Source organism: Stegostoma tigrinum, chromosome 11, assembly GCF_030684315.1.
Source record: "Stegostoma tigrinum isolate sSteTig4 chromosome 11, sSteTig4.hap1, whole genome shotgun sequence".
In the NCBI taxonomy this organism is placed as follows: domain Eukaryota; kingdom Metazoa; phylum Chordata; class Chondrichthyes; order Orectolobiformes; family Stegostomatidae; genus Stegostoma; species Stegostoma tigrinum.
In genome coordinates this window covers 42332843-42454738 of record NC_081364.1, presented here as the reverse complement: position 1 = coordinate 42454738, position 121896 = coordinate 42332843, and the positions used below count along the sequence as shown (strand labels likewise).

General features: G+C 39.9%; 1 protein-coding gene across 2 annotated transcripts; it reads right to left on the bottom strand.

Moving 5' to 3' along the window:
• Nucleotides 1-24115: 24115 nt before the first annotated feature.
• LOC125460369 (myoD family inhibitor domain-containing protein-like) lies at nucleotides 24116-97002 on the bottom strand. Of its 2 annotated transcripts, none has more exons than XM_048547790.2 (4): nucleotides 96615-97002; nucleotides 95927-96014; nucleotides 30999-31139; nucleotides 24116-24858 (listed from the first exon to the last, which is right to left on the bottom strand). In XM_048547790.2, the coding sequence occupies exons 2-4, from the start codon at nucleotides 95997-95999 to the stop codon at nucleotides 24620-24622; spliced, it is 453 nt and encodes a 150-aa protein (XP_048403747.1). In that variant the 5' UTR covers nucleotides 96000-96014; nucleotides 96615-97002; the 3' UTR covers nucleotides 24116-24619. The 2 variants fall into 2 exon arrangements, with proteins under 2 accessions (XP_048403747.1, XP_048403746.1); XM_048547789.2 differs by having other exon boundaries at nucleotides 96672-97002.
• Between the last annotated feature and the right edge of the window lie 24894 nt (nucleotides 97003-121896).

Sequence of the window (121896 nt, the reverse complement as noted above, 5' to 3'; positions counted from 1 at the left end):
CTGTGCATTTATCTGTACCATGTGGACTGCAGTGGTTCAAAATGGCCACATTTTCAAGGGCAATTAAAGATGATTATCAAATGCTGGCCTTGCCAGCAATGCTCATATCCCACAAACAAATAATTAAACAATAATTCAAGCAGGGTCTTCAGCTTTCTAACTGAAAAGCCCTGCATAGGTGCAGCAGGCTATTCCCTGGGAAACTCTATTTTGAGACCGTTACCAAAATTGGCACAGCAAAATCAGTCACAATGTCTTTAAAATAATTTAACAGAACTTCTCATTTGCTACAAAATCATGAGTATCTAACTGTCTCGGGCTCACAACTCAGTTGACGAGTAACACTGTCATAAATCATTGGACAGAAGATAGAACAGTACGGCACAGGAACATACCCCTCAGCCAACCACGTCTGAGCCAAACATAATGCCATTCTAAACTAATCCTATCTGCCTGCATATGGCCTGCATCCCTCTTTTCCTGGCTTGTTTATGTGCCTGCCTAAATGCCTCTTAAACATTGCTATCATATCTGCTTCTGCCGCCTCCCATGGCAGTATTTTCCAGGCATCTACCACCCTCCTTGTAAAAAAAAGTGTATCACACATCTCCTTCAAACTTTCTCCCGTTCACATGAAAAGTATGCTCCCAAGTACTTGACATTTCCAAACTGGTAAAAAGACTCCAACTATCTGCACCATCTATTCCTTTAATGATTTTACATACTTTTATCAAATCGCCTCTTGGCCTTTGATGTTCTAGTGGAAATAATTCAAGTTTGCCCCACATCTTCTTATAGTTAATCGACTCCAATCCAGGTAACACCTTGGTAAACTTCTTTTCACCACTCTAAAGCCTCCACATCCTTCCTATCATGTGGTGATCAGAAATGCACACAATGTTCCAAATGTCACCTAAATAAAGTTTTATACAACTGCCACATGGCTTCCCATCTTTTATACTCAATGCCTCAACTGATGAAAGCAAATATACTATATGCCTCTGTACCACTTATTCAAATTGTGTTGCCACTTTCAGAGAGCAATGCACCCCAAGATCTTGTTATGTATTAACGCTTCTAAGGGTCCTGCCATTTAGAGTATACTTTCTCTTGGCCTCCCAAAATGCATCACCTCACATTTGTCCGGATTAAACTCCATCGACCATTCTCTACTCAACTTTCCAACACATCTATATCCTGCAGTATCCTTTGACAACATTCCTCGCTGCCTACAACCTCACCAGTTTTTTGTGTTGTCTGCAAACGTACTAATTGGACCACCAATATTTTCATCCAAATCATTTATATATGTTACAAGTAACAGTGGCCCCAGCACTGATTCCAGTGGAACACAAAATGTCACAGATATCTAGTTAAAAAATAACCCTCCACAACTGCCCTCTGTTTTCTATGACCAAGGCAATGTCGTATCCAACTTACTAACTCACTGTGGATCCCAAGTGACTTGATCTTGGGACCACTTACCTTGAGGGGCATTGTCAAATGCTTTAGTAAAGTGTATGTAGACAACATTCACTTTCCTACCCTCATCAATCATCTTTGTCATTTCTTCAAAATCTCAACCAAATTAGTGAGACAAAAAAACCTCTCCACACAATGTTATGCTGTCTATCCCTAACAAGTCTTTTTCAAATGCGACTAAATTCTGTTCATCAGAATTTTCCTCAATAATTTCCTTACCACTGAAATAAGGCTCACTGGCCTTTAATTTCCTGGATAATCCCTACTTCCCTTCTTGAACAAAGGAACAACATTAGCCAAATGTGAGATCCTGGACGACTAAAAAAAATAGCTTAAAAGGATATAAAGATCTCTCTCAAGGCCCCAGCAACCTCCTCCCTTGCGTCCCTCAGTATCCTGGGATAAATGCCATCAGGCCCTAGTGACTTATTTACCTTAACGTTTTTCAAGATACCCAACAATCCTCCTTCTCAATATTAACAGCCCCGAAAGTATCAACATTCGCCTCCATGATCTTGTCATCGTCCATATCCTTCTCCTTGGTGAATAATGATATGAACTATTCATATGGACCTTTCCCACTTCCCCTGGGTCCATGGATAAATTCCCACCTTTGCCCTTCAGTGAATCTACCCTTTCACTGGCTACCCTCCTGCTCTTTATATATTATGAAACACCTTGGTATTTTCCTCAATCCTGTTCGTGAAATACATTTCATGGCCCCTTTTAGCCCTCTTCGCTCCTTGTTTAAATTCTTTCCTGCTTTCTTTATCTTCCTCAAGGATTTTGTCTGATTTCAGTTTCTTTAACCTCAACCTTTTCAGTTTCTTTTTGACATTACTTTCAATATCTCTTGTTATCCAGGATGCACCTTCTAAGATGTCGACTCTTAGTCCAGCTGTGACATTCTCCTTAATCAGTATTACATCACTCTCCCACCCCTTATATATCACTCTCAGTCACACCCAAAACATCTAAATGCCAGTATGTTGAGTTGTCAGTCCTGTCCTTTTCTTAACTCAGTTTCTGTAATAGTTGAACATCATAGTTCATATACTAGTCCATACTCTAAGTTCATCCACCTTACCTGTTTTATTCCTTGCATTAACATTAACTTCAGACTGCCAGTTCTGCTGTATTCATTAACCTGGCTCTGCTTGTTCTTCCTGTTAGGCTTCATTGACAACTTGTTTCTTCTCCTCAGTCACTCTGTAGGCTGACCTATTGCACTGGCTCCCATGCCCTGCCACACTAGTTTATACCCTAGTGAGTGGCACCAACAAACCTCCCAGCAAGGGTATTGGTGTCCCTCCAGTTTAGATGCAACCTGTCCTTCTTGTAGAGGTCCGTCCTGACCCAGAAGCGAGTCCAATGATCCAGATATCTGAAGCCCTTTCTCCTCCACCAGCTTTTTAGCTATGTTTTCAACTGCATTATCTTCCTATTTCTGGCCTCACTAGCACATGGTGCAAGTGGTAATCTTGAGATTACAACCCTAGAGGTCCTGCTTTTCAAAATTCACTCTGTGTCCAAAAACCTTATCTCTCTTTCTGCCTATGTCATTAGTACCAATATGGACCATGACCTCTGGCTGCTCACCTTCCCCTTTCAGAAAGTCCTGTGCCTGCTTAAAGACATCTTCGGCCCTGGCACCAAGGAGGTAACACACCATCCTGAAGGCTCGCTTGCAGCCGCAGTAATATTCAATATGCTCCTGACGATGAGAGTCCCCTATCACTACTATTCGCTTATTCTTTGATGCTCCCTTCTGTACAGCACAGCAAATCACATTGTCCCTGTTCGGGCTGCTGCTGCTACTTTCCTCTGAGAGGCCATCCCTCCAACAATGTGCAAAAGGGTATACTTGTTCGAGAGGGGAATAGTCATAGGGGCACTCCTGCCATGCCTGCCTGCCCTCCCCTCCTTACCATCACCCATCTATCTGACTGAATCTTAGAAGTTCCCCAGATTAAAATAGGAGCCTGTTCTCAATTGCTTTCTGTGGAAACTTCAAGTATAAGCGGTGTTGAAATGAGGACAATATGATCTTTCCTGTGAAGCCTTCCTTTATGGAAGAAGCTTGCACTCAAATTTGACACATGTGAGATGCAGTAAGCAATGGGGCAGCACAGTGACACAGTGGTTAGCCCCTGCTGCCTTACAACACCAGGGACCCGGGTTCAGTTCCACCCTTGGGCGACTGCCTGTTTGGAGTTTGCACGTTCTCCCCATGTTCCTCTGGGTGCTCTGGTTTCTTCCCACAGTCCAAAGATGTGCAAGGCAGGTGGATTGGCCAAGCTAAATTGCCCGTAGTGTCCAGAGATGTGTAGGTTAGGAGCATTAGTGATGGGAAATGCAGGGGTACAGGGTTAGGGAAGGGGGATGAGTCTGAGTGGGATTCTGTTCTGAGGGGTGGTGTGGACTTGTTGGGCTGGATGGCCTGTTTCCACACTGTAGGGATTCTATTCTATGATTCTATGAAATCCAATAGGCAAATATAAATGAAGAACAGCAGGATTGGGGTTATGTGAGGTTACGGTAAAAGGAATATCCAGATTCCTTTTTAATTTCCTAACATCACGTCACTGAACTTTCATCAATTGATGAGTTAAAAATGCTTTGACTTGACAAAGGCAATTTCTACTAATGTCACAAACCAGTTAGGAAACTTTACAGACAACGAGGCATTTTTCAGAAATCTAATTTAGCAAGTAATCCTAAAGATAAGCCTGTATTCCAAAATGCTGATGACTTTTTTTAAACACATTATCACATCTACTTGCAAATTTCAAAGCCATTCAATAGCTGAATGTATAGGTCTAGTAAATTATAATATAATGCATCAATTCAATAGGCTTTTGTTTGATTATGAAAAATAATCTTGCGTTCCTCTCCCACCATTCTTGTGACCTTGGTATTGCTAACCTCCATTCACTGACTTATTAGCAGTACTACTGCATTTGCAGAATGCAATGTTTTTTTTAAGTTTTACCATTTTTAACAAAAAAGTACTTTGTGTTTTAGGCAACGTGATAATTAGTAAATAAACATCTTCACTGAACTAATCTTTTTTATTTCCTCGGGATAACACAAAGTGACTCAGCCAATTGATTCATTTTGAAGTATAGTCACTTTCACAACATAGCTAAATGTCACTGCCAATTTGTGCACAGCAAGCTCCCAAAAGCCATTTATTTGTTTTTGTGGTGCTGATTGAGTGACAAATACTACATGGCAATCGAATAGAACTCCCCTGATTTTCATCGGTTAGTGCAAGGGGGGTCTTCTCTGGTCTGTTGAGAAGGCAAACAGGACGTTGATTACACTTCACCTGAAGGAAAGCACCTCCAACAGTATAGCATTGCCTCAGCAGAGGACTGCTGCTCTAACCTAAATTCAAATCACAGAGTTGGCCTTGGGCTATAATTTTCTGGGAGAAGCTGTGATAATATAACTTCTTCCCTTTGTCAAATTGTATCTCACACCACTCATTGCAAAGTTCAGATCCTATTTGTGGTAAAGAAGAGTGGCTATTAATCTGAACAATTCATTTGTGATTCCCTTTGCTTTCAACTCAAATATTATTGGAGTAGTTATCAAACCTTTTCTGTGGAACATGCAACAGTGATTTGTACCAGAATATTAGTACATTTGAAATTTTACTGATTTATTTTAGAGGACGTAGATTGGAAGGATGTGAGCAAGTCCTGTGAATTTTAACAAACAGTCTCATAAAAAGCTTGTGTTTGCACGCCATGGCTTACCATATTCCACTAGATGGCATTATATATGCACAGTTATTTGTAAAGTCATACGTTATACATAACTACCAATGACTTGTTTTTAAATTAATACTGTGTCACCACCAGCAGGAATAAGTGGATGGGCCTGCTGGATTCTTCTAAATTCTAAAAATATTGTCGCAAGGAAGGCAAATTACTTCATGTTCCATAGGAATGCTTAAAATTCTAACCTTTGCAGGGAAGTGGTAAATCTTTTTGCAATGCAACATGTCTTATTTGATCTAAATTGTGTGTAAGGCAGCCGAGCTGTGGTGTTTGAGCCTTATAAAATGAACCCAGAAAAGCTGAGGCTTATGAGCTGAATCTCATTGTTTAATTTACTGCAGTGTTTGCCTAAGGATTCACATCGCATCTTTCCAAACTTTCCTCTTAAATGTCTATCTCGCCAGTATGGCACCTTGGAAACACTCACCGCTCACTGATATCTGCAGTGAGACTGGCATTCCCTGGCCATGTATGAAAGGCCACTGTGCACCCAGACCCACATTATATTCCAAGGCTGAGCTGCTTGTCAAAGGACAGTAATTCCAAAAACGTTTGAGAAAGGAAAAATATGGCTGTGGCTTTCCAACATGGTCATGGTGGTCTTGGGGACAAGATAGTGCAAAGAAGAGGTCCTGTCTTTCTAGAGGATCAACAGATGAGATCATGCCACCAGAAGTAGCAAAATTGGTCCAATGTTGGCATCCAGGTCAGTGCTGTAACTTCTGTTAGGATGAATGATTAACAGAGCTGCAAGAATTTTAGTGTTCTTCTCTGATGTGCCAGTGTAAGTGAACACACTTATCTCTCCACTACCACACTCTAACCATGCTACTGCACCCATCTCTTACCACAGGAAGCACCCCATCAAAGCAGGAACCACATACAGGCCACTCAGAACACTCGAGAGTTGCTGGGCTGTCCACCACTGTCCTGGGTATTTGCCTCTGAACGTTACAACTTCCCGTCCAAAATGGCAGCAGAGTGGGGCTCCTGTGTTGGAGCTCATCCACTTCAGCTGCCTTTCTTTTTCTTTTTCTTTTTCTTTCTTTTCTCTCTCTCTCTTTTCTTTCCTTTTTTTTCACTTCCTTACCTTCTCCTGACCTTGGATAGCATCAGTAGATGTGTGAGTCAAGCGCTTGGACCTCGAGCGGTCTCAAGCCAGGCCCAGGCTGCAGACGTCCAGCAGGCCTAATGTGGACCATTAGTGGGCCCAGGGCATGGACCTTGAGTGGGCCCGCTGTGAACATTGAGCGGACCCAGTACGTGAGCCTCGAGCAGGCTGAGCGTGGCGGAAGGTGAAACCCTGCTTACTTTTCTGGAGCAGACACAGGACCTGAAATCAGCATTTGCTGTGTGTCAAGGTAGCAAAAGATGGTGCCCAAGGATCGACAACTTCATTATTGATTGGGTAAGAGCTGGTGGCAGAAAAGAATCATGACAACATCAATGAGGTGGGCCCTGTGGCAAGAGACATGACTCTGAAGTTGGTTGGTCCTGTGGCAAGGTGGTGGCGGAGGAGTATCTGCCCAGTGGCAAAGGTGGTGCCTGAGGATCAGTGACTTTGACATTCATTAGATCTGGTGTAGAGAGCAGCAATATGGTGTTGGAGGGATGGTGATGCAGGTGTCATTGATGGTGAACAGCTGGCTCAGGCCTGAAGGCCTCTCTTCAAGCTCTAGCTTTCCTCTTTCCTCCCATTCTTAAATTATTCAAAATGGTGCTGTTTTGTGGCAATGAGGAAAGCTTTTCACAGTATTTTACTGCATTCTAACGGCAAAATGCACATGACAACCAAATCAAAATCAAGCTGAGAAGAGTCCACTCGACTCTGTCAAGGACACTCTCAGGAGATCAGGGCTGCCATGACACAAAAACCCCTGAAGTTGCCTGATCAAACCTCCAATGCTAAAGGACATCATTGCTGAGTATTCTCCATTCACCCCAGCTGTGGAACCTAGGACTACACTGAGCTGTAATGGGATGAAAAGAAAATAAAAATCCTTTTGAAGGCACTTTGGTGATGCTGGTGACATTGTAAGTTATATAAGGTCTCACATTTTTACCAATGTTTATTCTTTTGGATTATATCTGTTTGAGTCTCTGCCTGGCCCCAGATGTGGCTGTGTAACCACAATGTGTAACATTTTCCTTCAGAGTCTGAAATTGTGTTAAAAAAAATGCAATGAGTTGCTCTTGACTTCACGATAGGTATTGCTGGATGTCTCACAAAATCTTGTCACATTTCTCACCACAGCACATGTTGTTCAGGCTCCTATAAGAGCCCTCCCATACTCTTTTGCCATGTACAACAGCTAGCATGTACATAATCTTCACCTGGAAATCTTAATTTCTCCATAATATTGGATGTGTGTTGACCAGGTCATTTCGCAATTAAGCAGCATCAATATATTCAAATAAAGTTGGAAAATGCTTCATTATTGAAACAAATGAAGCCCTAATTTCTGACTGTCATCCCTAGGAGCTTTCGTACCTAGGCCTTTCCTTGCTGGAGTTTCCAGAGGTAGTGAGGGGAGTATTTACTTCAGGTACAACCAGTGACTAGGACAGCCTAGGGAACATACTGACTGGGTTCTGCTGTGTACTCAGCTAGTAAACTCAGTTTTCTAGACAACTTCATATCAAGTAAGCAATTCTAAAATATATCATACTGTCCATGGTTCATTGTTCACTATACTTTCTGTCAGTTGAGGCGTAATGTCTATTAACACATTGAAATACAGACATTGACAGATTCAGTAACGATTTGTCCATGTTGCTTTAAGTCACTAACTCTAAACTTAACTTGGCAAATTATTCAAATGTTGGCATCAAGTTCTTGTTCCGAAAAGCACATGATTTTCCTTATGGTAAACCATTTATTGTTCAGTTATTTATTTCACATCAAAGCATCTTCTGAATGTTCTGCCAAACCTATGGATAGAAGATAAGAGATTCCTCCTGTTGGTGTTGTTTCCTCAATCTTATTCTCTCGACTCTATCAACATAAATCCTGAGGCATTTGCTAAAACTTACACAGTACCGACTTGCTCATGCAGTTTTCTACTCTTCATCCGAGAGGTGCTTAACCATTTCTAATTTATCGAAGAGTGAGCTGAAAGTGTATAATTATTCAAACATCTGTTGTATAAGTATGGAATTATAAATTGAACATGAATTTCAGTGAAAATGTGAGAAGTGTTAGTTCTGTAGGTTTCTTTTTGAACATTGTATGATTCAAGAAAGCTCAGTAAAATTATGGTCCATTTACAAAAACAGTGAAGGTAGCTTTTGAATGGTGTACAAGCCCAGAATTCACTAATCAATCATAAGCGATCTCCTGTGAAAAAACAACCAAAGTAACAAGGAGACTTCTTTCACTATCTAGGCAAAAGGTTAATTAAGTTGGAGAATTCAACAGCTCCCGTGGAGCCTGCTTGTTATTACAGTTTGGTTTAGTTCAATGGAAATAGGTCTTATGAATTGCTTCTGTTGAGAGGTACAGCTAGTTTTGCATTCTGGCCTAGGGACCAGAGAACAGAAGTTTTGGAAACATTGCTTGTTCTTGTTCCTGTGATAAAGAAATACTTTGTAAAACATCTACAAGTTTAATTTTCAAGGGTAAAGAAGGCTAGAAGGATTTATTTCTCCTTTGAACATCAGTTTGGAGGGCAGGCATCATTCTAGATTAATTAAATTGATGAGAGATGCATTGCTGGTGAAAGACAGCATGCAGCAGTGTAATAGACCAGACATGACCCCCTCAAAATATACGAAAAAGATAGTCCAGACTCTAACTTTTTCTTATTTTGAAGGCAAGTGTAATGTGCTGCATTCTAGATGCAATTCGATTGGTCAAACAAATTTGAAACAAATCACACTTTATTCATTCACTGTAGTTAAAATGCAACCAAAGAAAGAACAAAAAAAAGAATTGGCTTAGCTATAACTCTATTGGAAAACTTAACACAATACTGATGAAGGGTCTAGGCCCGAAACGTCAGCTTTTGTGCTCCTGAGATGCTGCTGGGCCTGCTGTGTTCATCCAGCCTCACATTTTATTATCTTGGAATCTCCAGCATCTGCAGTTCCCATTATCACAATACTCAATTAGTTAGCTACTAAACAGTAACTGTTCCAATGTAGTAACATCCCATAATCACACCCTTGGCAAAAGGTAAGTTCAGAAAACAGATTGCCTGACATGCAACTCTAGCAGTTCAGAAGTGAAAACATCAAAAGAACTCTGAGAAAGTGTTGCAAGGAGAGATGTACTACGACAACAGACCCAGCAACAACGGCTACTGAAAAAAAAACCCAGAAACACAAAATCCTAATTCTGCGAGAGCTTGACCACGTCCATTCAAGCTGGTTCTGTTGTTCCAACTTTAAAAATAAATTCCAAGGCCTCACAAGCTGTTTACCAGTCTTCAAGAGACATCTTTTCTCCACTGTCTCAAAACATCATTTTTTTAAAAAATGAATAAAATTGTCTTCTTAAAGCCATAGTATCTTCAAAGCAATGTAGAATGAAGCAGGTGGCTTTGTTTGCCTATTGAAAACATCTTGAAACAAAACATTATCCGATTATCTTGCCAATCTTCTCCCTCCCCTTCTCCTCAAACTCCTGAGCTAAAATTGTTGTAACATATATCCTTTGGTAACTTGTTCAAGAGATCACTATTTATAATGAATATGTATTACTAGTATGCCTGAAGCCTAGAAGAAGCACCAGAATACATCTACGTAGGTACAATAAGGACACAGAGTTACTGTTTTGGTGTAATGCCCAGGAAAGCTGAGTGGAGGCTTACACTCAGATCACTGTGCTTAATGTACCATACATAAACATTTTCCCTGCATGCTAGAAGGAAGATCTATTATTTCTGATTTAGTTAAAGACAAATTCATGACCAGCGTTCCTCCAGTTTTGCTATTTAGAGGGCGGGTACACTATTCATAATGGACAATAGGTAAGGCAATATTGAGCACCATATTCCATTTTTTTCCCAAAGAGTGGATGTTGGTGATGAACATGGGGTAGCATGGTGGCTCAGTGGTTAGCATGGGGACCCGGGTTCAATTCCAGCATCTGTGTGGAGTTTGCACATTCTCCCTGTGTCTGTGGGGGTTTCCTCCTAGCACTCCAGTTTCCTCTCTCAGTCCAAAGATATGAGGTTAGGTGGCTTGGCCATGCTAAATTGCCCATAGTGTCCAAGGGATGTGCAGGCCAGGTGGGTTAGCCACGGGAAAAGCAGTGTTATGGAGACAGAGTAGAGGGGATGGGTCTGGGTGAGATGCTCTTCAGGGGATCAGTGTGGCTCAATGGGATGAATGGCCTGCATTAACACTGTAGGAATTCTATGATTCTATAAAACGCCACCTTACTGGTCAGATAATGCAATGATTGCCTGTCAATCAGCTCAGTAAGAGGCCAATCAGAGGCCAGCAGCTCTGAATCCTAAAATCCATTGAAGGCGGCAATGGCCTCTATTGAGTAGCTGGCAGAACAAGCATTCGAGAGGGTGGGAGGGGGAGAGAGAGAGAGAGAGAGAGAGGGACAGTTTCATATTCCTCACCAGTCCTGCAGTAATGGCATTTGCAGATTGCCTCGACTCTTTCAGCAGAACTGTGGTTGTTTTCTCGAGAAGGCTTTCTCTTGAGCTGAAAGCTCCCTACTCCGACGATACGGACTCTTAGAGATCATTCAGTTAAGATCATTCTGTTCAGTCAGGAAGGATCAAACATGTAATCCAATTTCAGAGAAATGTAAGAATAATAAGGCAGCAATACTAATGGAACATAATTACCCAAATATTAACTTGGATAGTTTTAGTGTGCACGGTAGGGAGCGAACAATGTTTTTAAATTGCATCCAGGAAAGCTTTTTAAGCCAATACATAGAAAGCCCAGAATCCCAACAAAGGGAGAGGGCACTTCTGGGCCTAAAATTTACAAGTGAGTCTGGGCAGGCTGAAGGGATAATATGTTTTCCTCCAGGCCAGCACCACTCTGCCTTGGAAATAAATCGTCATTCCTTCAATGTCGCTGAGTCAAATTTCTGGAATTTGCGCTCTAACGCCGCTGTAATTTAGAACCTACACCTGGTGAATTGCAGAAATAGCTTTTCATGAAAGTAGCTTGCCACCATCTGCTCAAGTCCAACAGGGTTATTTGAAAACACAAGCTTTCAAAGCCTTACTCCTCCTTCAGGTGTTAGGGAGAGAAGTGGTATCATACAGAATTTATAAGTAAAAGATCAAAGGGCCACACCACTGATGAGGATGTACTAAACAAACCTAAGATCCTATCAAATCTCTAATCAGTTGGAAGGTTTTAATTGACCGACATGTAAATGTAAATCCTCGAATTCCTTTGAAGTCACTCTCCTGAGAGAACTAAAAGTTTTATCTGCAGAAAGAAGAGGTGACATTTTAGGTCAGACAATGCATATTAGGTGTGACGCCTGGTTTAGATTCTGTTTGTGTTTTGATTTGGAGTCAGACTGGTTCTACTTCTAAAGTAAGAATTTATAAAAAGCCACAGGCAAATGGAAAAAATGCAAAAATGTACCTATAAAGACAAAAGGTGGTGCCATGACCAGAGAACCCTGGATGTCAAGGAACATAAAGGTTATGATTAAGAAAAACAGAGAAGCTTATGGCAAAACTCTGTGAGCCAAATATAACAGAGTTCCTAGAACAGAGTTCCTGGGAGAAACTTAAAAGGAAATTAGGAAAGAAAGGAGAGTGCATAAGAAAGCATTAGTGAATAGAATGAATGAAGATTCAAAGAGTTTTATAAGTTTGTAAAAAGCTAGAGTATAACTGGAGAAAGATAACGGATCTGTATGGACTCCAGCAAGGCTTTTTGATTAAGACCCTCATGGCAGATTTATCAAGAAAATAAGAGCACATGGGATCCAAGGCAAAGAGGCATAAAGTTGACTGACGCAGGAAGCAGAGGGAGATGGTAAAGGGATGTTTCTGTGACTGGAAATCTCTTTTTAATGGTGTTTTACAGGGCTCAGTGTTGGGGCCATTGCTATTTGTGGTACATCTTAGTGCTTTGGGCTTTAATGAGGCGGGTATGATCGAAACATTCATAGATGACACGAGAATTGTTAAACTGGGAAATAGTAAACTGCACAATGTCACTAGACTGGTCAGCTGTGTAAAGTAGTACCAATGGAATTCAAATTGTAAAAGTGTGAGGTCATACATTTGGGGAGGGCAACCAGACCAAGGGATTACACTCTGAACAACAATCCCTAAAAGTACTGAAGATCAGCGGGACCTTGAGGTACATGTTTACTGATCTCTGAAGATAGTAAGCAGGCAGATAATGTGGCTAGGAAGGCACATGGGATACTTTCTTGTATTAGCTGAGGCATAGAATACAAGAGCTGGAAGGTTACACTGAAGTGTATAAAATGTTGATTAGGCTGTGGCTGGAGTACTATGTGCAGTTGTGGTAACCACATTAATGGAAAGGATATAATTACAATAAAGATTGAACAATAAAAATTTACCAGGATGCTGTTGAGATGGAAGGTCTGAGATATGAGGAAAGATTAAATAGACTGTTATTGTTTTTCTTGGAGCAGGAAAGTTGATAGGTGGCCTGATAGTGTGCATATGATTATGAGCCAAAGATAGAAAGGATAGAATGAGGTTTTTCCCATTTATAGAAAGGTCAATAAGCCAGGGGTCATAGATTTAAGTTCTGAGGAGAATTGAGGCCAATCTTTTTCCTCCAGGACTGGTACGAGTTTGGAACACATTGCATGAAGGTCAGAAGACCTCAACTTGTAAGCAGTATTTGAATTTTCGCTTGTGTTGTCAATGCCTCCAGAGTTATGGTCAAAAGCTGGAAAATGTAATTAGAGTAGTTGGATTTTTTTTGACTGGCATGGTCACAATGGATTGAATGGCCTCCTTGTGTGCTGTAAATGTTTATGAGTTTATGAATCACCCCTCCAGACTTTTTACATTATCGAATATTATTTAAATGATGAAAACACTGCAGACTTTTATTTTTCCCGTATAATGTGCTGCAGACAATAATGTATCGTTGGCCTAATCCTGGTGACTAACATGAGTAAACCACAGTGAAAACTGCAGGGTGTTAAGAGACACAAGGCTAATACATGTAAGAATCTGAGTACTAATCTGCAGAGTTCAAAGAATAAATTTGATGTTGAATGGCTTTCCTGTTCGTGCTAGATTGCACAACACTACTTGATGTAAAAATTGCTTTTCAGCAGCATCAAAATCAATATCATTCTGTTTACGAAAGATTTGATGAGCTGGATAGCAGTTTGTTTGTGAATGTTTAAGAAGAGGCGTCAAATGTGATGTGAATTTTCTATTCCAAATTTAACAGACAGTTGGTTAACTTGTCACGGTTCACTGAAATCCAAAATGGTTACAAGCTAAAAGATGGATTTCCTTTTGTAAATATTCATTTAATTTGATGCAAGCATTCAATTGTAAAGAATTCAAGAAACGTTCTTATTCATTAGTAAACAATTATCACAAAAAAATTAAATGGTTGGGTTTTAAAAGCAGAATTGAACTGTTTTCTAAGTTGTACTCACTCCATGCAAATGAAGTATCTTCCCTGATATAATATGATACAGCATATACAAGGGCATACCCCGCTTTCCAGCTAAACTACTCAAATTTGTGATTTCTAAAAGCGTAGGGAATACATTTTTGACACAGTGTACCCTGTACATGTCCATAATCTCAATGAGGCAACAGTGAGTTAAAATCCCCTGTTGCAGGGAACACTTCACCATTGCGAGTGCAGAAGTTGAGCTATATTAACACTGGAAATAAGTTAGCTTTCAAAACAAATTAGAAAAATAATGCTGTCCAACAATGCTTTGTGACAGGGATCAAATCATCGTCTAGTTCCCAGGAAGTTCCAATTTCAGAAGATTTTCTAGAAGTAATGCAGCACACTTTGTTTCATCTGGCACGTTATGAACCAGCACTCTTGCTAGGCCAGCAAAAAATTATATACCTCAAATACTGCAAGTTTATTGTATTATCGTGATCTCAACAAGAGTTGAGGGTGTGAGCGAGAAGGCTCTCACTGACAAGTTTTATCTAAGGCAAAGTTGTATTATCATTACAGTGCCTTATGCTGGAAATGACGTGTATACTCTGTTCATTATGGGCCAGTAGGGGTCATTTAATAAATAGCAAACTTTTTACTAAAACACAAATGCTTAATGCATAAAACACAATAATGCTTAAGTATACAACTTGTAGGAACCCAGCAGTGAGTAACTCATGTCCTGACTCCCAAAAGCCTGTCCATCCTCTACAAGGTTCAAGTCAGAATTATGAAGGATTAGTGTCCACTTGCCTGGACGAGGCAGCTCCAGCAACACTCAAGAAGCCTGTCACCACCCAGGAGAAAGCAGCCCGCTTGATTGGAATATTCACAAGCATCATATTCACAAACATCCACTCCCTCCACCACCAATGCTCAGTAGCTGCAGTGCATAATTTCAGCAAGACTCACTACAGAAATTCTAACTTGGAAATAAATCACCGTCTCTTCAGTGTCATTGGGTCCAAATCCTAGAATTCCTAGCCTAATGATATTCTGGTCTACCTCAGTACATGGATTGCAGCAGTTCAAGAAGGCAGCCCAATACCATCTTGAATGAATGATTTGTTTATTATCACTTGCTTTTCACAGTGAATAACGTGTAAAATATAGTGAAAAGCTTCAATAGTTGCCATAATCTGGCACAGTTTTGATTAGTTTTAGAATAAAAAGGATAAAAGAGATTACTGGAAGAGTTCTGAGCCCTGTGCTGGCTCACCAATGACACCTCTGTCACCACACCTCCTCCATCACTTCTCCTGCCCCCTGTATGGGTCCCACCAATGTAGGAGTCACCACTCTTTAGGTGCCATCACATAGCCGCTAAGCATACCCTGCCAATGCTACCGCCGATGCCGATGCCTGGTCCTGCGTGGAATCCACACCTGCTCCCATAACCAAATGTCTCCGGCACCACTGCCAGCGTGATGATGCCAGGACTGCCAGCTGCAGCTGTTGCCTCACCAATGCTAGGAGTCCCTACTCTGGGCCTACTGCAACCAGGAGTCCCTCGGTCCATTGTCAAACCAGGCTGTCCCTGCCATCTTGTGAATAGTCCCGCACCGGCATTTTGCTTTACTGGCGCCGCCATCTTGAAAAGTCTGCTGCTGCTGCCACCTCTGATCGCTGGAAGAGCTTTTCTCCTGGTGGCGCCACCATCCCCAAATGCCAGGTGGACGTCCCTGCTACGCCCAACAACCGCAGCCGCTGTGAGCAGCTATACCCGCCACTGCCTCTGACTGCTGAGACGAACCACTATTATGCCTGTTCTAGCTGCCACGCCAATTTAGCCAACTAACCCACTGCAAAACACTCCAAAGAGAAGAAAAAGGAAAAAAATGAAAGAAAAATAACAGAAATTAAAAGGGAAAAAGTAAAAAAAGGACAGTATGCAGGAGCGGACGAGCACTGTGCAAGAGCCTACATGCAGCCCTGCTACTCTACCGCAATCTTGAACCGTCTCAAGGGCAACTAGGGATGGACAATTAACTGGTGGCCCAGCAAGAAGCATCCATTTCCTATAATTGAAACCAAAGAAACCAGAATGGATTGTATATGTTACCACAGTCTGAGCAAGTTTTAGCTAGTAACTTTACCCAAATTGGTAAAGTTAGAGTTATATTCTTACATTGTGGATGCATTGTAGTTTTGTGCCTGTGATTCTAGTAAAATGTACGAGACTTATCCCAAGGTTGTTTTGTAAAACCGACAGTGTTTCATCTGGTTGGGATTGTGTCAAATTAATGCACCTCGATTTCTGCAAGCAGGTTATTCTTCAAAGATGTAACTTTCCATGATTTGACCAGGTGTGCAGGAGCAATAGGTTCCTTTCTTTTTAAACCCTTCTTGTAACAGTTGCAATTTGTTTCTTCCTAACACACAGTTTTCACACTTTTAATTAAAACTTCATTAACTCGAACACAATGAAGGAAACAAATTACAAGATTTTCTTGAGTGAAAGAACAAGGAACTTTATCACTTACTAGGAAAATTATAAAGCAGCACAATCCAAAACACACAGCGAAAATACATTTAAAAAGATGAGGTTATGGAGTCTAGCAACAAAGGAAGGGTGTAGGCAATTACAGCTTAAAGTTCCTTGAGCCTTTGAATTGTGAGCATGAAACCTGAGATCATTGTTGCTTATCTGTTGGCTTGTTTTCTCAGCAGTGGCAAATTTATATTCTTGTGTTTTAGGTGAATGATTGTTATCATGTCTTGCTTTTTCACTGAGTACAAGTTCCTGAGGTTGGAGAGATGGGGAGAGTGAGTGGCTTGCAATGCGCTGTCTCGTTTCAATGCAATTTTCTTTCCGTCTTTGCTTTGCTGCTTGAAGCAGCTGTCAACGTAGCTCTATTTGTAAATTCCTCAGTCTGTTCCATTGTCCTTTCAAACTGAAGGTGCTGTTTGAATTTATCTTGTAAGTGGAAATTAAACAAAAGATGCTAATTTCTTGTTGTTGACTCAGTTGGCTGCTTTCAGTCTTTTGATAATATTCTAATCTAATGCAACCAGTTTCAATTATTTCATACAGATTCTGATTTGCCTTTATATGTTGTCAGGTGATGACAGCAGCCATTTTAGGTCAGTGTTTGATCATTTTAAAACCATTTTAGCCCATGAAAGCTCACAAATATGACAATAAGAGGATGAAAATTGAACTTTGATAGCCTATTTCTACTGTGAATGTCACACCTGGCAAAGTGGGGAAGAGGAAAGTCAACTGCTACTAACAACCATGAAATCTGCAAAGAGATTAATGACAACCACTTTGGTCATTCTTGTTCCCATACAAAAACAGACACTAAAGCCATCCCCACTCCATGTCAGAACCTGCTGTCACAGTAATGTGTAAAACTTTGTGTCATAAGATCCTGGAATATTTTTCCATTGTCTCTCATTTGGGAAATAATAATTGCTATCTGCAAAGCAGAGGGCAAATCGGTCTCAATGATTTACCCACAGTGTATTTTCCTCTTTCTGTTACATAAGTGAAAAGTTTTACGTTGAGTTTGCTCAAAGAACTAATTTAGCCTGGCAGGTTACATATGCTATTGTGCCACTGTAGCGACTGCCTAAGATGGACTGGCTAGCTTTATGCGTTAGCATTATTTAATTAGCAAAGTCAATTCCTACGAAGAGTGGGTGATCCATTTTTTAAAGAATTGCAATAAATTCAAACATTGATTCAAGTCTGATACCTAATTCAAAGTGATTTGTTCTTGAAAACGCAGACATCCAGATTAATTTTAACCCAGGGTGACAGATTCAGGAAATGTAACAAAATGTGAAAATGAGTTGTAAAATGAAGCAAGGATGAGTCTGAGTCCACAAAGTCCAATACTTTATTGTCAGGTCTAGGAAAAATGACCTTATCACTTTAGTTTTGTAGAAATTTTTTTTTCAAAAATGCCAGTGGGAGAGATCTTTGTTGGTGTTGTGCCACTAATGCAAATTTATGCCATTTCTGAAAAGGCAGGCAGCAATATGAATCATTACCGTCATTTCCAAGGTGGTACCCTTCACTGATAATAAAAATATCTGATAGCAAATCAGTCTGAAAAAAAAAGCCCTATTTAAAGACATTTGTTTATACCACTTAAACTCAGAAACAACTAGGCTGAGTGCATCTGGTTGAAGCCGTGCCAATTCTTCTGATCAGTTTTGATTAAAGTCTTACACTTGGTCATTTTTGCAGAGATATGGTGCCTAAAGTGAATTTTCTGCAAGCATAGATGTTGCTAATTTCCAGTTTGGAGATTTCTCATGCAAATTGAATGTGCAAGATCATGGCTTAAAATTAAACTCAATAACATTTATATTAAGCCTACTAAATATATAAAGCAATGTTCAATCTCTGTCCCTACATTTATTAATTCACTCAGATAAGGCAAAAACCATTTAATGGTTTACTCTTGCTTCTAAGTCCTATGTTTGATTTATATGCCATTTCAACAGCAGATCCATATTTGGACAGATGTCTTCACTTTATCTATTCAAGGGATGTTGCTGGTTGGTGCAGCATTTATTGCTCCTTCCTATTTACCTTTGAGAAGAGCTGGTGAGCTGCTTTCTTGAACTGTTATTGTCTTTGATGTGTAGGTACACTTAGAATGCTGTTAGTGGTGAGCACAAGATAGCACAAGAACAGTCTTGTGGCTTGTGCTTCATAGGCAATGAAGTGGACAGTGTAAGCACTTATTTTGTTCTGGATGGTGTCAAACCTCTTGCGAGTTGTTGAAACTGCACTCATCCAAGAAAAGGGATAATATTCCATCCAATGTCTTGTAGATGGAGGACAAGCTTTGGCGTGACAGGAAGTGAGTTAGTTTGTTCAGAGCTCCTAGTGTCTGACTTGCTGTTGTAACAATAGAGTTTACATGGCTAGTCCAGCTCAGTTTCTGATCAAAGACAGTCACTAGGATGCTAATAATGGGGATTCAGTGATGATAATGGCATTGAATATCAAAGAACAAAGAACAAAAAAAAATTACAGTACAGCAACAGGCACTTCGGCCCTCCAAGCCAGCACCGACATGCTGCCCGTCACAACTAAAACCCCCTACCTTTCCGGCGAACATATCCCTCTATTCCCATCCTGGTCATATATTTATCAAGGCATCCTTTAAAAGTCACAGTAGTATCTGCTTCCACTACCTCCCCTGGAAGCGAGTTCCAGGCACACACCTATCTCTGTGTAAAAAAACTTGCCTCGTATGTCACCTTTAAACCTTGCCCCTCACACCTTAAACCCGTGGCCCCTGGTAACTGACTCTCCCACGCTGGGAAAAAGCTTAACTTCCCATATATTGACTGGGACTCACTTAGTGCTTGTGGCTCGGATGGGGCAGAGTTTGTAAGGAGCGCCCATGAGGGCCTGTCACAGGATATTAGTTGGATTATCTCATGTTTGACTTGGCTGTTAACTGGCACTAGCATCTGTGCAAATTACTTTCTCTATATTAGCCCAAGCTTGGATGTTGTCCAGGTTTTGACGTACATGGATATGGACCGCTTCAGTCACTGAGAAGACAAATCGTGCTAAATACTGTGCAACATCAATGAACATCCCCACTTCCAGCTGTATGATTGAGTTAAGGTAATTGATGAAGAAGTCTTTACACTTTTGATCCACAATGACAAGTATCTTCTAGCCTTGCTGTTGTGAGTATTACATGAAAGCAATGCTGGAGAGTTATCAGACGAACGGTTGGATATAGAGCAGTTTTTCCGCCGTCTTCGCCTCCACGCCTACTTCTTCAACCGGGAACCCAACCCTCCTTCCACTGACCCCTTCACCCGCTTCCAACACAAGTCCTCCTCCTGGACACCACCCCCAGGCCTCCTACCCTCCCTCGACCTCTTCATCTCCAACTGCCGTCGAGACATTAACCGCCTCAACCTCTCCACCCCTCTCACCCACTCCAACCTCTCCCCCGCAGAACGGGCAGCCCTCCGCTCCGTCCGCTCCAACCCCAACCTCACCATCAAACCCGCAGACAAGGGTGGCGCAGTGGTAGTATGGCGCACTGACCTCTACATCGCAGAGGCCAGACGCCAACTCTCCGACACCACCTCCTACCGCCTCCTCGATCATGACCCCACACCCGAGCACCAAACCATCATCTCCAACACCATTCACGACCTCATCACCACAGGGGACCTCCCACCCACAGCCTCCAAACTCATTGTTCTCCAACCCCGCACGGCCCGTTTCTATCTCCTTCCCAAAATCCACAAACCTGCCTGCCCTGGTCGACCCATCGTCTCAGCCTGCTCCTGCCCCACCGAACTCATCTCCACCTATCTGGACTCCATTTTCTCCCCTTTGGCCCAGGAACTCCTCACCTATGTCCGTGACACCACCCACGGCCTCCACCTCCTCCAGGACTTCCAATTCCCTGGCCCCCAACACCTCATATTCACCATGGACGTCCAGTCCCTGTACACCTGCATTCCGCATGGAGATGGCCTCAAGGCCCTCCGCTTCTTCCTGTCCCGCAGACCCGACCAGTCCCCCTCCACCGACACTCTCATCCGCCTAGCTGAACTCGTCCTCACACTCAACAACTTCTCTTTTGACTCCTCCCACTTCCTACAGACTAAGGGGGTGGCCATGGGCACCCGCATGGGCCCCAGCTATGCCTGCCTCTTTGTAGGTTACGTGGAACAGTCCCTCTTCCGCACCTACACAGGCACCAAACCCCACCTCTTCCTCCGGTACATTGATGACTGTATCGGCGCCGCCTCTTGCTCCCCAGAGGAGCTCGAACAGTTCATCCACTTCACCAACATCTTCCACCCCAACCTTCAGTTCACCTGGGCCATCTCCAGCACATCCCTCACCTTCCTGGACCTCTCAGTCTCCATCTCAGGCAACCAGCTTGTAGCTGATGTCCATTTCAAGCCCACCGACTCCCACAGCTACCTAGAATACACCTCCTCCCACCCACCCTCCTGCAAAAATTCCATCCCCTATTCCCAATTCCTCCGCCTCCGCCGCATCTGCTCCCACGATAAGACATTCCACTCCCGCACATCCCAGATGTCCAAGTTCTTTAAGGACCGCAACTTTCCCCCCACAGTGATCGAGAACGCCCTTGACTGCGTCTCCCGTATTTCCTGCAACACATCCCTCACACCCCACCCCCGCCACAACCGCCCAAAGAGGATCCCCCTCGTTCTCACACACCACCCTACCAACCTCCGGATACAACGCATTATCCTCCGACACTTCTGCCATTTACAATCCGACCCCACCACCCAAGACATTTTTCCATCCCCTCCCCTGTCAGCTTTCCGGAGAGACCACTCTCTCCGTGACTCCCTTGTTCGCTCCACACTGCCCTCCAACCCCACCACACCCGGCACCTTCCCCTGCAACCGCAGGAAATGCTACACCTGTCCCCACACCTCCTCCCTCACCCCCATCCCAGGCCCCAAGATGACATTCCACATTAAGCAGAGGTTCACCTGCACATCTGCCAATGTGGTATACTGCATCCACTGTACCCGGTGCGGCTTCCTCTACATTGGGGAAACCAAGCGGAGGCTTGGGGACCGCTTTGCAGAACACCTCCGCTCAGTTCGCAACAAACAACTGCACCTCCCAGTCGCAAACCATTTCCACTCCCCCTCCCATTCTCTAGATGACATGTCCATCATGGGCCTCCTGCACTGCCACAATGATGCCACCCGAAGGTTGCAGGAACAGCAACTCATATTCCGCCTGGGAACCCTGCAGCCATATGGTATCAATGTGGACTTCACCAGTTTCAAAATCTCCCCTTCCCCTACTGCATCCCTAAACCAGCCCAGTTCGTCCCCTCCCCCCACTGCACCACACAACCAGCCCAGCTCTTCCCCCCCACCCACTGCTTCCCAAAACCAGTCCAACCTGTCTCTGCCTCCCTAACCGATTCTTCCTCTCACCCATCCCTTCCTCCCACCCCAAGCCGCACCCCCAGCTACCTACTAACCTCATCCCACCTCCTTGACCTGTCCGTCTTCCCTGGACCGACCTATCCCCTCCCTACCTCCCCACCTACGCTCTCTCCACCTATCTTCTTTACTCTCCATCTTCGGTCCGCATCCCCCTCTCTCCCTATTTATTCCAGTTCCCTCACCCCATCCCCCTCTTTGATGAAGGGTCTAGGCCCGAAACGTCAGCTTTTGTGCTCCTGAGATGCTGCTTGGCCTGCTGTGTTCATCCAGCCTCACATTTTATTATCTTGGAGTTATTAGACCAGATTGTTTTGATGAACCTCCTATTGGCAAGAAGAAGGATAGCACACAAAGAGACCAGTACAGGAGTTAAAAGGTAAATGCCAAAAGGAGAGTTCTCTGCATGCCGCCCTGTTTCACCCTGTGTGTACTTAATACATCCCCTGATGATGTAATCTCTTTTGGGCAAAAAAAACTGTGGCCAGTTTAGAAAATCCTATGAATTTCTTTCCAATCGCTAAAGAGAATCCAACAAGGCTCCATAAATCCTCAGCCTCACAGCCAGCAGCAATATATCCTCAGTTACTGGAAGTGTTTTCTTCATTCAGGTAATTGTCAAATTCCTTTTGAGGTAAAGCCGTCTGTTCAAATGTCTGGAAGAACACAGGAGGCCAAGCATCATTGAAGGAGCAGGAAATGTGACATTTTGGGCGTAGACCCTTCTTCAGAATATATATGGGAAGTCAATATATGGGAAGTTAAGCTTCTTCAGAAGGATCTAGGCCTGAAACATCAGCCTTCCTGCTCCTCTGATGCTGCTTGGCCTGCTGTGTTCATCCCGCTCTACACCTTTTATCTCAGATTCTCCAGCATCAGAAGTTCGTACTATCTCTGTTCAAATGTCTGTGTAGCTCTTGCTGGAGAAGGGTGATTTTGTGCAAAACAAAATGCTTCCTGGCAGGTGGCATAACTCTGATTAAATATTTTATAAGAATGTCTTTTATTACAAACATATATGTCTGTCTCATGTAACTTATCCAATCTGATTGAAACCAATCTCTTATGCATTAAAAAGAAATGGATCATATGCACACTCAGTCTTCCTTTCTTGAAGTCAGTAGCCCTATCTTATAGTGTCCATTCTTATAATTAGGTGTTCTTAAGCTCGGTGACTTTCACTCACCCTCTTCTACAATTATTCAGGGACTTCAATTTTCTTTACTAAGTGCAGAGAAATTTCAATGACATTCTGTGTATAAATGTGCCAAATTTGTTTATTGCCAAAATTTGATTTATATTTAAAGTATGCATCTGTACAAAGTGAAGTCCTATTTTTGTTTTCTTACAGCCACGTGACAGTTCCTAATGCTATTGGAAACTACCCTCCGGTCCTTTCCTTGATCTGTATCACATTATAGACTCCAACCTCTTCCTCTGAAACTCTTTCAGTCTCAGCCTAAAATTTTCATATCAAGCACATAAGCCAATAAGGCCTGAGTCAATTGATAACCATCTCGTACATCCATTTTCTATAGGATTCTGGGCTTAATGGAATTAAGTCCAGTTGCCTTGCACTATCTACCAAGTATTTTAATTTTAAATGTGACAATTTCAGCAGTAATTTCTGGAAGCAATTTAAGAAAGAAAAGAAAAACAAAAGGAACTGGCCTTTATAAAGCATGTTTCATGACTGCAGGACATCCCCACGTGATTCACAGTCAATTAATTACATTGTAAACTGTCGTAACATAGAGAAATGCAGCAGCTAATTATGCACAACAGGGTCCCACAAACAGTAATGAAATAAATAACCAATCAAATTATTTTAATGGTGTTTATTGGGAGATAAATGTTGACTAGAACACCAGGAGAACTCCTTTGCTCTTCAAATAGTACAATGGATAATTTTACTTCCATGTGAGAGGGCAGACAGGATTTTGATTTAACATCTTAGCTGAAAAATGGGGTTGCTGCACTTCATGAATAACTTTAAAGAACTAAGAGGGATCTTTAAATATTATTTAAAATCACACAATATCTTGCTTATGGTTTTAAAATGTTGTTGTAAAAGTAAAGGTAGAGAAGAAACTCTAAAGAAATTGTGCTTTACTTTCTGTTTGGTGTGTAACGTGGTGATGCAGTCATTGTATTATTGTCTAATCAGTGAATGCAGGAAATTTTTTTTAAGCAATCAGATACAAAATATCCATTACTTATGCAATTGTGTATACCTTTATTTATTTATACAGTTGATATTAATAACATTAAAAACTGCATAACTTGAGAGTGACATCGCAAGCAAACTTGTTACATTGCTTTTGAATATTTACAAATGGCTGCAATTTGATTATGAATATCATTTGTATCATTTTAAACTATATTACATCTTTCATGCTATCAAGGAAATCATCCTAAATTTGCAAGTGATTAGTAATTAATTTTAATTGGAATACGTATTTCAAAGCATACTCACATTTAGTGCTTAAACATTAGTACATTAATTTGTTGATGCTTTAATACCTTCATTAAATATCTACATTCCTGTGACTTTAAAAACAAAGGCAGAAATAATGCACATTAAATTGAAACATGCAATAGTACATTTACGGAGGGCATTGTTTTGCTGTTTAATGGTATTAAAGTTACATGAGATGTGCATTTGTAATCTGCTTTATTTGTACACATGAATGTACTGCCTTCTTATTTTTCAAAAAAAGTATTTCAAAACTTCAAGATTCAGCATATAGACTAAGCACACAGATCAAAGGTTTTCTCTTCAGTGATCATGAAGGAAAACAGAGGCCACAGCATTCAGAACAAATCCCAATACAATCAGAATTTACACAACTTTCTTCCAGGTCCTCACAATCCGTACAGCAAGTCAGATTGTCGTTTTCCAAATATTCAGCACAGCAACTGCACGTATTGAATCTGCCACATGATGTAGTTTCAAGGATAGATTTGCACAGGAACAGCAGTTCACAAAATAGGCAGGCTAACAGGCATTGGGCACAGCGGTCGTCTTCAGTATATAATGGAAGCAAAAAGGAAAAAAAGGTAATCTAACATTATTTAAAAATCTATACTATAGTACAGATGTTCAAATTGTAACAATAAGCTATACTCCGGGTTTATTTTGGACACTTACAGAAAATGATGCCTGAATACTGCAGTCATTAAAGCCAAATTTTATAATCACAAAGGAGCTTACCCTTATTCAAAGAGATACTGTGTAATCAACTAACAAGACTATGCTTATTCGCTTTACGGCAATATTCCTATCAGATCCATAAAGCAGGTCAATGATAGCAAACTTTAGAAATTTCCAAACATTCATTGGTTTCCTAACAAGAGTCAAATATTTCATGGTCAAACTCACTTGCAGTTACAATCATGGAAGTTATGGTTCACATCAGAACTACATTTATGACAATAAAAGCCAAATCTCTGGGTCTATCGATTTGCCCTAGTGTGAGATAGCTTGAGCAGAACAGGTTAAAATTGGCAGAACAGACAGGCAAATATGAGGTTGGGGGTCTAGGCCCGAAACGTCAGCTTTTGTGCTCCTGAGATGCTGCTTGGCCTGCTGTGTTCATCCAGCTTCTCACTTTCTTATCTAGGCAAATATGAGGGTTGCACATTCATCTGGTATGAAAGATGAAAATAATAAAGAGACAGGGGAGAGTTAGTGATTATGAATGAGAATGTGGGAACATCAATGGCTATCTGAAAGGTGATTTGAACATATAATAGGGCTGGCAACACAAAGCAGCAATAAATATAAATAATGTGTCAGTTAAATATGGAATAATTTTAAACAATTTGAATTTTTGACTGAAAATTCCAACATTTTGCAGATTTGATAGAGAATGGATCAAATTAGTATTATCATTTTAAGTTCAAAGTCACAAATTTCAAATGTAAGGGGCCTAACATTAATTGAGTATTTTTCTGGAGATACCTACTGCAGCATTAAGGCTAGTGCAGCATTACTACCAAATTATATTTCAATTATCATTTTTTTAAAAAATCATTCATAGGATGTTGGCATCACAGGCTCGAACAGTGTTTATTGCCTATCCCTAATTTAGGAGACAGCCACATTGCTCTGGGTCTGAAGTCACATGTAACCTGGACCAGGTAAGGATGGTAGTTTCCTTTGCGAAAGAGCATTATTAGTGAACTAGATGGGTTTTTGTGACAATTGACAACGTATGCATGATCGTCATTAGATATGCTGAGGGCGATTTGAACCCAGGTCCTCAGAACATTTAGGATCTCTGGATTGATAGACTACTGACAATACACTCGGCCATCACCTCCCCCATTTCCAGGGGTTTGCAGATCCACTCTCTAAAAAACACCATATCAGCGCTGGAAGCAAAAAACTTGTATTTCAGCATATATCCAGTAATGCTGTATAGTTTATATGACTGTTTACAACACTGTAGTGAGATTTTAACAATTGTGCAGATGGCAAATGTCCACGAATGACAAACTATCACTTAATGGAGCCTAATTTACTCAATGCATTTTTTTTGTTATAAACCAAATGATCCAAGCATTTTTTATTCATCTTAGAATACCCTTCCACTTTTTGAAGTGATTTAGGGGCACAGGGCTCAACATATACATTTATGCTGGATAATTATTGCACTCATTAAATCTGATTAATCCAGTGATCCACTAAGTAGCTGCATCGGAAAGGACAGAGAGAACCTACTGGATTCCTGGTTGTGCTGCAGATGCTACAAATGGCTTTCTCTTCTTTTGGAAGTATAGAAGTAGTTACCGATTTCATGCCTGATCACGACAGCGGGACTTGATTGAATTTTTTGAAGGGGCAACAATGTGGACGGTGAACGATCGATGGATGTTCCTTATATGGATAGAGTTCCAGATGGCATTCGATAAAATCCCTCAAAAGGGACTGTTAGGTAAAGTTTGAAGCTCAATGAATTGAAAGTAAATTCATGATTAGGAAATTAGTTGCACGGGAGAACAGGAGTAAGGACAATGAGTAACTATGCTAATTCACAGGATGTCCTGTGAGCATCTATGCTGTACCCTCAGTTATTCATTGTATTTATTAATGAGTTGATGGGATAGAAAGCTACATATCTAAATCCACTGATAACAGTAGGAAGTGTAGATAGAAGCAAAACATTATAACGAATACTGTCAGATGAAATGAATGAGAAAAGTGCGATAATAAGATTTCAAGGTAGAGTAAGGTTAAGTATCCATGTTGGACCTACAAAAGACAGAGCATTTTGGAAAAGGGTCAATGTGAGAAACAGTAGAGGCATGAAGAAATTTAGAAAACTATTAACTTATTAAAATGCCATGAACAGGTTCAGAAAATAATCAAATAGGATAATGAATTGGATAATAATAGGCCTTCATATCTTGTGGATAGTATAAAAAAGGCTAAGAAATGACATTTCAGCTATATAGAATACAGAACTGCACAGCGCAAGTTTGGGCCCTTTCACCCATGACGTTGGGCTGAACTGACACCAAATGAAACTAATCCCTTCTGCCTGCCCTTGGTCCATATCACCCCACCCCTTGCATATTTATGTGCTTATCTAAAACTCCCTTAAACGCCCCTGCGTATCTGCCTCACACCATCCTTGGCAGCACATTCCAGACTCCTACCAGTCCGTGTGTTAAAAAAATTGCTCTCACATCTCCTTTGAACTTTTCCCCTCTCACATTAAATGCATGCCCTCTAACATTAGACACTTAGACAAATAAAACATTGGTTAGACCACACCTGAAGAATTGTGCGCAGTTTTGCTGGCTTCATCTCAGGAGTTATATTTTGGCCTCGGAGGGGATGCAGTGTATGTTTTCCAAAATGATACCTGTATCTCAAAAATTAAATTATGAGGACAGATTAAATAAATGAGATCGGATGTTCTTATTTTAGCTAAGTGTCATATTTTGGCATGGAGGAATTCGCATGTTATTAACTATGTACTTCATCCTTACGGTGCCCTCTTACATGTTTCTATCCCTAAAGCTACCACTCACCATTCCCAGAACTTGCCATACTCTAGGTGTCTGTTGAAAGATAGAACGGAGTTGGGGAAAACCCTCTTCACCCAGACAGTGGCGGATATATGGACTGCTCTGCCCCAGAAGGCAGTGGAGGCCAAGTCTCTGGATACTTTCAAGAAAGAGATGGACAGAGCTCTTACAGATAGTGGAATCAAGGGTCTTGGGGATAAGGCAGGGACAGGATACTGATTGTGGATGATCAGCCATGATCATAATGAATGGTGGTGCTGGCTTGAAGGGCCGAATGGCCTACTCCTCCACTTTTTGTCGATTGTCCATTGTCTATCTGCAGGCCTGGAGCCCAGGCCATCTTGAAAAAGCTGCTGTGCACCCAGACAAACACTGGCATTTCAAAGCTGCCTTGCTTGTTAAATGATAGCCTTTCTGATGATGTTTGATTGGGGGTAAATGGGATAGTTCCTGGTGGATGGCATAGTCTACGTGAGTGGGATCATCATCACAGAGGGCATGCCAACCATGCTCTGGCAGCCTGATCTGAAGTTGCCAACTGGGTCATAAGAAAGCCCATCACCCTGCCTAGTCTTTCTGCACTTTGACCACCTTTAGCCAGAAGTATGTGGCTCACTGCTTTCTTGACTTTTTCCTTAGTGCAGACTCAAAGAAAAGAAGCTTGTCAAGTTTGGTTGCAGGCCTCAGTCAAGACAAGGGGAACTGTCTTCTGTAAGGGTGTCCCAATACTGTAAGTCAAGAGCAGCCCACAGTATCAGTCCATAGGGATGTACACAGTCCAGCAGCCACTCAGGACTGTCAGAATCAAGATGCTTGCCATGTAAAAGATGAGGAGTTGAACGTGGGCAGCCTACCGTCTATTTCTTGCCTATGGGGGCTGTTTCCTGCTTTGAATAAGAGAGGCATGTGTTTAGGGAGATAAAAGATGGTGGTACTTCTGGTTCATGTGGAGGGCCTGGGTAATGACCTGAGGGAGTGTGAAATGTGTGGGGTTCACAGAATGAAGACAATGTCAGGGTCTCAGTGGAGGTTAAAAGCCTGCGGCAGAGAACTAGCCACTGGTGTTTCAATTGTTAAACATGTGGAAAGTATGCAATCTTCAGGGGAATGGCTGTCAATGCTCTCACAATGCTCATGGAAACACATTGCTACCCCTGCAGCCACATGATGCAATCAGCATTTGTCATTAACCCCAATCCCCCCCAACAACTGTCCCTTGTCACTGTCCCAGAAGAGATGCTGCAGGGCACATCGAAGCCTCTAGGCCGGACCCAGTGACAGGATAAATCACAGGAACGGTGAAAAACAAACTATTTACAGAACATTGTAAGCTGCTGTTCCCTCAGCATAATTTCCTTCACCTTGCCCTCTGTGCTACACTGAGCTCTGTTCCAATGATGGGGTGGAAGGAGTCTGCTCAATAGTGGAGCCTGATCACCCTGGTGAGGTGACCCTGAGGGTGTTTGACTGTGGATGGGCCAGGCTTGCTGAGGTTCTTGTCCCGTCATGTACTGAACTTCCATGGGTTGGAGGGGACGGGAGGCTGGGTTGGAGGTGAGGGCCCGAACATTTCGACAGGGCCTGAATGCAGATCCCCCTCTAGCTTGCGGCCTCACGATAATGTCCTGTCCCCTTGTTTAGGGGGAGTAGGTGAACTAGACTCAAGGCTCCCTGCCCCACTATCACCTGGTCTTCAGTCCTGAGGACCAAGGTCTGGGGCAATACACTGCAGGTAGGGTGACTGTGCAGCAGATCTCAGAAATCTGGGACTCTTTCCCTTTCAGGGCAGCTACCAATCTGTTCATGGAGCCATATAGATGGTTATAGGACTAAGTAAAACACAAATGGATGCTGTTAACATTGACGCATATGGAGGAAATTTGTTGAGGTGTTCTGTGGGGATAAGGAGGCAGCACAGAGGGAATGCACAGTTATCAGTGTGGGAGGATGAGGAATCATGAAAACAAGTGAGGAAAGGCATTGCGTGTAACAGAAGAGGTGTTAGAAGATGAGCATTGATGAGAAGTGGGTACGATGACGGGGATAGAGTGAGTGTGAGGTAGCAGAGACCAGAATATGGCCCTTTATCCTGGCAGAGTGAAGAAAGTCAATGATCTTTTAGTGCCAATGCAGCCTGGTCCTCCATACCTTTGCAGCAGCACTGATCTATGTGACAAACATCAACCAGGATGGCATAATGCAGTTGCATAGCCTCCTCTGATGGTCTTCCATGAAATCAATGATCCTAATCTGAACAATCTCATTGACCATGGTCCTTTTTTGAGAACTGATGTACCAATGACCATTCTCGGCCATCTCTCGTCAGTCCCAGATAGTGAGTAGAACAGCTGGCAGACATCAGTGGGCTTTCAAATTTGGAAAGCGCTCAAGGAATGCTTGTCTTAATGCAGATCTTTGGTGAGTGGCAAGTTATTCTGGGAATGGCGCATGGTAAGATGGGATGGAAATCAGAGGTGATATACAACATATGGGTGAAAATAGAAATTGATGCAGTTTGACAAGATATTGTGACATAATTTTCTTGGCCATATGGTAGGAGTCACTCCACCAAATCCGATGTGGCTTGCACTTTGTTAAGAACTGTTAGATTCAGCCTTATCCGTTTTAACTTACCAGAAGCCACAGAAGACAAAAAAATTACAAATTCTGTGCTTTCTTTGTCATCATTGAGACCCTTCAGACAGAACTGCAAGCAGCATGCCTGCATTCAAATCCACCTCAGGGTTTTTGATGCATCTTGGCTGGTACTAGCGGCCAGTCCAGGTTTGCAAGTAACCTTGAATCAGCAATTTGGGCCCAAGTGCTCTAGCCCAGGCCTCAGATTGGGTTCATTGGAGCAGGCCCCTGTGAATGTTAGGCCAAACTATTTTGTACATTGATAAGCTACAATGGAGAGCTGTAAAATATTAAAGCTAATATTTCCTTAACTTTTGTCTAAATTGAATGCAATTTCCAATTTTAGTCTGCCACAGTCAACATTTTAGTCATTAATAAAGTTATCTTCAGTGTTTTTGTTATGGACTTGAGAGCGTGCTGATTGACAACCAAATTTACTTTTCTTACTGTCCGTGGAGCCTGCTAATGGGGATGAATGAATCCACAAACCTTTTTTTGATGTTTCTTTTGAAGGCTGTGGTGAGTGGTCTGACTGTACTGTGGCATCTTTTCTCTGTTCTGGTATGGGACTGATAACTTTACCTGTTCCATCTTCTGTAGGTTGATCACTTGGTGAAAGGGAAGTTTGACCTAGAATGATACAAAGAAAACTGTATCTAGCGAGACATCATAGAATCCCTACAGTGTGGAAACAGGCCCTTCGGCCCAACAAGTCGACACTGACTCTCAGATCATCCCGCCCAGACTCATCCCCCTATAACCCACACACCCTTGAACACTACGGGCAATTTAGCATGGCCAATCCACTTAACTTCCACGTCTTTGGACTGTGGGAGGAAACCAGAGCACTTGGAGGAAACCCACGCAGACGCAGGGAGAATATGCAAACTCCACACAGACAGTCACCCAACGGCAGAATCAAACCTGGGTCCCTGGTGTTGTGAGACTGCTGTGCTGACCACTGAGCCACCGACTGAAGTAAAGAGGAAGTGGTGTATATCCAGGATGCAGATGTCTGTCCCTCACCTACAAGATAACAGTGTAATGACATACTTCCCACTTGCATGGGTGGGTGCAGTTCCAAGAGCACTTAAGAAGAGCAATATTATCCATGACAAAGTAACCCAACCTTTAGCATCCCATTTACCAGCTGACATATTAATCCTACTCACCACTAATGCACAGTGGCAGCAGTGTGTACCGTCCAAAGGATGCACTGAAGTAACTTACCTCAGCTCAACTGTCAGTATATTCTGAAGTCACAAACTCTACCACTTCACATGACAAGGAGCTCACATTCTTCAAGGCAGTTAGGGATGGATAATAAGTGCTGGCCAAGCCATCAATTCAACATCCTGTGAACAGATTTTTTTCAAAAAGAGGTGGCATAGTAGACAGTGAAGACTGTTTTTCCTAAAATTACAAAGGGATCTTGATCAAATGGATCAATGGTCTGAAAAACAGTAGATGGAGTTCAATCTGGATAAATGGTACAACAAACAGGGGAAGGACTTATACATTTAATGGTAGGGCCTTGGGTAGTGTTGTAAAGTGGAGGGACCTATGGATGTTGGTACAGAAGTTTGCGTCATATATAGACAATATGGTTAAAAAGGTGCTTAGCATGTCTGCCTTCGTTGCTCAGTCCTTTGGGTATTGGAGTTGTGAAGTCATGTTGAGGTTGTACGGGACATTGGTAAGGCCTCTTCTCGAGTACTGTGTCTAGTTCTGGTCACCCAGTTATAGGAAGGGTATTATTAAGCTGGAGAGGGTTCAGAGGAGATTTACAAGGATATTGTTGAGTGTGACGTTTTGAGTTATGAAGAAAGGCTGGATAGGCTGGGACATTTTACCCTGGAGCATAGGAGATTGAGAGGTGGCCTTATAGAAGTATATACAATAATGAGTGATATATATAGGATTAATGGTAAGTATCTTTTCCTTAGAATGGGAGCTACCAAGACGAGGGGGCACATTTTTAAGGTGAGTGGGGAGAGATTTAAAAAAGACATGATGGGTAATTTTTTTACACAGGATGGTTCATGAGTGGAATAAACTTCCTGAGGAAGTGGTGGGTGTGGGCACAATTACAATGTTTAAAAGATATTTGGATAAGTACTTGAATTGAAAAGGTTTGGGGGGATATGGGCCAAGAGCAGGCAGGTGGGACTAGTTTAGTTTGGGATTATGTTCGTGGCATTGACTGGTTGGAACGAAGAGTCTGTTTCTGTGCTGAATGATTCCACAAATCTGTGACTCTATGACATCTGTGAGAAAACAGTGCCAGTTGTTGCAATATTGTTTATAAACATAGTGGGATAGAAATATATTTTGAACTGTGCCCGCAATAGAATTGAATATAGAATGCTACACATAATGAGCAACTGATATGATGTTGACTGTTTTGTGCACTGGTCAATACAAATTTCCACATAATGTTGGACAAATAAATGAACAGAAAATAGAGAAAAAAAGTGACATTTGTTCAAAAATGCCAAAAGCTAAGCAAACACCTGAAATTCAAGAGGATTCTCCTTCGAGAGTAAGTTGAGAGGAGATTTCATAGAGATGTTCAAAATCATGAGGTGTCCAGACAGAGGCGATAGAGAGCAATTATTTCCATCAGCATTATGAAGTGTTACATTTTGGTAGGAGGAAAAAATAGAGGCAACATAAAATAAAGAGTGCAGTTATAAAGTAGATATGATATAGCACAGAAAAGTAAGGTAGTTATAATGCACCTTGACAAAACACATTTAGGCCAAGAGTATTGTGTCTAAATCTGGGCGTCATACTTCAGGAAGGATGTAAAAATTTTAGAGAGAATGTAATAAAAATTCATGAGAGTGATTCCAAGGATAGAGAATTTCAGTTATGTGGATTATGTGGTTGTTCTCCTTAGAGAAGAGAAGGTTGAGTAGAGATTTAACAGAGGCATTCAAGTTCATTTGGTACCTTAACACATGAGATGGAGAGAAATTGTTAACATTGAGAGAAGGGTGGTGTGCTAGAGAACACAGATTTAGGGTGATTGACAAGAAATTCAGCAAGAACACGAGAAATACTTTTTAATGCAGCAAGTCCTTCAGATCCTCAATGCCCAGCCTGAGAGAATTGTCAAGGCAAATTCAATTGTGGTTTTCAAAAGGGAATTGAGTGCATACCTGAAGATTTAAAATAAATTGCAGGGTCAACAATGACGCTAACTAAATTGCCCTTGCATTGAGTCAGCATGGATGTGAATTAGTCCTTATTTTACCCATAACTGTTCAATGATACTTGATGGAAATGGTGAAACTGCTGCTAACTAAAGGGCTGTCAGATACTAAAACACCAATTCAGGTGCAGCACGATTACATAAAAAACTAGGTGTTGACCAGATACCAATGATCGTACAGAATTATGGAACTTACTAATTTGAATTATTGATCCAGTTCACTAGCTGTTCAATAAATTAGTCAAATATATTTAGAGCAAACTTCAACAGGAGATCACTCATAAGTACAGTCGGATTTACCATCCCCCTTTACAAGAATACCATAGACATAAGAAATTATTAATCCTAAACTCAGATATTGGCATGGTCTGTATGTTAGATAGGAGTATAGATTCAATATTAATAAATCATTGAGCACAGGTTGCTGAGCGCCAAAGTAGTGGTAAAGGATAACATGTTGTACAAAACATAAGACAAAGGGAAACTCCACTCTCATACGGGTGAATTTTTGTACAAACCTCTGGAATTTGATGCTAACTTCTTGGTTATTTTGAATTGACTTTGTTGTACAAAACTATAACTAGGTCTTCACACACGCGCAGTGCGTGTGTATGTATATATTATACAAATACCAAATTCATTACTTTTAATATTATTGTGACAGATTGAGGATATAGACTGCACAGTTGGTGGTCTGGTAGTCAAAATCTCAGGAATATAAAAAAAAACTTTGGAGACATATTTAAACTCACATAAAGACTGGCATACACTTGAAGAACTCATCCAATCTGACACAACACGTTAGGAGCATTAACCCAATATGTCTCTCGGCGAAAGTAAACCAGCAGCTGCCAGAAGTTGACAGCACATGGAAGGAGACCAAGTGCAGTATCGCAATGACTGAAATCAAGACCCAATTTGTTTATGTATATTAAGTCATGTCATTTTTCCAAAATCAATCAAGCTAGGCCTAACTCCTGTACTGTGTGAAGCATGTCAAATGAAGCAGAATGATGTTTTTTAGCCTTGATGCTATTTATGCAATCTTATTTTCATCTTAATACATAAAGGTCAGGCCAAAACCTATTTTTTTTTAAATGACATCAATCATATTCACTCAAGTGTGTGTTGAACTTATATGTGTGATTTCATATGCATACAGAATTAGCAATATAGAAACTGGCAGTCCATTTGTAATAGCTCATTAGTAAATGCATGAAATGAATGCCTTACTTAATAAATTACAGGACTGTGGTGGATATGAGACAGTAAGTACCATTAACTTCTGAAACTTTGCAATTTTATATTTGGATACACTTTCAAACACTGCATTTAAAAAGCCATCCAATGTCATATTAAGAGATACATGTTTGCCTTTAATAGTAATAGCCTACTTCTCAGAGGTGATTTACATTAGGCATACAGAGAAAAGGAGAATACTGACACACTCTGAAAGTTCCACAAAATAAACAAAACAGAAAATGTGATCACGTCCTCTTTTTGGCATTTCTTAATTTAAAAATGTAAAGCGATATTTTAAGGTGTTTTAGTAATTTAGATTTTGTGATTGCAATATATCTTTTATCCCCAGATCATAAAACGAGCACAGTCAAAAGACTTCATCATCTGTCGTACCAATAACTGAATAAATGACAACGAGTGACATCTACAAGTCTCTGAGGACAACAGTTACATCAAAACATAAAAGTTCACTTTCAGAAACACAAGAAATATATACAATAATCACAAAAAGCTTAGGAGATGAGATATAGGTTTAGCTGTGAATCTTAGTAAACCACCGAACATGGCAAACATTTTGAGGATGTAGCTAACACTGCGTCTGTGTGTGAAGCTGGGGTTCCCAACACAACAATGTCCTATTTCATGTGCCAAATAAGTACCATCTATGTTTTATAATCCCTAGTCGCAAAAAAGAACTGAGAAGCCACTAAACATTTTCTGTTGATGAACAGCTTATTGTTTCTTCCAGCAGAATTACAATTTTGCTCTTTTTAGGGACAATATGGTGTCAGGAACTTCAATAAAATCTATCAGAAATGTTTAACTTTTATAGGTTTGCATTCTCACACACTGATTTTGCTTACAGCTTTGCTGCTAGTCAGTAAATATGAATGAGTTTTAAATTTTTTAATAAACATAAGAAGCTCTGTTTACCATTGCTTCTTCCTCTTTCTAATCTATTCTCATTTCTCAAACACTTTATTTTCAAAAGTGAATTGACTTATTGATTGTCTTCATCATACATGATGGTCACCATTATGTCGTGCCTTTCTTTCTTAGACTGTGGAAAATGTACTTTCCAACACTTATTTTACTACTAAAAATCTGAGTGATTTTCAATAAAAACATAAGGAAAAGCAATAGTAAACAGTAATGACTATCCAGCTTTCATAGCCATCAATAGATTACAAGAATAATACTTTATAATTTCAAAATCCAGCTTTAGCCTTGATGGTATTTATGCTTTCTTATTTTCATCATTCTAATACTTAGGGGTCAGGCCAAAACTTATTTTTAAAACTGAATATTGAATCCTTGAGTTTAATCATGATCATGTGAGAGCTGAGATGGGTGGGAAGAGATCAGATTGAGGCCCTCAGAAGTTAAACTTGCTCTGGTCCACTGATAGTGATGGTAGGCTGCTGTTTCAAGATGACAACGGTAAAAAAGGGACCAAACAGAATGGGCACCTCCAAACAAAGCTTCTACTGCATGCTAATTAAGCTAAGTAAGCTAGTTGAGTTACTGTAGTAAAGTTTGGTCAATAGTACACCTTACTCCCTTTGTACATTGCTGGTGAAGGACGTGAATGTTAAAGATGCTAATGTTGTGCCAATCAAGTCAGATGGTTGGTCTTGGATAGTCCTGCGCTGCTTCAGTGTTATTGGAACTGCACTGATCCAGGCAAGTGGAAAATATTGCATCATATTCTTGAGTTGTGCCATTTTGACCGCTAACAGGCATTGGGTGGTTGAATTACTCACCACAGAGTTCCTAACTTCCGATTTGCTCTTGGATCCGTAGTATTTTAATTGTTAGTGCAGTTCAATTTTTGGTCAATGTTATATCTCAGGTTTTTATTGTGGAGAATTGAGTAATTGTAGCAAAATTAGACATTAAATAGTTAGAAGGTCAGATTTTCACATAGGAGCAAGTCATTGCCTGGCCGTTCTGTGGCATGAATTTCATTTGTCAGCCCAAAGAGGGTATTGACCAGGCCTTGCTGCAGTTGAATACAGCTTGTTTCAGTATCTTTGGAGTTTCAAATGGTGCTGAACATTGTACAATCATCAGCAAGCATCACATATCTAACTTTACAATGGAGGGAAGGTCATTAACAATTTCCAATCTGAACCTGGCTGGGTCTAGGACATTGCCTGAGAGATTTTCTGCAGCGATGACCTGGTGTTAAGATTACTGACCTGGAAAAATCGTGATCATTTTCATTTGTGCCAGCCGTGACTCCAACAAAAGAGAGCTTTATCCCAGATTCCCATTGACTCCAGTTTTCTTTGGGTCCCTTGATGCCGTACTCAGACATATATGCTTTGATGGCAAGGAGAGCCATTCTCATCTCACGTTTGGAGTTCAGCTCTTTTCAGTACATTTGGACGAAGACTGTGTGGTCAGCTGCAGAGACTCTGGCAGAGCCCAAGCATAAGTAAGCAGCTTATTCTTTTGAAAGTGAAAATAATGTTAACAAGTGGCATTTTCCATTGTTTTATGGTTTATGGAATGTAGAATCAAAAGACTTTTATTAGTAGTGTTCAATTAGTCTTTTTCTCTGCACAGAACATATCTCACTAATTTTACACACTGTTGTGTGGATGTTGTGGCTGTATTGGAACAGCTTGGCTATGGTGGGGTCAGTTCTGGAGCACAAGTCTTCCATCCTATTGCCAGAAATAAGTTTTTCCACTTATTAGGCAGGGAAGGTGGCGCCGGACCAGGTCATGAGGATCAAATATTGCGTTATTGTGTTATTTGTGCACAGATTGCTTTTCAAGCTGTCACAATGAGTTTGTCTTATTTTTATTGCAAAAATCTTCCAAAGGCTGATATATGTTCTAAATCAATTTTGAGCCTGTATAGAGAGCTTTAATAAAATAAAAGGTAGTAATAAACTGAGTAACAAAACGATATGAAAGGTTTTGACCCTATTGTTTACATGATATCCCTTGGATCTACTCTGGGTAAACTAAGGTAGTCTACAGCTCAGTCTTGATTTAGGTGGATTCAGTTTCAAGCAGATATATTATGACATTTAAATGAAGCTTTATCTGCTTTTTGAAAATTTCATATCATGTCAATCTGAAAGATTATTTGGCAACTCACGCTCAGTAGGAAAGTGTAGACATCCAATTATGAATCTTAGCCAAACTTTTGCAAACACAACACCTGTTCAGATCCAATGGTACCAGTCTCAGGGATTGGAAATTGTGACCAAATACATTTCTTTAGGAAGTACTAAATATTCCACAGGGATGATTTCACAATCTGGCATTTCCATTGGGAAGCGTTGTTAAGAGGAAGGTGGGTGTCTCGGGGAACTGAAGGGTACAGTCCATGATTTCCCACATAATTGACAACTGCTCTGCACTGGAAGACCAGATTGTGTGTCAGCCACTGGGTAGAATTAGTCCTTATTTATACATTCCATTATTTGTTTCTTAATTTCCTGCTTCTCACGGGAAGGGAAACGGAATCATTTTCTTTTAACAAAGGGTAAGAATATAAATATATTCACGCCATGAAGTCCTCAAAAAATCAAATCTTAAGTCATCATTTAAAATTCAATTGTGGATCCAATTGCTATATAAAATTTAATGAGATTCATTGATTTGATATTTTTGTATATAAATCTGATGCTGGTTTTTTTTCTAAGCTTCACAAGCTTCTACAATTAGCGAGGTAGACAGTGTCTAGACAGATTCCTGCATGCATTATGCTTCCACTCATTTGCTGAATCTATTATGTATTTTAATGTGCCTTCCTCCACAAACCTCATATTTCTCATTTCAGATATGCTCAAAATTATTTCACATTAAAAACAAATATAATTTATGCATTGCTACAAATAGTACAGGAATAACGGATAATATGTTTGTTGGCAAGCTAGTGTGTTTGCTAAAGATTTTCAAAAATCAACATAATTGGTTCAGTATGTTTAGAAAGAGAATGGGCAACTAGAGCACAACAGAATGTACAATATAGTGTCATGGATTTTTAGCAAGAAATGAACATTTTTAAAAAATCTTCTAGTAGAGCAAAGCACACAGCATTTATGGACAGACAATTGTGAATTAGTAGGGCACCAACAGTTTGACCAATATGAACCACAATTTTCAGAATGTATATTTTTAACAAGTCATGCTGTTTCCATTTGCAGCCCCAATCAACCTTGACTGCCACACTAATTAGGAATCTATTCCCCCATGTCAGTGACTTATCACAGCAATCATAAAACATTGTGGCTTCTTCACAAACATTTCTGGAAGATAATTGGTTGGTGTTCTAAAGTCAAGCCAATTATCCTTGTATCAATTATGATAAAATACATAAATTTTCTCAAACAATGTGGGATTTCAGCATCAAATGACAGCCAGCTTTAGTCTTAACTGCCAGTGATAGTGAGACAACAGTAAGCAACATGGAAGTGTGGAATAGCATGCATGCTTTAAAAAAAATTAATGATGTAATAATCCCAAATAACCTCAAAAATTAATAGTAAAAACTTAATAAGAAATGTCCATAATGCAGTAGTGATGGGGAGCTCAACTTGTTGATCAAATGGGATAGTTATTGTCAGAAAAGGTATAATGTTATGTCCTTACTTTTAGATACGCTATGAGGGTTGTAATCAGTGTGCCACTAGCTCTAGTTTTAGCAGAGTAATACCAGGAAGGCTAGAATGCCTGGCTACATTCAAAGTCTGTTCATTCCATCCCATGGTGCGCCTCTATTGCAGGGTCCTTGATAGAGATGTGTCTGTAATCCATGGGGGGAGGGGTTAGTAGTGGGAGGTAACAACAAAATAGTGTCATCACCTATAAAAACATCTTTGATCAAGTATGTAACATTAGTTTTTATTTTTTTGGTTATATACTGTGTCATTTATAATTTTGATATTATTTATTGTAAGTTTGGTTTTTGATTTTGAGTTAGTAACAGATGGGTTTTCCATGGGTCTGAAGTTAATAATTAACTTGCAGATATTTCTACAGCCATAATGACTTATTTTAAAATAGTCTCTCCGATCTAGCTTTGCAAATTTTTTTTGGTGCACATTGGTAGCGTTTTATGACCGAAGAAAATAAACTGTTCTAGTTTAGAAAATTGGATGACATTTGTTTTAACCTTAAAGCAAACATCCATAATTTATAGAGAGAGACTTTTTCAAAAGTAAATATGTTGAATTTTGGGTAGTCCTGAGAAGGCCTATGAAAATGCTTGAATAGACCAGAACTCCTGAAAAGGAAAGGATCTATTAAAATTAGTTTAGCTATAGTGATTAATCAGTGATTGTCCCAGACAAGAAGTGCTGGGATAAAACCCTGAAGAAGTTACTTAAAGCTTAGTCCATTTAAGCTCAGGAAAAAGCTATCTGCAGTACCAGTCTATAAGTTAAAGGCTTAAGTGAGTAAAACCTATTGAGGTACAGGAAACCTATTGACAGATATTCTGGTATGAGTACTGTATGAATAGTATGTTCTCGGATGCTATAGAAGGTGTATATTTTGGGTACTTTACCAGGAGTATATTTTGGGTACGATACAAAAACAGTCATTTTTCTTTTCAACTTACAAACAAGTATTTGGGATTGAATAGGGTTAGGGTTAGGGTTTAGGGTTTACTGTGTGCTTGAAAAATGAACTCGATAGTTTGACTTATTCTATTTTAATTTCATTCGTCAATAAACTTCTGTTTTAAGCTAATGCATTGCGAGCTTATGTTTCAACAATGACCACTTTATTAAAAACCAAAACAAATCAAAATATGATCTATCAAATCAAGTTTCAGTATGACTAATCCAATAGTAACATCAGCTTGGATCAAAACAATTGGGTCTTTTGGCAGGTTTTATGAATTCATGGGATCTAAGAGGGATTTGTATCTTTTTTTGTTCAAGTAAGGGCTGTTGACTGGTTATGAGCATAAAGCAACTGTATTATGGTGAATATTACGGCCCAAAATTTTTAAGATTGTTTTGGATGTTTCTAAGAGTTTCTGAAAGTGGAAGATATAACAGTAGATTATTTTAAATTTTTTCAAAGGCCAAATTGAGGGCATTAGCGGAAAACTTGAATGGAGAAGCAAAATAAGAGTCTCATAAGGACAAGATGCTCCATGTGACTATACAACATTTAGAACTGGGAGAATGAATTAGTGAAAATTAAGTTAGAAATGAAAAGTCTTAAATTCAAAAATAAGGAAAATCAAGATCAGAGGTAAATAGAAACAACAAAACTTAAATTGGAAAGGGAGGACAGAGATGAGCAGAGAGAAATGGAATTCAGAAAACTTTGAACTCCAAAGAGAAGGACAAGTTGAAGAGTGCAAGTTAACTAAAGAAAAGCTTAGAATAAAGAAGGAATAATCGTAATAGCCTAGAGGATGATTATGATTTCTCTGAGGGGTTTGATTTAACTACGAATCTATGCTTAGTACTTAAGACTAATGAGGATGCAGCTGAAAGGCATTTTACCTCATCTAAGAAGGTACCTGGACAGATGAAATGGCTGAAAGAGATTTAGTCCTTAAGATTACCAGATGTTTTGAAATGTTTTGTATCTGCTTTGAGCATATACATCAGCTTGTCAAAAGAACATTCTATAACTGTCAAAGAGGTAATACTCAATGCTGATGAACTTGCTCCTGCAGCTTTTCTCCTGAAATTCAGGGCTAAAAGGCTGAAATTTAATTAGACTTGTGGAATCTGAAAGGGAGAAAGCCAAAGGTCCCTCAAGCTACAGAAGAAAATGAGAATGTGAGGAAAATTGTAGCCCTATCAAATCAAGAAATATTGTGGTCAAGAGGAGTCAACAAGTATGTAATGTTAACATGTTGAAAAGGTATTGTTCCAGGAATGATAGTCAGGAAGTATATGAATGGTAGTGAAGGAAATAGGGTGTGAAATAGAAATATGAGAGCAGTGGGAGAGTGAATCTGAAATGGAAACTTCATAAGTTAGCTTTTCAACAATCAGATTGGAAAATGTAGAAGTTGCAAGCAAGTCTTATCTCTCAGAAATGTACTTAGGTGACTTACGAAGGCTATGTATTAGATATTCCCCAACAGACAATGACAGTCAGTGGCTCTACAGTGAGTATTGGAGACAGGGTAGCACTAACTTAGAGGGTGCTCAGATAAGTTGTGGCCACAGACAGATAAACTGTGCAGCATGGTGACATAGGTGAGAGGTGGGGTTGTATGTTCGAGAAGTGTCAACCCATTTTGAGGGCAATGTGGCTTTGTACCAAGACATTGCTGTTGACTTCCCTCTTCACTGAGTGTCTTTGCTGCCAGTACATCTTTGAATGTGTGTCAGTGCTTCTTCAGTGGCCTGCCAATCTATCCAAGAAGTGCCATGATGATCACGATGGGTAGGCAGATGCAAGATACCAATGTTCATGAATAAAGGGTGTGAGTAACTGATGCCTCTGAACCAAGCTCTGAGATGATGTTGTCTGCAAAAAGGATCAAATTATGAGCTGAATCCACCAGGTACCCTAACCCTGGTTTCCACATCAAGCTTGTTTGGCGATTTTAATAAAATAGAAAGATGAATATTATTGAGGTGAGTTAAGCTGTCAATGAAGTGTTTAACAAGAGTAATCCCCTTAAAGTGGCAACTCACCAGTATCTAACAAAGCTTTTGCCATGTTGCTTCTGAAAAACATAAAAGATGGCATGAGTTGCTCCTTATGTCAGGATGGGCACCTTTTTCTTGTCTGACTACTGCCATAGCCCATGTCGCTTTGACCGCTATATGTTTCCACTCATTGAGTCTTGTATTGACTCTTCATAATTTTGAAATATATATCAGCAACAACATGGAAGAAACTGACATTTACATGGATCACAATTGTTTGATTTTCTTGGGCAAATTTCAGACCAAGAATTCATGATTATTTGATAGAACTTAATTCTCTAACGCTGTGATTTGAATATTGTCCGTTTTCCTGGAAAAGAAAATACCATTGTGGATAATTAATTCAGAATTGCATGCCAAAAACAATTTGTTTGTAAATCTGTGTATAATTAATGTTAACATGTAATTATTGTTAGTAGGGCTCAGCATTAATTGTAAGATAAAGTTTGAATAATGAAGATGCCTCTTCAGATACATTTACAGTCTTCTTTAGGGTATATGTAATATAGTAATTTTTATCTAGTTAGTATTACAGTCATTTTAAGAGTAGACATCCTAAGTTGAACAGGAGAATTAGAGTTTTGTGCACTTGAGCATTTGTATGATCTGGAGCATAGATCGTGGGCTTTAATTCAGCGAACGTTGCACATGGAATTGTTTGTGCAATGGCAGACATTGCAGAACTGCAGTAGTGAATTAGTGGCAGGATACTTGGGCATTTCTGGTTGTGAATTTAATCGTGATTACACTGTACATTTTAGAGGATTACAGTTTTGAAATGCATAAGACAACTCATCTTGAAATCTTCAGCCTGTCTGTGGGATCTCGCAGATCTGATTATTGGAAGTTTGAGGCTTTCTGCATGAACTACGCTGGACCACACAATCAACATTCACAAAAGCAAATAAAGTCTGAGAATTCCTCTCTTTACCTGATTTTAAAAATCTCTGACAGGACTTCTGCTGACATGCCTTTCCTGTCCTGTGAGCATTGAGAATTCTGTGTCCGTGCAAGAGAGTTCTTAGAATCATAGAGAACAAAGGCAATCACGCTATTTGGGGTCTTTAAAACGACAAGCTAATTAGTCCCATTCTCTACTATTTTCCAATAGCCCTAGAATTATTTTTTTCTTTTGAAATGTATTTCCAATTCCCTAGTAAAAATTCATCTCAGTCCATTGATAACTACCTCATTTGCATAAAAAAGGTATTCATTGGGACAGAGGTCATTGGTACTAGATATGCCACAAGAAAGGCTGGTATGGCCAGTACTAATTCCAGGAATGCTAAAACTATTACATTATATAAAGGACCAAAGAAGGGTTGGTGTGGTTGGTGCTAATTTCAGTGTTGAAACTACCACACGACATAAAAGACAAACACCATCTACCAACCAATCAAGCTCAAACTATGTTGTCCTCCATTTTTGACAATCACTGTTTACTCATAGTCAAAAAAACCCCTGAGACTTCTGTGATGAGGCTTTCATTTACTTGAATGTCTCTGCAATTGTGGGTAACAGGCACTGATGCTTAATTTCCAAGTTTATACATTCTATTTTTAATTCTGTTAGGCAATTTTGTTCACACTCATTTAACTTCTGTTATTCATCCTGTATAGCACAGCCAAGAGATTCATTATACTGGATGAAGCTGAATAGTGATAGTGAACTCTACAGCTTGTCACAATGCATTGGAAGTCACTATTTAACCAAGATCAGCAATAGGCTTTCTAGATTCCCGTATTTACTTTAATCGGTACCTTCAGATAGTTTATTCCTCATATGTATCATTCTCCAATAACTCTTTAGATTCTACTTTAAATAGCCACATAATGATCATATGAACAGTTGTAAAGCAACACCAATTTGTTTGTGAGGCTTCCTAGCATAATACGCTTATTCCATACTCCCATTTCATTTCCATTTTTTTAATCTAATAGAAAATGTAACACCAGTTAACAAGGTCTAAGTACGAAAAATGTCCATGCATACTGCCTTTGAGATCAGTTTTTAATGGTGTTATCCAGACAGCACATTTTTTTTGTGCCTATTTATTTCTTTACACAATTCCTTCAATTACATTCACACTGGTCTATCATTTCCTCAGTCTTTTATGTTAATTTTCGTGATTTTTTTTCACAAATTGTGTTTAGGAAAATTGTGTACTATTTACCTGACAATACAGAGTAGGGAAGAATATTCATGCTATTCTGTCAATCTAAATGGAATAACATTTTTATGATTAGTGCATCAAAGCAGTAAAATGGCTAATGATATTAAATTAATATTTTACATCTATCTTTTCAAAGGAAGATGATGGTTCCCCAGTTGTGATGAAGGAGAAGGTAGCTCAGATACTCAAAACATTTAAGGAAGCAAAGGATAAGTTGCTTGTACTTAAAGGCATCAAAATCAGATGAGACGCATCTGAGGACACGGAAGAAAGTGAGAGTGAAAACTATGAAGACACTGACCACAAATTTCCAATCTTCCTTGAAATCAGGAATGGCACTAGAGGCATATTATGGTCTTAAGTAGACCATACAGCTCCGCAAACCTACTCCACAATTTAATAATATCATTGTCTATGTTTTAAATTCAACACTCCCATCTACCCAACAACATCTGATTCCTTTGTCGAACAAGAAACTATCCATAAAACCTGAAAGAATTGCAGATGCTGGAAATCAGAATCAAAAACAGAAATTACTGGAAAAACTCAGCAGGTCTGGCAGCATCTGTGGAGAGAAAACAATGTTAATGTTTCAGGTCCAGTGAAGCTTCCTCAAATCGGAGAAATGACCCATCTCTGCATTAAAACTATTGAATAATCATGCTTCCACACCTTTTTCAACCAGTGAGCTCCAAAGTCACACAAACCTCTGAGAGAAGGATAGCACAGTGGTTCAGTGATTAGCACTGCTGCCTCACAGTGCCAGGGTCCTGGGTTCGATTCCACCCTTTTTGACTGTCTCTGTGGAGTTTACACATTCTTTTCATGTCAGAGTAGGTTTCCTTCATGTGCTACAGTTCCCTCCACAGTCCAAAGATGTGCAGGTTAGGTGGATTGGCCATGCTAAATTGCCCATAGTGTTCAGGGATGTGTAGATTAGGTGGGTTATCAGGGATGCTTTGAGGGGCAGTGTGGACCTGTTGGGGGCCTGTTCCCACACTGTAGGGGTTCTAGTCTGTTCAGAAAATAAATATGCCTTATCTCTGCCCTAAAACTGTGATCTCTAATCGCAAATTAGGAAGGATGTTAGGAAGAATGTTCTGGGCAAGTCAAAAGACTATGCTATTGTCATATTGCTTGAATGACGCATAGGGACATAGAGTTTGATAGCATGATACGGGTATGAACTTAACTAGCTATTAGAAATTTGATTATTTTTGGGGTAGTAATAGGTAATGAGTGGTGTGTCACAGGGATCAGTGATGGAGCTTTAAATTTTTCTAATTGATACAAATAATTTGGATGAACAAACCTAACGTATGGTTGCTAAATTTGCCGATGATGTAAACATAGGGAAGAGAGTAAATTGCGAAGAGGATCTAAGGACGCCAGAAAGAGGTATTGACAGATTAGTTGAATGTGCAAAGATCTAGAAAACAGACTACAATCTGAAGAAATGTGGCATTGTCCAATTTGGCAAATACATTTTGAAAAAGTGTGTTATTTGAGTGGTGAGAGATTGTAGACCTACAAAAGAAGTAAACTATTTTACCTCTTGTTTACCTGCATCGGTGGCTGTGTCTCTTTGTATTTATGATTCCCCATAAAACTGACCTGGTTTAGTTCCTACCACCATGTTGCATTGTGTGCTTGCTGTTGATGAGTTTCCTGAGCGCTTGTTCCTTCTCCATCCCTGTACGTTCTCAGATCATTGATTGCTATTGTTAAAAGTATTGCCATGTCCTGTGGGCTTTTCATCTTACTTTTCCAGCTTTTGCATGGCTTTTGTTCTCTCTCTGTGATTCAATACCTAGACAGACCTTGAAGTCCTGTATTCTGTCACTACTAAGCTTCTGTTCATTTATTTACACACCGCTGTGGTCCAATGGCTAGGCTGCATTCATTCTTCAGCTGTAAGCTGTACTGTTGAGTCAACATTTCCACCATGTACTAAGATGAGGGCTACACTTGTTGAAGTGCACTTTGACAGTCTTTATTAAACATAACTGTTTATGAAGAAGAATAAGAGATGACATTCTAATTGAAACTAAAAGACTCAAGTTCTAATTCAACGTTATCTGATATTGCTACGACATAACTCCTTTTGCATATGCTAAATAGCTATTCTCACAGAAAAGATATCTTTGCTTAAATTCACACATGGATTAAGTTCAAAGTGTCAAATTCATTAGCAAACTTTCAAAGTATAAATTTAATAGGTGGAATTTTAATAGGAAAGAAATATTTAACCACCACAAATAGAACATTTTTCAGAGCCAGAGATGTCTTTCAACAGGTCTTTCAGTGTGCTGTTACAGATCTAGTGATACTTTATTCAACTAGGCATACCTTCTACAAGGTTTTTACTGACATGTAAAACACAAGAGTGGAATTCCTCATCAGTTCATAGATTTCCAAATCAGCATAGTGTTGGGAGACTTCAGCAGAGCAGGACTTGGAGAAACACAAACAACAATTTCTAGATTTCCACGTTAAGCCATGCATGTACAAGCTCTAGAAATTGTCAGTTTCTGAACAGAAAGGACTGGGAGCAATGGCATTTTTTCTGTTACTAAATGGAAAAATCTGAGCCACAAGAAATGTTTACCACTGGCTTGTTGGGATTTTGAACATATTCATTTACAGGATGCGGGTGTTACTGACGAGGCCAGTGGAGTGATTATAACAAGAGTAATGAGAATTCATAGAATATGATTTCCGTGATTGTACCAGATTAACAGCTCCAAACAGGGACCCCTGGTTTACAGATATAAACAGGAGGATCAGAGGTTCTATTCACTGATAGCTGGCTCTGAGGAAACTGAATTAGTGTCAAGTTCTCTCTACCTGTAAATTAAGGGTGATTTGGTGATGGGATACCAGCTTCTACGGAGATATTTCAGTGGTGATGAGAGAAAAGGATGCTCCTAAAGAAATTCATTTGCATCAGTTGTCTTTGAGTTAGGGTAGGTGTTTCTGGCAAAATGCCTTTATTTGGGATGCTTGACTCATTCGACCCTGCCATCCAAAAGTGGGTGCAGTATGTGGAAAGAATGCATTATTTTTTTCTAGGCACATGATATTAGGGAAGATGTAAAGAAACGAGTACTTCTCCAGACAGCTTGTGGACACACAGCTTTTTTAGTTGTTAGGAGTCTTACTTATCCTGAGGTACCAGATACAAAAACCTTGCAAGAGTTGATGTATTTAGCTAAAGAATATTACAACTCCGGATGTCCTCTAATGTTACTGCTTTTACTCGGCAATTCAAGAACCAGGGGAATCTGTACTGGGATTTTTGACTATTTAAGATGATTGTCAGAGGCATATGATTTCGGTTTAACTCTTAATGAGATGTTGAGAGACCATTTGGTATGTGGGATTAATAATGTAATCATGCAAAATTGCCTGTTAGCTTCGGAGCATATGAATTTTAGGGTATGTTAATGGAAATGGACACCCTCGCCAGTCAGATTGAGCTTGGAGAAGAATCGCATAGCTTCACTCAGGACAAGGATATATCCTAAAAAATGAAACTTTAGGTCAAAGCCCCACAACAAATCCAAGCTTCTGCTAAACACATAAAATTTTCTTCAGGATCTAGGCCAGCAAGCCATTGTAGTTGCTGCCAGTATACAGAATCAAGATAGCAGAAGAGCTCCATTAGAACTAAATCGTATCCAGGAGACTGTACACCTTGGACAGTCCACTTAAGTCTGGTTTGCTACAGTTAAATGGCTTAGCAATATCCAAATCAGAACCAATCAAAATAAACATGTGGCTAAATGGTCACCCAGTTCTAACGGAGGTTGATATTAGTGTCATAATGGGAACTGCAGATGCTGGAGAATCCAAGATGATAAAATGTGAGGCTGGATGAGCACAGCTGGCCCAGCAGCATCTCAGGAGCAAAAAAGCTGACATTTCGGGCCTAGACCCTTCATCAGAGTGGGGAATGGGGTGAGGGTTCCTGAATAGAGAGGGGGAGGCGGACCGAAGATGGAAGAAAAGAAGATAGGTGGAGAGGAGAGTATAGGTGGGGAGATAGGGAGGGGATAGGTCAGTCCAGGGAAGACGGACAGGTCAAGGAGGTGGGATGAGGTTAGTAGGTAGGAGATGGAGGTGCGTCTTGGGGTGGGAGGAAGGGATGGGTGAGAAGAAGAACAGGTTAGGGAGGCAGAGACAGGTTGGAATGGTTTTGGGATGCAGTGGGGGGAGGGGAAGAGCTGGGCTGGTTGTGTGGTGCAGTGGGGGGAGGGGAGATTTTGAAGCTGGTGAAGTCCACATTGATACCATTGGGCTGCAGGGTTCCCAAGCAGAATATGAGTTGCTGATATTAGTGTGGTTGTTTTAATGATCGCACTCTGAACTCCAGCCCTTAAGTGTACACAAGACATCGACTAGACTAAGAACCTCTATTGTGGAACCTTTATAGATTAAGTGCACAACTTAGTTCTGGTCTCAGATGGGCAGCGACTGGTTCAGTTACGACTGACTGTAGTAAAAGGGTCCGGCCCAAGCTTGATGAGGTGAAATTGACTGAGAAAGATACACCTAGATTGACTCAACATTGTTCATTTAGAAAATGGCTGCCTTAGTGAAGTCCTATTTCAGTAGCCAATCCCTCGGGCAAAGGATTTATATGCAAAGCTGGCTGGGGCGCTGTCCTTCACAAAGCTGTACATGACCCATGCATATTTGCAGTTGTGGTTAGTTGAGGATTCCCAGAAGCAAGTTATAATTAATACCCGTAAGCATTTTTACCAATATACGAGACTACACAGGCTGGCGATAACCCAAATGGGAATTTTTCAGCGGATGGTGGAAAACTTTTTACAAGGTCCGCCCAGGTTGCCATCTTGATGACATGCTAATAACAGGGAAGACTAACAAGGAGCATTGAGAGAACTTGGCCATGGCACTTAAATGTTTCTCCCAGGCAGGCATACACCTTGGAAGGGAAGAATGTGTGTTGCAGGCATCCAAAGTGATCGACTTGGGCTACAGAGTCAACAGGCTGGTTTACACCCCTTGGAAGATAAAGTGATGTTGATCAAATGTGCCCTGACTCCCATGTCTATAGTGGAGCTCAGACCTTTCCTTGGGTTGGTAAATTATTATGGAAAATTTATATACAACCTGGCCTCCATCCTGGGACTATTGCATCAATTCTTAAAAAAGGGTCAGCCATGGAAATGGTCATGTAGCCAAGCCATAGCTTTCACGGAAGTTAAGAAACAACTATTACACTGATCCCAAAGATGTATTAACATGCGATGCCTTCCTGTATGGCATTGGGGTAGTATGTGGCCATTTGGAGAGGAATGATGAATAATGTATGCATCCAAGACTCTGGCTAATGCAGAGTGTAAAACTCCCAGTAGAAAAGTTAAGTTTGGTCATCATAATTGGACTCAGGAAATTCTGCCATATGTAAATTTGTAATAATAACAGACCACAAACATCTACTAGGCCTACTTAAAGAGGACAAAGCCGTGCTGCCCATAGATTAAGGCTCGATTCAGTGACAGGCTCTAGTACTAAGTGTGTATAAGCACAAGTTGGAACACTGTCCAGGAGGCCAGATAGCAAATGCGGAGGCATTGAGCCATCTCCCACTGGCAGATACACCACCAGTGGTACTGCTACTGGAAGAACCCGTAGTGGTTTTAAATTTTTTGGACACACTTCCAGTCACAGCTGACAATATCAGATTTTAGACACAGTTAAGATTCGCTCCTGGCAAAACTGAAACAGCTGGTGTATCTGGGGGAAGCCAAAGGGCCGACACAACCAGAACTGAAAACCTTTTGGATCTGGAAAGACTAGACTGCAGCAGAGGATGGCATATTATTCTGGAGATGGCCCACCATTGCAGCTATGTCTGCATCAAATCCTGGCCATCAGGCATAATTTCTTGCCAACATCTTTATTTTGAATGACCCTGGTGGAGTGCAGCCAGTATCTGGTGGCGGCCTTTGCTTAAGACAATCACTCTTGCTCTCCAGAATAAAACCAGGAGCATCAGACATTCTGTTCACTCTGAGAACTGGCTCTGAAGGAGCTGGATCAGTGTCAAGGATGACCAATGTTTAAATAAAGGATGACCTCGTAACAGGATACCAGCCTTTGTTTCAGCAAATATTTGTTTGCCCACCCCAAACTGCAGTAAAGAGTTAATAACAAAGCTGTGGGCCCGGGACCACATGTCGGCCAGATCAGGTAAAGATGGCAGTTTCCCTCCCCTAAAGAGCATTATTAAGCCAGATGGATTTTTCCAAAAATTGACAATGAATTCATGATCATCATTAGACTGCTAAATTTCAGATTTTTATTGAATTCAAATTCCAATGGGATTCTAACCCAGGTCACTAGAACGTTACCAGGGTCTCTGGATTAACAATCCGGCAATAATACCATCGCTTCCCATTATGATGCCATCCCTCCTGGCTAAAGAGAACAAATGCTTTCCATACCTATCTCAAATAGCCGTGAAACTATGCTTTCTGTCCTGTCCCATTTGCTCTATTCTGGCTGCAACTTTGCATTTACTTTCACTTACTTTCTTTCTGCCACTTTAAGCTCATTCCACACCGCCACCCCATGGTCTATGACCCCAAATACGTTGAAAGCTTCTTCTACAGCTTTTTGGAAAAGCTAATAGTTAAAAAGTACTTTCAGTAATTCTAAATGTTGGACTTATTTTCCCCAATGCAGCGACACCTCATCCATCCTGAATCGTGATCTTGTAAGCAGTGATCTGCATTAGTATCTCCCATCATATAAGAAAACACATTTTTTTAATTTTCCATATGGATTTGTTACCCCTTCCATCAGTATACATTTTGCCAGTAATCATATTTGTATCATGTAACAGATCACCTCAGAAATTCAGATCTCATTTAGCCAATGATACAGAGCTGCTATTGTCACAAAATTGCAAAATTAGCTCTAATGTCTCTTTGAAGGTCATTGTCAATGTTTATCACCCCACCAATTCACCAACTGCACCCGTAATATCCCCAAAGCACATTCGTATGTGCTAGATTGCAACAGATTATCAATTGTAGAACACTTGGTTCAGTAGGCCTGCAGTCCTCATTACATATACCACCATCAAGTGCCCCCAGAAGCAATTGGAAAGTTCTAAAGCACTGTTATGTGCAAAATATGCGTCAAGAGCCAAACAACTTTTGTATCAACTTTACAGGCACAACAGATTGAAAATATTTAAAGAGCTTGCCTTAATTGTTCTTTGTTTCCCAAGCGAAGCTCATGAAGCTTAATAACATTGACTTATGCTGAGGTACTGCTGAAGAGCACAGGATTATATGTTGTGATTGTATTTTAAATTTAAACTAGCTGCTTATTAGTTTGTGAAACAACATTTAAACAAACAGGTCAACAGCAGAATAACTGCTGTTGTACAGAGTGATAAGCCATCACAGACACGACATTTAGTACTCTCAGGAGCCACTTTAATCGGACACACTGCCATGAACCAGATAATTTTCATCAAGCTCTATTACCTTACGGTCAGAAAAGAAATGTTTCAAATGTTGTTTTAGTAGCACTTGGGGTAAAATAAAGAGGCCATATGACCATGACTCTTCCTACTGAGTGAATCTTGATCATAGCGCCTTATGGGAGGCTCTACCTTCATCATCACATTGTTAGATGTTTGCATTGCTATATTTCTTTTTCTAGAGCAAGATCTTGCGCAGTGACACACACACGGACAGAGGAAAGAAATATGCGCATTATTTATACTATATAACAAAAACACAGATAAGCACTGAGAAGAAAATAAACAGCAGAGGTGAGAAAGTCTAAGTGATTTATAAATGATAGGCAAAGTATGGCTCAGAAGAACAGAAATAAATATTAGAAACGAAAACTATTAGAAACTGAGAATATTTTGGTACTTGGTACACTTTTGGCATATTTAATGGCACCAGCCTATAAATTAAAACAAATTTATATAAACTGAGATGCAAATCCATGGATATCTGATTAATACGGAGACCCCACGCAATCTTAAAATGTTTCCAAAGTAAGCTACTGGAAATTTGACTTCATAGTTTCTGATTCACTAATATGGAGTGCACATTCTCCATCCTTAGGTACTTACTCAGGTACAGAAAATGCAAGCACAGCACAGAAAGCAACAGCTACCGATGCCTAACTAAATGTGCATCGGTGAAGATTTTGTCAAATTAACTCAAACTTTGCTTATTTACTTTAGTTTATTTATTTACTTTACTTACCTCATTTCATGTTACTTCAATCATAACTAGAGCAATGTAGGATTAATTCAAACACCCAGTGTCAGTCTGATCCTCCTAAATTCATGAATAAGCTGGGTTTAGTGCGGAACATACAAGTCTCCAGGAATAGAATTAACCACTCTGAATCAGAAGTTAGTTCTAGAGTATATCATTGGGAGTTGGCTTGATTTGAATTTTCCAATGGACAGGGTTTATCCTCCCCTGTAAGCTTGGTGTAGGAAAATAGGAGCAACTTGCATCAGGATGGTTCTTTGGTTTATCACACCACTGAAGAAACTTTCCAAAAGCAAGTTGGGAAGAAGATTGGCTGTCCACTTCACAGAACAGTCTGTCCATTCCAGTGATTCACAGCCCGATTAGGTCAATTTCAAGGCTTTCCTGGTATTTTGCTGCTGGTGGAAAATCCCTTCCATATGCCAATGGGTAGCATCTCAGTGAGGGTTCTCTCTGTTTGAAAGGATAGTGACGGGGGTGAAGATTGGGGGAGTTGAGAACATGATGGCCAGAAGCTCCGTGTCTTATCGATGGGGCTTTGAACATGGAAGCTGCAATTGCTTTTGATCCTGATACAGGACAGCATTTTATCTCCCATCTTAATGCTCATGCCAATCTTGATATTGTTCATTTCTGCACTGTTGTCAGTGCACCTCATTTTCAGACACTGTAATATTTACTGATCTGCCTCAGTATTATCCAACCTTTCTGGTGGGTTCGCCGAGGCTCCAGGAACTGATAAAGACCATTCACTGTTGATATTGTATGTCAAATTCCAAGATGAACAACCAGGACATTGCCCTCCTGAAATATTGTTGCCTTGCTCCTGAAGCCCAGAGCCCATTATCCCAGACTCCATTTTAGCTCATATTGAGAACAGTGACAAACTCTTTCCCCTTCTCCCCAAAACAGGGTGCTGGTCGTGGTAGAGAACTAAGTTAACATACATTTGAGCATCAGTAGCCATCATACTTTTCTCACAATTGTGATTGTGGATCGTAGAATGTCTGAGTGCAATACCAGCAGAGAACAACTGCAGCTATGATCACTGACTCAATTCCATCAAGTAAAACCACCAAACTTCAGTTTAAACTTGTGTTTTTCCAATTCAGTGGTGACACTGGCTGTTTTAGAAACTCAAACAGGTAACATCTTTCAGTTGTTATACACCAATGATGTGTATTACTTCAACATCTATTTGACATACATGGAAAGGCCTTTACAGAATACTTTCTGAAGTGTTAGCCACCTTGATGTTATAAAAGCTCATGTCTAGTGATATAGTACCAGGTTAAGCAAATAAGGTTTACCGTGAGGGTTTCAGTATATAGATGTGCTCACTATGAAGGCAGAACTTCCTAAGTTCTGAGGAAAAGGTCAGAACTGTTGCTGTCTGCAATCATTTCTTCTTTTGGCCAGAAGTCCAGATCTTGGCTTGGTTTTCCTTGAGTCAAAGGAAACCTTTGTGTTTCACAGGTTGCAAGCATGAAAAGTGAGGTACTTGGATCAACAAGTTATACGTCATAAATTTTAATTTGCATTTGGAATTTGCTGACAATGTGTAACATTCAAAATGAACAAAACAGTGTTGACCCTTTATTGAGGGCTTCCCAAAGAAGTTTATTCAAGCCAAAGGTTGGATGCATCAAGTCCCACTGGCAATGTTCACTCTTTATTTCCATCCATGTGTGGAATGTATTTTGTTACGTGCACCAATTTCAACTAAATCTGCAAATGTGCACCACCAGTAAAAACAAACTGATGTATAAAGTATTTTTCAAATGTTCTCATTGATATGGAAGAAGAAGAAAAATGCTACCCCAACTACTGACAAGATAGATTAGATTCCCTACAGTGTGGAAACAGGCCCTTTGGCCCAACAAATCCACACCACCCCTTGAAGCATCCCACCCAGACCCATCCCCCTATAACCCACACACCCCGAACACTACGGGCAATTTAGCATAGCCGATCCACCTAGCCTGCACTTCTTTAGACTGTGAGAGGAAGCCGGAGCACCCGGAGCAAACCCACGCAGACACAGGGAGAAAGTGCAAACTCTGCACAGACAGTTACCTGAGGCTGGAATCGAACCTGAGTCCCTGGCACTGTGAGGCTGCAGTGCTACCCACTGAGCCACCGTGCATGTTAGTTCACAAATTACCAGATTTACTAAATTCAATTTTAAATTCAGCACAATGACATTTCAACTCACAACTTTTAAGTTTTACGTTCGGTTATCATAACTGCTACATTACCACAGGGGACAAAGTGTTGTCAATTGTTTGTTTTTATATTGTAGCTTGTATTTTGTAGTTTGACAAGTTGAAGTGGCACAAGACATCATTTATTACAAATTGATAAGCGCAAAATAGAAATGTAAGGAGGCTTTGTTTTTGAATCAATAGAAAATATGAAAAATGCAACTTTTTTTCAGTTTATTGAATGCTTTCTTGACCTAAAGCTGTTTTGAATATTAAGAAAAATATTTAAATAGTTTTTCATGTCAACAAATATAATCAGGCAGAAGTAAAGTGCTTCTGAGCACTTGAAGCGAGGTTGGCTGTTGTGAGTTGCAGTGAGAATATCAGAGACATGGTGTTCCCATAAAGTAAATGAACACTGAAGGGGCTAACTATGTTTGGAAACTGGGGAAGACAGTGTTGTGAGGAAGACAGCATGGAATTCCTGGATGAACACAGTTGAGGTGCACTGTGAAGAAGTAGTAACGCATATTCTGTCCACAAACCTTTGCAAGTTTAGAGAGAAATCTACGAATCATAAAGGTATAAATCAGTTCACCATTTTAAACTAAACCATCTCTCAAAAAGCATGCAATGGCAATTGGGATAGATAATATTTGAAAGTGCATGAAGTTTAACATGTTACATGAGAGAACCTCACAAAAATATTTCCATTATTATTTGGAGATCCAGGCTAGGAATGCAAAACATTTTACAACTCTCTCTTAATTTGTTGAATATCTTTAGATTCAACCTTTTTCTGTAATTAAACAAAATTACTGCAGTAGCATCACCAGGTTAGTGGTAATAATGTTGACATAGGATATCCATAAGATTAATGAGGCAGCAAAGATTTGTAAAGTTTTCTTTTGTAAATCTATAGTTTAGCACAAAGATCAGTTTCCACCATTCTCTTCTGGACATCTTCCCAGTCCAGAAGTCAATTACCAAAAGGGGAAAAACCCATCTCTGTTTTCACATAAGTAAACCCACCATCTAATTAACAAATCCTCCAAATAATCAAATAACAAACAATGCCCACGATGAGCAATGTAACACAAGCGGGAAAGCAAAATAATCAAAACAAAGGAAAGTAAAACAAGGTGGGGGCTGGGTGGCTGAAACAAATTGGTTTTTGCTTTGGAAGAAAATACAACCCAGCCCATATGATACTCACCTCTTCCTAAAGGTTTGAGGATGTCAGTGGGCATCATAAGCTCCCTCTCTCAGGTCATTTGAACATGAACTTGGCTGCAGGACAAAGGCGGGCAGTCAGGAATTACAACCTCCCCAATGGCCTGGCTGTTGATGTCTTCCAAGTGGTCCATAATTTTTAGGATCTTTGTTTGAGTTCTTCTGTCATCCTATCCACCATGCAATGAGTAGCCACATATATCTTCTGATCATTGGGACTTTTACTTTTATCCATTGCCTGAGAAGTCACTCATTACTCATGTTACTCTATCACCTTGTCCAACTAAGGGTTATTTTCTCATGGTAAGAACTCCCTGGAATACTCCTATCAGGATATCTATTATAAGTTCTTGCTACTGTCTGTGACCCAAATCATTATTGGAGCTGTCTTCTAGTTCTCCTCTCTCATACCCACTCCTGCCAATCCATGGACCTCATTTCTTATCCCATACCTTGGACATCTGGCCAGTTTTTATATTTTCCTGTAGACTTGTCTCCATGTCCCACTAATGTTGCCACCGTCCAGTCATTTGACTCTCAGGCCAATAAACTACCTATGAACCTTAGACAAACGATCTATACATCGGAGGGATGGGAGACTATTTCTTCATGTTCTTCATAATCAGAACATGAATCATTATGTTTTTTTTCTGAGTTCTTAGGTCCTACCCCTCTGGTTCCAAATTGTAGAATAACAGATATATGAAATCAATGGTGCTTTATCATCAACACCTTTTCCCAAGTTCTCAGATTTGAAAATCCATAACTCATCCCAACTACTGATCGCAACTGTGCCTTCATAGTCTGCTTCCCACGTAATATTATGAATGTTTTCTCATCCAATACCTTTTCCTGGTCCTTTCCACGCCCTATGTCCTTCACTCTTACAGCAAACCACATCAGAGATCTGAAATTTCCCCTGGATGTTCTGGTGCAATATTTTAATGGTCTCCTAATTTTTGGTGACATCTGGCATTTAATGAATGCTTTCTTTTACCAGCAAGTAATATATTTTGATGGGTGGAAAAATTGTTCCTTCCAACACTTGAGGAGCATCATGCACTGTCGAAGGCAATTTTGGATTGCTACAGTATACTAATTGCCATGAGCTATACCCACCAAATTAGCTGTATGGAATATTTTCCATGTACTGTCCATGCCAGTACTCTTGATCTGCAGTTCCCTGTGGCACCAACTCATCAATTATTACATGTTTCTTTTGCACAAACATTTGTTAAATGGGATTTCTCCAGCAGTATGCATTACTAGAATAGTTAAATTTTCAATTCTGTCTCAAAATTTGTCATTTACAAATTCATCTTCATTGTCCATTAAAAATTTTATTGGCTGCAGAAGAGCTGATATACTTCTACATGACTGTCCACTATAGTTTTCCTGTCTTCATTGTTTATAATCACAGATATAATAAAACTGGTCATCATATCTATAAAATGTAATAGATAGATATTATAATCTCTGCCTGATGCATAGCTACTACTTCATTGCATTCCTGGAATAAAGGAATAATTACAAGTACAATTGTTTTTTACCGAAACTTAATACACTTATCACTCCGTGATATGATCTGTTCTATTCTTTTTCAGTCACTCCAGTATGCTTTAACAATAGCTTTAATTTTTGTGAGGAGGAATGAGCAAATTATTTATGCAATTTTCATATAAACTTCTTCTTATCAGCCACATTTCTACCTGCAGTGGGCAATAATACATCTTGAGCATCTTGAAAGGCAACTCCCTGTTTTCTCAGCGGACACAATAACGTCCAGATTAAGTGAATTATATAGCTTTACTACATACAAATGCCTTATCATTCTCCGTATCTAAATATGTTTTCTCTTTCCTCAATCGAAGATTTACTCAGTAATAATGATACTTCATTCGCAATGACATCCATGCTTATTAACTAATGCAGACCATCAATTTCATAGGCGAGAACCACTCTCTGTAATATATAGTCACAAATTATCATCTCTGAAACAAAAGCGGTAGAGATTTCATATTTTTTGACCCTATTTTTGTCTGTTTTTGCCAAGGTTTCCAAATAGCAGTTCAGCCAATTGAAGCTGCATGCTATTAAGATACAGTCAGTATCCAGTACAGCACCATTACATGAGTCAGCGACTAAGATATCTTAAGTCATGGGATGACTAAATCTTTGGTCACTAACACTATGACTTCTTATTGTTGATCCTCAATGTATTCAACCTCAGAATCATTTGTTTCATAAGTTACTTCAAATACTTGACTTGTTTTCTGACAATAATTCCATTTTCTTGTGCAAACACTGACAGTGATAACGTGGAAGCCTCTCCCTATTGATTAGTATAAGAAAGGTTTTCAACTTGTTCTCAGAAGATTACTCTGTTAAGGACAAAGGCTCACTGGCTCACCAGCCTGCACAAGTAAACCAGCAATAATGGCTGATTTCAGTAAACCTGACCAGGTCAGGAATGTGAGGGAGTAACTTTAAAAGGGGGAATAACTTTCATGGGGAAATAACCTAAAAGGTGATTGAACACAAAACAAGGACAGAGAGATAGGTTGGGTGGGAAGGAAGATTACTAAGTGGAACAGTCAGTGAAGAATGTCAAGGGATTGGATGGAGTAAACTCAGATGCAGAGGGGAGGATAACAGCCAGACAGCAATGGATAGGAGCTTGAGACTAAAACCAGGAAACACAGTGGAGTAGGTTGGTGTACTGAGAAGGGAGAAAGTGCAATGGCCCCAAAATTTCCAATGAATGAAAGCTACAAGATTCCAAATGGAAAATATACTCTCATTCTTCTTCATTTTTCACAGATCAGTAATGTGGGAATCACTGAACCCAACAACTGGCTTAGCTCACCATGCAGTAGTATGTCTGGTGAGCAGACATTATGCATGGATGCAGCCTCTGCTCTGTCATATCTGGAGTTGGGTGGGATGTCTGGGAATCAGAGAGTGAAATGTTGATTGACTGCCTTTCAAATATGGCTCCTGAAGGTTGAATTACAGAAAGTCCCAGTGAGAGTCAGAACTTCCTGTCCATCTTCCAACAAATCTGGTGATTCACCAGCTCATGCAAATGTAATGAGCTTTAATGAACGTAAGAAAATCTGTCCCATCCAGAAGCATAAGTCCATCCTGTTCCTTGGGCTCACCCACACCACTTGGCCTCAAAGAACAATTTCCTCCTCCTGAGGCTCCCAGTCACAGCTTCCCTGCCTCCCCTTCATTCACTACCTCTGTTTCCTGTGCTGTTGCAGTTTGTGACAGTTTGTGGCATGCTGTGAATGGGAAAATCAAGAACGGGAACTGGGGAGTCGGTCAGGAAGGAAGGCAGCAAATAGGTGGAAGCAGAAAGTGGGATGGTCATGGTGGGAGTTATGAATGAGAGACTTAGGAAGGGAATGAGAATGGGAAGGTCAGGGAGGAATTGGGGAGTGAAATATTCTGGCATGGAATGGGGAGTTGAAGAGGGAGTGGGAGGATTAAAGAAGGTGTAGAAGAGTTGAGTAGGGAGCAGTGAATGGGAGAGTTGAAGAGGGAGCAGTGAGTGGCTGAGAGCAGTGATGGGAGTGTTGAGGAGGGAGTAGTGAAGGAAGGGTTGAGTAGGGAACAGTGATTGGAGGGTTGAGGAAGGAGCAATGAGTGGGAGGAGCAGTGATGAGAAGTCTGAGGAGGGAGTGCGGACCTTTGAAGAGGAAGCACTGAGTGGGAGGATTGAGGATGGTGCGGTGACTGAGAGGGTTCAGGAGGGAGTGGGCAGTGGGAGGGTCAGGGAGAGAAGGATCCAGAAGCAGGTCAGTGGGAGGGTTGCATGCGAGTGGAGGCAAAAGGGAGGGCAGTGGAGTTAACAATTAGGATGAGGGTTGGGGAAGAAGACAGTGAGTGTTAGCATTGGGGAGGGAGGTGGTAAGTGTGAGGATCAGGGAGGGTGAGGTAGGAATGAGAAGTATCATAGCTGCGTGCTTCAAGAATGTACAAGTGAAATCAGGTCAAATTTGGCTTTTGTCCATTCATTTCCTGTCATGTAGAGTTGACCAATACTTTGCTTGTGAGTGAGAGTGGTAATACACCTCATTTCACCAACAGGCTGTGCACAGTGTAATAATTAAGTGCGTGGCATTTGCTCATGTGGAATTTCACATGAACACTGCTCACAGATGTCAATCAAGAACTATGACAGAAAACTTTCATTCAATGTCTCTTTAATCATGTTGTTACAATTTTACATAGCACAGAGATTGTAGTTGTGAAAGGGAACAGAACAAATACTGAAACACGACCTAGTTGGCATATACATTGCTCCCAAAATCATGGGACAGACAAACATTTAAATAGGTAGGTAATTGCCTCATGCATTTTGCATAGCACCACAATAACTTGTATTTTCATTGTTTAAAGTGATTTATTCAGATACTGCAACTGAATCCTGCTGTTATAAATATCTTAGACAAAGTGTTTCAGTGACACCTTCAGTTTATAAAGCTTCAGTTAGAGCAAGTGAAAAATGAACAGCTTTTTAAGAAGTTTGCAACTCATAATGTTATTGCCATTGACAATTGATCCTAAACATTTGCAAAATGCACTGTCAGAATTTAATCAGAACGTCAGAATTCCACATTTTAATTATAGACTTCTTTGTAGGAGTCTATTGCATACCGTGAACATATCAATGCTGTAATGACACATGTACACATCTCACCGTAACTGGATGAGTATTTGCTTCCCGCTGTCTCAATTTTGCCCTCCCTTGCTTCTTTTTCCAGTCATTTGTTCTCTACATTCTGGACAAGTCCCACCATTGTTAATTGCTTCATTTTCTTCAGTGCCTTTATTTACTCCCTTCTTATCTGACCCTTTTAAGTGTGCTTCACTGTCCTCTGTGCATGTATTCTGTTCAGTTTCTTGTTGAAGAAAATATATAGAATTTGTCAGTATTTGCTTCTGCAGCAAATTTATTAATATCTAAATTTAGCTAGAATGATACCTGAACATTAGTTGTTCTTAATATCAAACCAAATCGAGAGAATTTGGGAAAGGAATTTTTAAAAAATTTTTGGCAAATGCATGGCACAAGTATAGCAAGTGATACAAAGGTCAAAAGTTAATCAGCTTCAAGGTGAATTCAGGAGAGTGTAGACCGGGACTATTGCAAAAATGGATGCTGTGTTCTCTGGAGTGGGTTTCATGTGCAGTCTTGTCCATTCTAATTCATTACCGTGTAGTGCAGTGGAGGCCGGGACATTAAATGTCTTCATGGCAGAGATTGATAAATTCTTGATCTCACAAGGAATCAAGGGCTATGGGGAGAGTGCACGGAAGTGGAGTTGAAATGCCCATCAGCCATGATTAAAGGGCGGAGTGGACTCGATGGGCCAAATGGCCTTACTTCCACTCCTATGTCTTATGGTCTAAGCCTCTGCAAGAACAATTCAGTCTTTTCTGTATTTTTTTTTCTCTTTGGGTAATTATCCAATTTCTCTTAGAAGTCTTGATTGACTTTGCCGACATGAAACTCTTAGGCAGTACATTCAGGTCCTAATCTCTGCCTGCTAAGCAAATTATTCATGTTGCCTTTAATTTCTTTTTTACCATTCACCTTAAGGCAGTGTCCCCTGATTCATGACACATTTACCAATGGGAATGGTTTCTTTTCTGCTATTCTGTTAGTCTCTTCCTGCATTAAAACACATTTATTAAATCTTCTCATAACCTTCTCCAATCTATTCACTTAACTGCAGCCCCAGTTGTTGAAACAATTCTTGTAAAGCCTTTCTGCACCTTCAATAATACTTGTACATCATTCTAAAAATGTCATGCCCAGAATTGGAAATGCTATTTCAAATCAGGCTCATAGAGATTTACAGCACAGAAGAAGGTCTCTTGGCCTATTGTATCTGTACCAGTCAACATAGATTTGTCTATACAAATCCTATTTTGCAGTTCCTGACTCATTCCCCAAACGCTTTGACAATGCTACTGAATATCTAAATATTGATTAAATTTTACGAGAGTTTGTGAATTAACCACTATTTAAGGCAATGCGTTCCAGACTTGAATCACCCTTTGGTGGAAAAAACACTTCTTCTCAACTCTCATCTAAACTCTCTACCTGTCATAATTTATGCCCATTAGTTACTGAACTCTTTCCTAGCTACCCAATCTGTATTATACACATCTATCAGGCCTCCTCACAAGCTTTGCTGCTTCAAGGAAAACAACCTCAGCCTACCCAATCCTTTCTCATAGCTTAACCCTGGCAGTATCCTGATCAAACTCCTGACATGAGGATATGAAATGCCAGCAGGGTCAAAATGATTTGAAACATGAGTATGATATGCAGTAGAAAGTCGGAGTGTGGGAATTGGCACCTGAAATTGCTTGCCCCTCATCTTTATTGCCCATCTGAAATCCTGGACTGTGCCAGGGCATTTCCATTGCAGACTTCCTCGGCCACCTGCATCCACACCTGCTTGGTCCTCTTCCTTCTGGCTTTAAGAAAGATCACCTCACTGCAGTTCCTCACCTCCCTCAGCTGCACATTCTTGTAAGAGAGAGACATACAGCATAATAACATTTCCTGGTCTCTTCTCTATTTTCTTGTTTGCCACGGCCTCAAAACCTAAGGTACTGGTGAATTCTTCTGAACTTGCTGTGGTTACTTTAATCAGAAGTCATTCTTTCAATGGAGTAGATGCATCAGCCCATCTGCCATTTCTAATTGGTCAGTGGATCCGGAAGCAGGCTCCAGCTTTATCTGCTTTGGGCAAAAATTGAGGATTTTGGCCCCAGGCCTGACAATGACAGCAGGGACTATTCAATAACATTCCACCCACTTTTTGTTCCACTTTTTAAATAACACAGGAAGTGAGCTGATATCTCCGCACACTTTAGAAGCAGAGAGCTGATGTTGCTGGATTCAATGACACTTAGCTTATTATAATGATTTTAATGTGCTCCCTGCGCACTTTCTAACAGTTCAAAGGGCAATGTGAATTGAGGACACCAAGAATCATGTTCTTAGAAGATATAGGTCCATTTTAGTTCAATTTGTTCCTTCAACTTCATGGGCAAAGAGCAAAATAAGGTTAACTTATCAGCAAAATCACCTCCCAGAGGTTCAGATGTTTTTCTGGAAGAGATGTGCTATATGAACATAAAGAAGGCTGTGAGACTGAGACCCATTCATGGTGCAATCTTGTGCTTTGTTCAGCCACTCGTGACTTACGTTGTACTCTATGAGAGTCAAAAACTGGTTAAAATAACTGACACATGATTTAAAGGGAACATTTGGAGAATTCCTTTTCTACTCACTCAGGTTATCAAGCAAGCTTGCACACAACCCCTCATACCTTCAACTGCATAATTCACCTCATATCCTATAAATATCAAGAAATTTTATATTAAAGAGCTGTGATAGTCCCCTTGTTATTCCATATGCTAAAACATTTATATTTGCCTTTCAAAGAGCAAAATAGGAACCATGGATGGAGGGTTTTTTTTTCAGTTTGGCGATTAGGCTGTGTGAAAGTCTTCTGATTTTAATTTTTTTTTGAAAAAAAACCCTTTGAGGTAAAACGACAAATTTGGGTTTCATTTTGCTGCACAATGAACATTTAATAATTTCCACAAAGTCAGATGATAATGTGATATAAATTTCTGCAGAACTGTCATCTGCATATTACTATAATCTTTAATGTTTGGTTTAAGTATTATTATGACTTGAGCATTTTCCAGCTAAAGCTTCCCAACCAGCCGATTAGTTATTCTCAACAATGCTTTGCAATTTGAATTGGATTTTTAAAAAAACTTAAACTATAATTGCTTGTGCTAATTTAAAACCTCAAAGCAGTCTGCAAACTGCATGCAAGTGAAGCTGACTTGTTTAGCTAATAAAATTGAACCTTCATCATCGTGAATTGAAGGAGACAATGGGTTATGATTGCTTAGATTACATTATTAGATGCTTACATTTGTATTGCAGAAAATTAACAGCAACAGGTTGATTTGTAAAATTATTAGGTTAAGCATGTTTTTTTTGCTGTGTTGATGGTTGTAAAGAAAGCTCCAATATATAAGTAATTGAATGCACTCACATTCTTATTTATGCTTTAGATATTTAATGTTCCCACAACTAAAATTACTGCAGGTGATAGCAAGGCTTCAAATAATTTTAAAATTAAAAATTAACAGATTCAGTTTTTACTTTCTGACTCACTGTTTGTGACAATACTGCAATATGATTGGTTGCTTATCCTGCTTGGTGACATCACTGCTGCTAACAGATAGAGATCCCTTAGACTTGGTACCAGACTCTCATTAATATTGAGAATGGTGACCTCAACATTACAGTTATTGTCGAAACCTTGCATGCAGCAAGTACCTTTTTATTTGCTCACTGTAAAATCCAGAACTCATGTTACTTTAGTTTCTAATTTCTTTGTGTCAATAGTCTTGTTAGAATAGATCTAGGCCCTAGAGGCCAAGGCCCGAAATGTCAGCTTTCCTGCTCCTCTGATGCTGCTTGTGTTCATCCAGCTACACCTTGTTAATTTAATGCACAGATTAGTCTTTTAAGTGCCTGTTTGGTTCACCGGTAACAACTTTAAACAAAAGCCCCTCTTGACTGTTTACCACCTCAGTCATATCGATACTGAATACTTTATCTATGCCTTTGACACCCTCAAGTAGCACTTTCTACATTATAGACAGTATATAAATATAAGATTTAATATTTGCCTCTGTAGAGAACAAATAATGATTCCAACAAATCTCTCATTTTTGTCAATTTCTGATTTATGAACTTACCATCACACAAATTCATTAGTTATTCTGGTTCAAATTTCAACTTTCCACTTTAAATGCAGGACCTATTTGTTTGTTTCACTCTGTCATAAGATCTACTGATGGGAGAGAATAATCTACTGTGCTGTGATTTGGACAATATATTGTCTTCCATGTTTTCTGCGTTTTACCAACAGGGAATCCTCATAAGTGACAAGTAAGCCCATGTTTAAAGAAGTGAGGGTTGTCATCTTGCATTTTGTTCCTCCTATCATATTGATTTCATATTGATTGATTTTATTGTCACGTGTATCAAAATACAGTGAAAAACTTTGTCTATTAATGGTACAGGCAGATCACAGCAAGCAAATGATGTTCAGATAAAAAAGATTTAGGGGCATCCAGGTTACATTGCAGTTACATCGCTTGAGGCTACAGTCCATTCAACAGTTGGATAATGGTTGGCAAGGAACTGTACCTGAACCTGCCTGTGTGTGTGTTCATGCTTCTGTCTGACAGAAGAGGTTGTAGGAGATCATTACCAGGATGCAAGGGTCTTTAATGATGTTGGCCCCCTTTCTGTGGCAGCAAGCCGTGTAAGTAGGGTTCATGGCTGGAAGGTTGGCTTCCAAGGTGGTCTGGGCTGTGCACACAACCTTCTGTAGTTTTTTTAGGTCTTGGGTAGAGCAGTTGCCATACCAAGCCGTTCTGCACCCAGATAGAATGCTTTCAATAGTGCATCTGTAGAAGTTGGTTCGGGGCTTTACGGACATACTAAATTTCCTGAGTCACCTGAGGAAGAAGAGGCATTATTGCAACTTCTGGACTTTCGCATCTACGTGGTAAATCCAGGACAGGTCGTCAGTTATCGTCACTCATAGGAACTTGATGCTCTTCATCCTCTCAACCTCACTTCCATTGATGTAGATGTGGGTGTGTTCTTTTGCAGTCTCGTAAGATATTATTTCCCGCTTTCTGTACTTTTAATGTGTTCTGTTGATAATGCACTTCCATTTCTTTTTCATTTAAATCTTTCAATTTTCTATAATTCTTAGCTTTTTGTTCTCTTATTTGTGAAACATTTGCCAAATCTCTCTCATGGAAAAGACTAAAGGATTGAAATCCAAACTACAACCAGCTAAAATGTTGTGGATTTTGAATCTGAACAAACTAAACATGATGGAGATCTTGGACAGAGATAGTGAGAGTAGTCGTTTAGACAGACCAAGGTTGTGGCTTTATCAACTTAGCTGCATAGTCTGCAAAGGGATTTAGATAGTTATATGAGTGGTTAAAAGTGCAGTATTAGGTAGGAGAATTTGAGGTCATTAAATGGTGGAGCAGGCTCAAAGGAACAAATGTTTTATTCCTGCTCCTAAGGCTTATCTTCCTATTCTCCTCATATACATTTTTTTTAAAATGCATGCGGGTGCAGCAAGTAATTAGAAAGGCAAATTGAACATTGACCATAATTGCAAGGGTGAACTTTAAACATAGGAAAGGGCATTGTAAAGACCACAGCTGCTGTACTGAATACAAATTTGATCTCTGTATTTAAGAAGGCACATACTTGCATTGGAGACAGTTTAGAAAATGTTCATGAGGTTGATTTCTGGGATGAAGCGATGATCTTATAGAGCAAGGCTTAATAGTTTGGGCGAATCATTATGGTCCCCGCTGAAGTTATTACTGAAAAAGTCACATCCCAGTCTGAAATTTGACTTAATAGATCATACTTTATTTTGTTTTAGTTTTAACGAGATGGTTCCCATTGAAGGTGAAGATGCATTGTTGCAGATTTGGTTTTATCAATAAAATTGAAGTTAATTATGCAAAGGAAATGAAGATAAAATAGCATAGGCAAACAATTTGTACATTGTATGCTTTTAAAAATTTTGAAATACATAGAGGAAATATAATCCTATTAATTCCAAAACACTGTTCTAATGGTACTACGAAGCACTTCTTGCACAATACACATGCCAGAAATTTTTTTTTCAAACACCTTGTTAGGCTTAAGTTTACTGTGACTTCAACTTCTAGTCTGGAAAATTGAGTAGCCTTTTCCGAGAGATGTTCATACCCTAAGTTTTAAAATTCTCAGCTTTAAGTAACCTCTCCGTTGTTCTGTCCAAACACTTCTGGTCTGGCACTATTACTAAACCCCTTACACTAAGGTAATCTAGCTTTCCTATCACTTCTTCTTGCCAGGGGCTTTACACATGTATTTTCATCCAAGGACTTCTCAAGGCCTGTCCAAAACTACTTTCTCCTGAAGCAAGTGGGTGTTTTCCATGCAGTTTAAAAATAATTCCATAATTTTCTAACAGAAATTTGATGTACAATTGTTATAAACCCTCCCAAAGCAATTTTTTTTAATCCATTAGTTTAGAAAGCTATTCCCTAAAGATGGTTTAATTTCTACACACAAAACTCACACCCTACATAACACTATACTCCTTGGAATTTAGAAGGCTGACAAGTCATTTGATTAAAACCTATAAAATACTAAAACATCTTTATATGGTGGATGTCGGGAGCATTTTTCCCCTAGTTATCTTAATTTCAGAACAAGTGGTTGCTCATTTAAGATGGAGATGAGAAATTTCTTCTCTCATGAAGTATATGAAGCTGAATTTGCTATCCCAGAGAGCTGCAGAGGCTTAGGTATGAAACAACTCAAGATTGATTTGAACAGATTTTTCATCGATAAAAAAGGGCAATGCGAAACAGGCAGAAAATTAGAGCTGAGGCCAATCAGATCAGCCTGGATTTTATCAAATGGCAGAACAGAGAGTCCCCAAACTGCATTCCCTTGCTCTTTTTTTTCTTTCGTTCTTTTAAAACACACTTAATCTAAAAGCTTTAGCAAAATGCAGCAAGTATACGTTATCCTGCATGAAGAATTTAAAACCAGTTTGACAGCCTGACAAAGATTCAGCCAGCTTATCAAAAGAATAGGCAGCTGAACTGCCATTGAAAAATTCAGCTACAACTGTAAGAGCAAAGAAGCTTTTAATGATCAGTGTCAGATGTTGAAAATGGGAATGAAAGATTGACAGAAAAGTAGAGTGAAGCTGACATAAAACAGCAAGCAAGAGGTAAGGACTGTTTGAGGAGGGGAAAAGATAGCACAAAGAAAGACATTTAATGTAGCTGTGGAGTACAAACACTCACCATGGAGATGAGTAATCTTCTTTATATCAATATATTGAAAAGCTTTAATTCTACTGGAATATTGCAGCTTTTTGATTTCTAACTGACTATACTCAAACATTAATTAAACAGCCTATTGATCTGGGTCTTCTCTGCACGAAGAAACAGGAGTTTCATAATTGACATTTTCTCTCTTTTCATTTTCCTTTCATGTGACTACGAGCGTTGCCTAGACCGCAATTTAAGCTCATAAACATAGAAGAAAAAAATAACAAAGGATGAGGAATATTATTTTTAGAAAGCAATATCATAAATTTGAGCATGCACACAACTGAATATTTCACAAGTTTAGAAATAAACGTGAATGGTAAAATGAAAAATGGAACAAATCATAACATGTTTAGCCAAAAGAAAAATGGGGAAATCTGCAAAATCAAAAATGCATTCCAGCTGATTTACAATCAAAATAATTGAAACACAAAGATGATTCTTTGCATTTTGTATGACAAAAAAATAAACTATGGATATTGAAGGACATCAGTAGTCACGATCCTCAGTCTTACTCGACAACACTAAGTCAATGAACCATCATGCATTGTCTTACAGGGATTTGAGTGCTCGGTATTTTCCAACAATTATTTTCTACATTTTTGAGACCCTTTAGAGAATTGGTGAATTCTTCCCTCTGTTTCTTTCCTCTGTGTTAATTTCCTTTAACTGAGAAGGACATAAATTGTGGAGCATTTCTGAATAAACCATCAATGATATTTTTGATGTCGTGATAAGCATCTACTTCACTAAAGTGGCAAAGGTCAGCTGGAGCAGCTAGAAGAAACAAGGCACAAAGATGCTCAGGCCATCATTAGGTTGTCTTTTGTTGAAGATGGTCATTGTCTGGCACTTCCATGAGACAACTAGTACTTGCCATTTTTCAGTCCAAACCTGGCTACTGTGCAGATTTTGCAGCATTTGAACAGTATAATATTTGAGGAGACACTAATGGTACTGAATAATGTACAGTCATCAGCAAACGCCTCCATTTCTGACCATATGATAGAGAAGGTAATTGGTGACGCTGATGATGGTGATTGCGGAGTGTGGGACACTATCCCGAGAACTCCCACAGCGATGTTTTGCAGCTGAGGGGACTGACCTCCAATGATCAAATACATCTATCTTTGTGCCAGGTATGACTCCAATAAGTGAACAGTTTTGCTTGTTTCCATTGACTGCAGTTGTGTCAGGGCCCCTGAATTTCACACTGAATCAAATGTACCTTTAATGTCAAGGGCAGACACCGAATCAAAACGCAATTTAAAGGCTACGATGCGTAAGGGACTTCAAATATTATTTTCAATTTGGAGAATGCTACATAAAACAGCACAACACACACTACATCTGAAAAACACTCCCACAACTATGTATTTCCACATTTTTGTGGGGCTAGAAGGCAATTACCTTGCTGTCTCTCAAATCCACCTGCAGCTGCCCTCAGTATCCTACCTGGCTGATCCTGTCTACTAAAATAGATTTGCCACATTAGTCAGTCAAAACCAATGAACCTCTTTGCTATCAGAATTGGCAACTGGTTGGTATAGTCAGCAGGCCATGTCCAAAATTAAAACTTATCCCACCTTTTTTTAACACTAAACTTGCTGTTTCCCAATAGTTCTGCAATCTGTATGATTAAATGAAAAATAAATTGAACAAATGAAGTAACTAAAGACCAAACATTAACCATTCTATTCATATTCAGCATAGAATTCCTCAAATTGGTTTTCATGTCAATATTTCCCATATTGATCTTTGGAAGATATTCAGCTGAATAGGATGATTTTCTTCATGAAAATCTGATTTTGGACATAAAACAAGATCAAATTTACAAATGATTGCTACAGTAAGGTAACTACTCGTGTCAAGCTCTACCTCACTCCAAATGCAAAGCCTTCTAAAATGAATCCTTTTGTCTATGATCAGTACAAAACAACAAGAATAGGATTTCACACACAAATTCTCCTAATGCAATTAGGTATTAGGGCTCTCACTGTCTGTTCACTTAAAAGTCCCAGATGTGCTAAGTGTAATGATCTTTAAGGTATACTGTTATCTGTCACTCTAAGTTTCACTAAGAGGCTTTCGTCAAATACTGATATGGTTCTGAAGATTCCCATTTTCTTGCCAATTATGTAAGGTTATCTTTGTATCAGTTCCCTCATGACTCAGCTTTAGTACATAAAAGCTTTCTAAATGATGGCAGACTGTCATATGTATTGCTGTTCCTTTTCTGTACTTTTACAGTATTAGATATCAAAATGAAATTGAGATGTGATCTACTAAATGGTTTCTACTTATCAATAACATTAAAAAAAGATTAATGTGTGTTTAATACAAATGTGATTTTAAATCAACCTAATGATGCCTCTGTAAACAGCCTTCAGTACTCAAAACAGTGTTAAACATGCAATTTATTCTTACAAGGGTCCCTGATTACGACAGTTTGATTTACAAACACTCAGACTTAAAAATGCAATCTTGTACAGGGATGTAGCTTTAAAGATCAGAGATGTAAATACTTCCTGTATTTACAAATGGCTTTTTTATACCATCCTGCATTGAGTTCCAGCTTATGTACCAACTGACATGCAAAAAGGTTACAGAACAGAATCCATGGATTGCCTACATTTGAACAATTTGAGAATATGTTTTGGCCCATTGCCACAGGTTCTTTTTAAAATTCCACGTCACCAGATTAGAGTTACTTGAAGTCCAAGGTATTCATGATGATGTTCTAATTGTGATCTCATATACCACTGCTTTCCTGGTTCTAAATCTCTAATTATACTGCTGCTTTTGCATCAATAAAATTTTACCGATCGTTGGAAACTCGTCAAAGAACAGTTCTGTAAAAGGAAAATACTAGGTAGTTATAAATCTGAAATATATTCAGAAAATACCCAAAAGAATGGAAACAAACCTAATATTTCAAGTTGATGACCTTTTTCTTTCTTTCAGAGCCTGTTGAAGAAAAGTTCTAGTTATGCTATTGTTGCAAGTTATGCAAGTAGTGTCAATAGTCCAAAAGTTGACAGATATTGCCATTGGGAAAAAATAAGGTCATATCAGATTTAGCAAATAGTAACACAGAATGGATGCTGGAAACCTAAAGTCACTTGTATTCTCCATCTTGTTCACACTCTTGTCCTTTTATTAAATTGCCTCCTGCAATCTTACAAAGACAATCAATGCAAACTTGAGCAACAGCACCTAATACTTAGACTTGGAATTCCAAAATGAGCTCAAAAAACTTAGAATATAGTTTCGGCCCCCAAGTTCTTTGCTGGTTTGTTTAATTTTCCTCTTTCTTCCTCATTATTTGCTTTTACATAGCTGCCATTCATCATCTTCCCAATCACAGTTCTTCAAGACACAGCTTTTACTTTTGTAAGTAACACTTGTTCCATTACTAATCCGTTGGCCTTGCACCATTCACCCTTTTAACCTGTAACATTTCCTGTTACCCATTATATCACAAACCTTCCTTTTTTGTTTTTACTTCCGTGCTTCCCCTTGTCATGTTACAAAGTCTACTAGATTTCCTAACTTTTCCTAAGACTGGTGAAAGGTCAATGACTAAGATGTCCATTGTGTTTCTGCCAGATCAATTGAATATTTCCAGCATTTACTGCTTTTATTTCACATCAGACATAGTTATGCTATCACTTCAATCTCAGTTTGAAGGATATTTTTTCCACACCTGAAAACCATCATGGCAAAACTGCAACAGATTTTCTGAAGTAGCTATGCTTGTTAAAGAGAAATTGATGAGATCAAGCTAGTTGGGTTAAGGTAGGCATTTATTGCCTATGAAATTTCACAATACAGGAAGTCAGTTTGGCATTTATTAATGAAAATATGGTTCCAAAATAAATTGCAAATTAGAGATTCAAACAATGAAGTCTAGAAATGCTAATAATTCAACTGATTGATGTCAAATTACTGGAAGTGCGTTATTGCACTAAAGTCATCACATATTTTGCAAATTTTTTTGTGTCCTGTTTTGTTGAATATTCAAGTAATACAATTACAGAAACTGAAAGGGATAAGCACGAGAAAAATTCCCACAATTTAGATCTATGGCACAAAGCTTCTGATCTGGGTTGAAATCCCAATTCTAAATCCAGAACAGAGAAGAAGTTACCTTCAAACTAATTTTTAAGTCTGACCTCTGACACAGGATCCATTCCTGCAGACACAATGCAGTGAATATCAAAACATAGAAAAAAGACACAGAACTAGGCAATTTAGCCCATCAAATTTGCACTGTATTTCAACATGATCATGACTGAATCTCTATCTCAACATTATATTGCCACTCTCTTCACAGAACTCTTGACATCTTTATCTTCTAAAAATCTATTTCTTTCTTAAATATATTCAAAACCTGCCTTTCAGGAATCAGTCTGGTGAATATTCACAGCATTCTCTTGATGGAAAATATATGTTTTCTTAGTTAAGGAAATTAAAACTGTACACAATCCTCCAGGTGTTGTCTCACCAACAACGTTCCCTCTATGCTGTACTTGTGTACAAACTGCTCGAAGGCTCCACATCGACCAATCATTGTCTGCGCACCACTTCTGGAAGCCATTGCCATGCATGAATCTTTTAGGCTTGTGCAACTGGGAAGAAAATTAAAGGAAATTCTGCTCAGCAAGGCCCTATGCAGCAACAGAAAGTTTTCCTTACAATGAAGGCCACATAAATTTTGCCTTCCCAACTACTTGCTGCATCTGCATGCTTCCTAAGGATGTTCATGTTCCTGTGTGTAACAACCTTTCCCTACCTATCATCCTTTAAACACTATACTGCTTTTTCCCACTGAAGTGAGCACCTTCACAGTTCTCCATGTTACGCTGAATCTGCTGACTCCCTCAATTTATCTAAAACATCTTGAAGCATCCTCTTCACGACTTACACTCTTAACTTGATTTGTATCATCAGCAAATTTAGATGTATCACACTTATTTCTCTCATCCAAATCATTTACGTACAATTTGAATCACTGAGGCCCAAAAACATTAATCCCTGTGATACCTCATTTTCCACAACCATCCATTCCAAAGTTAACCCACTTATATTTACTCCAATCCTCTGACCAATTCTCAATCCATACCAATATCTTACCACCAATCCCATGTGCTTTGATTTTGAACAATAACCTCATATCTGGGACATTGACAAAAGCATTTTGAAAATCCAAATAAACCATGTCCACTGGTTCTCCCACATCTATTCTATTAGTTACATTCTCAATTTTCACATTTCAGACTGTGAGAGTCGACATTTGTCTTAAATTTTCTTTTGCATACCGATAGAAGTTTTTACAGTCTTTATGTACCTTGCAAGTTATTGCTCACCATATTTTTCCTCTTTTAATTAACCTCTTGGTCTTTCTTGCTGAATTCTAAACGACATCTAGTCTCCGAGCTTCTTACCTTTTACCACAACTTAAATGACTCTGATTTGGATCCAATGTTATTATTAGTTTTTTATAAACCACACAGGAAGCATCAGAGTGAATCTTGGCTGAAGGCATACCCTCTTGTTAAGACACAACTGCCATATTCTGGAAAGTAAACCCAGTTTAGAACTCACAAAGCCTCTTTGAAAAGCTACAGAGAGAAGGTATGTGTGTAAGCTACATGGCTAAAAGATAAGGTAGCAGCTGAATAAGTGGGTGAGGTGGATAGAGAGACACTGAGAAAGTGGGTAGACTGGCAGTTCAGTGAAGGTGAAGAGAGTAGGTTGGTAAGTGAAGTGCTGGGGTACAGGGATTTGTGCGGCAGTCGGTAATGGATGGAGTGGCAGGTGAGTGATTCTGAGGTATCGGGTGACACGTGGGTAAGATGCCAGGGGATAAGCCTGGCAGTTAAATGGTTGAGGGGATAGGTTGGCAGTCAGAAGTTGGAGGTTCCTTTGGATTGCTTTGGAGGTTATATGTCAATAGCGTTGGCAGAGATGTCTGAAGTTCTGAGGAAGGGTCATTGGACCTGAAACATTAACTTCTCTCCCAGATGATACTAGGCCTGCTGAGCTTTTCCAGTAATTTCTGCAACTGTTTCTGATTTACAGCATCTGCAGTTCTTTTGGTTTTTATATCTGATGTTCCATTGGGGGTGGGCGGGTACAAGGGAGGGGTGGGGAATGGGTCTCAAGGAATCAATGTGAATGATTGGTAAGTCAGTAGTATAATTACCCATGGGTTCAAACTGGTTTTAATCCCTCTATTTTTTTTCCTGAGTAACCATCCAGCTAAATGAGTTACAGACCTCCAAAGCCTTTGATTGAAATTCAGAGGTGGAGATTTTTTTTACAGAGTTCCAGTTGCTGGATAAATGCCAACGGAATTTTACGTTCCTGGACAATTACTATATAGTCAGGGCATTGGGATGTCTGAAAGATATCTTTCATGGTATGCGAAGGCCTTAACTGGGCATATGCTTTCAGAAACATACATATATCCTGAGTTGCTACCCCTAGCTAGTGAAATGACACACTTAAACATAATGCTTCAGTACTTTCTAAATTGGTACAAAATCCTTTAACATTTTACATTTTATTAATGTTTTCCCCCCACCTTTAGGTTATCAGCGTTAAAGTGCATATGAATGTTTTTGGTTATGAAAATATCAAGTGAAGGTTGAGATTAATAAACTAAGATTCAGACCTTGACATACTTATAACTTCTTCAAAGTAATTTTCCTATCAATGGAGAGAAGCTTTAAGACTTTTACTTGTTCTGACAACTGGAGTGACACATTTGAGTGATATGATCTGATGGTAAATTATACCCAAATCAATATTCATGCATGACATTGAGCTACTTATAGAGTGAATATGGCAATAAAATTACCATGAAATCAAATTCCAGAGTTGAGATTTTTGCTCAAGTGTTTAAATTTTTAGAATATATACCCTCTGGGAGTGCAAGTTGAGATTGTGGAAGTACCCATTCTGAAGAGTGTCCCTTACCTTCCAAATCTGTTCAAAACAAGGAAATTTGTTACGTTTTCCCACAATAGTAACCAGTCTGCCCTTTGGCTCAATCAATCAATTCAAGTGAACGAGAATTGTGGTAGTTCAGAAAATATTTGGAGAATTTTTACTCGCATTTTTCCACAGACTTCATTTTTGATTCTATTCAATAAGGTTTGCAACCTGCTACAATAGCAAAACAACTCTAATCAAGGTCACAAATAACATCTGTGTGACTGTGACATCGGTAAATATTTCTCCTCACCCTTCTTCAGTTTTTTGATACAATTGACCACACCATCCTCCTCCAACATCTCCTAACTGTAATCTAGCTGGTTGGGCCTACACTAATCTGGCTCCATTCTTATCCATCTGATCATAGTTGAGAATCAACAGCAATGGCTTCTCTTCCCATTCTTGCTCTGTTACCTCTGGTGACTGCGTTCATTCCGATCTCTTATTTCAGAAGTTTCACTTAAATTCTCATCCTTGTCATATCCCTTCATGACTTTGCCTTTCACCATCTTGATAAGCCTTCCCAGCCCATTATCCTCTGTGATATCTACACTATACTGGCCTCTTTTTCAGCCCTGATTTTATTGCTATATCTTTGGCAGCAGCACCTTCAATTGCCTAGGCCTCAAGCTGTGGAATACCTTCCCTACACCTTTTTATGAGCTATCTAATTTTTATACTTTATACACCTTCAAAACATAACAATCTTTTGGTTATCAAACCTAATGTCACATTGCGACCGTCATAAATTCAACTTCAAAAATATCAAGGATAACAAAGTGTGGAGCTGGATGAACACAGCAGGCCAAGCAGCATCTTAGGAACACAAAAGCTGACGTTTCGGGCCTACACCCTTCATCAGAAAAGGGAGTTGGGGAGAGGGTTCTGAAATAAATAGGGAGGGGGGAGGCAGATCGAAGTTGGGTAGAGGAGAAGATAGGTGGAGAGGAGACAGGCAAGTTAAAGGGGCGGAGATGGAACCAGTAGAGGTGAGTGTAGGTGGGGAGGTAGGGAGGGGATAGGTCAGTCTGAGGAGGACAGACAGGTGAAGGGGGCGGGGTGAGTTTAGAAGGTAGGAAACAGAGGTGCAGCTTGAGGTGGGAGCCAGGGATAAGTGAGAGGAAGAACAGGTTAGGGAGGTGGGGATGAGCTGGGCTGGTTTTGGAATGCAGTGGGGGGAGGGGAGATTTCGAAGCTGGTGAAATCCACATTGATACCATTGGGCTGCAGGGTTCCCAAGCGGAATATGAATTGCTGTTCCTGCAACCTTTGGGTGGCATCGTTGTGGTGCTGCAGGAGGCCCAGGATGGTCTCCCCATCCCCTTTTCTGATGAAGGGTCTGGGCCCGAAACGTCAGCTTTTGTGCTCCTAAGATGCTGCTTGGCCTGCTGTGTTCATCCAGCTCCACAATTTGTTATCTCGGATTCTCCAGCATCTGCAGTCCCCATTATCTCTGATTCAAAAATATCCACCTTGTTTTTAAAACCCTCTGTATTTTGCCCTCTATCTCTGCAATCTCCTCCAATCCATAAATTCTCCTCAATGCAAATCTAATTCTGCCCTCTTTAGCATGTGTGACCACTGAGATTTGGAATGTGTCCTCAGTCTTTAAGTCCACCACTTCAAATCTTTCCATGTCTCTACCTTACTTTGCTGCATTAATACAGTTCTCAAAACTTAACCAGAAGTATGATGAAAGAGTTCTCCGCCTTAATATCTAGTTACATTTTGCTTTCCAATGTTCCATCATTGTTAAGCATCAGCCTGATCACAGGCTTCAAGTCTATTGAGGAAAAATAGTAATAGCTGTTTCACTAATTGGTGCTGTGTAAGGATCTTTGGATGGAAAGGATTGAAATGTTCACAAAAAGAGTTAAAAAGGGTGAGCTGGACAACTTTTTACTGAAAATGGACAGGTGGAATGAGCAGTTCTCAGCTACAAACTGGAATCAAGTTTATAAATTACATTGAAAACACATTCAATAGTTCCTTGAAGAACAGCAAAATTAATGGCTATAGTGGGTCATTAGGAGAGCTGGATTACATCCTGGCAGCTCATGTGGAAATTGATATTGTATAACCATAGATGGTCAAATGGTCTGGTCTGGTTGCATAATTGTGTAACTTAATATTCATAGGGAACAAGATCTTAAAAGTAAGGCAAAAGAAAATGTAATTATTTCCTAAAATACGAGTAGGTGGCATTTTACTATTTTTAACAAAGAGAAAAGTAGAACACTTACACTGGCTGCAGCCTACGAAAAAGTAAATAATGTAACAATGATTAAAGTTAATTGATGAAAATGGTTTATTATTTTATGTTAAGAGCATTCATCATAATTATCTTGTTTTAGGAATACCTCATTAAGTATGTTGTAAATAAATATAGTATCATGCAGAATTATTATTTTTTAATGGTCCACGATGCACAATATCGTCCAAATGCAATCTGTACTAAATCCATTAAATAAACAGAATATTGCTCTTCACCAGCACTGTCAGCTGAATCTCTTCCAATTGAATGCTGGCCCTCATTGGGTCTTTTGACTTGTCAGTCTGTTGCAATGTGACAATGCATTAATATTGATACAATGCCCTATATTTAATGAACACTTTTTTCTGATGGAATCTTGTCAGAAATTCCCAACAGTTCAGAAGTAACCTTCCAAAGATAGAGCTGGTGGTGAGAAACCTTGGGCAGCTTTTTGACTCGGGGGGCCCTGAAGTCAAGGGCAAACATACATCCTGACTCCACAGCATTGTTGGAAAAAATTTGCTAATTTGGTATTAACTGGCATTGTAATTAGTTTAACCAGCTACTTAATTCCACCAATCGAGTCTCCAGGAAAATTACACCAATGTAGTTTGGTGCCAGTACTCTAGCTGATGACTTGAAATTAAAAGACCATAAGACATATGTACTCATATGTTCTTCCCCAATAATGGAGCAAAAATGTTGCCCTTGGTCAGAAATCTGGAAGAATTCTGCATGCCAACTTGCAACTGTCAGAAATTGCAGATTATTGAATTTCTGGCATAGTTTCCAGAATCACAGGTTGTAACCTGAAAATGCTATCGTCATGTAACTTTCAGTTATAACTATTTTCTATGCTCCTAAAAATAATTCAGTTGCTGACAATTTCTGAAGTGTGAACTGTGATACTGACTTGACTTCAGGCTTTCTTCCAGAAATTTGTTCAGCAATTATTCATACTGCTCTGAACCAATGCAAAAGGTAAGTAGTAGATATTGGAACAAAGGTGAGGCAGCAACGGAAGGAACACAAAAAATACAGAGCTGAGCATGAAGAATCAAAAGCAATGAAGAAACAACGAAATGCAATATGGATTTTAAAGGGAAAGAAAGAGTTTGAGGAGTCAGCACGAAAGAGATGGTGATGGGCAAAACTGAAAAATAAAATTTGACATAAAGGCAGCATGAATTAATTTGTAAAATGTAGCAGAATAAATTGTTACCTCTTTGACAGATATGGAAGAATCCAGCCCAACCCAATAGGAAGAAAATCTCTTTTTCTTGACAGAAAGAAAGAGGCTATGTTACATTTCACTTTTACATTTCACAGTGAAATGTACTTCCACACTGCAAAAATGGTCATTCTGTGCTACTATGTACTGCTTTTCCTGCCATTTAATAATGGACTAGTCGTGGGTGCGCAGGGCACAATTTAACAAGTTGTAGGTAATACAATTTGAAGGTACTGTGGATCATGAGGAGGATAATTATTGACTTCAAGAAGAGGCAGGCTGATGGAATGGACAAAATGTGGCAGTAAAAAAGAAAGAGATGCGTTGGAAAGAATTAGGTCAAACATAATAAATTAAAGGATGTACTTCCAAAGATGCAGAGTTACAGGGAGACCTGATGATATGTGTGCAAAATATCATTGGCAGGACAGTTTCAAAAATTGATTAAATCCCAGGCTTTAAAAATTGCAGCCAAGAATAACAAAGAGCAAGAAAGTTACGTTGAAATTTTATAAAACACTGGTTCTGTCTCAGTTGGAGTAATTTATTTAATGATGGCTGCATTACTTTAGGAAGTATGGGAAAGTCTTAAAGAGAATTTTGAAACATATAGGAGAAAAATTCTAGGTCTGACAGATTTCCATTATTAGTAGTGAATAGAGAAGTTTGCGATTTTACCCTTAGAGAAGTCTGGAAGAGAAGATTTTATGAAGGTACTCAAAGCCATGAGGGATCTTGACAATGTAGGTCGAGAGAATTTGTCCCCATCGGCAAAAGGGTAGAGAATCAGAGAACGCAAATTTACAGCAACAAGCAAAAGATCCAATAGCAAAATTAGATAATCCCTCTTATGCACTGCAATCAAAACATACTTCTTAAAAGGATAGTAGATGCAGATTAAACTTTGCTTTTCGAAAGGAAATTGGACAAACGTCTACAAGGAAAGAAAATAATGGAGAATGGCCAGCAGAGTGGGTCTAGTTGAGTTGATCTTTCAGAGATTTGAAATAGAATTCATCGTCCAAATGGCCTTCTATCTTCTGCAATTCTATGATTCTAACATTACTTCAGTGTGTAAATGAGATTTAGTGGCCTACCTGACTGAGGTGTAGCTGCATGAACACACATTAATATCACTATGTTGAATGTTGATTAAAATACAAATACATCAAGTGCAGATTTTACATTTCTGCCTGTTTTTAAAAGACATTTCTAATGAATGATGGATTAACAGTTGGAAAGGTAAAAACAAGGCCATTAATCTATTTAATTGTGTACAGTGTGGATGGACTGCACAATTATACAAAAATTACTATTGTTCTTTGCCTTGAGGAACAAGACTTCACAAAAATTAATGGTGGGAAATCTAGCTATTACAATCTTATTTTAAGTAGATGGTATTATGAAGTTTATGTGAATTAATTAGTTGTCTGATTCCACAGCAAAGGTGTTCAAATACATTATTGTTGATACAAAATTACTGCAGGACAAAATCGATAATACGTACTAACCACTATCTAAACAGCACACACTGAGAAAGAAATTATTTAAAGGAAGACATTTTCACAAATAAAGGCTGAATGAAAATACAATTTAATATTCTTCTTGAAAAGGAATTATCCAGTATAAAATTTTAAGCGTAGAAATTCATTTGAAGGCATAGCAGAAAATGGGTGGTATCAGTTTGACCAATTTTAGACAATGTCTGACATTGTGAGTCATAAAACAATTCAAATTAAATATGTAAGTATGCCTTTAGGAGCCAAACCCATGACATCATCACTATATGGCACTTCATCGTACCTCAAATCACTTAAAATATGATCGTTTACCAGAAGTAACCTCCTCTTTTGAAAGTTGGTAGCTCAATATTAATGTAATAAGGAGCATGACAAATATGTTTCTTTCTAACAATTAGTTGTAGTAAATATCTGCAGGATTATTCAATACCAAGATATCCACATCCAAGAATCAATTGAGCAACTTGTCAGAGGATGCTGGAGAGAATCTTCCAGTTAAACATTTCCTCTAACCAATTTAACCTATTAGGAAGGATCAATTGGACAAGTAAAAGATGCATACAATTGATGCATTACTTGAGGGTGGACATGAATATGAAGGCAGAGTGGCAGTCCCATAAACATTACATGTTTTTGGTGCAGGCAACACTGTTGCTTTGATCAGCAAAGAGCATCAATCCATCAAAATCTCCAACAGATATGTTTCTGAAACCTATTCAGACGCTGTTCAGCTTTTCTTGGGATCTATAAAACATGGAGAACCAAGGGATGTTGGGCAGTTATGTGCTGGAAATCTGATTCCAAAGGCTAAGTCAGACCCTAGAGCAAAACACAGGTGATCAACAAGATAGTGCAACATCACAACACTGGCAACAAGGTAAGAGCTAAGAAGGTGCACAAACACCATATCCATCTGTGAGGTTCAAAATCAACTGATCAAAAGACAAATTTCAGAAGAAGACCAAACTTTTCATATTGTTATCCATTCTAAAAGCTAAGGGTACTCCCTCAGCAGGGTTACTCCAGTCAACAAGAGGCTGTCTCATAGTATAACATGGATCACGGAAGAATCAGGATAATCCATGACTCTCAGATGCATTTGAGGCATACAAAATTATTAATCCCAGCAATGAATGGAACATCCACAGGTACTTCTTGAATGAAAGTTGCAAGACATCTATTTACAGTGCATGGGAAAGATTGTCTCCTTGTGGTGGATTTACACATTGTTCAATGATTTAGCAACACAATGAGCGCAACTGTCATTAGCATTCAGTTCAGTTAGCGTTCTAGATCAGATAGTATCAAACAATGAATTGTAAATGGCAAACCATTTCTAGGTACATATACTAAGTAAATGTCAAATCGTCACTCCACTTCCTATTCTAAATAATCTAGCAGATGTATTGTGCATACTATGAAATCAATGATCAACAAGTGTCAAGAAACAAAGTAAGATTTTCACTTTGCATTTCTGCATTTTCATATTGCACCATGGAGAAGGGATTAACATTCCCAGAACAAATTTTATAAATCATGTTAATGATATAGTCCAGCACTGAATTAAATAATCATTCTGAGATATAAGGCAAGTTGGCCAAAGACAGAAATAAATGAAAGTGATACAGAAGGAGTAAACAGGTTGACAATGAGCAAAACTGTGTACTTTTCAGAGAGTGTGAATTAGAAATACAAGTATTTGGATACCCAAACATTCCTTGCATATGCAACTAACCCAGGTCAAATGAAATCACTACTGATTACCATACTGAAAGGAATATGAGTGGAACAGCCGCACTGCAATTGTACAGGACCTTTACTGTATCAAACACAACTTCACTTCAGAACATGATATGTTAACTCTATTTCTCTCTCCGCAGATGTTGCATGGCCTGTTGGGTTTCTCCAATACATTCTTTCTTTACTTCAGATTTCTAGTATCCACAATATTTTGCTTTTATTCAAGCTACCATTGAGGTCTTTTTGTCATTGCTGGGAATGATCTGTATGAACTTGGTGAAGGCATCATGTTTACCAAAAGCTGTCCATTACTTGGCAAAAATAGAAACAAGTTGCCTACTCTGGTCTCCAACAATCTAATGTCCATCTTTGAAATGCGATTAGAGATATCTCCTCCAGTTGGACCACTGTCCATGACAATGGCAGCATTAGGGATAAATATGAAAGTTCTTGCTAGGAGGCAAACATCCTTGACAGTTTCTGTGACGATCTGCATGGGTGCCCCACCCTTTTCTCCTATGGTGATTATAGTGGTTTCAAGTGTTACACCAAGCGGGAGCTCTTCGACATGATTAGATTAGATTAGATTAGATTCCCTACAGTGTGGAAACAGGCCCTTTGGCCCAACAAGTCCACACTGCCCCTTGAAGCGTCCCACCCAGACCCATCCCCCTCTAACCCACACATCCCTGAACACTATGGGTAATTTAGCATGGTCAATCCACCTAGCCTGCACGTCTTTGGACTGTGGGAGGAAACCGGAGCTCCCGGAGGAAACCCTTGCAGACACGGGGAGAATGTGCAAACTCTGCACAGACAGTTACCTGAGGCTAGAATCAAACCCAGGTGCCTGGTGCTCTGAGGCTGCAGTGCTAATCCCTGAGCCACCATGCCGCACCAAGACACATGACAATCTAGTAAGGCCTGATGTGTTGTCCTGTTGGAAAATTCAGGAACAGTGATGGTGTGGGCAGATAGAAGAGCAGCCTGCGTCGCCCCGCTCCACCCCCTCCACCCCTGCTGCTTGACCAGACCTAGTGTCCTGTAGTACATGTACATGTAGAGCAAATGGAGCAAGGTCAAAAACCCCTGAGCCCCATTTGATGACTTTGTCATATACTACTCACAACAATTATTGTAAATGTTTTCCAAGCAGACCCAGAAATCTCTCAACATGTTCGTCCCCAAGATCCATGAGCACTCTACACACTTCCTTACTTCCACTGGTGTATCAACTACACTACAAACTACCAGATAGGTTTTGATACCAAACTACATAGGTTTGAAAGGTATTATTGAAGGAGTCTTAGAAAGTTGGTGCATGTTCTGGATGGTACGCACTAAAGCTGTCAATGTACATCGACGCTGGAGGGGATGAATGTTGACGATAGTGGATTGAGTGTCAAGTAAGTGGACTGCTTTGTTCTGAATTATGTCAAGCTTCTTGTGTCTTGTTAGAATTGCACTCACCCTGACAATGGGAGAGTATTCTCCCATAGTCCTGACTTTGACTTTGTAGATGGCGAACAGGATTTGGGGAGAAGTGAGCAACTTGCCTCAGAATTCTCAACCTCTGTCCTGTTGTAGCCACAGCATTTATATGGCTGGTTTACTTCAGTTCCTGGTCAATGGTAACGCCCAAGGTGTTTTACTTTTTAAATTAGATTTGCAGATAACAAGATAAATTGCTAGAAAATAAAATATACATTAATGGGAAGAAATGTATGTGGAGCTTTTAATTATTATGCAGAAATTTGAGAATTCGTAAGTATGAAATATGCTTTTCTGGTTACTAAAGTTGTTAAACAATATTTATGAATTTCACACAACAGAAAAATCCCAGTTACCTACCATTCCGCAAGCTGTAACAATTTCCAAGGGATTTTAACAGACAGTCAATATAAGTTATGTGGGTTTTCAAATGGGTTTTGAAAAGGTGCCCGTAATTGAATATCAATAATGAAATGATTATGAAGGGGCCTTCATTGGGAGAGAATTTGAGTTCAGTAGCAAGGATGCCTTGCTGCAATTATACAGCACCTGTAAATATGGGATGGTTTATTTAAGACTGAGATGAGGAGAAATTTCTTCAGCCAGAGGTGGTGAGCCTGTGGAAGTCACTGCCACAGAAAGAGGCTAAGGGCAAAATATTTTATGATTTCAAGTAAGAGTTGGATATTGTTCTTAGGGCTAAAGGAATCAAAGGTCCTTGGGAGAAAGTGGGAACAGGGTACTGAGTTGTATGATCACATCGAGTGGCTATTTCTGATCTTATTTTTCTACGTCTCTATGATTTTAATACCAAACTTCGGTGAAATGACTTTTAAAGAAGAAAAATAGTTACTTAAAATGGTCACAGCAATCAAATGGCCATACATGTCAACTAGGTTTTAGGAAACTAAAATGAAGGAACAAAATCATCTGAACTGAATTAACATTTTTAGCTAAATAAGCTCTATCTAGTCCACTCACTGAGGCACGAGAAACTCCTTACAGAAAACTGGACTGTAGATCTAATGATCAAAATATTCCTCAGCAAACATTTCAGAGTGTTCTTTCTTTTATCACCATAATTTTATCATTTTACAGGGTATAATTAATTACTTCCTCTTACAACTCTGTTTTTAAAGTTTCAGCAGCACAACTAATGATGCTGCAAAACTATGCTGTGAATCTGTCTGATTATGTACTATGCAATAGAGGAGTTTATCCTCACACATGGTTTCAATGCTAGTGTGCCTTTATCCTACATTCATCAAGAAGACATATTTTCTGAGTTTTTGCTCCTCTATTCGAAAATATCTCATCACAAACTATCATTCTGTGAAGATGCTGAACTCTTAAAAGCACATAATCTAGACACACATGTTTCAGGATATCCACTGACCTGCCCAATGCTCACGTCAGTTTGAAGTCAACTGGCAATACAAATTTTCAAAGCTTACATAGAAATATCTATCTGCAATTCTGACAAAAAGGGACTGGACCAGGAAACTTCAATAAGCCTGACTACATTTGCAAAATGTACATTGTTCTTAATGATGAATTTATATTTATATCTATTAGACCCACTTCTAAGCATTACCACACAGCCCTATTGAAATCCAGTTACAAAAATTTGATGGACTTATGTAAGACAGTTGCCAGCTCGCGCATATGGGGAATTCAGCTTCATAGTTCACTGCACCCAAATATGTACAGGTTTCCCATGATCACAAAAGTGATGTGCCTTGAAGCCCCAAGTTATCCTGCAGAGATGCTTGTCACCTGCTTGCAACCCTAACCATTAAATTCCAACATAGTCTAGAGATGATCTTCTCAGCCATTTACCAATTAAAGTCCTTGAGTGGTTATTAATAGCCACTTAAGGACCTAACTGGTCATCTCCCTGGTTACCTGGCTTCCTGGTGAATAAGAAAGGTGACTGGGAAACCAAGGTCATCTAGTTGCCAGGTTGATTGCAGCACTCCAACTGGGGACAATGAGAAAAATGGATGGTGGAGAGGTCTGTTCTTTGACTGCCTCCCCAAACCTCTAATCTTGCTGTTGACTCCTTGCGCTGAAATAAGAAGACAAATTAATTAATGTCTTTCTGCTGGAACTCCTGAGGAGTAGGCAATGATCAAGAAGGACAATGCCTCTGATTGGTTGGAAGCTTCTGGTGACCAGGAACACAATGCCAAAGCCTGTGATAGGCCAAGAAACTCACCCCACACATTTGTCAGCTCTTTGTGAGCTGATTGGCATGTGATTGTGTGAATTATCTTGGAGGTAAAGGTGGTATGTCATTTGTCACCTAACACATTCAATCTGTACCTAGTATGATTAATAATTAAAGTCATGCCCCTCTTCTTTCCGCTTCTCTATTGTTCCTGAATATTATTCCATTGGTAGGAAAGCATTCCAGCAATGCACAAGTTATCTGTGATCATTGGTACCAGATCTGAGAAGTCTGCATTACATACTCTGGCAGCTGCCATGATGCTTATATCTGTAAGCAGTTCCTGCTTTTTTCAAAGCAATAGATGCTTTAAAAGGCTGACTACTGGAAGATAAAAGGTACTCCCTGCAACCATAGCTCATAATTCTGTTACACAACCTCCTGCCTGAAGCTGAGTATAGATGTACTGCAGCCCATTCTCCTATTAAGGCCACAGTTGAGAACATGGTCTCTTGAAGACAAAGCTCTGATGCTTGGATTGATCAGGGGCACCATAGAGTCCAGACAGAATGTATTGAATTATCTATGAATGCTGTGTTCTGCGCAATGAGAGCAGGCATAGGGGGGAACTGATGGACATTGAAGTGCTGGGACAGTGACAGCAATCTTCTGAGAAGGAGGATGAGTGCATTAAGAAGGAGAAACATCACTTTAGACATAATGGAGTGCTACAGCATCTGGTGTAACATGCTAGTCAGGACTTAATTGACACTCGATTCCAGTAGATGTGAGTTGGTCATTCATTGACTCCACGTTTGTAGTTATTCCAAAGACTTACCATGTTTCCTGTTGTTTAATAAAAGTGAATGTTTTCAATTTCGTGAAGGCTTTCCAATATGTGCTGTTCCAACATTGAACAATAACAGGATAATATGCTTTGCCAGGTAATAGGGAAAGAGTTACAATCCTTTAGACAGGATTCGAACATGGCATGATGCTAAGAATGAGCAGCCTCTGTGGCTTCATTCCTGTAGCTCCAGTTACTATGACAGTCAGTCAAACAGCTGATGTAAAAAGTATAATTGTGAAATTCTGTTCCCAATGGAATCACCTCAGTCCCCCAGAGTGATTTCTTTATGTTTCCCTCCCACTGTGAATACTACAAAGGGTTATTTGTGGCTGGTAGTACTTGAGCGGGTTCATGTTTGGATCTTAAATATCGTAGAATCATAGAATCGTTACAGTGTGGAAACAGGCCATTCAGCCCATTGAGTTCACACTGATCCCCTGAAGAGCCTCCCACCCAGACTCGGCCCTCTCCCCCTGCTACCATGTCCCTGTACTTCTGTATTTCCCATGCATAATCCACCTAACCAACACAACTCTGGATACTATGGGCAATTCAGCATGGCCAACCCACATAACCTGCATATCTTTGGACTGTGGGAGTACCTGAAGAAACCTATGCAGACACAGGGAGAATGTGCAAACTCTACCCAGAGAGTCGCCTGAGGGTGAAATTGAACCCGGGTCCCCGGAGCTGTGAGTTAGCACTGAGCCACCTTGCCACCCCAATATGGCACTAGCCACATGAATCCTGAGAAGTTCTTAACTTTGGGGAGCACACAACCATGTGGACATGGTGGTATAGAAGTGTGGAACATACGTAAATAATGTGTGCATACCAGATAATTATGAGCTGACTCACTTAAACACCAGAAGAGAAACTCTCCATGAAACATTGCAAAATTGACATTTAGCTGATTTATGGTAAAATTCAGTCAAGTGTTTCTGAATTTTTTTTCCTACTTTGGAAGTTAAACTGACTGATCTGTAATTTTTGGGATTTCCCATACAGCCTTTTATGAGGAAGCACATGGTTGCAATTCCCCAGTCTTCTGGCAACATGTCTAGGGTAGACTTAAAGATTATGGCCAGTGCTCCTGAAATTTCTATTCCCACTTCCTTCAATGTCCTGTGTATGTATTTCATCTAGTTCAGGAGCTTTGTCAAATCTAAATACCACCAGTTTATCCAATGTATTACCCTTCTTAATTTTAAACTCTTGTAGTAACTGAATTTCCTCCTTTGTCACCGTGGTTTGGGTAACATCTCCTGTACTGAGAAAGACAGATGTAAGATATCAATGAAACCTCAGCTATGCTCCCTGCTTCCATGTGAGAATCTTCTTTTTGTATCTAAATGGCCTTGCTCCTCCTTTTACCAGACTTTTATTATTTAAGTTCTTTTAAAAGAGTCCTTATTTATATTCCCTCTTTGCTTCTCTTTGTTTGAATTTTCACTTTCCTTCTGATCATTTTGCCATCTAATTCAGTTTTCACTTGTGCTTCCTACCTGACAGCTACCATTAGCACATTTTCTCTTTTTTTAATGTTAATTTCGATTTCCCTTTTCATCCACGGAGCTCTGGAGTTGTTTGCCATACCATTCAAACCTTAAGTCGATCTGAAACATCTCTCCTTGCTCAGCAATCTTTGGTAACTTTATTCCACTCTTTACACCTGTAGCATTCACTATTCCCTGATAAAATTAACAGGCACTACAAGAAATTATGCACTGCCATGTTATTTCTCAGGCAGACAGATTTGCTATAATGGGTAGACAAACAGGAGGCTGGAGGAAAGGAGAAGTGAATGTTTTAGATATTACCATTCTTCAGGTCTTTAATTTTCCTCATGTACACTTACATGGTAATAATGTAAAGTGCAGAGAAGGATAAGAGTTTCTAGAGTGTACATCAGTTTGTTCTAACTCAATGAGCAAGAAGGCATTGTGGAACAAAAGGAAAGTTAGTATTTGAATGTGACCAGCACAAGATACTACAACAACATGAGAAACTATTTTAACACAGCTGTTTGTTAGGGTGCGGATTGCACTGTCTGAGAGTTTAGTGACACAGAATCAGCCCTGATTTTCAAAAGAAAATATACCAATTATTAAATCAGAAGATTTGCAGGTACACAGGGAAATATTGGTTGAGTGTCATGAGATAACTTGCTCCTCCAGAAAGCCAGAATGGATATAATGTTCTGAATAGCCTCCTTTGTATTGAAATCATTGAATAGCTTTATGATTTAAAGGTGAAAAGGGGCATATGAATGAGTCATGATGCCTTTCTTTTTCTCCTTACCTGTAAAATAAAGTTTATGGTCTACATTCTGCATATGCCTTGAAGGAATAAATTAGACTTAAATATGTAAAATCAACATAGTGTAATTCAGATGCAAACTATGCTACACTGCTTTATGGCATAGTGTTTTTATCTGACAATTAACTCGTGTACAATAACAGAAAGCATTTCAGGATTCCATTATTTCAATGTAAAACATTTTTCTACTTCAAAAGTAATCTTAGAAAGCATGTTAAAATAATTTGCAGTTTAGCACAATGATCAATAAAGTTATTGTGAATTTGAAATCAGTAACTTTAGGAAACATGAGTAATCTTAAAATTGTATTGATATTAAAATGTCAATGCACTGCTATTGGTTCCAAAGTTAGCTGCAGTTGCTTGCTGTTGGTGTTCTTGTCTCTGTCAGAAAGTCATGAGATTGTGCTCAAACCTAATACTTCAGCAATTAATATAAACTTGCACCCCGACAATACAGTGCGTAGAGAATGCTATTTTGTCAAATGTGACATATTTTGAATAAGTCATTAATCCAAAGACTCATCTTCCTATAAAGGTGTATATTAAAATTTGATGGTGCTACTTTTGAAAAAGTGCAAAGCAGCTCAATATGTGTCCTGTCATATGTTCTTCCTTCAATCAAAAGTAGCAATAAAAGATGAACTAGCGAGCCATTTAATTAATTGTAAAATATATAATGTAAACCCACTCATGAAATCACTACAGATATACATCAGTGTTTTACATGCAATAATTTTTTAAACCAGAATTATTATTTTTCATTATTTAATGATGCATTGCTATTACATCTAATACACCCATTCAATGCTGCTGTATACACCTACATTGGTCTGGAGAAAGCACATCAGACAAGATCACCAGTTTATGCAAATTAAACGTACATAGGGGCTCCCTAAGTCATAGTTTATCAGATGCAAAATACCCTTGATTTATTTCAGAAGATATTTTGTCTAAGCTATTTTTGTTTTAAAGACTTTTTAAATTAATAAAACAGAATGAGTATATGGTGGTATTTCCTACCACAGCATAAGTGATTTCTACTGCATAACTTCTTACTGACTCTTGCATTTTTCAAGTAGATAAGACAGAGTTACCAAGATGTACGTTTTAATCTTAAGCACTGATATTTTTAAAATGTGGAAGTTTCATTTGGTGATTAGTGAGTTAAAGTGTAAGTTAAAATTAGAAGTTAGCAGTTACGAACATCTAACTGCTACAATAGCCATCATTGCCTTCCTGCCAGCACTAGGGTAGAGTGTAGCTTAAGTACTTTTTGTCTTTTTTAAAATGCTGCTTAATCCAATTACTACAGAAGCTGCTACTTAGAATTGTGAAATGCATACATTCCTTTAAAAATGCTTTGTGTAATGCAAATGACAACTTGCAATACTGCGCATTTTTAGAAATTATTAAAGGAAAAATTTGAACCAAACCATTGAAAACAAAAAATATAGTTTATTATCAAATAGTGCAATATGTACATAATTATTTCTTTCCCTGTTGCTTAGACCATGTTGTATTTCATGTTTATTTACAAGAAAATACTCAAGGAATCTGTACGACAGGGAGATCACACCACCGACTCACACTCACCCCACCCCCACATTCAGGAACTTCTAATTAATGCATCATTTACAAATAACAAAATGCATCTTTATGTAGCACTTTTAGCATATAATCAAATGTACCAAGACACTCTCAGCGACATTATAAAACAATGTAGAACATTCAGCCACATAAGGAGACACAAGGTCAGCGACCAAAAGCTTGATCAAAGCGATAGGTCTTATTAAGTATTGCAAAGGAGGAAAGTGATGAACAGATGCGGAGAGATTAAGAAGGGTATTCCAGAAATTGAATCTTGTTAACTGAAGGCACAGAGAGCAATACTAAAGAAATAAAGCCGATGATGCACAATCAGTAAGAAATGGTGGAATACACATATCACAAAGATCTGTGGAGCTGGAGGAAATTATGTAGACAGTAATGGGCAAGGCAATGGAATGATTTGGTATGAACAATAATGTTAAAATATTCATGTTTTGCTTCAAAATTATTGTAGGATTACGAGCATGGGGATAGTTGGGAACCAGAACTTGCTGTGGATTAAAAATTTGGCTCTGTGCCTGGGGTCAGAAAATGGTGCCCCTTCCTGCCATGCCTAAGTGAGGCACCCAACTGCCAAGAATTGGAGACCCCAGAGTACGATCCTCTTTGACCTTCAAACAACATCCCCCTTCTTCCCTCTTTCAGGACCCAGCAAATGCACCCCAATGACCTTATTCCTGGGGCTTCATCACCAATTGTCTCTCACACTCCCAGAGGTGTTGTTACCACTGGAAAGATGTCAGCCTCTGACTGGTCAACAGCTCATTATGGAAGGGTTGGGTCATTTGTTCCACACTGGGATTTCTGAGGGGGACATAACCTTGGCAGAAGCTGGAAAAACCGATGAGGGGAAGGAAATTACACATTCAGGCCAATCCCGCTGGGGCCTTCTGAAATCTGTGCACGATGAAGTTGACCTCAGTTTTTCCAGCTGGTGAATAGTCCCTCACTGTGACCCATAACTTTCTTCCATTGATACATTGGTATTCTAAGACATATGACCTGATTCTAAGTTTATGGAAGTGAATGGGTTTTGACTGAGTTAAAATCTGTGCAACAGTTTTCGTTAATTCATTTGAATAATGTTTATACAGTCTTATTTAGAGATTTCTTGAATGTTTTTAGTCCTATTCTTACATAATCTCATGGTCATGTTGAGGTGATGGAGGGTGCGGAGCAAACAATTAATTCTCATGTTGACCTTGAAATAAAGTCATCATGTGTGTTTGCACAAATGACATAATGAATGAATGAATGATTTATTGTCACCTGCATTTTAAGTCAGAAAAACACTAAAGGCAATAAAAGCTTTCCCATTGTTACCGCTATCTGGCACTGTTTTGAATAATTTTAAGAATAAGAAAAAAAAGGAAAGGTATAGCATAAAGAGAGTCCATCAGTGTTGAGCAAGCACATCATCAATGATGCCTGTGCTGCCATACCTTCTTTGCCGTCTACACTGGACCCAACCAAAGTTGATGTTGCTACTCTTTAGCACCACCTTTTGCTGCTCTGCCATCTCTCCTCCACTACCACCTCACCACCACCTGCGCTTGGCCCACCAACATCAGAGTTACATCTCTCACCACTGGGCCCATCTCGTCAATGTTGCTGTGATGTGCTTCCATCGCCATTACACCGTTGCCAGCACCAGATATAACCAATGACAAAGTTGCTGATCCTCAGGCACCATCTTTCGCCACTGGGCGTGCCTCGCTGATGGTTACTCCATGGTGTAGCAGCTGCCGATTCTAACACCAGTTCCTGTAGTTGCTCTGGGAAAGTAAATAGCAGCTCACTTGCCACTGCCATGAGATTCACGCTAGGCCCACTCAAGTCCGTGCTGAGCCCACACTTGAGTCCGTGCTGATGTTCCTCGCTGCTGCCAATGCTGTCCAAGCTCACGGCAAGAGGTAAGTAAAGAGAAAAAAAGGAAAAGCAGTCAGAGTGGGAGAGCTCCGGCTCGAGAGCTCTACTTCACTCCCATCTCGCTGACAGTGTCCCAAAGCATTCAAAACTTATTACCAGATCAAGCTGGCCAAAATTCAACATCTGCTCAGTTTACAAGGATAAAGTTGTATGTTATCAAAATCTTAAGACGCTCCCTTGATCACCACAAGATCGGCCAACACATTCCGTCAGAAAATTTCTCAAAGGCAGGCTAGGTACACCATGCTGAATTTATATACCAAGGAGCAGCTTTATTTTTACTAAATGTACTTTACACGGTTTCGTACAAATAATTTCATTGAATTTATAGCGCAGAAATAGATCAATTGCCTAAATAGTTTACGATGATGTTTATGCTTCACATAAGCAGATATTTCAATAGGATATTGTATTGGATAAATTATTTCGCTGTGATCATCCGAAAGGAAAGCAAGACCATTATCGACCTAAGTAAAATAACAGAAAACTGTGATGCGACAGCTATGATGGAACTGTGGAATAAATCTTTCGCAGTCACAACCTTTATGCGATTTTTATTTGATTGAGTAGTGTTCCCAGTTTTAATTTAGCAGTATACAAGTCTATTGGTCACACTGCTTTCTCATTTTCGGTTTCAGCCTATTGATCAATTTTTGGAGCATGGATGTTCTTTATCCCTTTTTGTAGAGGTGTGTTTTCAGATTAATCTTTGCAACATACTGTATTCAGTACAAACTTTGGAGACTGTGAGGGTGGTACAAGAATGATCTCTCTGATTGGCTGGCTTGATCATACATAACTTTGTTGACCTGTCAGTAATTGGCCAGGTTGCATCTGTCCTGCTTTATGAGAACAATATACCGGGGTAATTTTCCATGTTGTAGTGTCGATGTCAATCTTGTGGCTGTATTGGAACAGCTTGGCTATGATAGAGCTAGTCTGAAGCACAAGTCTTATGACTATTGCCAGAATGTTGTCAGGGCCCATAACTCTTTGCAGTATCCAGTGCTTTCAGCCATCTCTTCATATTGTAGAATGCATCAAATGGTTAAAGATTAGAGATGCTGCAGAGCTCAGGAGGGAGGAGAACTGAAATAGATCAGCCACTTTTGCACTTCTCGATGAAGAAGGATGCAAATGTTTCAGCCTTATCTTTTGAACAGATGTACTAGATTAGGTTTATTTGTGGAACCTTCACCTCTTATGAGTTGTTCAATTGCCCACTGCAAATCAAAATTGTATGTGACAGGAGTGTAGAGTTAAACCCTGTCCATTGGCTTTGAGATCATTTAGCACTATCAGTTGTATGCTGTTTCCACTGTTTTGCGTACATTTACACTCAGTTAACGTGATGCATGAAATAGCTACAAAAAAATTAAAATGTTACACTTAAATCAAAACGTCTCCTGATTATATAATATGTAGTTACATCAATTCTTTGTGCTATTACATTATAGCTATTTTTTAAAAAATCAAATGATATGTCAAAAGGAGAGTACAATCTTCGGGGCATCCCAAAAATAGGTACATAGGGTACATCTAAATGAGACACATCCTTTCTGCCTGCCAATATTCCATGCAGTCAAAGCTATCAGGCTGTTCCCTATGCCCATCTTCACCTGCAGACCATAAAAGTGCAGTGGGAGTAGAATGAGGCTGTCGAGTGGCAGTCAATTGTCTACTTAAGACCAACAGGCCGAATCACAGATAAGCTGTTTGATGGTGTACCTGATACCCCATAATATGGGACACGTTTGGGTTTGGGTGGGAGGGCAGCAGGTTAGCAACAAATGCCTCCCCACCACCTACATATATCCATGTGTGTTTCATATATATCAGATATCGAATAATAAGATTCACAGTAATGGACGTACAAAACACATGCAACATACAGTGTACCCCCAGCATATAAATAACAAGATAACAAAGTGTGGAGCTGGATGAACACAGCAGGCCAAGCAGCATCTCAGGAGCACAAAAGCTGACGTTTCGGGCCTAGACCCTTCATCAGAGAGGGGGATGGGGTGTGGGTTCTGGAATAAATAGGGAGAGAGGGGGAGGCAGACCGAAGATGGAAAGAAAAGAAGATAGGTGGAGAGGAGAGTATAGGTGGGGAGGTAGGGAGGGGATAGGTCAGTCCAGGGAAGACGGACAGGTCAAGGAGGTCGGATGAGGTTAGTAGGTAGGAGATGGAGGTGCGGCTTGGGGTGGGAGGAAGGGATGGGTGAGAGGAAGAACAGGTTAGGGAGGCAGAGACAGGCTGGGCTGGTTTTGGGATGCAGTGGGGGGAGGGGACGAGCTGGGCTGGTTTTGGGATGCAGTGGGGGGAGGGGAAGAACTGGGCTGGTTTTGGGATGCAGTGGAGGACGGGGAGGTTTTGAAGCTTGTGAAGTCCACATTGACACCATTGGGCTGCAGGGTTCCCAAGTGGAATATGAGTTGCTGTTCCTACAACTTTCGGGTGGCATCATTGCGGCATTGTAGGAGGCCCATGATGGACATGTCGTCTGAGGAATGGGAGGGGGAGTGGAAATGGTTCGCGACTGAGAGGTGCAGTTGTTTTTTGCGAACTGAGCGGAGATGTTCTGCAAAGCGGTCTCCAAGCCTCCGCTTGGTTTCCCCAATATAGAGGAAGCCACACCTGGTACAATGGATACAGTATACCACATTGGCAGATGTGCAGGTGAACCTCTGCTTAATATGGAAAGTCATCTTGGGGCCTGGGATGGGGGTGAGGGAGGAGGTGTGGGGGCAAGTGTAGCACTTCCTGCAGTTGCAGGGGAAGGTGCCGGGTGTGGTGGGGTTGGAGGGCAGTGTGGAGCGGACAAGGGAGTCACGGAGAGAGTGGTCTCTCCGGAAAGCAGACAAGGGTGGGGATGGAAAAATGGCTTGGGTGGTGGGGTCGGATTATATAATGCATATAAATAACATAAGGGCATTAGATTGTCAGAAAAGAAATATTGTATAGATTTCTGCAACTTGTCCTTTTTGCTTCTTCCCTGAAATCTACATATGTTAACATTTTATCAAAGTATTAAAAGGGAATAACCAGTGAATTGCTCACTTGAATATAATTCTTGTTCATGTCTAACTTTTGCTGTTTCAATAGCAATTAATATTCAAATGTAAACTGATATAAATATATATACTCATGTCATACCAGTTTCTTTGCTCAATAGGATCAAAACACAAACTTGTTCCCCCATTTTTTGCTCTTTTAAAATTTAGCGTGCATGGATAAACATTTATTTTTTCTTTCAAAATTCAGCAGCTTTTGTGTGACCTGGGCCAATATGAAAACTTACTGTTAGTGAGCAATGAACAATTCTCTTTGGAAGTTTCATGGTTTTCGTGGAGTTTTGATCCCTCTCTATCCATCGCAGATCCAGACACCTACAAAACAAGGAGCATTTAAGCTTCATTTGACACAAATGCCAAGATTCCTTCTCTTTATTCTAAAGCAATAAATATGTTCATGAGCAGAACTATTTTGAGGATGCCATAACTTTTGTTTCTACTTCAGAACCTTCCTCAACTTTGTCAAAACATGAAAGCTGAATTAAGAGCACAGTTTTACCCCAGTTGAGGCCTGTATGCTATCTGCTAACTTTTTAAAAGTTGAATCTGGCATTAAGCAAACTTGTGATAAATGCTATTTTAACATTTACAATATGCAGCTTTGAAATTCTGCATCTTTCTCAATTCACTGTCAAAACTGTTATTTACATCCATCTATAAAAATAAAAGATACATAACCTGAGCCTCAAGAGAACCAGAACATTAATAGGAGCTGTCATCTACTGTCTGTCAACAAGAAAGCAAATGTACTGTTCTCCCACTGGGATATTTACCTCACCCATTACATAGCTGAGATATCAAAGAATTATTCCAAAAAGTCAGCAGCTACAGGGGCATTTTAAACTATAAATTCTCCATTAGAAATTACAACTTGCAAAATTAACGAAAGACAACCACAGTAAGAGAGGGCAGGACCTAATGTCTCAGAAGCAACAGCTACGTGAAGCACCCTCGCCGGCTGCCCTGCCGAACCTGACCGAGCCCCTCCCGCAGTCCTGCTGGCGATGGTCAGTGAGGAGCTGCACTCGGCAGCTACTCTTGAACGCCCGCAGCTCGGCGAGTGTTACTGGAACTCGGAGGATGCGGTGACCGAATAACGCAGGAGGAATGGAGGCAGAGAACAGTGGGAAGGGCGACGATGGGGAGCCAGTAGAGAGAGAGAGGGAGAGAGGAGGAAGAAGTTGAGCAAGCGAAGAACTGTGAGATAGGCGGAGAAAGGGGAGTGTGTTAGAGATATTCAGGGCGGAAGGGTGGCGGTGCAAAAGGCTGGGTGTGGAAAGGGGAAGGACGATGAGGAAGACCGGGGTGATGAGAAGGAGGAGGGTGAAGATGAGTGGAGGAATGGAAAGGAATGATGGGAAGGAGAACAGGAATGGTGAGAGAAGGGGTGGACAGGGAGGAAGAGGACAGAATGAAGAGGAAAAGGTAACGAGATAAAGGAGGTGTGGAAACAAAAAAAATGCAAGAATCGCCAAGCCAAGGGTGGATGTGGAGAAAGGAGAGGGGCGTAGGGAAATGAAGTAACCTTTGATCAAACATGGTCAGAAGAGTTGAATTCCTAGATGTGATATTGACTATCCAACCCTTAAACATCCACTCCACCACAGAGGGTGCAAATGCAGTAACGGGTCCAAATCCAAGCTTCACCATCCAGCTGATAGCCCCCCAATTCAAACTCCATTCATTCATTGTTGAAGGTGAAAATTCTGAAGATCCTGCTTAACAGTGCTGTGATATACCAATACTATATACACAACAATGGCTTCAGAAGAAGGTTTATAACTGCCTATTTAAGGGTAATTAGCAATGTACAATAATTCCAGGTGACAACAGCCAATGAAGCAATGAAGCAAAACTAAACATGGCAATCAGAAGAAAGAACAAGGAGCAGGGAAGAGTAGAATAGGTAGTAGGATTGCAGTAAGGAAACCAAACTCCACCCAATAAACATGGAATACAATTGTGTAACACAAACTACATAGGGACTGGGTAAAATTTCAAGGCCACGGATTAACATAGATTCGAATAAGATGACTGAGGGAAGCAAAGTGTAATGATATGGGGAAAGTGTGGAAGATCAGAACCAAGATTGAGGCTGGGCCACAGTGGGCAGAACTTGGATTTGGTCACAAATCTGGGACTTGAATAGGGGAAGGAGTTCAGGAAGACAGCAAGACTTAAATTCCGGATCAGGGTTTGGATAGGAAAATGAGGAATTAGGACGATGTAGTGCAAACTGAAGAGCAGAAAACAAGAAATACACTGATAAAGAACTAAAAATTGAAATTTTCAAGAGACCTCTAATATTTAGAGATTCTTTAGCCAAGGGACAATGCCCATGGATATTCCTTGTGTGCTCATTGCCAATGCTTCTGCTCACTTGTGATCTATGCTTCTTTCCATACGCTGTCTCACTCTGTTATCCATTCTGATTCACTTGTCTCTCAATTATTATTGCAAACAAAGAGGCATTATTTTTCTTCAGTTCTGAGGAAGGGTCACTGGACTCCAAATGTTAACTCTGATTTCTCAGCAGATGCCACCAGACCTGCTGAGCTTTTCCAGCAATGACTGCTTTTGTTTCTGATTTCCAACATCCATAGTTCTTTCAGTTTTCATTATTTTTCATCTACCTCTGAAGGGATATAAATAAAAGAAAAACAAAGATTAACATATTTCTTATATTGAAAAGAATGGCAGAAGAGCTTCCTGATGTAGGGTTGCTGAAAGATGATAATGATATACTAGGATGAGAAAGGAGGGAACAGAATGCCATTACAACCTATAGTTGGCATTTACCTCCTGCCTTCACTTCCTTAATTCACAAGATGGTCTCACTCTCAATTTAAAACACTTTCTCCCCTGAGAATGAGAAAGATTTTTTTAGGGAGATTGAGGGTCAGGAGTGCATTAATGTCTTTTTGCTAGCGTTTGCTGGCTTCTCTTTTAAAAAAAGAATACACGGAGAATGATGTTCTAATGTATGATCCCAGTTGATGTTATTGCTAGATTAAGCCACGTTCCAACCTGGACCTTCCAATCTGGGAATAACAATTACTCTTCACTCTAGTTCATTCGATATCCCTTCCTTCTCAGGAGCACTTTTCTACACAGCTATCCTATTCCAAATACTTTACAGGATAGACCCACACAATATCAAAATGAAACAAAGCATCTTTCTCTCTCAACAATGCGTATTTCCCTTAAGCTAAAAAAAAGTTTCAGAACTCTGTAACAAACATTGAAACCCCATTATTTACCATTCTGAATCACAAAATAATTGAAATAAATAAAAGACTATTAGTAAAGGAGAACATCCTTTCTTTCTAAGGCAAGACCTCAAACAATGCTTTCAAAAGAAATCACCAAGGCTACAGAAATGATTTCAAGTTAATTATTAACTTGAGATGCACAGGAAATCCATGGTTACCAACTCACAGCGAATAACATTATATACATATAAGTCGCAGTTGACACTGTGATCTGCTGCCATAATAGGAATGCAGCTAGAGATGTTCTACAAACCATTTGTTCTGTTGATTTTTCAACAGAATGAATGCATGATTATAGGTGAGTGATGTAAAGTTCACAGTTGAAGGCTAGGTATGTGAAGAGCACCAGCAGCCTTCAAGACATTCAGAGTAAGCCAATTAATGGCTTTTTGATATTATGTAAGTGGCTAATGCAAATACAATACATTCTTGGCAAGTGTGGGTAATTTCTAAGTATTAGCAAGGTTATTAAACAATTTTTGATGTTGTTTTACTCTAATTTGACCACCTTTCACCACCACTGCTGTACTTTGGGACCTTCATTATTCAGGTAGAAGCAGTGTTATGAAAGAAAGATTAAGTTGACTTTATTTCAAACATGATTTGAATGTTCCATTACACACTGAATAAGGTAGATTTTAATTCGTGGTTGATGTCGGGCATAGTGCATGATGCGAATAATAGGGTTTAATTTCACTTTATTTGACAAGTCTATACGACTTTTAGTACATTGTAGAACAAAGACTACAATAAAGAGTGATAGGATTTGGTTGTAGTTGAGATTCAACAAGCTTGAGTTTCAGAGATTCTATGCATCCTCTTTTTACGTCAAAGTTAGGAATTTGCAATGGGCCAATTCTCTTTTCAAAAACCTTCTTTATCTCATTGATAATCCCTAGGAAGTTGATAGTGAAGCATTAGAATTCATAAATTACAATACATTGAATGTTAAGGGGATGCTTACACTTTTTCCTTGTTAAAGGTGGTCATTCATCATGTTACTCACTGCTTATCTGCTTAATCTGAAAATTTGTCCTGGTCTTTCTGCCTGTGGATACAATCTACTTTAGAATCTGAGAATGACAAATTATAGTGAAAAATGTGATATTATGAGTGAACAACTCATTTCTGACCTAATGATGGAAAGAAAGTTATTGATGAAGCAATTGCAGATGATTGGACCTGGAGCACAATCCTAATGTGATGCACTGGGTTGAGATGAATGGCCTCAATATCCGCAGCGATCTTCCTTCTTTTTCAGCGTGACTCCAACCAATGAATCCCATTGACTTCACATGGTAAGCCTTGCAAACTTGGGAGGAATAAGTGACTATGGCTCTCGCATCTGTCATCACCAGGGATTCTTTCCTCTCAGATCAGTCTATCTGATAGGAATCATTGATGAACCAATTTGTTTCTTTTCAACTTTCTCAGTTGGCAGTAATAACTATTTTATGATCTTTTTAGCCTGCAGCTATGCTTCTCCTCAAATAAAGTTAACTAGTTCATAGAAACAATTAAAGAGCCATTTTCACTATTTTCCTGCGTGAAAGAGAAAGGAACTATATTACTTATTGTGAGAAAAATAAGAAAGAAGTGATATCAATTACACGTACGCACAAATATCAATAGTAAATTAGAAATGGAAAGCACAATACGATACAAGAGGGAAGATAAAATAATATGCAGTTTAAAGTCCAGGAGATGGAATTTATTAATCTGAGACCATGGTTGGTTGGAGGTGCCCTGGACCAAGAGCAATGGTAAATATTGCAGATGGGTAAGTTTTAACTGCTGGAAAGAGGACTTTTGACACATCATGTCCACACTGATCATCAAACATCCATCTATTCTAGCCCTGTTTTCCAGCATTTGGCCCATTGCCTTGTATACAATGGCATGCCAAGTGTTCATCGAAATATTTCTGAAATATCTTGAGGATTCCTGTCACTCCCACTCTCTCAAACAGTGAGTTGCAGATACCCACAAAAATAGATACTCCTCATGATACAAAACTATGTCTGCTGAATATTGACCCCACTACTAAAGGCAAATACTCCTCCCTACCTGTACTCCTCAGAACATTGATAATGGGAACTGCAGATGCTGGAGAATCCAAGATAACAAAGTGTGAAGCTGGATGAACACAGCAGGCCCAGCAGCATCTCAGGAGCACAAAAGCTGACGTTTCGGGCCTAGACCCTTCATCAGAGGGTCTAGGCCCGAAACGTCAGCTTTTGTGCTCCTGAGATGCTGCTGGGCCTGCTGTGTTCATCCAGCCTCACATTTTATTATCTCCTCAGAACATTACCTTGTCAGTCGGATTTTTCCATCAGCTTTCTTTGCTGGAAAGAAAACAACCCCAGTTTATCTAATATCTCCCTTTTCAGCTGAATCTCTCCAGCTAGGGGATCATTCTGGTGAATCTCCTGCACACTGTCTCTAGTACAATTACATTCTTCCTGCAGTGCAGTAACCAAAAGTGCACATGGTACCCTAACTGTGACCTGACAGTATAAACCACTCCATCATAATCTCCTTGTTCTAGTTTTCAATGCCTCGGCAAATACGGGCACTAGTCTATAAGCCTTTTTAATCCGCTTATGTACCTGCCTTACTGCCTTCAATGATCAAAGGATGCTCATACCACAGTCCTCCTGATTCGCTGTGCATCTGAGTCTTTAAGGTTTAGCTGTTTTTCCAGTTTGTGTAGTGAATGATCATTTTGGATTTCATTCTGACCCACAGGGGTATTGCGCAGGAAATCAAGCCCCACATAGCCCAGACTTCTCACAAACATGAAAAGACTTAGTCAAGTTATCCAAAGGCCCTAACGAACATGACTGATGAGCTTAGGTTAAAAGAAAACACTCACTGGATTTCTGCACATAACAACAAAATAGCTGCCTGATGAAGGGTCTAGGCCCGAAACATCAGCTTTTGTGCTCCCGAGATGCTGCTTGGCCTGCTGTGTTCATCCAGCTTCACACTTTGTTATCTCGGATTCTCCAGCATCTGCAGTTCCCATTATCTCTCTCCACAACAAAATAGCTTTCGACTTTAAGCAATGGCAATTAATAAAAATGCATTGCCAGCTTATAATTCTACAACTTAAGTTCTATCCCTTCTTAAACTCATTCCTTCACAAACAATTGGAAATGCAAAGGCAGACAAGATATGGATATTAAAGCTGGAAAAAGATAATAAAGTCAGTGAAACATAGTTTGATAGCGATAACTATTATTGACCACATGATTTGATAAGTTGTTTTTGTTCTTTCCATTGATTTCAATTCCTTTTTAGTTCTTTGCTCTCAAAGTAGAGTTGTTCGTACAATGAAGGTGTCTTTCTTTTGCTGGTTCAGAAATTGTCCTTTCACTAACTTGAAAGATATTTCGCTCTTTCTTTAGCAGGGAACTTGCAGAATGAGCTGGGTGAAAAGCATTTGGTATAACTGAAAACCTTCTAGTCACTCCACATAATAAGAAAGGAAGCGAGATTTGTATTGTTTCACATTGCAGGCTGGATGGCTGTATCCCACACAAGCCATGGTCATTTTGTTAGGAATTGATCAAAATGCCATTGTCATGCAATTTAATGATTATTGGTGAGACCACAACTGTTCAGAATCTCCAGTATTGAGGCTTTTGGCAAGGTGCCGCATAGGAGGTTGTTAAATAATATAAGAGCCCATCGTGTTTGGGGAAAGGCACTGGCATAGATAAAAGATTTGACTGACTAGCACACAGCAGAGGGTGGAGATAAAGGGATCTTTTTCAGGATGTAGTATGGCAGGTAGTAGTGGTTCACTGGGGTCAGTGCTATTCATTTTATACATTAAAAATCCGGAGGATGGAACTGAGGGTGTTGCTCAGTTTGTACATGAGACAAAGATAGGTGAAGGGACATGTGGTGTTGAGGAAGTGGGGAGGCATTCCCAAACCCTAGGGGAAAGACATTGGCTATTTACTCTATCCATGTTCCACAGGATTTTATAAACTTCTATAAGGTCACCCTACAGCCTCCAATGCTCCAGAGAAATTAGCCCCAGCCTTTTCAACTTCTCCCTATTGGTGAAACCCTCCAACCCTGGCAACACTCTTGTAAATCTTTTCTGAAACATTTCAGGTTTCACAACATTCTTCCTATAGCAGGGAGACTAAAATTGAACTCAGTATTCCAAAAGTGGATGAACCAATGTCCTATACAGCTGCAATATGACCTTGCAACTCAATGCACTGACCAATAAAGGCAAACATACTAAACACTCTGTTCATTGTCCTGTCTACCTGCAACTCCACTTTCAAGGAACATGAACCTGCACTCCAACGTCTTTTTGTTCAGCAACACTCCCCAAGACCTTATCATTAAGTGTAGAAGTCCTGCTCTGATTTGCCTTCTGAAAATGCAGCACCTCACATATGTCTAAATTAAACTCCATCTGCCACTCCTCGACCCATCAGCCTATCTGATCAAAAGTACAGTTGTACTCTGCGATAAGCTTCTTTGCTATCCACTGCACCTCCAATTTTGGTGTCATCTGCAAACTGACTAAGCATACCTCTTGCGGGAGGGAAATGAAAAAGAAAATCTTTGGAGGGCACATTGGTAGCAAGGGTGACAGGCAGTACACGTACATTTTAAATTATTACTGCCCACTCAATGACATTGCATGACCTCTGAAGCTACAAGAACAAAACTACAGTGGCTCCCTGCCACTACTCTTTCCCTAATGTCCCCCAAAGTGCAGCAACTTGCCATTGTTAAATGTGGGAGCATCACTTGTTGAAAAGCTTCAAACTGCTGTGTATGTAAACTTCAATTAAATAACAGGAAAAGTGAACAAAGAACAAACAAAAGAAGTTGCAGGTACAGTGGGCTGAGTGGCCTCCTTCTGTGCGGTAAGACAGAAAAGCTGCATTTGCCTCAAGTAATAAACAGGGGTTGGTTTGAAATAACAACAAATTTACAGTCAGTCAATCAATGATCACTGCACCCAAATCACATGTCCTGGCAGCGGGTGACAATTAAGTTATCAAAGTGTGGGGCTGGATGAACACAGCAGGCCAAGCAGCATCTTAATTGATTAGGGATAGTCAGCATGGTTTTGTGAAGGGAAGGTCGTGCCTCACAAACTTATTGAGTTCTTTGAGAAGGTGACCAAACAGGTAGATGAGAGTAAACCAGTTGATGTGGTGTATATGGATTTCAGCAAGGCGTTCGATAAGGTTCCCCACAATAGGCTATTGTACAATATGCGGAGGAATGGAATTGTGGGAGATATAGCAGTTTGGATCAGAAATTGGCTTGCTGAAAGAAGACAGAGGGTGGTAGTTGATGGGAAATGTTCATCCTGGAGACCAGTTACTAGTGGTGTACCGCAAGGGTCGGTGTTGGGTCCACTGCTGTTTAGATAAGCTGCAGAGCTGGGCTGAGAGGTGGCAAATAGACAAGTGTGAGGTGATGCACCTTGGTAGGAGTAACCGGAAGGCAAAGTACAGGGCTAATGGTAAGATTCTTAGCAGTGTAGCTGAGCCGAGAGGTCGCGGTGTCCATGTACACAGATCCTTGAAAGTTGCCACCCAGGTTGACAGGGCTGTTAAGAAGGCATACAGTGTTTTAGCTTTAATTAATAGAGGGATCGAGTTCCGGAGCCAAGAGGTTATGGTGAAGCTGTACAAAACTCTGGTGCGGCCACACTTGGAGTATTGCGTACAGTTCTGGTCACCGCATTATAAGGAGGATGTGGAAGCTTTGGAAAGGGTGTAGAGGAGATTTACTAGGATGTTGCCTGGTATGGAGGGAAGGTCTTACGAGGAAAGGCTGAGGGACTTGAGGCTGTTTTCATTAGAGAGAAGAAGGTTGTGAGTGACTTAATTGAAACATATAAAATAATCAGAGGGTTAGATAGGGAGAGCCTTTTTCCTAGGATGGTGACAGCGAGCACGAGGGGGCATAGCTTTAAATTGAGGGGTGAAAGATATAGGACAGATGTCAGAGGTAGTTTCTTTACTCAGAGTAGTAAGGGAATGGAACGCTTTGCCTGCAACGATAGTAGATTCGCCAACTTTAGGTACATTTAAGTCATCACTGGACAAGCATATGGACGTACATGGAATAGTGTAGGTTAGATGGGCTTGAGATCGGTATGACAGGTCAGCACAACATCGAGGGCCGAAGGGCCTGTACTGTGCTGTAATGTTCTATGTTCTAAGGAGCACAAAAGCTGATGTTTTGGGCCTATACCTTTTCTGATGAAGGGTCTAGGCCCAAAACGTCAGCTTTTGCGCTCCTGAGATGCTGCTTGGCCTGCTGTGTTCATCCAGCTTCACACTTTGCTATCTTGGATTTTCCAGCATCTGCAGTTCCCATTATCTCTGATCGACAATTAAGTTATGACTAGTTTTCTGTGTCTGGTGCTGCATCCCTTTATTGTGCTGAATGTGATGTTCCTCTTGTTCAATGTCTTCATATTCTTCTTAAGACTACAGCTGCTGCTGTCCCAGCTCTTCCATTCCCTCCCCTCTTTATTGGCTTGACTTGTGCAGAGCACAGCATGCAGGGATTAAACCACTCACTCTGTTTGGAGTGGACTGCAAGACCCAACAATAGACTGATCCAAACATTAGACATTCATTTTCAGGTGGCCTATTGTCTGTTTCATGTTGACCCTGATGAAGAAAATGAGCTGCATTGTATCTATACTCGACCTCTCTCAACAGGTTGCTGAAGTGACTGCGCAGAAGCTGGTATCCCTCCAAACACCACATTCGTCCCTCACTAAGTCCGGGAATGTAGGCCTGGTCTACCTCATAGCTTTTCTTGCAATGCTTTCAACCCAGACCCGATTCCTCTGGCACAGGCAGTGTGTATCAGACCTTAACCTCAATCTCCTCCATCCAGAGGATCTCGGGAGAATTTTCCCTTCTTTTTCCAATGGTAATGGTGTCGGGTCTGCATCCATCTTGGGCTCTGAAGTTTCTTTGACACTTGATGAAAGGGGAAAAATCTACGATTTCTGTCAGGCTTTCGGGCTCAATGAGGGGCCTGGTACATTTTGCTCCTGTCCCGTTTGCGAGGTTACAACTTTCAGGTGATCCACATGTTTGTTCAAGACTGCCTCACCTACCTGAACTTTGTAAGTCACAGGGCCTGACATCTCATTGACCTCGCCTCGTACCCATACAGGACCATTCCCATGGTTCTGTCTCCACATTTCATCCCTTGAATTAATCATTTAGGGGAGGTACGTGGCTTCCTGTGGCTGTTTCACCCCCCCCCCCCCCCCCGCCTCAGGTCTTGTGCGGAGTCTTCTCCCCATCAGCAACTCTGCTGGAGCTATCTCTGTTGTTGCATATGGAGTGATCCTGTAACCTACAGGGAGCCAGGACAGTTTGGTCTCAATTGACACTTCTTTAATCCTGCCTGCGATGGTTGGACCGCTCTTTCCGCTAGACCACTGCATGATGGATGGCACGGAGCTGTCCTTAAGTGCCAAATGCTATTTGACTTTTAGGAAATATTTGAATTTCCTGGTTATAAATGACATCTCATTGTTCATGACCAATAATCCTGGGAGTCCGTGTCTCGTGAGCGATGTTTGCAGCTCCTCAATCATCATCCCTCAGTTTGCCAAATGAACTTTATAAATGCCCAATCACTTAGAATCCCATGAAAGAACTGACATATTTGACAGACAACCGAGCCCATGGGTTTACCCAGCCTTTCCCATGTATGTGGGGGTGCCACTGGTGGCAGTTTTTGTCCTTGTTGGCACTTTGGGCTTTGCTCCACCAATGTCTATACCAGCATCCAACTCTGGCATAGTTCTGCACAGTTACCAGACATAGCTTCTTGCTAGCATTTCATTCAGGGTTAACCCAAAATTACATACCTCTGCCAGTGGCCTTAACCTCTTCGAAACTCCCAATATGGATTCCGCCATCAACCTACTCCCATTGGTTTTAGTGTTGGGGGCTTTTGGGAAAGTTCAGCTCCTTATAACCCAAAATGCTTCAGGTTGCAATCAGTCAGAAGAATTACTCATTGCTTTTCATCCACCCCAATGTCATTTGCCCAGAAAAAAATAAATCAAATTCTGTCCACAGCCTTCACTAGCAGGATCAAATGAGTCAAGCTTCCCCAATAAAGCCATGATGCCAGAATGCTTACTCCAACTCCAAGATGGCTGTTGCTAGCGAATGTTCATCAGGCATGTCCTATTTTCTCCTGTTGCCACTACAAGTAGCTGCGTGGAGGCTGGTATCCCATCACCAAATCACCCTTTACTTACTTTTGCACAATACGATGGTTGTGACCAGCCAGCTCAGAGTCAGCCATCTGAACTGAGGCAATGCTGATCTCCTGGTTATATTGGTCAGACAGGGCAGAGCTTTCCTGGTTGGACCGGCTTAACAACCCCAATCAAGGATCTCAGAGTCAATAAGACCCAGCTGGTTCCACTCACTACAATTGTATAACAGAATTATCAGTCATGGTTACAGAGTGTAGCTCTTGTCTTCCAACAACTTTACTTGTAAGACATTGTGCCTCTGAAATAAAGCAGGAACAGGAGACTACTCAATGATAGAAGTGTCATGGCAGCTATCCAGTAGTTGGTGCAGACTTCCGTGGTGTGGTACCGATGATTACATAAGACTTGAACATTGATTGAATGGAACTCTTTTCTGTTAATATGTTGTGATATGGCACACTCAGTGCAACATGTGTACAGTCCGTATCACGCTGCAAGCTGAAGGATGTAGATATTAACTTAAAATTTGCTGGGTTAGCCAAGATAAATTTTTAAATTTAGAATGAAATGAGAAACAGAAAATGTGTGAAACTTGATGATGCCCTAATGATCGGAAAGATCACAGGTTCTTAAAGTGAGGATGGAAGAACATACGTGTTTGTTTACATCAAACCGCCCAAGTAAAGCAGTCATGAACCAAACTGTCAACTTAACTTGCAAAAAGCTGAAGTTACCTTTAAAATTGGCAGTCATCTAAATGTGATGTAATGTATTATTTATCAGCTGATTTTTGATTATCTTGGAATTGTAGATATCATTCAGTTGATTAGATGATGTAAGTGCCAAAGAATGAGCACAAGTTAAAATTTTGTATCTCGTAAAGGCAAGAGATAAAGAATTTTTTTTCAGGAAGATACAAGTGAGTCTTAAGAGTTAATTGACAAAACCATTATGCAAAACGTAGTAGGTTTGTGTTGTTTGCTAACAATCAAACTGATCATTTTCTGGAGACTTGATAGTGTCAAGAGTGTAAAAGAGCTTCTTATCATAGGAAGTGTACAAAGCAGTTTGCTGCATAGTAAAAGTTTAATTAGCTTGGGGGAAGATTGATTGATCAATGATGAGAGATTGAGATGGAGCAGGCTGTTCGCTGAACAAGGCAACATAAAGGAGATGTAAAGTCTATGTAAAAGTACCTGTAATTGTAAACAAGTATAGGCAAGTATTTTTGGGGTGTACTTTGCATTAATAAAGAGCATTGGGGATATTGCAATGTTAGAACTGCCTTGGATTATTGATGTTCAGAAGAAGTGAGAATATAGAGCTGCAGGGATGGCAGCTCTCATAGCGATGCCTACTGCCTGAGCTGCAGCACAGACCAAAGTCACAGTGAAATAAAATAAAATGGTGAGATCTGTCAGATTACATCAGTAACAGCTTCGATAAATTTATGGTTTGAGGTTTCAGAGACCCCTCACTTTCCCAGTGGATTTTTGGAAGCAAATTGCTGCTTCACAATACAATGCAGCTGTCATGGTGATGATCATTGGGGTAGAATCAACACATACTCCTTCAGTTCAAAAGTTGTGCTCCAGCAAATGACAATTCTGTGAAAGTGTCCTGCCAATCATAATTCAGTGGTGGCAATGTGCCTTTCTCATCTGGAGAAGGTGATAGGAAGGGAAAAAAAGACACTGAGTCCCCTACATTCCTCCACATTCTGAAGGAACCTTATGCTGTGAGCCTGTCATGCAGAGGCTGTTTGGCAGCTGCTGGAAGTTGTTGGTGGTCATGGGCTTGTCTTACATATTAATTCCTCCTCAATTTCTTTGCACAATTGTTGTGCATTGAACACAGTGATGATAACAGCTCTACAGCTGGGAACATGATTAATGGAAGGAAAAACACCTCCTTACTTATGTCAGCAATCAGAGCACACATAAGTGTTAGACATAAAGGGAACTGCAGATGCTGGAGAATCTGAGATAACAAAGTGTGGAGCTGGATGAACACAGCAGGCCAAGCAGCATCTCAGGAGCACAAAAGCTGATGTTTTGGGCCTAGACCTGATGAAAGGCCTAGGCCCAAAACATCAGCTTTTGTGCTCCTAAGATACTGCTTGGCCTGCTGTGTTCATGCAGCTCTACACTTTGTTATCACACACAAGTGTTAGTTTACCATAGTCTTCCATACCGTGGGATATGGAGGTCTCCAACAAGGAGAGAATTGGATACCTGTGTATGATCATAGTAACCATATTCTGATGTATGCAGCACAAGCCATATTGTGAAAATACAGTCAGATTTTGTAAGTGTGGTATGATTACTGAAAACCTTGTTCCTTCCATCTGCCACATCAACCAAGAAAGATTTTGTAAGTGTGGTATGATTACTGAAAACCTTGTTCCTTCCATCTGCCACATCAACCAAGAAAGATGGCACTGCAAGCATGAACATGTTGTCAAATACTTACACTTCATGGAGTAAGAAGAAAGCAGTTCCATATTCCTGTGCAGCCTCTGAGGTCCTGGATTGTCTTTATGATCTTTGCTCTGCAAGTGATCCTTTAGCAGCCACATGTGGTTACTTCTGTCTTACAAATATGATTATGATCAATCTGCATTGACCAAGGACTAGGACAAGATTACTTGTGTCCAGGATTTAACCTATTTGATCATTTCAAATGTTTCAAATACAGAATTCTTTGAATACAGATGTCTTTAACCGGAACTGTGCAAGTGTTTGATGAATTGCCTCTTGAAGAGTGCAAGTGGACTCACTACTTCAGAGAGAAAGAAAATCACTTACTCCTTGCTCTGGACATGGTGACAGACATTTGTCATTTCCGTCATAAATTTCTGATTCTGAAGAGGTTGAAAGGCAATGTATCTTTCACTTCACACAGTGATTCACAGGCTTAGCCTGCTAACGTAAATGAAACCCCAAACTCTCATGTTCCTTTCTGCCCTGTTATCCCTCGTCCGTTTCATTCCCTTTTCAGCTTCAGTTGACGGTCAACCCTTTTTTTATAAAGTGAAAACAGAAAGTGCTGGAGAAACTCAGCAGTCCTGACAATGTCTCTGCTGAGAGAAATAAGAATTAAAGTTTCGAGTCAACTGAGTGATTTATATAACTTAATTTAACATAATTTATTGTCGGTTTGAGTCTTGGCTTTTAAGCAACATGCTCTACTTTTTTGCCTGTGACTGAAGTTAATATTTGTAATGATTGCTGAAGCCGTGCTGATTTATTTTAAAATAGTTCTTGAGCCCTAGCTTTAAAACTAATTCTTTTTATGTACATTGTAGGGTTTTCTGATTAAACAAGATTAACAAGCATAACTTTAGAAGGCTATGAGTGTTTTTAAGTTTCAGAGAAACACAATTTGGAGAGAGAGGTTTTACTTTGATGTTACTTAGAATTTTGAGCAATACTGTCAAGTCCTTGGATAAAGATGGGAATAAACTAAAGCTTCTGAGATGGGGAGGATATAGTGCACCTAGATTGCCATAGAGTAAAGAGTGTTAATCCCAGATCAGAAGTGTTGGTATAAGACACCAAAGAGTTTACTTAAAGCTAAATATCTTTAGGTATTTAGCTAACCTATGGTAGCTCCAGGAATAAGCTATCTAGAGTTTCATCTAAAAATTATAGCCACAAGTGACTTAACTCTACTAAGTAGTTAGAGATGGGACACTGTTGTGAGTACAAATGGTGTTTTTGGTGAGTATAACGTGTGTTTTTTGAGTGCTGTAGGAGGGATGTGATTTCTCTACTGTACAGAAGCCGTTGTTTTTGCTTTTAATCTACAAAGGAGTGTATTGAAATTAGTGGAATAATACTTGTACTGTGTTTACAAATCTTTATGTTATAAATAGATAGTTTGGTTTATTCTATTTTTATCTGAAATTATTTGGTTGATAAACATCTGTTTTATTGTTTAAGCAAAAACTGCACCATTATGTGATTGTTTCAGTGAAAGACCACTTCGTTAAAACCAAAACAAATCACACAATGATCTATCAAGATAGGTTTCCGACTGGAATTTGACTTGTCTGGCAATAATACTAGTTAGGATTGTATCAAGATAAACATGAGTCTTCCACAAAAGGATTTGTGTCTGCGCCAAAAGGCACTCCACTCCCTTGGAATATAACAACTTGCATATAAATGAAACAAGATTCTGTAATAATGAGATGTTATTGAAAGTATGTCGTTCACTCTCAATATTCTCATCAAGCTTCTAAAACCCAGTGTGGAAAATCCAACTTCTCTTTTGCAATATCAAAAATCATATCTTTCCAATTTCACCATATTTTCCCAACGGGTTTGGCATTGTCCATGACTTTCAGAGACTGGAAAAATCTGACACGAGGTGTCCACAGAAGAATATAGATTGGTTAAATGAATGTACAAGGGATGGATGGATGGATGGATGGAGAATGAAATAATTGCACCAGGACCCGTATCCCATCAGCAAGTTACCCTTTATTTACATGTGCATAGTACACCAGCTGTGACCAGCCAGCTCAGAGTCAGTCTCTGAACTGAGCAGATTGTGAATCTCCTGTTTATTTTGGTCAGCCAGGGCTCCCTGATTGGCCCAGGTTAACAACCCCAATCAGGGATCCCATTGTAAATGGATCCACCTAGTTCCAATCACAACAGAGAACAATTAAAAGAATGAGGTTTTTCAATTTGTTGCATGGCTAGAATAGAAAGGCAGAATTTTTTAAGAACATGCAATACTACAGCATGTTACAAAGTGGAATGATTTGCATGTTCTAATACCTGAAAGGCAAAACATAGCATTCAGACACAGCAAGTAATTGGAAAAACAAATGGAATATCAGCTTTTATTGAAAGGGTCTTGGAGAGAAAAAATAAGGAGGTCTTGGTACAACTGTATTAGAGACCATTCCTGATGTACTACAGAACATTATCATCTCTTTATTTAAAGCCAGATTAATTTGTACTGGAAGCAGTTCCAAGAATGTTCATAGGTTGATTCCTGAGTAGAAATGTGCCCATGACTAAAAATTGAGCCAGTCGGGTCTATACTCATTAACAGTTGGAAAAATGACATATAATCTCATTGAAATGGACAGGATTTTATGAAAAACCAAAACAGAAATAGCTGTAAAAGCTCAGCATGTCTGGCTGCATCTGTGGAGATAAGTCAAGAACATTATCATCTCTTTATTTAAAGCCAGATTAATTTGTACTGGAAGCAGTTCCAAGAATGTTCATAGGTTGATTCCTGAGTAGAAATGTGCCCATGACTAAAAATTGAGCCAGTCGGGTCTATACTCATTAACAGTTGGAAAAATGACATATAATCTCATTGAAATGGACAGGATTTTATGAAAAACCAAAACAGAAATAGCTGTAAAAGCTCAGCATGTCTGGCTGCATCTGTGGAGATAAGTCAGGTTAATTTTTTGGACCAAGTGACCCTTCTTCAGAACTGATAGTAGCTAGAGAAATGTTGGGTTATTCACAGAAGATAGGGTGGGGGAATGAGGTAAGGAGTAAACAGTGGGTGGGGATAGAGCCCAAAGAGAGAGAAGAACAGAGAAAGTGGTGGATAATGATCTGGCCAAGTTGGTGAAAAGCCATTAATGGGGATTGTTGGTGGCTAACAATGGGCTGTGTACAATGGCAGAATTTGTGTGAAGGTTGGGGTATGGATGTGGGATATCTTAAGTCCTAAAGTGGTTGAACTCGATATTGAATCCAGAAGGCAGCAGCAACCCCAGTCGGAAAATAAAGTGCTGTTCTTCTGGCTTGCACTGAGCTTCACTGAAACATTGCAGCAAGCCTGAGACAGAGATGTTGGCCAGGGAATGGCATGGTGCATTGAAGTGGCAGGCAACTGGAAGATCACAGTCCTTTTAGTGAGCAAAACGTAGGTGTTCTGTGAAGTGGGCACCCAGTCTACTCTTAGAATTTCCCCAATATCGAGGAAACCACGTTGTGAGCAGTGAATACAATAGACTAGATTGTGGGAAGTGCAGGGAAAGCGCTCCTTCATTAGGAAGGTGTGTTGGGCCCTTAGATAGTGAGGAGGGAGGAAATCAATGGACAGGTGTTGCACTTCTGCGATTGTAGGGGAAGGTGCCATGAGATTGTGGGTTTCGGGGGGTAGTTGGGAGTGAAAGAAGAGTGGACCAAAACGTGTCCCAAAGGGAAGGGTCCCTGTGGAAGGCTGACAAGGGAGGGGAGGCGAATATGTATCTGGTGGTAGCATCTCGCTGGAGGTAGTGTAAACAGCAGCTAATGATCTTCTGGATGTGGATGCTGGTGGGATGGTAGGTAAGGGCAAGGAGAACCTATTGCTGTTGTGGGAGGAAAGAGAGGGGATGAGGGCAGAAGGGAGGGAGATAGGTCAGATCAGGTCGAGGGTCCTGTCAACAATGGTGCTGGGGCATCCTTGGTTGAGGAAGGAGGTGGATATTTCGGAGGCTCCCTCGTCAAAGTTGGCATCATCAGAACAGATGTGAGATGGACAGAGGAATAGGAGAATGGGATAGAGTCTTTACAAGAAGCAAGGTGTGAGATGTATAGTCAGGGTAATTGTGGAAGTTGGTGGGTTTATAGTGGATATTAGTCGCCTGCCTACACCCAGAAATGGAAACAGAGATAGATGTCAAGGAGACTAATGGAGGAATCAGTGGTGAAAGTGAGGACAAGGTGGAAAAGGAATGCAAAATCAATAAGCTTTTCCAATTCTGGACAAGACAGGCATAACGGACCCATGGGTACACATGGCCACCTTTCTAACCTGAAGAAAATGAGAGGAGTTAAAAGAGAATTTGTTCAGGGTGAGGATGAACTCAGCCAGGCAGAGGAGGCTGGTGGCGGATAGGGATGGCTCAGGACTTTGTTCCAAGAAGAAGCGGACAACCCTCAGACCAATCTGGTGGGGGATGGACATGTAGAGGGATTGCACATCCATGGTAAACAGGAGACAGCTGGAGCCTTCAAACTGGAAATTCTGAATCTGGCGTATAGAGTCAGAGGAATCACACATGTATGTGGGCAGGGACTGGACCAGTGGAGAAAAAGACCAAGTCAAGGTAAGAAGTGATGAGTTCTGTGGGGCAAAAACAATGGGTCTACCTGCGCAGTCCTGTTTGTACATTTTGGGAAGGAAGCAAAAAATATGAGCTTCGCGGGTTTGGGAGACTATCAGCTTGGAGGCAGTTAAGGGGAGATCACTAGATGAAATGAAGTTGGTGACCGTCCTTGGGTTTGACAGAGTAGATGCCAAGATGATGTCTTTGCTCATGGTAAATTTTAAATCAAAGAGCAATATTTCAAAATAGGATGACTGAAGATGGAGATGAGGAATTTCTGCTCTCAGAGAATTACTATTCTTTGGAATTTTCTACCATAAAGAACAGTGGAGCCTCAGTCATTGAATATATTCATGGCTGAGCAAGGCGGATTTTTTTGATAGACAAGGACATGCCAAGGCTTGTTGAAGACAGGCAGGAAAGTAAGGGTACAAACAGACGAGCCTTGAATTTATTGAATGGTGGAATAGCCTTGAGGGGCCAAAAGGTTTGCTGCTGTCCCTATTTCTTACAGTCTCAAATACCTGAAAGGTTGATAAAATCACATTCATAGGAACTTTCAAAAATCAGCTAGAAAAAACGTTTGACAAAAATAACTTGCGAGCCCATAGAAAAGAGAAAGTAGGTGTGTGGACCTAATATAGAAAGTACCTTCAAAATGCCAACACAGGCATGATGGGTTGAAGTGTCTGCTTCTGCAATATAAGAATTGCTAAACATTAGGAATTCTATTCTTGTTTGAACTAAAATTTTTCAGCTGCAAACAGTTAATGACTGTTCAACATACTTACAAGTGCATTCATATATCATGAATGTTCAGATGATATAAAACCGATTATATTAATACTTATATTCAATTGTACAGGAATTTTATGAATTTGGAAAATAAGTTAGAAAGTTGGAAGCAGCAATATTTTTTGTCCGCCAAAGGAAATAATACAAGATTACAAACTGATCATACGTCTAAAGACGAAGACCAGTGCATTGCAATGCTAGTGGCCTCGGGATTCTGTTAGTGCGCACAAAACAGAAATAAATCTGTTGCAACCGTCACAAGTTTTTAGGCTTTTTAATTAATTAGCTCGAGGCAATGCCCAAATGAGGTGATTTCATCTCCAGAACTAAAAGTGCCTTTGCAAACAAGATTAATTAACAGATTCCAGGTATGGAAAGGCAACAAAGGAATTAAATCATTCCAAGATTGCAACTTACTTCTAACAGCATCTCCCGGAATGCGATTTTAGAGGACTCAAGCATCCGTGGTGAATGATAGGATGAGGAACACTGCCAAAGTAAATAGGAAGGTATTAGTTTTCTTTTCAGGAGCTGAGTATTATGTCCCTGTTTTCATTGCCAAATGTTTGGGGAAGAGCGTGCTATAAAATGTCAAGTGATGCATTTCCACCTAGGTTGAATTGAATAGCCAATTAGGGGCCTCTTACCACCACCACCACCTCAGGTAGGCAAACACTTGTGGCTACCTTTGGAATAGGGCCCTATAAATTAGGCGCTTTGTGAGCAATGCAGGCGACCAACAGCAAAGCCTAAGCCTGTAGCATCACTTCTCCTGCCCTCATTAATACCCCACTTTCCTTCACTAGCCTCTGCCTGATTGGGTCCAATGTGACCAGGCTATGTTGATCTTACTGTGAGTGCAGTATCTGTCACTGTATCCTCTTATAAAAACAAAGTTGTTGGAAAAGCTCAGCAGGTCTGGCAGCATCTGTGAAGATAAACACAGAGTTAACATCTTGGGCCCGCTGACCCTTCCTCTGAACGGTCTGTACCTCCTTAGCAGCTGTTGCTTGTGGTACTTCTGCTGGTTAAGTTGGTACTGCTGGCCACCTTCATCCTCAACTGAGGTTCAAGCTAGTACAATGTGCCCTAGACCCAAGCTGATCTGATACATCACAGATGCAACATGGATATCCAAAGTGCAAACTTCCCTGATGCTGGTGAGTCACACCCATAATGTGAAATTATCCTTGCAAGCAGTGAAATAATCTCTCAGGACAAGTACAGTGAATAAAAGCATTTCACCTAATTAAGAAGAAATCCACTCTGAGGACTCAGTCATAATCAGAATTTTTTCAACCTCATCAATGATCATTGTGTTTGCTCCTTTCTTTCACTACAGACTTTCAGGGAGCTAGGAAATTCTGGCACACACAGTTAAATTCCCAAAGCCATTTGATTTTTCAAAAATTTAACTTATTTTTTTACTCAACCTTTTCAGAGATATTATTACACACCTGTGGAACAGGTGGCATTTGATCCCCAGCCTCCTAGTTCAGGGAAGGGGCACTACCACCGTGCCACAAGACAGTCCCTCTCTGCAAACCCACTTTTAATTCACTGTTAGTATGCTACTAATGTGTTGAAATTAACCATCCACCTCTCCTGAGAGAGTTGCTCACAAGAAGCCCAAGTGCAGGAGCTGATGGCAGGTTGAGCTTGCTTCCTGATATGGTTAATTTCTGAGATTTAACCCCACCTCAGCCCAGTCCAAACCTTAATCACTCTTCCAAGTTAAAATTATTCCCCAAATTAACAATTTCCTTCTGCTCAGAATTTATATAATTTTTTATAATTTTTGACAACAGCAGTACTGTTCATTTAAATGGTGGCAAAAGCTACTACAATAGTAGGTGACCTTTCAGTGCCATTAACCATTGATAATTGGAAAATATAGAGCTGTTCCATATTGTTTATGGTTATTCATTGCAGCTGCTTTAGTATTATACTATTTTCCAACAACTATTTAATCTCATTCTAAATGTATGAAGCTTTTGTATGTAGTCTCTGGAGTATTACCAATAGTTAAGCTGCTGTACTTCCACTGTTGCTATGGGACAGGTTTCTCATGACCAAATACTCTCCCAGGTAAAATGTGGTAAAAGACTTGATTGACAATTTTAGGGTAGTTAATCTTCATAATTGTAGAAAATGACCGTAGTAATGTCTGTACATGTTTTATAAATTGCTCGTTATGGTAGATTTCAGATTTTGTGCAATGAGATCTATTGTTTCATACCAGCCAAAACAAGCTCAAAACAAAAAAAACTTCTGAAATTCCCTATTTAAAACAACATTGCCATCTGGTTGTGCAGTTACTTGGAAAGCCTATTATCCTGAGAGTGTCAGGAACAAAACCTGCTTTAAACCCTACTGTGATCCAACAGTTTAACAATTATTAAAGGTTATTCTACGCTCCAAACTGTCATTTGTACTATAATACAGATTATTTTGGGCTTCCTTCCCCGACCTTGATTCTTTGTGTTTATGCAAGATTTTAGTAGTATGTTGTCCCTGGATGCCCTTACAATCTTACCTCACAGCCAATGCTTGAAACACTGCAAAATTTGCTTTGCAGATGCTGCATTAAAACTTGAATCAGTTGATAAACTCTTAACATAATTTGAGTCTCCATTTGAATCAATGTCTGTCAAACACCATAGTCTGTTTAACATCTATACTTTATTAACTTTAGGTAGAATAGATCCTTAGAATGCACACAAATCATTTCAAAATGCAAACACCAGTTAAAAAGCAAACAATAAAAATAATACATTTTGTGGTTTGTCTAACAATCCTGATCATTTTTTGTTTCTAGCCATAGTTTTGATTTCAGTATCATTCTGTTCGTAATGCATTATGAAACAAACAGCTGCTGTTGTTGCTTGAATACAAAGTGTGGAGCTGGATGAACACAGCAGGTCATGCAGCATCTCAGGAGCACAAAAGCTGACGTTTCGGGCCTAGACCCTTCATCAGAGAGGGGGATGGGGAGAGGGAACTGGAATAAATAGGGAGAGAGGGGAGAGGCGGACCGAAGATGGATAGAGGAGAAGATCGGTGGAGAGGAGAGCATAGGTGGGGAGGTAGGGAAGGGATAGGTCAGTCCGGGGAGGACGGACAGGTCAAGGAGGCGGGGTGAGGTTAGTAGGTAGATGGGCGTGCGGCTTGGGGTAGGAGAGGGGATAGGTGAGAGGAAGAACAGGTTAGGGAAGCAGGGACAAGCTAGGCTGGTTTTGGGATGCAGTGAGTATAAACAAAGTCATCAAAGATAATGTTTCATTTGCTTTGCTCAAAATACTAGCATTGGATTGATGAGATTGCTGATACTGAATAAACAAAGTCATTTTGAAATGAGTTCCAAAAATTGTTCTCAGGCTGGTGTAAGTGAAGGCTCAACAATACATGACCCTATGAGGTCATGCTAAACCAATTCATTTATTGACTCAGAGATAAATGAACGACGAGCTGGGCTGGTTTTGGGATGCAGTGGGGGAAGGGGAGATTTTGAAACTGGTGAAGTCCACATTGATACCATTGGGCTGCAGGGTTCCCAAGCAGAATATGAGCTGCTGTTCCTACAACCTTCGGGTGGCATCATTGTGGCACTGCAGGAGGCCCATGATGGACATGTCATCTAAGGACTAGGAGGGGGAGTTAAAATGGTTTGCGACTGGGCGGTGCAGTTGTTTGTTGCGAACCGAGCGGATTGCAAAGCAGTCCCCAAGCCTCCGCTTGGTTTCCCAATGTAGAGGAAGCCACAACAGGTTCAGTGGGTACAGTATACCACATTGGCAGATGTGCAGGTGAACATCTGCTTGATATGGAAAGTCATCTTGGGGCCTGGGATGGGGTTGAGGGAGGTGGTGTGGGGGCAAGTGTAGCACTTCCTGCGGTTGCAGGGGAAGGTGCCGGGTGTGGTGGGGTTGGAGGGCATTGTGGAGCGAACAAGGAAGTCCCGGAGAAAGTGGTCTCTCCGGAAGCCAGACAAGGGTGGGGATGGAAAAATGTCTTGGGTGGTGGGGTCAGATTGTAGATGGCAGAAGTATCGGAGGAAGATGCATTGTATCTGGAGGTTGGTGGGGTGGTAGTGAGGACTAGGGGGTGTTCTCTTTGGGCGGTTATTGCGGGGGCAGGGTGTGAGAGATGTGTGGCGGGAAATGCGGGAGACACGGTCAAGGGCGTTCTTGATCACTGCGGGGGGGAATTTGCAGTCCTTGAAGAACGTGGACATCTAGGATGTAGTTGTTGCATCTTAGGTTTTAAACCAAAAATATTCCACTTGATTTTAAGTGGTTTACATTGTCCTATTTGCAGGAGAATAGGATTAACTTCAGAACCTTACATGATGATGATGTAAGCAGATGTCAAAATCACATGACTCAGGAGTGAATATTGGAAGAGAGGAGAAGCCATAACCGAATGAGAAGGTAATGTGTATTTAAATCCAAGGGTAAATGGTTACAACAAGCAGCATACATTTCGAAGACTAAATGCTGCTAGACCCCAAACACATGTCAACAGTAATGCCACAGGGAAAGGTAAAAATTAGTGACAAAATCACCAATTGAGGTGAACTCGAGGTTCAGAAGATCAGTGAGGGAGAAAAAAAATCCAACTTTAAGACTAACCAAGATGTGGGGAATATCAGAGGCATAAAACAGGTCTGGAGCCCAGGCAGTATCGAGTAAATACCTGAAGCCAGGAGCAGTGGCATGAATATGGTTGCAGATGCAGGAACAGCCCAAGGCTCAAAAGAACTATGGAAGCCAACCCATCACTCCTGAAATATTCGAGGCCATCAAGGCCCATGAATAGGAAAATTGAAAGGAGATGTTCGCCAGGTGCAGGACTTCTTCAGGATGAAATAAGAAAGGCTGCAACTACCAGGTCAGTACAATACTTTGCGTAGTGGGCACTTTCGTTGATGATCTAGAATCAAGTTAAGGCATTGAAAAAATACAGAAGAATACATACAAATCAAAAATTCTGAACACTACAGCTCTTGAGGTTGAAAAATCAGAGGAACAGAAAAATGACTAGGAGAAATTAGTGAAACTAAAAACAAACACTGTTGTGTCAAACTAAAAGTAAATGAACAACCTATAGAATGTAAATTCATTATTGGAGGCTGTGTTTCAGTGTAATTGGGTCAAGTTAAGTGGGTAAAATAAATTAAATTGCAACCAGAATCAAGTAACTTTAAAGGAGGAACTTCATGAAGAGAAAATGGTTAGTTTGTGGAAAAGCTCTCATATGAAGGAAGATAAGTATTAAAATATCTCCGCCATTCAGAATGAAGAAGGTTTTCTATTAGTAGGACCATAGTTAAAGCTGAGATTAATCTGAAAGATTGATGAGATTGCTGATACTGAATAAACAAATTCATTTTGAAATGAGTTCCAAAAATTGTCCTCAGGCTGATGTAACTGAAGGCTCAACAGTACATTACCCTATGAGATCATGCTAAACCAATTCATTTATTGACTCAGAGAAAAGCATCTCATGCACTCTTAGAAAGTGTTAAAGGAAAAAAAAACATATACTCCATCAAGAAGTAATCTCACTAGTTTTTATGCCAATAAAATAATGTTCATTTATGGTTACTGTCCTAAAACCAAATGATTCTAAAAAATCTATGTGAATTTAACTCAGACAAACAAATTCTCCATTGGCAACAACAACAGCAAAATCAGAAATTGCTGGAAAATCTCAGCAGACCTGGCATCATCTGAGGAGAGAAATCGGTGCTAATATTTCCTCACAATTCTCCAATGGCATTAGTTGATGTAAGTCCAGCAAAACTAAGAACCACCTGGGGATTTCACAGTATTTTAAAAGATTCTTGGCATTATCAATCAATTGACTGAGTTTCTGCCAAACCTAAAAGATCTCCATGAGCATCTGAGAGATTTTAACACAGTATCAACATTGATGACGGAATGGTGACAAAATATTTCTGAAACAACCAAACAACATAAGATTTCTCCAAAAATTGTGAACATACTAAGACCTACATTTACCAGCTAGAGTAGTAGCAAATGCATCTTCTAAAGGATTGGGAGCAGTACACTTTCAGGTTCAAAAAGTTAGAAAACATTGAACAATCTACTATGCTTCTAGGTCACTTACAGAAAAGTGTTTAATCACTTCATTGTCATATGAGCTTGTGAAAACTTTTCAGATTATCTAATAAAATAATCCTTCAAAACTGAAATTGACCATAAGCCATTGGTCATTTCTTCAAACATAAGGGGTTTCATCAAAATGCTATTAAGGATAATACTCACGAGGTATGATCCTTCTACTGACTATCTACAGGGAAGGTACCAATCAACAGCAAACATACTCTCAAGGGCAGCATTGAATGAAACTGACAAGCAGGTTCAGACATCACTGAGGAGCTTAAAGCCTTTTCATCAGAAGCCACTAAGTACTTAGTAGATTTGATGGAAAGTTGAATGAGTTAACGGAATGAAGAATATCCAGATACGTTGTCTGGAAAGATGGCCAAATAGTTGCAATCCAATGCTAGTATTTTGAGCAGTGCAAATTAAACATTATCTTTGATGACTTTGTTTATCTGGATGTGAGTTTGCTCGCTGAGCTGGAAGGTTAGTTTTCAGATGTTTCGTCGCCATTCTAGGTAACATCATCAGTGAGCCTCCGGTGAAGCACTGGTGTTATGTCCCGCTTTCTATTTGTCTGCTTAGGTTTCCTTGGGTTGGTGATGTCATTTCCTACATTGGTGATGTCATTTGCTGTTCTTTTTCTCAGAGGATGGTAGTTCATCAACTA

Coding starts and splice junctions, on each gene's coding strand:
- LOC125460369 (XM_048547790.2), bottom strand. CDS start 95,999: ATGGATAGAGAGGGATCAAAACTCCACGAAAACCATGAAACTTCCAAA. Junction 31,140..95,926: donor TTGTTCATTGCTCACTAACA/GTAAGTTTTCAT, acceptor GTATCATTCTAG/GTCAAACTTCCCTTTCACCA. Junction 24,859..30,998: donor AAAAGAAACATCAAAAAAAG/GTTTGTGGATTC, acceptor TATATACTGAAG/ACGACCGCTGTGCCCAATGC.